Source organism: Dipodomys merriami, unplaced genomic scaffold, assembly GCF_024711535.1.
Source record: "Dipodomys merriami isolate MVZ:Mamm:240054 unplaced genomic scaffold, mDipMer1.0.p SCAF_339, whole genome shotgun sequence".
Classification (NCBI taxonomy): Eukaryota; Metazoa; Chordata; class Mammalia; order Rodentia; family Heteromyidae; genus Dipodomys; species Dipodomys merriami.
In genome coordinates, this window is record NW_027204926.1 from 274,585 (window position 1) to 411,781 (window position 137,197).

At 44.5% G+C, this 137,197-nt stretch overlaps 1 long non-coding RNA gene across 2 annotated transcripts; it reads right to left on the minus strand.

Annotated features, from left to right (window-relative positions):
- Positions 1-1,615: 1,615 nt before the first annotated feature.
- LOC138803216 (uncharacterized) lies at positions 1,616-3,735 on the minus strand. Of its 2 annotated transcripts, XR_011364909.1 has the most exons (4): positions 3,674-3,735; positions 3,297-3,485; positions 2,097-2,138; positions 1,616-1,738 (listed from the first exon to the last, which is right to left on the minus strand). It is a non-coding gene; the product is annotated as an uncharacterized lncRNA (long non-coding RNA). The 2 variants fall into 2 exon arrangements; XR_011364908.1 differs by lacking the exon at positions 1,616-1,738 and having other exon boundaries at positions 1,962-2,138.
- Between the last annotated feature and the right edge of the window lie 133,462 nt (positions 3,736-137,197).

Consider the following 137,197-nt stretch of genomic DNA (forward strand, 5'->3'; position numbering starts at 1 on the left):
ATTTTGTGTTTGTTCATCTATGAAAGCCTTCTTTCTTCTATTGATGATGGCTTTTACTTTCCAGTATACATATCTCCTATATATTTTGTCAAATATTTTCAGCCCAAAGTAGACTTTTTATAATATTGGAGTCAAATTTTCCTTCCATATTTGCTCAACGCAAATGAATGCAATGAAAATGTATACAGATTTGAACTCATTATTGGAAGAGAGTCCCACTTAACACTGTAAGTATTGTGGTATTTGTCCCAATTTACAGAATAGCTTTCTAGGATATCTGATCTGCTATGTCCTAGACCTTTTGTAGCCACCTTATCACCCCATACAGGCATGGCCTGGCTTCCTAGTCACTCTTTTTGCATTTAACAGCTCCCATTATATCCAGTAGGCTCTCTTCTACAGCCCCCTGTCACTCTGCTTCCCCCGCTCCAGAACAGGTATGCACGATTCTTCAGTTTGCAGGTTTAAAAAGAAATATATTTAGGATTCATGAATTCTAGAATATGTCAAAAACATTGGCATTTTAATAAAGTTAGAAAAATAAATACAATGAACCTTTTACAAAAATCAGAAAAAAAAAGTAAAATAAGGATTTTCTTAGGAAGGGGAGAAGGAATCTCAAAATCTAGATTGGCCTCTAAGTTGCCTTCAGGCAGAAATTCTGCCTCAGAGTCTTCAAAGGGATCTACTTCCTCATTAAAGACAGGATTTTCTTCCTGAGTCCAGGAGGGACAGATTCTAATTTATCAACTGGAAATTGGATCCCTTGCAAGAGGAGAGATTGGTCTTGGTATTCTGTGAGGAAAGATTCCCTTTCCTCAAATGAATCTAGATTTTGGACCTCACTTATTGGTTTTCCTAAACATAGACTGGGGTCATTTTCCATTAGCACACATTTAACCATCATATCAAGAAGTGTTTTTATTTTTTGACTGATTTAGAGCTGATCTACCTGGATTGTGAACATCAATGGAAGACATTCTGTATCGTCTTCCTTGGTGGTATGTGTAGATACACCTGCATCACATGTGGGGTTCAGAATCAGTGGGATGTCACAGGACTCAAAACCTACTTTGGCCTTTCTACAAATTGAAAAATACCCTCTACCTTCACAGGATTTCTGGAGATCAGCAATGGCTTGCAATCTCCATCAGTCACCATAGACGACATCACTGATGGGTTCTTTATCTGGAGTTCTGCAGAAGCTTCTCTACGGTGATGCAAACCTGAGAATGAAAATAGGTACAGGAGTCTTTGAGTAGACCCTCGTAGTTAAGGTGTCACTAAACTTCCAAGAGGATCCAATGGGAGAAGCAGTAGGATTTGAGTTGGGACTGAACACTGATGAGGAGGTAGGCTTTTTCTAATGAGTGTCTACTTCCAAGTTCTTTCAAAAGGAGAACAGACATTACCTGGCAAAGAATATCCATAAAAGGAAATTTTGCCAAGCTGGGGAGTACTAAGGGCTCTTGGCCAATCAGGCACATCCCTAGAGACTCAGGTTCCATCCCTACTCACAAGCTCTGAGGCATCTAAACAAGGACTTCTTCCTCTTTTTCTTTGTCTCATGGGTTTCTCCAGCTGATCCAGAAAAATATGTAAGCAGAAGAGCAGGTCTGAAGAGGCCATGTTGAGCTTGACATTCTGTGTAAGTTCTTTCAGGGTGTCATTGTTCTTGGGCTCATAGAAATCATCAGGGTAGAAGTCCATCCACATAGGGAAGATGAAACAAACAAGACTGTGTGCAAATTGATTTTTGGGAAGTGGAAAGAGACTCCTGCAAGCAGGATGCTTCTCACAACCCACTTCTAGTAATTTCTCAAATATAATCCTCTAAAATTCTCCCTGTAATAGGAAGAGAAATTTGTTTCCCCACTGGATCTGACTTGCTACACACAGCCCTCCCTGTCATCCATGAGATTCCAAAAGCACAACCACAACCACAACTGTGTAATCTGCTATCCACTTAAGTGCCAAGCCTCAACCCCCTGTGAAAATCACAACTGGTGTGCAAAGAAGAAAGTTGAGTTTGATTCAGAAACCTCAAAGATACCAAATTTTCAAGGATAGAACTCTTTGTGCCAGCGTCCACTTACTTCTTCACTTGTTCATCTTCTTCCCAGTTATGGTAGAAGGATCTGTACCAATGGGAGAAGAGAAGGAAGTTAACTCTATGCTTCTCCTTTTCTGAACTAACAGGACACACATAGGACTCGCTAAGTCCCACATGGTAATGTAAACATGACAGACAAAATTGGAGATATGTCTATACAACTTCATGGTAATTCTGTGAAGATGCTTATGTGCATCTGTCCAAATAAATGCACAATGGCTCATGCCTCTAATCCTACTAATCCGGAGGGTGAGATATGTGAATCACAGTTTGAACCCAGTCTGGTTTGTAAAAATCTAAATATACTTATCTTCAGTTAACCAGCCAAAGGCCAGAATTGGACCTGGGGCTAAATTGGTAGTGTGTTAGAAATGGGACAGCACTCAAGCCCCCAATTAAAGTAAAAGTTGCCTCCTTTCTTCTGTCTATATTCCTTCAAAGGTCTCAAAGATAGTGATTTCCTAGGTGAGCGTGGACGTTGGGTGCCACTTGCTCCTTCCTTAAATCCTAGTCTCTCAGCAAGCAAATTACTAAGGCTCCACTAGCATATGAGGCACATGAAATATTCTGGCAGCCCAGTCCTAAGGAATTAGACAAGGACTGCACTTCTTTGTCTCAAGCCAAGCTCCTTTGACAAGACCCCAGTGAAACTGTCTCAGAGATATACCTAGTATTCCATTATGCTGCCAGGGGGTCTCATCAGCCCTGGGTTTGAAGGAGGAACACTAACTTTTTTTTGTTTGTCATGGGGCTTGAATTCTGGGCTTGGGTGCTATCCATCAGCCCTTCAGCTCAAAGGGAGCACTCTACCGCTTGAGCCACAGCACCACTTCTGGTTTTCTAGTGTTTTATTGGAGAGGAGTATCATGGACTTTCCTCCCAGGGCTGACCTTGAACCGTGAACCACAGATCTCTGTCTCCTGAGTATCTAGGATTACAGGTGTGAGTTACTGGTGCCTGGCTTAGGAACACTCACTTTTTTTGTTTGTCAGGGCTTGAACTCTGGGCCAGGGCCCTGTCCCTCAGCTCTTCAGCTCAATGCTAGCACTCTACCACTTGAGCCACAGCACCACTTCTGGCTTGTTTTCTGCTTATGTGGTGGTCAGGAATCGAACCCAGGTCCTCATGCATACAAGGCAAGCTCTCTATCACTGAGCCACCTTCCCAGCCCAAGAACACTCACTTTCAGAATATCCAGCAACTGCTCCATTGTCATACACTCTGTGTAGTGGTCGAGGAAGTTTCCCACATAGAAAGGATCAGCTTTCTGGTAGGCAGGGACAAGGTCCATTACCAGAATTTCCAGAAAGCCTGAGTCCAGGCTCCATATATTATAAGGCACATTCAGGGTTTGGATGGACTCATTGTCACACTGAGGTGGTAAAAAAAGAATGGATCTATGAAACATGGAAATGAGAGTAGACTTCAAACTGAGTAATTGTAGTAGAGTGGATTGAAAAGTGCACAGCAAATATTTTCTGTCTACACATACAAAAGCACATAAGAAGTTTCTAGTGTGGGCTAGGATGAGATTAAATAGGTTTTCTGTCATAATTATACCTGGCCTGAATTTCCTTGTGATTTCCTTGGTTTCTTCTTATAAAAAGTCCTGAGACATTGGATTCGTGGTTGGGCACTGATCGAATGTCTGCAGCATACAGTGAGGCACTCACACCTCCCATGCTTGAGACCTGAGTCTCTTGACTTTGAAAACAGTACAGGAACATCTTTCTTGTTCCTGAGCCACAGGCCAAGTGAGCTGGCTTGAGCTAACTGTAGGTTACAGTTGCGTGGCTCTCAGAGTTCTATATTCTATTCCATTGTGAGTGAGGTAGTGTCATATCTCAGAGCCCAATGATCTAAGCTGCTTGCTCACATAAGACCATCCCAACGACAAACTGGAGGCTGAAATCTCCCCTCCCACATCACTTTATACACATGTGGACATTGTCAAATCCCAATAGTCTCAGCTAGGCCTAGATACAGGCATGTCTCAGCCTCAAAGAGCCCTCCCTAGGTCTGATCCAGGCCTTATTTGTCACTATTCCTCTCATCCTGCACAAATCATTTTGCCTCTCAGGGTCCCCTCGGCCTGTCATGTGCTTCTTGCATCTATTTTTGAAATCAACTTCCTAAGACATTATTAGGTTTTTGTTTCCTAATCTTGCTTGCCTTTGAAGCCCCAGTGTGCTTTCATCTGGAAAAAAAGGCAAGTTCTTAGCGGTGGGAAAATCAAACAAGTATTGGAAAACACATGTATTATTACACATATAGACAGACATTTTTACAGGTGTACATTCTTGTAAGATAAAAGAGTATTTTTGAATCTTTTGTCATATTTTATGACAGAGGGGAAGGGGAGAAGGGAAGAGGTGCATTGTCTCATAATTCAATGATTATTTTTTTAAAATAGTATAGTTGAAGGAATGTAAGATTTAAAGATAAAAACCGTGCTCCTGTTCTTTTTATAAGCTAGTCATTTATAAAGTATTCCTCACTAAAGTTTTGTCGTCTGTGTCCCATGAACTATCTTCCTCCATCAAAATAATCAAGGAAAAACCTTCACAAATAAGTAGACTGTTGTCCAATCTCTGAATAAGTATTTACGGTACAACTTTGCCTGGTAATTTGTGCGTGTACAAGTGTGTGGGAGTATGTGTGTGTGTGTGTGTGTGTGTGTGTGTGTGTGTGTGTGTGTATGAATGTGTGTCTGTGCATATTTGTGTCTTAGGGCTTGAACTCGGGGGCTATATGACAATCCCACGCTTCTTTCCCTTGACCATGTTGCTCTACCAATTGTACTACAGTTCAGCTGCAAGCTTTTTTTTAGTGAACTAGAGAGGAGAGACTCATAAAATTTCCTGCTCAGGCTAAATGTCAAGTAGCAACCTCCTGATTAGCTGGAGTTATAATTATGAGCCTCCATAACCTGGTGATATAGCATTGTTAATGGAGGCAGTGGGATTGCAAGTTTCAGTTCGGCTTCAAGACACTATATCATAAAACAGCAACAGCAAAATCCTATATCAAAATACAATAATAAGATGTAATTACAATACAATTTAGTCATATAGTCTGCTAGCATAACTTTCAGGAAACCTTGGTTTTAATCATTTAGCAACACAAAACCAAACAAAATGAGCTAATTTTAGGAGACTCTACGATTTTTTAAATTCCATCTTAATAATTTCAAGAAACAAGAAAAAATGCATACTTATGAGAATGTAAAAAGATTAAAAGATGGCAGATTATGAAATGAAAATTTCTACACTGCAGGAAAATTATTGTCATGGTGAATATATGGTGGTATTGTTATGGTGAATATGTGATAATGTTCTTCAGAGCAGCAATAGATAAATATATATTTACTACACATAGTCTAACTTGTCTATATCTATCAACATCCAATCTTCTAGTGCACATTATTAATGTATTCATGTTTATGGTATATTCGAAAAAGTGACTCGCAGAGTCAGGAAGTTACCAAAATACATTAGCTGCAATGTTTTAGGAGATAAACTTGCTAATTATATTGACTATTCTATATATTAAACATGTAATGTGTTACCATTTTATCTCTAAGTATGTACAAACACTACTTTAAAGTGAAACGGATTACAACAAGGTTTTGAAGGCATATGCCTCTAAAGCCAGCTAGTGGGGACATCATTTCAAGACCAGTGAAGTTTTACCTGCAATGATCCCCAACCCCTGGCTGTGCATGATGGAATACTTCTATCACCCTGGTCCATGGGGAGGTGAAAGCAGGAGGATTTCAGTTACATGCCATACAAGGCAAGAACTTCCACATGGCTCCCTCTCAACCAAAGAAGGTTCAACACTGGCTAGCACCTATCTTCCCCACCTAGGTAAAAATAAAAATAAGAGCATTGTATTATAAGAAACAAACAATATTAAATCATGCCAATGCAAAGCATCATGAAAAACACACACTCAGTGTTTGTTTCTCATACCTTTATTCCTAACTATAGCTTGGATTATATATGTGAGCCAGAGACACTAAGCAGTTCATCATTATAAAATGACTGAGTGTGTGCTTTGACTCCAAGGTCTTTGATCCATTTGGAGTTGATTGTGGTGCAGGGTGATATATAAGGGTCTAGCTTTATTTTTCTACAAGTAGTAACCTAATTTTGGCAGCACCATTTACTAAAGAGGCTGTCTTTCTTCCATTCTTTTTTAAGCTACCTTATCGAAGTTTAAATGGCTATATGTCTGTAGGTTCATTTCGGGGATTTCAGTTCTATTCCATTGGTCCTGCGGTCTGTTCTTTTGCCAGTACCAAGCTGTTTGGATTACTATGGCTTTGTAGTAGAGTTTGAAATTTGGTATTGATATTCCTCCAGCACTGTTCTTTCCGTTAAGGATAATTTTTGCTATTTGAGGTCTTTTATGTTCCATATGAATTTTTGGATTACTTCATCTATTTCCCTGAAGAATGAGGTTGGAATATTGATTGGTACCACTTTGAAGTTATAGATAGTCGTGGGAAGTATTGCCATTTTCATGATGTTGATCCTTCCAATTCAGGAGAATGGGAGGTTTTTCCATTTTTACATTGTTTTGATTTCCATTAACAGGTTTTTAAAGTTTTCACCATAGAGGTCCTTTACATCTTTGGTTAACTTAATTCCCAGGTATTTTTTGTGGTGCTATTACAAATGGAGTTGCTATCCTAATTTCAGCTACGCTTTTCTCATTGTTGGAATACAGAAAAGCCATTGATTTTTGAGGGTTAATTTTATACCCTGCTGCTTTGCCAAAGGTTTGAATCACCGTGAGTAGTTTAGGAGTGGAGTCCGTGAATAAGAGACTACCTAGGTCTCCTTGGCACACGCCGAAACTTTCTTAAGACATCCAGAAACACAATGAATCAAAGAAAGGTTAGACAAATAGGATTGCATGAAATTGCAGAGCTTCTGCATGGCAAAGGACATAGCTAGCAAGATCAATAGATCAACCACAGATTAGGAGAATATCTTCACTAACCACACAACGGACAAGGGTCTCATATCTAAAATATGCCTGGAACTCAAAAAATTAAAACCCCCAACAACAAACCCTCAAGGAAACAACTGCCCAAAAAATAAGTGGGCTAAAGCCTTAAAGACATACTTCTCTGAAGAGGAAAGAAGGATGGCCAATAAACATATGAAGAAATGCTCAACCTCCCTGGCCATGAAAGAAATGCAAATCAAAACAACATTGAGGTACCACCTCACCCCAGATAGAATGGTTATAATCAAGAACTCTAATAACAACAGATGCTGGAGCGGATATGGACACAAGGGAATCCTACTGCATTGTTGGTGGGTCTGTAAACTTGTATTACGGATGTTCATCAAAAGACACCACATAGAGCTCCCCTATGATCCAGCAATCCCAGTTTTGGGGTTTTACCCAAATGATCACAAGACCATACCAAAGCTACCAGCACAACTATGTTTATTACAACATTATTTACCATAGCTAAATGTGGAACCAACCCAGATGCCCCTTAGTAGATGAAAGAATAAGGGGAAATGTGGTCTATATACACAATGGAATTCTATGCCTCTATCAGAAAGAATGACATTGCCCCATTTGTTAGGAAATGGAAAGACTTGGAAAAAATTATATTAAGTGAAGTAATCCAGGCCCAAAGAAACATAAGTCCCTTGTTTTCCCTTATTTGCAATAACTAGTATATTTCCGAGACATGCAGAAAAGGTCAGATAAGATGATGTTGGATGAGATATACCCCAAGTGAAAGATTCAAATATTTTTTTTCTTGCGATTGTTTCAAAGATATTCATAAGATGAATTCTTTGTTGTTTTGTATGTCCCTTCCCCACAGTACATCCACTGCTTTCACTGTATTTGATGTTGGTATAATTTGTGGAGGGGAAGGAAAAAACATATTTTTAAAAAAGGATACAGTTGGACCCATTGCAGCAATGAAATGTACAAGCCAATATTTTGAAAAACGAACTTTACAACTTTGGCCAGGAGGGGTGAGAAGTGGGGGTGGGCTGAGGAGGTGTGTGGTGGAGATAAGAAGGTATGGGAAGGGGAAACAAAGGACAGGGCACAATGCTTGATAAGAAATTTATTCAATAACGTGTCCATTTAATTGTAACTTCTCTGTATGTTATTTTCACAATAAAAAAAAAGTCTATGTGAAGCCAGGTGCCAGTGGCTCATGCGTGTAATCCCGGCTACTCATGAGCCTGAGACCTGAGTATAGCGTTCAAAGCCAGCCCAGGAAGAAAAGTTCCCATAAGACTCTTATCTACAATTAACAACTCAAAAGCTTGAAGTGGCTCCATGGCTCAATTGACCCAGTGCTAACTAACTTGAGCAGAGAGTCTCAGAGTCAGTGCCCAGGCTCGGAATTCAAGCGCCACAACTGACAAAAAAAAAAAAAAAAAAAAAAAAAAAAAAAAAAAAAACATATAAATGTCTGAATTTCTTGTGAATTAAAATGACAGCTCTGGTATACAATTCTACAGTCTACTACAGATTTCATTATATTTATGGTTAGAAAAAGTAGCAGCACTTGAATAAAGGACATTTTTTCATAAACTAGGGCAGATTGGTCTCTAATTAGAGGAAATTGCTGGGCTCATACATAATACTTTTGGTTGGTTTTTGTTTTGTTTTTAGGACAGGATGAGAAATCTTATTTCTACCAATGGCTATTTGGATATGTATGACATCATTCACAGGCCATGCAGAATTAATAGTAAAGACAGGACACAGTAAACTTTCAGTAAACTTATTTGTCTTTATGCAATATTCTGAATGATTTGTTTAGCTTATATTTCCCTATGGCCTATAGTTTCCTATTCCTGCCTTCCTCAAATACAAGCATGTTCCACCAATTCAGATTTGAGCCAGGCAATATGTAGTATTAGTGCCAAGAGGTAAGGAAAGTTGTAACACAACCAGGAAAGCATGAAACCAACTCTATATTAGCTGGACACTGGGGACTCAGGCCTAATCCTAGCTACTCAGGAGGCTGATGATCACTGTTCAAAGCCAACTGGAGTGAGAAAATCTGTGAGACTCTTCTTTCCAATTAACAACTAACAACCATAAATGGAGCTGGGGCTCCAGAGGTAGAGTAGCCTTGCTTAAAAAAGTCAGAGGCAGGGGATGGGAAGATGGCTCAGTGGTAGAGTGCTTGCCATGCATGCATGATGCCCTTTGTTCAATTCCTCAGCACGTCATAAGCAAAAAGAAAAAAACATAAGTGGTGCTGTGACTCAAGTGATAGAGCACTAGCTTTGAGCTGAAGAGCGAGGGACAGTGACCAGGCACAGAGTGCAGGACCCATGAACGGACCCCCCCCCCAAAAAAAATCAGAGGCAGCACCCAATCTTGAGTTCAAGCAGAAGGTCAGGCACAAAAACGAAAACATTCAACACACAAAAAAACCCAGAAACTGGAGAAAGCTCAGGAAAGGATGGCCTTGTCTACAAGACAAATGTAAACATTACATGAATTGTGAAATGGTAACCTCACTGTACAATTAGTAACAATTACATTTTTAAAAAATCTGAGAAATCCTGTAGCCATTGGCCCTTATGATGTGCATCTACTTTCTAGGATTTCAAAGTACCATCATCTGAGCTGGCAGCACACAGGTTGTAGCCCGGGGTGATTAGAAAATATGAAACCAGAGATCCTTTCATATTGTCCCGACAACTCTTATTATTTTAAGCAAAAAAAAAAAAAAAAGGAAAATAAAGAAAATAGATGTTATGGTTAATTAAGCTGTTATTAAAGATTCCTGGCAGAATTATAATGTTAAATGATGAGTTAATGCATGTGTTTTCTAGATACTGAACTCACATGTGTCACTGAAATATCCATGGATTCAGAACGAGAAATTCTGAAGTGTAAAGCATACTAATTAGTTGAATTTCATTAGGCAACCAATGAAGAGAACACAACACGGTATTAAGCCAGGTAAAGTTGTTCATTTACTGAACTGCTGCCCATGCCATACATGGTGGAAAGTCATGTACAAAAAATAGGGCGACCCAACCTCGGGCCTGGATGTATCTAGGCAAAGGATCAGATGAGGTGTGGCCAGGTAGGGGGAAAGACTAGCAATACTGGATCTGCATGTGACTTCAGGGCCTGGGATTCACCTCCAGTCAGATGGAAAGTGTGATCAGAGGCTGACCAGGTCGTGACTTAGTGGGAGGAGGAGGTGGCTGCCTCCAGGTGTACCAGATACTTAGATAACACATAAAGGGTGGAAACTTAGCCAAGAAGTGAAAAGGCATCTGCATAGGGTCTGCATGGCCTGGGGCAGACCTAATATAAAATACACGTAGTACTGCCATGTGACTCCAGACTCTAAAAAATTCATTCTCAAACATTTTCTTTCTCTCTTTCTTTTTCTTTCTTTTTTCTTTTTTCTTCCTTCCTTCTTCCCTTCTTTCCTTCCTTCCTTCATCCTTCCTTCCCTCCTTCCTTCCCTCTCTGTCTCTCTGTCTCTCTGTCTCTCTGTCTCTCTATCTCTCTGTCTCTCTGTCTCTCTGTCTCTCTGTCTCTCTATCTCTCTGTCTCTCTGTCTCTCTGTCTCTCTGTCTCTCTGTCTCTCTGTCTCTCTGTCTCTCTCTCTCTCTCTCTCTCTCTCTCTTTCTCTCCTTTCTTTCACTCACCCTCTCTCTCTCTCCTACTTCAGTATTCTCAACTCTCAAATAATGAACACTTGCTGAGTTGAACTCACAGGCTGGGAAGAGTAGCTCAATTAGTGAATGTGAACTTTAATTTAATGTTCCCTTATACCTCTACCACAGATCACTGGAATCAAATCATGAACACTCAGCAGCATGGCATATTAAGGCATTTAGGGGAGTAAAGCAAGCAAGCTCACTGCATTCTGTGAGGTCCAACCTAGGAAAGTGTGGCAGACTCCTCCCTCCTCTTGAACAATCTCAGCCCAGTTTCTGCATCAGGAGAGTTGACTGGCTCCATGTGAGCCAGTTACCTAAGTGGCACAGGTACTTGGCAGAGACTTAGTCTCTTGTTGAGCTTAAATTAATGGCATGTTTCAACATGATCCACTAATTTGTTGAGATTGGGACTTCCTAATTTTTTGGTTAGCCTATGTTCAAATGATGATCTATTTATTTCTGATTTCTAACCACGATTATAGATGTGAACTAACACATCAGACCACTCAAAGTCCTTTATCACACATGGAAGACATGAAGTTGATTTTCCCAAATGACATACAAGTTGACAGACAGCAAAAGTAAGTCCTTAATTTTGGTCGAGATGTGTTTTTAATGTGAAACAAAATTACTTAGCAAAATATCTGACTACTGTGATTATACTTGCAAACTGACCCTACATTTTTATATCAAATCACCTATATTAATCAATGATTAACTCAAATTACCTGTAATCATTTATTTCTGTCATATCTTTTAGAAGTAGGCAGAACTGGAGCTCACACCATAAAATAAAGTGGTAGAATTTGAGAGGATCACAGTTCTGAATCAGTCAAGGAAGGAAAAGAAACACTCATATCAACCTACTAGGTAGGGATATTGGAATGCAATCATAATCCCTGCTTTGTGGGATGGGTGCAAAAATTGCTACTCTAGGAATAAAGTAACTTAAATGAGAAAGGATTGATGGAGTGGCTCCAGTGGTGGAGTACCTGTCTGGCAAACAGAACATTAAAACTCAAATCAACTTCCTAAAGATAAAATAAGAAAAGGAAAGAAAAAACAATACTGACCATGTGTTCAATGTAAAGATTTACACTAAATTATCATAGTAATAAATGTCATCATTTATTTCTAGGGCCAAACATATTTTCTGTTAAGCCTAAATGAAAAAATAGCACACTATATATAAAGCTTTGGTAAAACACAGGTCTAGCTTACAATGATGAACACTTAAGTTTGCATGTGCAGTGGTGTTGCAGGGTTGTTAAGGTTTATGGAAGTCCATCCTTTTGATGAACTTGACATGATGAAATTACCTAACCATACATAACCAGACAGTTTACTGGACAGATACTGCTGATACACACACACACACACACACAAACACACACACACACACACACACACACACTTGTATGTATTTATATATTAACATGTAAATAAAAATAAAAAATTTGTAATGAATAAATTAATTGAACAGATACCTTTCTCAAAGAATTATTTTATCTGAACCAATTCATGTCTTCAAGTCTCCAATGCTATATCACATTTACATGGTTGCTGATCGCTTTCAGCTTTTTTAGGATATTGTTTTTTCTTTGTTTTTCAGATGAAAAAAGCCTGCCAATAAACATACTTGTATGACATTCCTTTCTTTAGAAAATGAAAAGCACGTTGTGTTATGTGGCTCTTTATGTCAAAATATTTTTTTATAATTTCAAGTACATATTGTCTTAGACTTAAATCTCATTCATTCTCTTCCAATAATATCTATGGGAATGAGAAAATGAAAGATCACACTGTTACTTTGGGAGCTTCGGTTATTAATCACTGGAATAAATATTATGAAAATGAAAAAAATTATTTACAGAGATGACTTGAAAGTTATCTTTCTACACACTCTTGCTACTCCCTCAACTATATCATAGAACTTAAAATAAGTACCATTTTAGCTGCGTGCCATTGGCTCATTCTTGTAATCCTAGCTACTCAGGAGCTGAAATTTGAGGATGGTAGTTCAAAGCTATCCCTGGCAGGAAATCTGTGACACTCTTACGTCCAATTAACCACCAGAAAACCGGAAGTGGCACTGAGCCCAGGGACAACGCCCAGACCCAGAATTCAAGCCCTATGACCAAGAAAAGTTAAAAAAAGGAAAAAAGGAGGAAAAAGTAACATTTTTACAATTAATGTGCACATATAACATATACACAAAAAATTTCTAGAAATAAAACTATAACAGTCCCTGGACTGGCAAAGAAAAAGATATTCAAGTGAAATTGCCTTTAATCATTCATTTAGACAATCTATACTGAGGGCAGGCTACTGGAACTCACATCACTAATTGAAGAGTTAAAACTTGAGAGCATCACAGTTCAGAACCTGTGTGCAAGGAAAGTAATAGTCTCATATCATCCTAAATGCTGGCATGTTGGAATGAATTTGTAATCCCAGCTACTTGGCAGACAGAAATGAGGAACTTAGCCTCTGTTTGGCCCTCAGCATTATTGATAACCTATGAGCAAAGTAACTAAATCAGAAAAGAATATTCTAATGGTAGAATACTTGTTCAGCAAACACAATATCAAAATTCATACTCATTTCCTAAAAGAGGAAAGAAAAATGAAGAAAGAAAGAAAGGAATAAATAAAAGAAAGAAGGAGGAAGAAAGAAAGGGAAAAAGAGAAGTATAAACAAAAACCTCACCATGCATTAGACGTTAATAATGACTTTAAGTAATTTTAGCTATAAATGTCGTCATTTAATCCTGGGCAGAGACATTTTGTATCAAGCCTGGATAAGCCATAGCATGCCACATACAAAGCTTTGGTAAAATACTGGTCTGGCTTACACTGTTGGACCAATAGGAATGTAAGTCTAGTGGGTGGGGTCTTCATAATAATTGTGTGATGATCTCAAAATGCGTCTTTATTTCTGGCATTTTACCTGAGTAATCTCACTTCAGTCTTTTCCAAAGGGCACTTTAGTGGAAGGAGGAAAATCATTGATTCTGGTAGACAATTTCTGTTACTAAAAACTCCAGTATATAGTAAGGGAAGCAACTCCAAAATTATTCATTAGAGAGATGAGTTGAAAGTCATCTTTATACACACTAACTCTTTCCTCAACAAAGCCAGATGATTTAAAATAACTAATATTTTTTAAGTTAATGGGCACAAATGTGCATGAATTTTCCAGAAATAAAATGATCACTCATGAAACCTTACTAATACTTCAAAGGATGTTTTCCAATTAGAGGAATCATCTTCATACATTTTCACAAAATGTGTATCTGCTTGATAACAGAACCTCCAACTAGACTAAGGCTTCTAATAAAATTTATGAGATGGTGTAGGGTTACTGTCTGATTCAAAGGAAGAGTTAGTATTGGCACAGTCCCTGTGGTGGAGCAGGGCAGGGCTTTGAGGATGAAGGCCAGTCTGTGTAGGACTTTGAGATAGTAGGGAGGGGACAGGAAGGACTAGACTTGTGGAATAGGTGGGGCTTTAGGATGGAGGCTGGGAGGTAGACGGGTTTTCAGTGGATGAAGACTGGGTCACTGGGGAGGAGGCTGTTTGGGGAAAAGCTTTGAGAAGGAAGAACAAGGCTACAAAGGAGGAGGTTACTTACAGGAAGGGTTCTGGTGGAGCACTGTGAGCTCTAGTAGGATATGTAGGGTGGGGTTTCCCATAAGGCAGGGAATGGAATGGAGGCAAGAGGCTGACAGAAGGTGTGGTTTCTGGTGCAGGAATATGGATCTATGAGGGAGAGGCTTTTCAGGGTCTGGCTTTAAGAGGGCAGGGCAGTGCTAGGAAGAAGTGGGTTAGTAAGAGGCATGGTTTCTGGTGGAGAATGGCAGGGCTTTGGGAAGTGTGTTAGGGAGGAGGTGGGGTTTCTAGCAGAGCAGGATGTATTCACAATGTATAGAGAAGCTTTTCAGGACCAGGGCTTTGTTAAAGCAGGGATAGGATCCAATGGACTAGATTAGTTAAGATGGCTTTCTGGTGTAGCCAGTCACCACTTCGAAAAGAGGAGTAAGGTTGGGTGGGGATTTCAGTGTTACAAGGCAGGACAAGGACTTTGGACAGGGTTTCCAGTAGTGCAAGGCAACCTTCAAAAAGAGACTACCGAGGGACAGGGATTTACAGTTGAGCATGGTGAGGCTTCCAGAAGGGGGCCAACTGGTGCAATAGTTTCCAGTTAAGCAATGTGGGTGTCGAGAGATGGGATAGTGTGGTGGGAGATTTTTAGTGGGGGTCTTGTAGAGCAGGTCAGGGCTTCGAGCCATGGGGCTAATTGGAGGAGGGGCTTTGAGAAGGAGTGGAAAGTCTACAAAGGAGTAGTATAATTATGGGCAGGGTATCTGTTGGAGTAGAGTGTGGATCTGAGGGAGCATCCAATAGGGTTGGATTTACCTGGGGAGCAATCCAAGGCATTGAGAGAGTAGGTATGGGAGGTGGAGAGACTTGTTGTGAAGCAGAGCTGGCTTTCCAAGCAGGAGATGGGCTATGTGAGAAGCTTCTGGCCAACAAAAGCTCGGCTTCAAGGGCAGTTATACGGAGGTGGAGGGTTTTTGTGTAGCATGATTGGCTTTGTGGGAAGAGGTAGGTTCGGGGCTGTGTTTGACAAGTTAGGCCACTTAGAAGCAGACAGAGAGGGACAGAGTTTCTGATGAAACCAGAAGGGACTGGAGGGAGAAGTCTGGTTGTGGGGTGGGTATGAAAGAGAAGGGAGGAGCTTGGAGGTACTAAGAAATGGGATTAATGGGTTTATGAGGAAATAGTGTAGTTAGGCGCTGGGTATCTGGTGGATGAAGTGAGGATTCGAGGGAGAAGCCCGATGTAGGCTGGGTTCTTTGTGGAGCAAGGAGAGACATAGAAGGAGGAGATATGGATATGGCCTGGTTTCTGGTGGTACAGAGCAAGGATTCCAGGAAAGGGTGGAGTTGAAGAAGGCTTTCCCTGTAGCAGAGGAGGGCTTTCAGGAAGTAGTCTGGTTGCAGTCAGGCTTTGAAAGTTTACAGCAGGACTACCAGTGGGTAGGTTAGTTAAGGTTGGACTTTTGAATGAGGAGGCTGACTGGAAGTGTGTTTCCAGTGGATCCAGTCATGTTTTATGGGAAGGGGGATAGGAAAGTGGCAAGACTTAGTGAAGAGTTGGGTGACAAAAAATATACAGTTACTCCAAATAGGAACACCATTTTCTGTCAGTATAGAATTGTATTACTTTTATGTATGCGAGAGATATTGAAGAAAGAAACCAAGTAATAATTCCTTTCTAGTGAAAATTTTCTTTATTCCAGTTGAGTGAAAATAAAACCACTGGTCACATCAGGCTCAGAGGCACACAGTAGACTAAGACACATGAAGCACTGGACTTGATTCCCCAGCACAACTTTTAAGAACCACAAATAAAAATTTTTAAATGTCTCACTTTGTAATAATGGACACTCTATTGTCTTAAAATTGTGAATGAATGAAACTTTTACTCTGACCATTTTAGAAATCCTAAAACTATGTAAGCAGTAATAATGTTTTAACTTTTTATAATATTGGAAGGTATACTAAAATTAATTAGGAAAATATAAAATGTACACAGATTGTTCATTCTCCAGTATCAACTTTAATCTAAAAGGATTTAAAACAATAAAATTGCCATATAGTGGGATTGCAGCATGGTTTTTTTTTTCCAGTCATCAAAATGGTGACTTAAACAATGTGTATTTATCTTTGGATGCATCGCTGTTAAAACGTATCTAAGAATGTAAAGCACATCTATAGAGACCATGAAGAGACTCAGAAGGATCTGTGAAATGATGTTGGAATAAAATTAATGACTAATTACAGTAGGAATTGATTTTCTCTAGGCCCACAAATAATGTCTAAAAGAAAAGGCTGCATTGAAAAATAAACAAAACAAGGAAAAGGAAGCAGGCAGGCAGACCTTGAAGTAAACATTATCCAATGAACAATATCTATTGAGGCATGATTGCAATCTTCTTTTATTTAAATTACAATTACTGACCTATGTTCTTCCCTAATGCCAAATAATAAAGCCATGAAAACGCAATAATCATTTTCAAGGCCTTATATTTACAAAAAAAATTCGATGAATGTATTGCTAGAAAGTAAAGATAGATGTCTGAGATAAAGTGTGAAGAACATATCCCCAATTTCTGGCTCTTCAAGATGAGAGGGGTACAAGCCAAAGCACAAGGGGAATGGACAGAAGTACCTTAGTGCATACCTGTAGTTCCCAAGATGCAATAATTAATATAACAGGGGAGAAAATCAACATGACCATCACAGGATTTAACACTGGAGAGAAAAGAGAAGAACAGTGAAAATGAATGGAAAATTACTAAGGATGCCCTTGCATATTTGGCCAAAGAGTGCGTGGCATTGAGGTCTAAACTATGTGGAGGTGTTATAGGAAATTACCTGTGGTCATATGGTGCCACAAGCAGTGAAGAACTTACGATTTTTCAAGACATTGAATAATCATAAATGTCTTGCTTTAGTAGTACAGAGTTAAACCTTGATAAATTCTGTTTGGAAACACCTAACAAACTATAAAACCAAGACCAGAAGATTCAAATTGTATATAAGTAACTTGACTGTTCGCAACAATAGAGTTCAAAAAATCAAATCATATAATGTGGATGCAAAAGCATAACATTATTAAGGTAACCATTACACCTCACACATTTTATGGGAGTAGTCCTTATTATAAAAGATTTGTTTTGCTTACACATTTTGGATGTACAAAACCAACAAAAAACAAAAGCAAAACAAAGAAAAGACAATTGGCAATAGAGCTGGATGCCAGTGCTTCCTCCCTATTCCCAGATAGTCATGAGCCTGAGATTGGAATATCATGGTTCATAGATGGCTGGTGTAGCAATTCATGAGACATTTATGTTCAATTATTCAATCAACGACAGAGTTAAACCTTGGTTCAAATACTACAAACTCAGTCAATCATGAGTGAAAAAAACCAAGCAAGAGTTTGAGGCTCTGAGTCAAGTTTCATTATTGTACGTATGTGTGCGTGTGTGTGTGTGTGCACACACACAAATGGAATGAGAGAGGAAGAGGGAGAGAAAACAGGGAATATTAAGAGTTTAAGGACTATCCTAAGCATATATTAATTAATAAAAATGAGGGAAAACATGGAAGCTATGTTTCTTTGAGTCTGGCTTCTTCACGTAATATGATTGGCTTCTAAGTCTTTCCATTTTATTATGAAAGGGGCTGTGTCATTATTTCTGATAGATGCATAAAATTTTATTGTTTATATATACCACATTTTCCTGATCCATTCATCTCTTGAGGGGCATCTTGATTGGTTCAAATAATGCTCCCAAAAACATAGTTGTAGATTTAATAGGTTTTAGCTTGAGATCATTTCAACAAATGCCCAGGAGTGGGATTACTGGCTCCAGAGCTACGTATATTTGACCTTACAAAATGAAGCTAATTGAAATGAACTCCAAAACATGGAAAAAACCGTCTTTTTTCAGATGTCAACCTTGCTGTCGGTAGAGTATCTAGATCTTATTTTATTTCATTTTTCTTTTGCCATTGGTTTATCCCTGGCAATCTCTGTCTTGATTCTGGTTCCTTCCATCTTGTATATACATTTATCTGATTTGGAGAAGGAAAGGGAAAAAATATAATGATGAAAGATGTAAAAAGAATAACTCATTGCAACAATGATATTCACAAGATACTATATAACGGAAATGCACTTTACAACTTTGGAGTGGGTGGGAGGTATATGTGGTGGGAAGGGATAGGAGAACAACAATGGAGTGGGTAACAATATTCAATAAGGAATGCAACTTACTCATGTAACTGTAACTACAATGTATAGTATTTTTGAAATAAAATAAAATTTTAAAATTGAGCCTATCCTAGAAAAAATATTGTTTTCAAAATAATACATCTGTCACAGACCTTAGTGATCCTAAAGTCAAGCTATTAGACTTGGAAAAGGATAGATTGGGAAGCCATCTCAAACAGCAATCGAAAGGCTGAGAGCTGTGCTCTGTAAAGGCCAAGCAGTCAAGGGAAGACAGGGGTATGATTTATTACCTCAAGAGTATTTAATTTCGAGCTGTTGGACACTAAAAGTTTAAGACTTCGGAGACACAATGGATGTCTGTGTTATGGTTGGAATGACTATTGTTCCCTTCTGCTCCCTAACAATAAGGGATTCAATTGTCACTATGTCTACAAACAATACTTCATGTTAATAGTTGTAACCACAAGCTATATTGATGTCTTTGCGGACATACCTGCAGCCACTGACCACCACCCCCCGGTAGTAGAATGAATATAAAGCATGTCAAGCAGGATTTAGGGATCCAGAATTTGGCAATGACGCTTTGGGTCCTCTGGTGTCTTCTTTCCTATCACTTCCTGTGATTTCTTAGTTCTTTGTCCAGGTTTCCCATCATCTTGGTTGTCCCATGGTTGCAGTTAGTGACAGTACTGGTATTCTGAACACCTCAAAACAAACTATGACAAACACTTCCTCACAGAACATTGACAAATGTATAGGAGCACCTGGAAAGATACCAAACATTAGCAGTCAACCTATGATCCTCTAGCAAGAAAGTACAATTCAGGAGTATCTTTACTTCTGATAATATGAGATAGATAATTGTCCCTAGGTATTTGGTATTGCATACATTTTCAGAAACACATATACATTGTGAAATAATATCATTTATTTCATAGGTCACAGACCATGTGACTGGAGTGATTACCCTAATATCTTATCTCAGTTTCCTGATTCAGAATTAGATGAGTGTGAATTGCCTAATTATGAGGATTTCTCCAAGAAACTCAAGAACACAAAATGAAGTGTCAGGGGCAGGCCGTTACATACCTGTAAGGATTTTACATATATTACAGTAATATACGCCTACACTGATCAGCATTCATGGCACATTGGTGTGTTATAATTGTCTTCAGATCAGAAATATGCTAAAGCTTAAAGTAGGATGATGGACAATACATTTTCAACGCAAGAGTGATGATCACCCCCTGCAATTATTCTCAGTGGAGAATCCTTCCTATACATTTTACTGACTTAGCATCTATTCTGGGCTTTACCATTATCAGGCAGGGTCACACTGTATTGAGCTACAATACTGCAGCAACCTTAGCTGCCTTTTAATTTTATCTCCAACATTGATACCAAGGTCAACTCTGCAACTCTAATCACATAGTTAGTGAACACCTGGACTTTTCAAGCATGGTTAAATATTCAGCTATCACTGCTCATTGCCATTGTTAAAGATCTCACTCCTTTAGATTTATTGTGTATTTTCTTGTATTTCCAACACTGCCTTAGATGTTGGATTTTGAAATAGAACTTTTAGTTTGCATTTGATTTATGGAGGTGCTAGTGGTGCCAGTTGAACTGCATATATTATAATGTAAGTAATTTGATGTTTTTTTTTAATTTAATTTAATTTTATTAGTGAACATACTGTACAGAGGAGTTACAATTACATGGGCAGGATAATGCGTACATTTCTTACCAAGCATTGCAGCCTCCTCCTTTGTTTACCCTTCACATCCCTTCCCAGGCTCCCCACTCCCCCCCCCATCCCAATCCTATTCCTTCCCCCCCCCTCCCCTCCACCCCCCCCCCCCCGCACCGACGTTGTAAAGCTCGTTTTGGACATGACAACTTGTGCTTCTCATTGTAGCAACAATTCCACCTGTATCCTTATAGAACTGGTTTTTCCCCATCTCCTCCACTAGTGATACTGACATCAAATATAGTGAAAGCAGGGGTTATACTGTGGGGGAGGGACATACAAAGCAACCAAGAGATAATCTTATAAATGTGTTAGAAACACATGCATGAAAGAAAAAACATTAAAATACATATCTAAGGGTTCATTTTCCTGACATCACATTATCTGACCTATTGCGCTTTACTCATACATATACTAGATATTACAAATAAGGGAAACCATTGGACCTATGTTTCTTTGGGCCTGGCTTACTTCACTTAATATAATTTTTTCCAAGTTTTTCCACTTCTTAACAAATGGGGCAATGTCATTCTTTCTGATGGAGGCATAGAATTCCATTGTGTATATATACCACATTTTCTTGATCCATTCATCTACTGAGGGGCTTCTGGGTTGGTTACATATCTTAGCTATGGTAAATAATGCTGCAATAAACATAGTTGTGCTGGTAGCTTTAGTGTGGTCTTGTTTGTAAACATTTGAGTAAATGCCCAAAAGTGGGATTGCTGGGTCATAGGGGAGTTCTATGTGAAGTCTTTTGAGGAACCTCCATACTGCTTTCCAAAGTGGTTGAACAAGTTTACATTCCCACAAACAATGAAGTAAAGTTCCTTTCTGTCCACATCCCCTCCAGCATCTGTTGTTGTTAGAGTTCTTGATTTTTGCCATTCTCACTGGAGTGAGGTGATATCTCAATGTTGTTTTGATTTGCATTTCTTTTATGGCTAGGGATGTTGAACATTTCTTCTTGTGTCTATTGGCCATCCTTCTTTCTTCTTCAGAGAAGTTTCTCTTTAAATCTTTCGCCCTCTTATTTATTGGGCACTTGTTTCTTTGAGGATTTGTTGTTGGGTGGTTTAATTTTTTGAGTTCCAAATATATTTTAGATATGAGACCCTTGTCCGTTGTATGGCTAGTAAAGATCTTCTCCTAATCCGTGAGCTTTCTATTGATCTTGCTAGCTATGTCATTTGCCCTGCAGAAGCTATGCAACTTTAGGCAATCCCATTTGTCCAACCTTTTTTGATTTGTTGTGTTTCCGGGTCTCTATTCAGAAAATTTCGGCCTGAGCCAAGGAGATCTAGGGTTTCTCCTATTCCATCCTGTAATGTTTTCAGAGTGTCTGCTTTGAGTTCAAGGTCTTTGATGCATTTGGAGTTGATTCTGGTGCAGGGTGATATATAAGGATCTAGCTTAAAATTTCTACATGTAGTTAACCAATTTTGCCAGCACCATTTACTGAAGAGGTTGTCTTTCTTCCATTCTATTGTTTTAGCTTCCTTATCGAAGATTAGATGGCTATAGGTCTGTAGGTTCATTTCTGGGTTTTCAATTCTATTCCATTGGTCCTGAGGTCTGTTCTTATGCCAATACCAAGCTGTTTTGATTACTATGGCTTTATAGTAGAGTTTGAAGTTTGGTATTGATATTCCTCCAGCAGTGTCTTTCCATTGAGGAGCGTTTTTGCTATTCGGGGTCTTTTATTGTTCCATATGAATTTTTGGATTGCCTCTTCTATTTCCTTGATGAATGAGGGTGGAATTTTGATAGGTATTGCGTTGAAGTTGTAGATAACCTTGGGAAGAGCTGCCATTTTCACAATGTTAATCTTTCCAATCCAGGAGCATGGGAGGTTTTGCCATTTTTTAAGTTCTGTGTTGATTTCCTTTTTTAAGATTTTAAAGTTTTCATCATAGAGGTCCTTCAATTCTTTAGTTAAGTTAATTCCTAGGTATTTTATTTTTTGTGAGGCTATTACAAATGGAGTTGCTTTCCTAATTTGAGCCACACTTTTCTCATTGTTGGCATACAGAAAAGCCATTGATTTTGGGGGGTCAATTTTATAACCTGCTACTTTGCCAAAATTTTGAATCAGCTTTAGTAATTGGGTAGTGGGGTCTTTGGGATTCTTTAAATAAAATATCATGTCATCTGCAAAGAGGGAGAGTTTTATTTCTTCTTTCCCTATTTGGATCCCCTTTATGTCTGCATCTTGTCTCATTGCTGTAGCTAGGCATTCTAATACTAGATTGAAGAGAAGTGGAGAGAGTGGGCATCCTTGTCTTGTTCCTGAGTTAAGAGGAAATGGCTTTAGTTTTTCACCATTGAGTTTAATGCTGACTGTAGGTTTGTCATATAAAGCCTTTATTATATTGAGGAATGTTCCATGGATTCCTACTTTTTCCAAAACCTTCATCATAAAGGGGTGTTGGATCTTGTCGAATGCTTTTTCTGCATCTATTGAAATAACCATGTGGTTCTTATTCTTACTCCTGTTTATGTGATGAATAATATTAATTGATTAGCGTATATTGAACCAGCTTTGCATCCCTGAAATGAATCTTGTTTGATCATGGTGTATGATTTTTTGGATGAATTGTTGAAGTCGATTGGCCAAAATTTTGTTGAGAAGTTTTGTATCAATGTTCATCAAAGAAATGGGTCTATAGTTCTCTTTCTTTGATGAGTCCCTGCCTGGTTTTGGGATGACGGTTATGATGGCTTCATAGAATGTGTTCGGTAGTGAGCTTTCTCTTTCAATTTCATTGAAGAGTTGGCGGAGTATTGGTGTGAGCTCTGCTTTGAAGGCATTGTAAAATTCCGCTGTAAAACCATCTGGTCCTGGACTTTTCTGAGCTGGGAGATCTCTTATTGCTGTTTCTATTTCAATGCTTGATATGGGCCTGTTGACCTGGTTTAACTCATCTTGGTTTAGTTTTACATGTCAATATTTGCTAGGAAAAGGTCCATTTCTGTCAAGTTCTCAAACATATTAGCATAAAGTTTTGAGATGTATTCCCTTGTAATGTTCTGAATCTTGGTTGTATCCGTGGTGATGTTTCCATTCTTATCTCTGAGTTTATTAATTTGGGTGTGTTCTCTCCTTTTTCTGATAAGATTTGCTAAGGGTCTGTCAATTTAGTTAAGTTTTACGAAGAAACAACTCTTTCTTTTGTTGATTCTTTCTATAGTTTTTTTGGATTCTAATTCATTTAATTCTGATTTAATTTTGATTATTTATTTCCGTCTAGTGGATTGGGTTTTATCTTGTTGATCTTTTTCAAGGAGGTTTAGATTTGTCATTAAATTGCTAGTTTCAGATCTCTCCAATTAGTTGATGTAGGAGCTCAGAGCTATAAACTTGCCTCTGAGTACTACCTTTGTTGTGTCCCAGAGGAGCTGGTAATTTGTGTGTTCATTTTTGTTGAAAAGCATGAATTTTTGAATTTCCTTTCTAATCTCTTCCATGACCCACTCTTGATTCAGCAGTGTGTTTTTCAGCCTAGATGTGATATCGGACTTTCTTTGGTGGCCTTTGGTGTTGAGTTCTAATTTTATTCCCTTTTGCTCAGAGAGAATGCAAGGTATAAATTAAATGTTTCTGAATTTAGACAAGTTTGCTTTGTGGCCTAAAATGTGGTCTATTTTAGAAAATGTTCCATGTGCTGCTGAGAAAAACGTGTATTCTGATTCTGCTGGATGAAATGTTCGGTAGATGTCTGTTAAGTCTAGTTGATCTATGCAGCTGTTTAGATCTGTGGTTTCTCTGTTGCGTTTTTGCCGAATTCATCTATCTAGTGGGGAGAGTGGTGTGTTAAAATCCCCAACAATTAATGTCTTTGGATCTATATGGGATTTGAGGGAAAGTAGTGTTTCTTTGATAAATTTTGGTGCTCCATTGTTTGGCGAATAGATATTTAGAATTGTAATATCCTCCTGAAGGAGAGATCCTTTAATTAGTATGTAGCGACCTTCTTTATCTCTTCTCACGATTTTTAATTTGAAGTCTATTTTATCTGATATTAGGATTGCAACTCCCGCCTGTTTATGGGGGCCGTTTGCTTGGTAGATTTTGTTGCATCCTTTAACCTTGAAAATGTGTTTGTTTTTACAGGCAAGATGTGACTCCTGCAGGCAGCAGATAGAAGGGTCTTGTTTTTTAATCCAACTAGACAGTCTATGTTGCTTACTTGGAGAGTTCAGTCCATTAACGTTAAGAGATAGGACTGAGAGGTATTTGGGAGTTCCTGCCATGTTATCCACCTTCTTGGGAGCTGCGAAAACTGGGTTCTTCCTATGGTTCTTGGATTCTCAGTTTGGGTGCAGTTTCTTGGCCTTTGTTGCGGTCTTGTTGGTTTTCTATGTGTAGGACATCTTTAAGAATCTTTTGTAGGGCTGGTTTGGTGGAGATGTATTTTTTCAATTTTTCGTTGCTATGGAAGTTTTTTATTTGGCCTTCAGTTATGAAGGAGAGTTTAGCTGGGTACAGTATTCTTGGTTGATAGTTGTTTGTTTTTAGGGCATGGCATACGTCATTCCAGGCTCTTCTTGCTTTGATTGTCTCTGCTGAGAAATCTGAGGTGATACTAATTGGTTTCCCTTTATAGGTGATTACCCTTTTCTCCTTGACAGCTTTAAGGATCTTTTCCTTGTTCTGAGTTGATCCTGTGTGGATTATAATGTGACGGTGGGATGTCCTATTCTGGTCTGGTCTATTTGGGGTTCTAAAAGCTACTTGTATCTGAATAGGCCTATCATTTTGTATGTTTGGGAAGTTCTCTGCTAGGATCCTGTTAAATTTCCTAGATCATTAACTTCTGTTTCTAGGTGCTCCTCTACACCCATTGTCCTTAGATTAGGCCTTCTGATGATGTCTTCCAGGTGTTGGATAGATCTATCATATTTCTTGGACTTGTCTTGGATGGTTGTATGTTCTTTCTCTATAATATCTAGGCTGTCTTCAATCCCTGAGATTCGATCTTCTGCATGGTCTAACCTGCTGTCAAGACTCTCTACTTTGTTTTTTATCTCTTTTCCTTCTAATTGGTCAGCTTTGATGGCTTCAAGTTCTTTGTTGAAGCTCTGTTTTAGGTCTTGTATGAATTTCTTTACTTCCTTAATTTGGTGTTCAGTGTTTGTTCTCAAATCACTTAGTTAATTGGTTATGGTTTCTTTGGACTCCCATTCCTTCTGTTGGTTTCCATTCAGCATTCCCTTTGTGGTCTCCCTGACTTCCTTCAGCTCTTTGTGAATGGATTCCATGAATGCCTTTAGTGATCTTTGTGTATTCTCTAACTGGTCTCTCAATTCCTGAATTACTCTTTGATTAGCTTCCTCCCATCTGTGGGATTCCTGCAGTTCTCTCTCCTCCCGTTCGTGGGATTCCTGCAGTTCTCTTTGAGTGTTCTCAGCCTGCTTACGCCATTCCTCCCTTTCTCTTTGAGTATTCTCAAGTTGTTCACGCAAATCCTGTATCAGTTTTTGTGTAGCTTCCTCACGCTTATGATAGTCCTGTATAAACTTTTGGGATGCCTCCTTTCTCTCCTTATCATGCTCATACAGAGACCTTTGTACGTTGTCAAAGTTCTCATTTATCATGTTTGCCACCAGTGTTTGTAAGGCTATTTGGGAACTCTCCTCTGGGTTGTTCATTATCTGATCTGACCCCTGATTATCAAGATTGGGAATTGAGATACCCGGATTTGCCATTTTTCTTGTGTTTTTTTCTGCTTACTCTGTCCATTTGGGATGAAAATAGCACCAGTTTTGTGCTAGAACACTATCTTAATGCAACCATCAACCAACGTTTGCATTTATACAGTCAATAGTCTACAGATACAATCTAGTTCAATAGATACATCTATTCAACATCAAACAACTATATGTTATTGGGTTTCGAACCGCAGAGAAGAATTTGGAAAACCAGAAATTTTTAGGGTTAGGGAGAGATGTGGGTAATAAATAGGAATAGATTGGTGTGGGGAGGCACAGGGAGAGTTAACTTTGTCCTAATCTCAATGCAGGAAATAGGTTGGGTAGGATGCAAGTAGAGAGAGAGAGAGAAGGAAGAAAGGGAAAGGGAAATTAAAAGAGACCAGAAAAAAATAGAAACGTAAAAATTAATATTATTATGGAGATTAAAAGACCATCTATTTAGAGAGGAATGTGAGTATATTAATATAATGGTAGGAACATAGAGAAGAAGTGAAAAACTTTAGAAAATGCTTAAAATATTATATAGGTATAAAGAGGTATTACTGCTATTAAGGAATTAAAGTCTCAGAGGTTTTGAATTGAGTAATAAATTTGTGGATTAAGTCTGTACACAATGGGGGATACGGTCTACTAGTTAACTACGGGTTTATCTGAGGATGTGCAGGACAAGAGTTAAGTCACATACAGAATATCAAAAGAGAGGAAAAGGTGAAAGGGATTAGAAAAGGAGAGAAAAAGATCAGAAGTTCCGTAGAGCTAGACAAAAAAACAAAAAGATAGTTAAGAAAGAAATAAAAAGAGAAAGAAGACAAGAAAAGAAAGGAAAACGCACATTCATGTATTCCTAAAATAAAAATTATAAGAGGAAAAAAAGTTACTGGAAAACAATTATTTTTTCAAAAAAGGCAAAAGTTAAAGATTAATAAAATTTTTCGAAAAGGAAAAAAATTATATATATATAAGGTACCAAAAAAAAAAGAAAATAAAAGAGGAAAAAAAAAGAAGAGGAAGAGAAGAATAAAAAAAGTTCTTTGATTTTTTTTTTGATTTTTTGGGAGGGGTGGGAAGAATCCTGTATCTCCCTTTTGTCTGTAAACAGCCTCTTGTTGGAGTCTCTGGTCAGGTTGAGGTCCTGTGGCTTGATTGGTTTCTTAAGTCAGTTTGTTCGAACAGGTAGAAAAATGCTCTGCTTTATCCAAGGTTTTGAGATCCCCCTCCCAGATTAGTTTACTGGGAGGGTGATCTGCTTTGAGATTCACAAAGAGGGGGATGCAGTGGTAAGGCTAGGTTCTGGGTAGACTTGAGGCCTTTCAACAATCAGTAGCTGCTTCCTGGGGCTATTTTGGGAAAAACAAACAAACAAACAAACAAACTCACAGAGCCCAGCCTGGAGCCATTCTCAGGGTTTCTGTTTTTCAATTGATTGTTGAGGCTGCTAGAGGGAGGGGCAGCCTCTGGCTCTGGGTAGCCAGTGAGAAAAGCCAGTCCAATGGCTGGTGCCTGAACTGGGTGACTTTTCCCTGGATGGAGCCTAGTCTGGCAGGTCACTTTGCCGCCGTTAAGTTCTTGTGACCTGCTAAATGACTCGTTTTATTCCAAGGCCTGCGTTGGAGCTGGCAGCTCCTCCGAGCTTTGTCGGTATCCAAGATGGAGATCACCGGTGCTGGGGGGGGAGGGATGGCCTTCCCTCTTCTGCTCCCTGAGAAGGAGTGAGGACGTCGGGCTTCTACTCACGTCGAGTCTTGGATCCTGGGTCGTCTCTGGTCTGCGAACTGCAGGATGAAGATATCTGCTCCTTCTCGGTTCTTGCTGGTGTTGGGTAGAATCCTCTCGCCCGCTGCGCCTGGCTCCTTCGTCCCAGACTCTCTGTGTGAGCGCTCAGGTATGGCCGGCTGCGTTCTCCGCAGCGATCCTTCCGCCGCTGCTGTGGTGGCTGCTGGAAGGCGCTCAGATGTGTCTTTTTGCCTTGGCTTCCCCTCTCTTGTCTAACTCTCTGTCCTGTGATGGCACACTTGGTGTTATTCTCTGGCTTAGGACTGTTCACTGGAACTCTAAAACTGCTTTCTATGCGAGAGCTTGTTCAGATTCCAGCTTCTCCTCCGCCATCTTCCCCTCTCTCCTAATTTGATGTTTTGACATATAAATTTAATTTTGCAAATTGAGGAGGGGAATATACATGACTCACGCAAGTTTTTTAGGTGTATTCGTATTGCTATATTGTGAACTTCCTAAAAGCCATCCATGGGAGCACATGTCCCTAATCCCATCACTTCTGTCACTGAGACAAGGCTTGAAAGGTCCAGACTACTTGGCGCTTCATAGTGAGAACCTTTCTACAAAGAAGGGGGAGAGAACAGTGAAAAGAGAAAATGAATCTTCCAACTGTTTTCTTACATATTCTTTACACTTAACCATTGAGACCACCATAATAGTATTGTTTATGACTTCTTTCCTACACTTTTACTGTTCTTTGCTGTTTTATTTATGGGTCTCTAAAAATCATATAAGAAACACATAAGAAATGTGTATAAATCATATAAGAAATCATAAAAAATAGTTTGTTAGGGATATATAATCCAAAAAGAATAATTTTAGGAAAGTAGTAAGCACATAAAATGTAATGCATTGACATTGTTGAAAACTTCAGCAGTTGTATTTTATTTACTCTCATAACAAAGTTTATAAACTAAGTTACAATAGTATTCCAAATGGAAAACAGAACTAGAAACATGAAGGGTAGCACTAAAGAATGCTACTGCTACCACTAATAGAGTAAGAATGAAATTTAGGCAAAATTCCTTCAGAGTAAAAGACACAGGATAGCCGCAACACTACTTTCATTGTTCATATGAAGAAAAGAACTTTTTTGGTAGTAAAGACAAATTTTCACAGATATTAATATCAATTGGGTATATATTTCTTAAGGCTTTCAGGAAGGATGCTGTGACCATTTTGGTGGAAACTGACTTCTTTGAGACCTACTTCACAATGTGCAGACACCATTCCAAGCACTGCACTTGCATTAGGGTAATTTTAGTGCTCATGTCTGTTCTTCAAGTTAGGAAATGAATTAAGTATTTTATTAAAAACAGAAGTAGGCAAGAAGGCCAAACAAATTTCCCAAGTACCTAAGACTGATCAGTTGTCGACCTATAATTCAAATCCAGATTTCCACCAGGCATATCTGAGGCTATTCTCTGTAACATTCATTACTTTTAAAGAATTATGGAGCGGATGAACTCACATTATCTTCCTAATTATGGTTATAAGTGCCATAACAATGCTACAGAATATAAGCATTTTTAAATGAAAAGGGTGTGGATAATGAGAGTGTAAGTGATCTTTATACCAAATAAAGATCGGTGTAATTTCTACAAAAATACCTGAATGAACATCACTCACCATCCACTGTTTATTATTCCTGGAGTAATTCCTTAAGGAGAACAAATCCCCTTTTTCTGATGAACACAGGGTTTTATCATTAAGTACCTTGAATACACAGGGAATAGTTTTTATGGATATATAATACAAAAGAAATAATTTTTGTGACTAGTTACTTTCTTGTTGTACTAAAGAAAATCTATTCCCTATTGTAAAACTTATATCAATTTAATGGATATTAGTTTTATCAGTATAAATTAGGTGTGCATAATATATGTAATGTATTCTATTACATAACATATAAATGATATATTTATAATACATGTATCATTATTGATATTCTATAAATAATATTCTATAAATATTATAAATAATATATGTATAAAACTGATTTTAGTATTATACTGTGAAGGATACAAGGAATGACAACTTTATTTAAATAAATAAATTTGTATGTTTTAGTCACATAATTTATTTTTCTGCCAGTACTGATACTTGAACTATGGTCTGGGTCTTGTCCCTGAGCCATTTCACTTAGACTGGCTTCATATAGCTATCTTCAGATCTCAGCCCCTAAGTAGCTGGGATTACAGATATGAATCATGTTATATATTTTTTATTGTGAAAATACTGTACAGAGGGGTTACAATTACCTAGGCAAGATAGTGGGTACATTTGTTATCAAGCATTGTAGCCTCCTCCTTTGTTTACCCTTCCGATCCCTTCCCATCCTCCCTCCCCCCATTCCCAATCCTCCCCCCAAAGTTGTAAAGTTCGTTTTTGACATGACAACTTGTACTTCTCATTGTTGCAACAGGTCCTCTTGTTATATTTTTTGAATTCCGTCCTTGGCATGTTCCTACATAATTATTTCTGAATGTTCAATTATGTTATGATATTCCATTTCTAAACTAATTCTGAATAAATAACTACTTATTGGGTAAAACGCTATGTTGCAATCAAACTTGTAAGGACCCTACTTTACTATCAATTTTCAAAGACATTTCTAATTTAATTCCTGGACAGATGAGCAGAGAAATTAAATTATGTATGCATAATATACGTAAAATACTATATTACATAAAATATAAATGTTATATTTATAATAGATGCATAATTAGGGATATTCTATAATTACTATAAATAATATATTATAAAACTGGTTTTAATATTATACTGTTAAGGATACAAGGAATGTCAACAACCCTATCTTAACTGTCTCATTTTCAACAGAATATAAACTATGCCATGAACATATAACTCAAGAAAGCACACCTCTGTAATCACCTATTCACCTTCAAATATTCTCCTCATCATTATGAGGACAAGAAGTGGCACTGTGGTTCAAGTGGTAGAAGGCTCCCCTTGAGCTGAAGAACTCAGTGATATGTTAACACCCAGGTCCTGAAATTAAACCCCAGGACCGACAAAAATAAAATTTGAAGAATTAAAGCATTAGGGCTGGGAAGGAAACTCAGTGGTAGAGTGCTTGTCTTGCATTCATGAAGTCCTGGGTTCAATTCCTCAGCACCACATAAGAAGAAAAAGTGGAAATGGCTTTGTGGCTCAAGTGGTAGAGCACTAGCTTTGAGATGAAAAGCTCATCAAGGACAGTGTCTAGACCCAGAGTTCAGGCCCTCCTACCATCACCACCATCAACTACAAATTAAAGCATCAAACAACCTGAAGTTGTTATCCAGAATAATGAGGGCAGCATTATCCATTTACATGACTTAGTGACTTTAAGCCTAGTTTACCAGGGGAGGTAGTGGACAATTGTGTGTTTACCAAAACCTGCAAAATTCTTTTGTACTTTCCCAAGGAGAGAGAAAGGAGGGAATGTGGGGAGGAGGGGAGGTGTTTGGTGACCTTGCCTTTTGGTGCAGTGACTGTTTTCTGGAGTAAATTCAGAGAAAGTCTGCTTGCAATCCTACTTGCATGGGGAATGAAGAAGCCATGCCCTGGAAGTGTTTTTATCCTGTCCTTGGCCTGGTTCCAACCACCACTGTATAATCCAAGTACCACTTCAGGACCAAGAAGCTGTGAAGACTACTGATCCACTGGACAGGTGGACCTAACCACAGCCAGAAAAGGCAAAAAATGCAATGCCCAGGGCAGCACTGGAAATCTACAACAGGGAAAGATTTTTTTATATTTTTTATTGTAAAAATGCTATACAGAGGGTTTACAGTTACATGAGTAAGGTAATGATTACATTTCCTATTGAGCATTGTTACCTCCTTCTGTGTTTTTCCCCTACTACTTCCCTCCCCACCTCTCCAACTCCTTCTTCCTTGACTCCTGCCCGACATTATAAATTCATTTTCGACACAGTGTCCTGTATAACTCATTGTCACAATGCATCCACATTTTAGCATTCTGCTATAAACTTTCCACTCCCCAAATTACAAAAATGTATATAAAAGATGCAGTACACTAGAATCAAATACAGTGAAAACAGGAATTATACCATGGGGGTATGAACCTACAAAAGAATCACATAGTGCATTATAAGTATATTAAAAACAAAAGGCAAGAAAGATAAAACCAATTGTGTCTCTGACTTGGGGTATATTTCGCTTAACATCATCTTATATGGTCATATGTACATAGTCTTTGATCTTTTGTGCTTGTACTAGACGTGTACTAGTCCTTGCAAACAAGGGAAAACATGGGACCTATGTTTCTTTGGGCCTAGCCTTACTTCACCTAATATAATACTTACCAAGTCTTTCTATTTCCTAAAAAATGGGGCAATTTCATTCTTTCTAATGGAGGCATAGAATTCAATTGTGTGTGTGTGTGTGTGTGTGTGTGTGTGTGTGTGTGTGTGTGTGTGTGTGTGTGTTTGTGTGTGTATCACTTTATTTGATCAACTCATGTACTGAGGAGCATCAAGGTTGGGTCCATATCATAGTTTTGGTGAATAATGCTGCAATAAACATTGTGGTGCTTGCAACTTTGGTATGATCTTGTTTGTGATCATTTGGGTAAATGCCTAAATGCCCAAAAGTGGGATTGCTGGGTCATAGGGGAGCTTTACCTGGAGTCTTTTCAAGAACTTCCATACTGCTTTACAAAGTGTTTAAACAAGTTTACACTCCCACCAACAATGCAATAGGAGTCCTTTTAGACACATCCCCTCCAACATCTGTTGCTATTATATTTCTTGATTATAGACATTCTAACTAGGGTAAGGTGCAATCTCAATGTTGTCTTGATTTGCATTCTTTTGTAGCTAGAATAGTTGAGCATTTCTTCATGTGCCTAATGGCCATTTTTATTTCTTCTTCAGAGAACTCTCTAAGTCTTTAGCCCACTTAGTTATTGAGCGGTTGTTTCTTTGAGGATTTGCTGTTGGAGAATTTAAGTTTTTGAGTCCTAAATATATCTTAGATGTGAGACCTTGTCCATTTTATGTCTCATGAAATCTTCTACCAGAACGTGGGCTTTCTATTGATCTTGCTAACTATGACCTTTGCTTTGCAGAAGCTCTGATGTTTCATGTAATCCCATTTGTCCAAATTTTCTTTGATTTCTGTTTTTTGACTATTATAATATGTTTATTGTATACAGACTCCATTAGCACTTGGATTTATAAATCCATCGTATCTTGTAATAGCAAATTACTAGTTTCCTAAAGAGATGAATTAAAAAATTAATTTCTTAACTTATCTTTTTTTACTCTTTGTTTCTGGCTCTCTATAAAGAAATTTTCAGCCTGTACTAAAAAGCTCTCGAGTTTATCCTATTCCTTTATTCAATGTTTTCATGGTGTCTTCTTTTATTTTGAGGTCTTTGATCCATTTGGAGTTGATTCTCATGCAGGGTGATATATACGGATCTAGCTTTAGTTTTCTACAGGTGTTTAACCAATTGGGCCAACATCATTTACTCAAAATGCTGTCTTTCTTCCATTCTATTTTTTTGCTCCCTTGTCAAACATTCGGTGGCTATAGGTCAGGGGATTCATTTCTGAGTCTTCAGTCCTATTCGATTGGTCCTCAGGTCTGTTCTTGTGCCAGAACCAAGCTGTTCTTATTACTATGGCTTTTTAGTAGAGTTTGAAATTTGGAACTGATATTGCTCCAGTGCTGTTCTTTCTGCTAAGGATTGACAAACCTAAAGCCATCATTATACTTAATGGTGAAAAGTTAAGGACATTTCTTATAAATTCAGGAATGAGATAAGGATGTCTGCTCTCTCCACTACTCTTCAATTTAGTATTAGAATGCTAGATGGGGCAATAAGACAAGACACTAACTTACATGGGATCCAAATAGAGAAAGATGAAGTAAAACTATCCATCTTTGCAGATGAGCTGGTCTTGTATTCAAAGAACCCCATGTACTCCACTCCCAAGTTACTTGAGCTGATCAGAAACTTTGGCAAACTAGCCGAGTATAAAATTCACCCTCAGAAATAAATGGCTTTCCTGTATTCCAATAACGATATGAGTGTGGCTGAAATTGGGAAAGCAACCCCGTTTTAATACCCACACAAAAAATAAAATACCTAGGAGTTAACTTAAGAGGTGAAGGACCTCTATGATGGAAATTTAAAAACCTGAAAAAGAAAATGAAAGCATAACTCAGGAAGTGGGCAACCTCACACGCTCATGGATTGGGAGGATTAACATCATGAAAATGGCAATACTGCCAAAGGCTATATCCAAATTCAATATGATACTTATCAATATCCCTATCTCACTCTTCAATGAAATAGAAGAAGCAATCCATAAAGTCACATGGAACAATAAAAGTCCCCGAATAGCAAAGAGGTCTTTGTGATAACCCTGCCTGTAGCTCACAAAACACTTAATTCTTAGGTATGGACGATTGTTCCTAGATAGTGAATTACTTAAGTGTAATTTGAATGCATAAAACATGCATATAAAAATAGCACATTTTCATCTCATGGGAAAACAACCTTTTTTCCATCCCAAATTTATTTCCTGAAAGGCATTTTTAGAGAGAATCTATTTTCATTTTTAGATGAAAGGCTTGTAGGAAACTATATTCATAATCTGGCTCCTCCTCCCTCACCTCAACACCTAAAACACAAATTTCACAAAGCATTTACAATAAACAATAAAAAAAAACCCTGGGAATGCTCAGATGCTGAACGTTTTTACAAAACCCAGAATAAAACTCTGCTGTCTGAGGGAGGGGCTCTCTGAATAAATTAACAAACAAACTAAAAAAAGCAGCCAGGAGTAAAAGATGTGAGTGTCCCTGGCTGCTGCTCCATGGACAAGGAGCATGGAAGGACTTCCTGAGCCTACTGGAGAGAGCATGGAAGAAGTTTCCTTGCCAGCCTGAGTACAAAAGTTGGTATCACCTCTCCTGGGCCTGTCTTTCTTGTCTTCTCCCCACAACAGAGCAGAATAGCCCTGTGCTCCATGAAGGATAAATATTGTACAAGCTGATCCACAGACTGGCTTCTGTTTAATCTGTACTCTTTCAAAGGTGGGCAGCCCCTGCCCTGTAGTGTATGTGTGCTCCCAGGGGCTGATCCTCAGGGCCCAGGCCCACGGAGCAGGCATGTGCTAGATGTGAGTCAGTGACATTGTGTCATTCACGCAGCAGCTGCTGGGTTGCTTCCCTAGCCCAACAGCAGGTGCACCCTGATCTCCTCCCACCGTCCCAGGAGAGGTGCCCACAAGGGTCCAATATGGTCATGCTGCCACTAGGATCCTACTTCACCAGACAGACCAGCATGCCAGATGAAGTGGCTGCCGCCTGAATTACTAATTATTTTATAGAGCAGTATTAAACAAAGTGATAGACATTACTGTATGATTTGTAATGCTCTATCCTTGAGTCTCTAGTCAAAGATCACTGAACTTTATACTAGCAAGAATGGGTTTTATTGTTTGTATTCATAAAACTTATTTATATCTCCCAGTTCTGTTTATCTGAATGAAGGGAACTGTTAGAAAGTAGATATTATATGTGGCACCTCTTGCTTCCAGTACCATGAAGGGGAGTGGCACTTGCTCATGGGAGTCCTGGGATGAAACCCACACCCGGCCCATGTAGACCCATCAGTGGTCCATGTGGTGACCGTAAGGGGGCCCAGGACACTGCATTGCTGCTGCAGCAAGTATAGCACTTGTTGCTGTGGGCTGTAGCCAACAAGGCTCCATTAGTGACCAAACCAAGCAACCCAGACTCAGATGTCAAAGCCAGGGGGTAAGACAGGGCAGACGCCAAGTCCTGCCTTCCATCAGTGCAGCCTACACTGCCAAGACCAGGCCCATTCCCCTGCTTTGTAGAACAACGAGGGTAGGGGGTGAGCCCATTGCCTCCAAATGGAGTATCCCTGGAATGGTACCCAGAGCTGGCCCCATATGGGCCAGAAGGGTGATGGAGGAGACTACACAGCAATGCCAACGGGGCTTCAGTCCCTCGGTGCTGCAGCTGGTGTGCTGCAAGTCCAGGCTCCTCTGGCACAGATGGGCATATGTTGGATTGGCCCTGTACCTGACTCCACAGGGTCCAGAAAATGGAAGTCCACAGAGATGCTGAAGGGGCTCCAGGTTGCTGAGCTGCTGCAGCTGTCACAAGCCAGCTGGCAGAAGGGCCAGCACATGGCTCCACTCCCCCGCCCCCCTTAAAGCCTGATGAAGTGAACCAAGGCTAGGCTACCTAGCCCCAAGGAGGCAGACTGCATGCTCAGCCTTCCTTTACCCATGGACTGTGCAGTGTACAAACATGGTGTCCCCCACCCCCCACTCATGGGGACAGGCAGTGACCCCAGAACAGAGTCTCCCTAGGATGGGCCACACACTCAGGAGCACAGAAGACAAGTACTAGCACAGCTGGAGGAGGAGAGGGAAGCAGTGGCCTCAACTCCAGCCCCATGGTTGCCAGCTGCTGGGTGAAATGGAGCAACTGAGACTGGGAAGTTAGGTGGGATGAGTGGGCGGGCTTCATCTAGCAATTCTGAGGAGCATGCACACACATCCACTCACTGCACATCCACCGTAAGGGAGTTGACCCCACATCTCAACAGGTGACCTAAGAAGACACCCACACCCACAGGGACTACAGAAATGGAGTTTCACATAATGACTTGGAAAGGGCTCCAGGGCACAGCCTTGGAGCAGTGAACAATTGGCAAAAAAGAAAAAAAAAAGAAAAACGAAAAATGTCCACGAAAACTATTCATCAATGATAAACTATTACACTTTAAAAACAGTTTTGCTTTCCTCTTGTCCTATATTTTTGCATGGGGACTTCTGAATTAACCAGAAATCTCCAGGATTTCTTCATGCATAGTAACACTAATATATATAGCTTCTATTTTTCTTTAATTAAGGGAAGCTGCATTTAGTCCTTTCACATGTTTGATTCATGAAAAGAAATCCTGAACTGTATCTGTAAAACACCAAACTCAGCATTTCTTCTGAACACCTCACTGAAGAAAGAGAATAAAATGAACAAGCAACAGGTATCACCCATATTGTCACTGTGCTAGCTATTTCTCTGATTAGAAAATAATCCTGCCTGCACATGCAGATCGCTTATGTAAAATGTTTTCCAAAAGCTCTTGTTGTTATCTTACATTTATCTTCCTCTTCCTACCTCTTCTTCTGCTCCTCTTCCCTACTGTCCTGTTTCCCTCTTCCTTCTCTCCTACCTCTACTTTCTCCCTGTCCCATCCTCTTCTCTCTCATGCTATGACCTTTCTTCTCTCTTACCCCTTCCTCCTCATTTCCTTTCCTCTTTCTTCTACACTTTCACTTTCTTCTACATCTTTATTGTCCTGGGGGTTGGATACGCACTAAGCAAATGCTCTGCTGCTCGCTACAGGCCTCCAGTCTGGACTTCATTTCAATGACACTCTATTTCTTTGCTACAAACCCAACAAAGTCTTTTGATTCAGGATTTAATTCATTGTACATATTCTACATCATGAATATGTGCTACTTCATACAGTGTGACTAATAGGTTTGGATTATGCTTTGGGCTTCAGTTAAACTCATCAGAAACAATGTCTTTGAAGGCAAACTAATGTGATCCTGTTACTCCCACATTAATGAACTGGTTACTTTGTATCTTGCACAAGTACTTCCATATTGCTCCCAGTTTAATGAACTGTCAGTTTGTGGTAGCACCCACAGTAATACTAACCCAAGGATTGCTGGGGATCAGAAGATTAAGTCCAGACAGGAAAATCCATGAGATATGCATCTCAAATTAACTATTAAAAAGCCAGAAGAAAACTTGTGACTACGTGGTTTAGTGCCATACTTCCACAGAATAAGCTGACGACAGGACCCAGGCCTGAGTTGAAGACCTGTGGTGGGTGCACACACCCCCCCCCCACACACACACGCACGAACGCACACACAATTTCCCAGCTAGAGCAAGTACAATATCTGTTTTCCCAATGACATATCTGAGTTCCAATCCTATGTGTTTGGATGTTTTTGAAAGCTGTATCATCAACTTACCTAATTTTAATAAATGTCACCCTGCTCACTATTATTTAATCCTGGTTGGAAAATATTTTAAGACACATTTTCATGTAGAAAATTGAGTTTTTTCCCCAAATCGTGACTGTCTTGGTTTATAAGAAAGAAAGAATTGTGCCTTTAATTCATTAGTTCATAAATTAAAAAAGTAACCCTAACCCTAGAACCAGTTGCCTCTGCATTCAAAAAGCCACACAATATATATTAAATTTATACATCCTATCTTTGATTCAACTCATCTTTCATAAAATAATTTCTAGTTTTACTCAATATCTTGTCATTTTTCTAACACGAACCCTAACTGGAATATTCAGGCTAATCCTTACACTAATCATATCCCAATCCTAATATTATTAGCAGTTTCCTATTTCATATTCATCCTAATTCTATCTTGACTTGTTATTCGAAGATTAACTTTCAGTTTGACCCTAAATTTTCCATTTCCCTAATGCTAACACTAAGCCCAGCTGGAACTGAAACCTAACTGTCAACCTAATCATAGTCCAAAATTAATATTAAAAAATACTCTAGTTTTTATTCATTGGAATGAATATTCCAGTTTTCACTCTGGAAATGAGTTTCAATATGCCCTAATTCCAACAAATTTCCTGACTCTACCTCTGAAGTTATCTTGTTCCCTAACATGAACCATTATATTACTTGTCATCAGATTCTCTTATCAGGGAAAACACTGTAGTTTCCATTGATACTACCTTTTCCTGAACCACTGTATTCTAAAACAATTTCATATTTACTTATCATCTAGTCCATTACTCAATGTTAACTCTCAACCTAAACCTGGCTAGAAAACTCTCATTAATCATTATAAGAATGATCACTGAGAAATATATATATATATATATATATATATATATATATATATATATATATATATATATATATATATATATATATATATATATCATGGTAATGCTCTAGTTACTATTCATTCTCACATTTTTGCTTCTACTTGTTAGTGAAAACTCAATTTTATACTAAAACTTTCCTATTCATAACACTAATCATAATCAGAAGAAAATACTGACACTGATTTTAATGCAAATTATACGCCAATACTAACACTTACTAGTTAGTGTTACAATAATTTTCATTCATCCTAACTTGATTCAAATATGCCTTGCAAACATAGGTTTCTATTTTTTTCCAATATCTTAGTCATTTTCTTACCCTAAACTTAATCTTAACTGGAATATTGAGAATAAATATAAGCCTAATTGCAAGTAGATTCTAATATTAATAGCAGTACTCTAGTTCACATTCATTCTAATTCTTACCAGACTTATTCCAAAATTCACCATCAATTTGAGCCTCATTTTTTTTTCTCCTTCACTCTAACCCTAAACGTGGCTGGAATCCTAACCCTAACCTTAACACTAATGGTATCGCAATTCTAAAATTTATGAAAAATGCTGGTTTTGTGCAATCCTAACTGAAATTCCACTTGTAATTCTTGAAATAAATTGCAAGTTTTCCTAAACCCTACAGATTTTCTCATTCTTATTTCTGAACCTATCCTGTTCCATAAAAGTAATCATTAAACCAATTGATCTCAAATCCTAATATTATGAAATACATTTTACTTCCATTATCCCAGCTTTTCCTGAATTCCTAGAACCTAAAATAAGTTCAGATTTAATTAACATTTATCCTATTCCTTTTTTTTTCTTTTGGTTGGTTGTGGGATTTCATCTCTGGGCCTGGGCATAATCCCTGAATTCTAGGCATAGGCATGATCCCTGAGTTCTTTAGCTCAAGGTGTGCACTTTACCACTTGAGCCACAGCACCACTTTCTGATTTTCTGATAGTTAATTGGAGATAAAATTCTCACAGTCTTTCCTGCCTGGGATGGCTTTGAACTGCCATCCTCAGAAATTAGCTTCCTGAATAGATAGGATAATAGGCACGAGCCACCAGTTTAATATATTTCTTTACTCAATTCTAAACCCCCTTTAACCAGAAACCTAATCCTAATCACAACCTGAATTAACAACAAATGGTTAATGTAAGGGAAATTGTCTGGATTCTATTCAATCACACATTACGGTTAGGGTGAGGGCTAGGCTGAGGGTGAGGTTTAGGATTAGGATTAGTGTGCAGTTTGGGGTTAGGGTTAGGGTGAGGGTGAGGTTTAGGGTTATGGTTAGGTTTAGTGTTAGAGTTAGGGTTAGGGTGAGGGTTAGGTTGAGGGTGAGGGTTAGGCTTCGAGTTAGGATTAGGATTAGGGTAAAGGTTAGGGTGGCTGTGAGGGTTAGTGTTAGGGTTAGGGTTAGGCTTAGGTTTAGGCTGAGGGTGAGAGTAAGGGTGAGGGTTTGGGTAAGGGTGAGGGTTAGGGTTAGGTTTAGGGTGAGAATTAGGGTTCAGTTAAGTTTAGAATTAGGGTGAGGGTTAGGGTTAGGGTTAGGGTTATTGTTAGGGTTAGGGTTAGGGTTAGGGTTACAGTTACAGTGAGGGTGAGTGTTAGGTTTAGGCTTAGGATGAGGTTTAGGTTTAGGTTATGTTTAGAGTTAGGTTTAGGATGAGGGTGAGATTTAGGGTTAGATTTAGGGTTAGTGTTAGGGTTAGGTTTTGGGTGAGGGTTAATGTTAGGGTTAGGGTTAGACTTAGGCTTAGGCTGAGCATGAGGGTGAGGTTTAGGGTTAGGGTTAGGGTGAGGGTTAGGGTTAGGTTTAGGGTGAGGTCATTGATGAGTTTTAGGTTTAGGATTAGGCTAAGGGTGAGGGCTAGTTTGAAGGTTAGGGTGAGGGCTAGGGATAGGGATAGGGTTAGGTTTAGGATTAGGGTTAGGGTGAGGGTGAGTGTGAGAGTTAGGGTTAGGGTTAGGTTTAGGCTTAGAGTTAGGGGGAGGGTTAGGGTTATGGTTTGGGTTAGGGTGTGGGTGAGGCTTAGGATTAGGGTTAAGTTTAGAGTTAGGTTTAGGGTTAAGTTTAGGTTTAGGGTTAGTGTTAGGGTTAGGGTTACGGTGAGGGTTAAGGTTAGGGTTAGGGTTAGGCTTAGGCTTAGGCTTAGGGTTAGGCTGAGGGTGAGGGTGAGGGTGAGGTTTAGGGTTAGGGTTACGGTGAGGTTTAGGTTGAAGTTTAGTGTTAGGATTAGGGTAAAGGTGAGGGCTAGGGTGAGGGCTATGGATAGAATAGAGTTAGGTTTAGGATTAGGGTTAGGGTGAGGGTGAGTGTGAGAGTTAGGGTTAGCGGTAGGTTTAGTCTTAGAGTTAGGGTGAGGATTAGGGTTAGGTTTTGGGTTAGGGTGAGGGTGAGGCTGAGGATTAGGATTAGGTTTAGCGTTAGGTTTAGGTTTATGGTTAGGGTTAGTGTTAGGGTTAGGGTTACGGTGAAGTTTAGGGTTATGGTTATGGTTAGGCTTAGGGTTAGGCTGAGGGTGAGGGTTGGGGTGAGGATTAGAGTTAGGGTTAGGGTTAGGCTTAGGGTTAGGTTTATTGTTAGAGTTATAATTAGGTTTAAGTTTGCGGTGCGGGTGAGGCTGAAGTTGAGGGTTATCGTTAGGGTTAGGGTTAGGGTTAGTGTTATTGTTAGGGTTAGGGTTAAAGTTACGGTGAGTTTGAGGGTGAGGGTGAGGGTTAGGGTGAGTGTGAGGTTTAGGGTTAGAGTTATTGTTAGTGGGAGGGTTAGGGTGAGGTTTAGAGTTTAGGTTAGTGTTTGGGTTAGTGTGAGGGTGAAGGTTATGTTGAGGTTGAGGGATAAGGTTACCTTTAGGATGAGGGTCAGTTTGAGGGTGAGTGTGAGGGTTAGGGTGAGTGTTAGGCTTACGCTTAGGGTTAGGCCGAGGGTGAGGGTGGGGTGAGGATTAGGGTTAGGGTGATGGTTCGGGTTAGGTTTAGTGTTATTTTTAGGCTTAGGGTTAGAGTTACGGTGAGGTTGAGCTTGCGGGTGAGGGATAGGGTTAGGTTGAGATTTAGGGTTAGAGTTAGGGTTAGGGGGAGGGTTAGGGTGAGGTTTAGGGTTAGGGTTAGGGTTAGGGTTAGGGTGAGGGTGAGGGTTAGTTTGAGGTTTAGGGTTAGGTTTAGGAGTAGGTTTAGGGTGAGGGTGAGTGTAAGGCTTAGGGTCAGGGTTAGGCTTAGGCTTAGGTTTAGGCTTAGGGTGAGGGTGGGGGTGAGGAATAGGGTTAGGGTGATGGTTAGGGTTAAGGTTAGTTTTATTGTTAGGGTTAGTGTTAGAGTTAAGGTGAGGGTGAGGGTGCGGGTGAGGGTTACAGTGAGGGTTAGGATGAGGGTTATGGTTAGGATTAGGGTTAGGGTGAGTGCTAAGCTGAGGGTGAGGTTTAGGATTAGGTTTAGGGTGAGGCTTAGGGTTAGGGTTAGGTTTGGGGTTAGGGTGAGGGAAAGGATTAGGGTTAGATTTAGGGTTAGGTTGAGACTGAGGTTGAGGGTTAGGGTTAGGGTTAGTGTTAGAGTTAGTGTTAGGGTGAGGGTTAGGTTGAGGATGAGGGTTAGGCTTAGAGTTAGGAATAGGATTAGGGTAAGGGTTAGGGTGACTGTGCGTGTTAAGGTTAGGTTTTGGTTTAGGCTTAGGTTTAGGCTGAGTGTGAGGGTACGGGTCAGGGTTAGGGTAAAGTTGAGGGTTAAGGTTAGTGTTAGGGTGAGATTTATGGTTCAGTTAAGTTTAGAGCTAGGGTGCGGGTTAGGATTAGGTTTAGGGTTATTTTTAGGGTTATTTTTAGGGTTAGGGTTACAGTTACAGTGAGGGTGAGGGTTAGGGTTAGGGTTAGGATGAGGTTTAGGTTTAGGTTATGTTTAGAGTTAGGTTTAGGATGTGGGTGAAATTTAGGGTTAGAGTTAGGGTTAGTGTTAAGGTTAGGTTTAGAGTGAGGGTTAACATGAAGTTTAGGGTTAGGGTTAGGGTTAAGCTTAGAGTTAGTTTGAGGGTTATGGTTAGGGTTTGGGTTAGGGTGAGAGTGAGGCTGAGGTTTTGGGTTAAGTTTAGGGTTACGTTTAGGGTTAGGTTTAGGTTTAGGGTTAGTGTTAGTGTTAGGGTTAGGGTTAGGGTTACGGTGAGGTTTAGGGTTAGGGTTAGGTTTAGGGTTAGGCTTAGGCTTAGAGTTAGGCTGAGGATGAGGGTGAGGGTGAGGTTTAGGGTTAGGGTTAGTGTGAGGTTTATGATGAGGTTTAATTTTAGCAATAGGGTAAGGGTGAGAGCTATGGTGAGGTTTAGGGTGAGTGCTAGGGATAGGAATAGGGTTAGGTTTAGGATTAGGGTTAGGGTGAGGGTGAGGGTTAGGGTGAGGGTTAGGGTGAGGGTTAGGGTTAGGGTTAGGGTGATAGTTAGGGGGAGGTTTAGGGTTAGGGTTAGGTTTTGGGATAGAATTAGGATTAGGTTGAGGCTGAGTTTGTGTGTTAGCTTTAGGTCTAGGGTTAGGCTTAGGTTTAGGCTGAGGGTGAGGGTGAGGTTGAGTTTTAGGATTAGGGTGAGGGTTAGGGTTAGGGTTAGTGGGAGGATTAGAATGTGGGTTAGGTTTAGGATTAGGGTTAGGGTAAGGGCTAGGGTGAGGGTGAGTTTTAGGCTTAGGGTTAGGTTGAGGTTTACGGTTAGGGTTACTGTTAGGGTGAGGGTGAGTTTTAGGGTTAGAGTTAGGGTTAGCGTGAGGCTGAGGGTGAGGATTAGGGTTAGGGTGAGTGTTAGGTTTAGGGTTAGGGTGAGGGTTAAGCTGAGGCTGAGGGTTAGGTTTAGGGTTAGGATTAGGATTAGGGTTAGTGTTTCAGTGAGTGTGAGGGTTAGGGATAGTATTAGGTTGAGGGTTAGGGTTAGGGTGAGGGTTATATTTAGGTCTAGTATTATGGTTACGGTGAGGGTGAGTGTGAGGGTTAGGGTTAGGGTGAGGTTTAGTGTTTGGGTTAGGGTTAGAGTTAGGCTTAGGGTTAGGGTGAGGTTTAGGGGTAGAGTTAGGTTTAGGGAGGTGGGTTTGGGTGAGGGTTATGGTTAGGGTGAGTGTTAGGGTGGGGATGATGGTAAGCCAAAAATGAGGGTTATGCTGAGGGCGAGGGTTATTGTAAGGGTGAGGGTTTGGGTTAGGGTGAGGGTTAGGGTTAGGGTTAGGGTGAAGGTGAGGGTTGGATTGAGGATTAGTGTTAGGGTTAGTGTGAGTTTTAGGGTGAGGATGAGAGTTAGGGTTAGGGTGAAGTCTAGGATGAGGGTGAGGGTTAGGGTTAGTGTTAGGGTGAGGTTTAGGGTTAGGGTGATGGTTAGGGTTAGTGTGAGGGTTAGTGATATGGTTAGGGTTAGTGTTAGGTTGAAGGTTAGAGTTAGGGTTAGGGTTAGGGTTAGGTTCAGGGTTACGGTGAGGGTAAAGTTGTGGATTAGGGTTGGGGTTAGGATGAGGTTTAGGTTTAGGATTAGGTTTAGGGTTAGGGTTATGGTGAGGGTGAGGTTTAGGGTTAGAGTTAGGGTTTGTGTTAGGGTTAGGGTGAGGGTTAGGGTTAGGATTAGGGTAAGGGTTAGGTTTAGGGTGAGGGTTAGGCTTAGGCTTAAGCTTAGGCTTAGACTGAGCATGTGTGTGAGGGTTAGGGATAGGGTTAGGGTTAGGGTTAAGTTGAGGTTAAGGTTTAGATTTAGGGTTAGGGTGAGGGCTAGGGTGAGGGTTAGGGTGAGGGTTAGGGTTAGGGATAGGGTTAGGTTTAGGATTAGGGTTAGGGGGAGGTTGAGTGTGAGCATTAGGGTTAGGGTTAGGGTTAGGTTGAGGGTTAGGGTTAGGTTTTGGATTAGGGTGAGGATGAGGCTGAGGACTAGGCTTAGGTTTAGGGTTAGGGTTAGGGTTAGGGATAGTTTTAGGGTTACATTGAGGATTAGGGTTCGTCCGAGTGTTAGGCTTAGGGTTAGGCTGAGTGTGAGGGTGGGGGTGAGGATTAGGGTTAGGGTTAGGGTTTAAATTAGGGTTATTGTTAGTGTTATGGTTTGGGTTAAGTTTGCAGTGAGGGTGAGGCTGAGGGTGAGGGTTATGTCTAGGGTTAGTTATAGGCTTAGGTTTTGGCGGACAGTGATCGTGGGGGTGAGGAATATGTTTTGGGTGATGGTAAGGATTAGGGTTAGGGTGAGGGTTATGATGAGGGTAGGGTTAGGATTAGGTTTAGCCTGAGGGCTTGGGTGAGGGTGAGTGTTAGGGTTAGGGTTAGGATTAGGCTTAGGTTTAGGCTGAGGGTGAGGGTGAGGGTGAGTGTTAGGGTTAGGGTGATGGACAGGGTTAGGTTTAAGGTGAGTGTTTGGATGAGGGTTAGGGTTAGGGTGAGTGTTGGATGAGTGTGACCGTAGGAGTAAAGGTGAGGGTTAGGCTGTGGGTGAGTGTTCCCCTAAGCGTGAGGGTTAGGATTAGGGTGATGGTTAGGGTAAGGGTTAGGGCGAGGGTTAGGGTGAGGGTGAGGGATAGATTGAGGATTAGGGTTAGGGTTAGTGTGAGGTTTAGGGTGAGGATGAGGGTTAGGTTATGGTGAGGGTTAGGGTTAGAATTAAGTTTATTGTGGGGGCTAGGGTGAGGCTGAGGGCTAGGGTTAGGGTTAGGGTGAGGTTTAGGGTTAGGGTTAGAATTAGGGTTACTGTGAGGGTTAGTGTTAGAGTTAGGGTTAATGTTAGGGTGAGGGTAAATGTTAGCGTGAGGGTTAGTTTTAGGGTGAGGGTTATGGTTAGGGTGAGGTTTACGGTTAGTTTTAGGGTTATTTTTAGGTTTAGGGTTAGGGGTACGGTGAGGGTGAGGATGAGCGTTAAGGTTAGGGGAGGTTTAGGTTTAGGGTTATGGTTAGAATTAAGGTTAGGGTAAGTGTGAGGTTTAAGGTTAGAGTTTGGGTTCAGGTGAGGTTTAGGATGAAGGTTAGGGTTAGGGTTAGTTTTAGGTTTAGGGTTAGGGTGAGGTTAAGTGTTAGGGATATGGTTAAGATTAGGGTTAGGGTGAGGGTGAGTGTGTGGGTTAGGGTTAGGTTTTGGGTTAGGCTTAGGTTTAGGCTGAGGGTTAGGTTGAGCGGGAGGGTTAGGGTTCGGGTGAGGGTTAGGGTTAGGGTTAGTGTGAGTGTTAGGATGAAGGTTTGGTTTTGGATTAGGTTTAGGGTGAGGGCTAGGTTGAAGGTGAGTTTTAGGGTTAGGGTTAGGGTGAGGTTTAGGGTTAGGGTTAGGGTCAGTGTGAGTTTGAGGTTTAGTGTTCCAGATAGGTTTAAGGTGAGTGTTAGGGTGAGGGATTGGCTTAGTGTTAGTGTTAGAGGTAGGTTTAAGGTGAGGTTTAGGGTGAGGGTGTCTCTTAGGGTTAGGGTTAGGATTAGGATTAGGGTTAAGGAGAGGGGGAGTGTGAGGGTTAGAGTTAGGGTTAGGTTTAGGCTTAGGGTCAGGGTGAGGGTGAAACTTAGTGGGAGGATTAGGGTTAGGGTTAAGGTTATGGTTAGGGATAGCTTTAGGGTTAGGGTGAAGTTGAGGTTTAGAGTTAGAATTAGGGTTAGGGTGAGGCTGAGGCAGAGGGTGAGGGTTAGGGTAAGTGTTAGGATTAGGATTAGGGTTAGGGTTAGGGTGAGTGTGAGGGTTAGGGTTAGCCTTAGGTTTAGGCTGAGGGTGAGGGTGAGGGTGAGTGTTAGGGTTAGTTTGAGTGTTAGGGTTAGTTTTAGGGTGTGGATTAGTGTTAGAGATAGTGTTAGAGTTAGGGTTATGGTGAGGGTGAGGTTTAGGAGTAGAGTTAGGGTTAGGGTGAGTGTTAGGTTGAATGTTAGGGTAAGGGTGAGGTTTAGGGTGGGGGTGACGGTAAGGGTAAACGTGAGGGTTAGGCTAAGTGTGAGGGTTAGGGTGAGTTTTAGGGTTGGGGTTACGGTGAGTGTTAGGGATCGGGTTAATTTTAGGGTTAGGGTGAGGGTTAGGGTAAGGGTTAGGGTGAGGGTGAGAGTTAGGTTTAGGTTGAGGGTTAGGGTTAGGATTAGGGTTAGGGTAAGGGAGAGGGTTAGGGTTAGTGTTAGGATGAGGGTTAGGATGAGGGTTATTGTTAGTATTAGGGTTAGGGTGAGGGCTAGGGTGAGGGTGAGGTTTAGGTTTAGGGTTAGGGTGAGGTTTATGGTTAGGGTTAGGTTTAGGGTTAGGGTGAGGGTGAGGTTTAGGGTTAGGTTTAGGGTTAGGTTGAGACTGAGGTTGATGGTTAGGGTTTGGGTTAGTGTTAGAGTTAGGGTTAGGGTGAGGGTTAGGTAGAGGGTGAGGGTTAGGCTTAGGGTTAGGATTAGGATTAGGGTAAGGGTTAGGGTGATTATGAGGGTTAGGATTAGGGTTAGGCTTAGGTTTAGGCTGAGGGTGAGTGTGAGGTTTAGGGTTAGTGTGCGGGTTAGGGTTAGGGTGAGAGTTAGGGTTCGCTTAAGGTTAGGGTTAGGTTGAGGGTTAGGGTTAGGGTTAGGGTTATTGTTAGGGTTAGGGTTAGGGTTAGGGTTACAGTTACAGTGAGGGTGAGGGTTAGGGTTAAGGTTAGGATGAGGTTTAGGTTTGGGGTTAGGGTTAGAGTTAGGTTTAGGATGAGGGTGAGATTTACGGTTACAGTTAGGGTTAGTGTTAGCATTATCTTTACCATGAGGGTTAACGTGAGGGTTAGGGTTAGGCTAGGTTTAGGCTTAGGCAGAGAATGAGGGTGAGGTTTAGGGTTAGGGTTAGGGTGAAGGTTAGGGTTAGGGTTAGGGTGAGGCTTAGGATTAGTTTTAGGGTTAGGATTAGGGTTAGGGTGAGGGCTAGGATGAGGGTAGTGTGTGGGTTACGTTTAGGGATAGGGTTAGGTTTAGGATTAGGTTTAGGGTGAGGGTGAGTGTGAGAGTTAGGTTTAGGGTTAGGCTTAGGGTTAGGGTGAGGTTGTGGGTTAGGTTGAGGGTGAGGCTGAGGATTAGGGTTAGGTTTAGGGTGAGGGTTAGGGTTAGGTTTAGGGTTATGGTTATGGTTAGGGTAATTTGAGGGTTAGGCTTAGGCTTAGGCTTAGGCTTAGGCTGAGGGTGAGGGTGGGGTGTGGATTATGGTTAGGTTTAGGGTTAGCGTTAGGGGTATTGTTAGTGTTATGGTTAGGGTTAAGTTTGCGATGAGGGTGAGGCTGAGGGTGAGGGTTATGATTAGTGTTAGGGGTAGGGATAGGGTTAATGTTATTGTTAGGATTAGGGTTAGAGTTACGGTGAGGTTGAGCATGAGGGTGAGGTTTAGGGTTAGGTTGAGTTTTAGGGTTAGCGTTAGGGTTAGTGTGAGCGTGAGGTTTAGGGTAAGAGTTAGTATTAGGGGGAGGGTTATGGGAAGGTTTAGAGTTAGGGTTAGTGTTAGGGTTAGGGTGAGGGTGAGGGTTAAGTTGAGGTTTAGGGATAGGCTTAGGTTTAGGATTAGGTTTAGGGTGAGGGTGAGTGTAAGGCTTAGGTTGAGGGTTAGGCTTAGGCTTAGGTTTCGGCTGATGGTGAGGGTGGGGGTGAGTAATAGTGTTAGGGTGATGGTTAGGGATAAGGTTAGTTTTATTGTTAGCGTTAGTGTTAGAATTAAGGTGAGGGTGAGGGTGCGGGTGAGGGTTAGGGTTAGGAATAGACTTAGCTTGAGGGTGAGGTTTAGGGTTAGATATAGGGTTAGTTGGAGGGTTAGGGTGAGGGTTAGGGATAGGGTTAAGTTTAGGCTTAGGTTAGGGTGAGGGTTAGGGTTAGGGTTTGGGGTAGGGAGAGGGTGAGGCTGAGGATTAGGGTTAGGTTTAGGGTTAGGTTTAGGTTTAGGGTTAGTGTTATGGTTAAGGTTAGGGTTAGGGTTAGAGTGAGGGTTAGGGTTATGGTTCGGGTTAGGCTTAGGGTTAGGCTGAGTGTGAGGGTGAGGGTGAGGTTTAGGGTTAATGTTAGAGTGAGGTTTAGGATGAGGTTTAGTGTTAGGATTAGGGTAAGTGTGAGGGCTATGCTGAGGGTTAGGGTGAGGGCTAGGTATAGGAATAGAGTTAGGTTTAGGATTAGGGTTAGGGTGAGGGTGAGTGTGAGAGTTAGGGTTAGGGTTAGGTTTAGGCTTAGAGTTAGGGTGAGTGTTAATGTTATGGTTTGGGTTAGGGTGAAGGTGAGGCTGAGGATTAGGGTTAAGTTTAGGGTTAGGTTTAGGTTTAGGGTTACTCTTAGGGTTAGGGTTAGGGTTAGGGTTTCGGTGAGGGTTAGGGTTAGGGTTAAGCTTAGGGTTAGGCTGAGGGTGAGGTTGTGGGTGAGGATTAGAGTTAGGGTTAGGGTCAGGCTTAGGGTTAGGGTTATTGTTAGGGTTATGTTTAGGTTAAAGTTTGCGATTAGGGTGAGGCTGAGAGTGAGTGTTATTGTTAGGTTTAGGGTTAGGATTAGTGTTATTCTTAGGGTCAGGGTTAGAGTTACGGTGAGGTTGAGGGTGAGGGTGAGGGTTAGGGTTAGGGTGAGGTTTAGGGATAGGGTTAGGTTTAGGGTGAGGGTGAGGTTGAGGGTTAGAGTTATTGTTTGGGGGAGGGTTAGGGTGAGGTTTAGGGTTAGGATTAGTGTTTGGGTTAGTTTGAGGTTGAAGTTTAGGTTGAGGTTGAGGGATAGGTTTACCTTTAGGATTAGGGTTAGATTGAGGGTGAGTGTGAGGGTTAGGGTGAGGGTTATGCTTACGCTTAGGGTTAGGCTGAGGGTGAGGTTGGGGTGAGGATTAGGGTTAGGGTGATGGTTCGGGTTAGGGTTAGTGTTATTTTTAGGGTTAGGGTTAGAGTAACAGTGAAGGTGAGGGGGCGGGTGAGGGTTAGGGTTAGGGTTAGGGTGGAGGTTAGGTTTCGATATACCGTTTGGGGGAGGGTTAGTGTGAGTGTTAGGATTAGGCTTAATGTTAGGATTAGGTTGAGGGTGAGGGTTAGGTTGAGGTTTTGGGTTAGGGTTAGGGTTAGTGTGAGGGTTAGTGTTAGGGTTAGGGTTAGTGTTAGGATAAGGGTAAGTGTTAGGTTGAGGGTATGGGTTAGGGTGAGGGTTATGGTAAGGATGAGGGTTAGGGTTAGGTTTAGGGTTATTGTAAGGGTTAGGGTTAGGGATAGGAAGAGTGTTACATTTAGAATTAGTGTTATGGTTAGTGTGAGGTTTAGGGTGACGATGAGGGTCAGGTTTAGGGTGAGGGTGAGGTTTAGAATTAGGGTTAGGGTTAAGGTAAAGTTTAGGGTTAGGGTTAGGATTATGGTGAGGGTTAGGGTTAGGGTTAGGCTTAGGCTTACATTTAGGCTGAGGTTGAGGCTGAGGTTGAGGGTTTTGGTTAGGGTTAGGGTTAGGTTTAGGGCAAGTGTTATTGTTAGGGTTAGGTTTAGAGTTATGGTGAGGTTGAGGGTGAGGGTGAGGTTTAGGCTTAAGGTGAGGTTTAGGGTTAGGGTTAGGGTTAGGGATAGAGTTAGGGTGGGTGAGGGTTACAGTAAGGGTTGGGGTGAGAGTTAGGGTTCGGGTTAAGTTTATGTTTAGGTTGAGGGTTAGGTTAAGGGTTATGGTGAGGATGAGGGTTAGGGTTAGGTTGAGGGTTAGTGTTAGGATTAGGGTTAGGGTGAATGTGAAGGTTAGGGTTAGTGTTAGGGTGAGGGTTAGGATGAGGGTTAGGTTTAGGATTAGGGTTATGGTGAGGCCTGGTTTGAGGTTGAGGTTTCGGGTTAGCGTTAGGTTGAGGTTTAGGGTTAGGTTTAGGGTTAGGTGAGGGTGTCGGTAAGGTTAAAGGTGAGGGTTAAGCTGAGCGTGAGGGTTACGGTAAGGGTGAGGGTTAGGGTTAGGGTGAGGGTTAGTGTTAGGGTTGGGGTGAGAGTTAGGGTTCGTGTTAAGTTTAGGGTTAAGTTGAGGGTTAGGGTAAGGGTTAAAGTGAGGGTGATTGTTAGGGTTAGGTTAAGGGTTAGTGTTATGGTTAGGGTTAGGGTGAGGGCTAGTTTGAGGTTGAGCTTTAGGGTTAAAGTTAGGGTGAGGTTTAGGGTTAGGGTTAGGGGTAGGGTTAGGGTGAGGGTGAGGTTTACGGTTAGAGTTAGAGTTAGGGTGAGGCTGAGATTGATGTTTAGGTTTAGTGTTAGAGTTAGGGTTAGGGTGAGGGTTAGGTTGAGGTTGAGGCTTAGGCTTAAGTTTAGGATTAGGATTAGCATAAGGGTTAGGGTGAGTGTGAGGGTTATGGTTAGGGTTATGCTTAGGGTTAGGCTGAGGGTGAGGTTGAGAGTCAGGGTCAGGGTTAGGTTTACGGTGAGAGTTAGGGTTTGGTTAAGTTTAGGGTTAGGGTGAGGGTTAGGGTTAGATTTATGGTGAGCTTGAGTGTTATGGTTAGGTTGAGGCTTAGGGTTAGGATTAGGGTTAGGGTAAGGGTTAGGATTAGGGTTAGGGTGAGGGTAAGGATGAGGATTAGGGATAGGGTGACGGCTAGGTTGAGGGTGAGGTTTAGGGTTAGTGTTAGATTAAGGATTAGGGTTAGAGTTAGACTTAGGGTGAGGGTTAGTTTGAGGGTTAGGTTTACGGTGAGGATGAGGGTTAGGGTTAGGGTGAGGATGATGGTAAGGGTAAAGGTGAGGTTTACACTGAGGGTGAGGATTAAGATAAGGGTGAGGGTTAGGGTTAGGTTTAGGGTTAGTGTAAGGGTTAGTGTTAGGTATAGGATGAGGGTTAGATTGAGGATTAGTGTTAGGGTTAGTGTGAGGTTTAGGGTGAGGATGAGGGTCAGGTTTAGGGTGAGGGTGAGAGTTAGAATTAAGGTTAGGGTGAGGGCTAGGGTAAGGGTGAGGGTTAGGGTTAGTGTGAGGTTTAGTGTAAGCGTTAGGATTAGAGTTTGGGTGAGGGAGACTGTTAGGATTAGGGTTAGGGTTAGGTTTAGGTTTAGGATTAGTGTTATTGTTAGGGTTAGGGTTAGAGTTATGGTGAGGGTGAGGGTGATGGTCAGGGTGAGGATTAGGATTAGGGTTAGAGTGAGGTTTAGGGTTAGGGTTAGGATTAGGGTTATGGTGAGGGTGAGGTTTAAGGTTAGATTTAGGGTTAGTTGGAGGGTTAGGTCGAGGGTTAGTGGTAGGGTTAGTTTAAGGGTTAAGGTTGGGGTGACGGTTAAGTTGAGTTTTAACGTTATGATTAGGGTTTGGGTTAGGATTAGGGTGAGGGTGATGGTGAGTGTGAGGGTTAGGGTTAGGGTTAGGCTTAGGCTTAGGATTAGTCAGAGAGTGAGGTTGGGGGTAAGGCTTAGGTTTAGGGTGATGGTTAGGGTTAGAATTAGGGTTAGGGTGAGGGCTAGCGTGAGGGTGAGGCTTAGCTAAGGGTTAGGCTTAAGCTTAGGCTTAGGGTTAGGCTGAGCATGAGATTGACGGTGATGGTTAGGGTTAGGGTGATGGTTAGGTTTACGGTTAGGGTGTGTGTTAGGATGAGGTTTAGGGTTAGGGTGAGGGTTAGGGTGAGGATGATGGTAAGGTTAAAGGTGAGGCTTAGGCTGAGGGTGAGGGTTACTGTAAGGGTCAGGGTTAGGGTTACGTTTAGGCTTAGGGTTAGGGTTAGGGTGAAGTGTAGGTTTAGGGTTAAGGTTAGGGTGAGGGTGAGGTTTAGGGTTAGAGTTAGGGTTAGGATGAGGCTGAGTTTGAGGGTTAGTGTTAGGGTTACTGTTTGAGTTAGGGTTAGCATGAGGGTTAGGTTCAGTGTGATGGTTACACTTAGGGTTAGGATTAGGTTTAGGGTAAGGGGTGGTGAGTGTGACTGTTTGGGTTAGGGTAAAGTTTAGGCTTAGGGTTAGTCTAACAGAGAGGGTGAGGGTGTGGGTTAGGGTTCGGGTGAGTTAGGGTTAGGGTTAGGGTGAGAGTTAGGGTTCGGTTAAGTTTAGGGTTAGGGTGAGGGATAGGGTTAGGGTTATGGTGAACGTGAGGATTAGAGTTAGGTTGAGGGTTAGATTTAGGTTTAGGGTTAGGGTGAGGGTGAGGATGAGGATTAGGGTTAGAATTAGGGTTAGGATGAGGGCTAGAGTGAGGGTGAGGGTTAGGGTTAGTGTTAGATTAAGGTTTAGGTTTGGGTTAGGGTTAGGGTGAGGGTTAGCTTGAGGGTTAGGGTTACAGGGAGGGTGAGGTTTAGGGTTAGGGTGAGGGTTAGGGTTAGGATTACGGTTAGGGTGAGGGGGAGTGTTAGGATTAGGGTTAAGTTTATGGTTAGAGTTAGGTTTATGGTTAGGTTAGTGTTGTTGTTAAGGTTTGGGTTAGAGTTATGGTGAGGTTGAGGGTGAGGGTGAGGGTTAGGGTTAGGGTTAGGGTGAGGTTTAGGGTTAGGTTTAGGATTAGGGTTAGGATGAGGGTGAGGTTTAGTGTTAGATTTAGGGTTAGTTGGAGGGTTAGTTCGAGAGTTGGGGTTAAGTTTAGTATTAGGGTCAAAGTTTGAGTGAGGCTTAGATTGAGGTTTAGGGTTATGTTTAGTGTTAGGTTTAGGATAAGGTGAGGGTGAGGGTGAGTGTGAGGGTTAGGATTAGGGTTAGGCTTAGGCTGAGAGTGAGGGTGGAGGTAAGGATTAGGTTTAGGGTGATGGTTAGGGTTAGGGTTAGGGTAAGGGTTAGGATGAGGGTTAGGTTTAGGATTAGGATTAGAGTGAGGGCTAGGGTGAGGGGGAGGGTTAGGGTAAGTGTTAGGCTTAGGCTTAGGGTTAGGCTGAGCATGAGGTTGAGGGTTAGGTTCAGGGTTAGGGTTAGGGTATGGTTTAGGATTTGGGTGAGGGTTAGGGTTAGTGTGAGGGTTAATGTTAGGGTTAGGGTGAGGGTAAGTGTTAGGATGAGGGTTAGGCTTAGGGTGAGGGTTATGGTTAGGTTGAGGGTTAGGGTTAGTGTTAGGGTTATTGTTAGGTTTAGGGTTAGTGTTTCGGTTACAGTGAGGATGAGGGTTAGGGTGAGGGTTAGGGTCAGGTTTAGTGTTAGGGTTAGAGTTAGAGTTAGGATTAGGTTGAGGATGACGTTTAGGGTTAGAGTTAGGTTGGGTGTTAGGGTTAGGGTGAACGTTAGGGTTAGGGTTAGGCTTAAGCTTAGGCTGATCATGAGGGTGAGGGTTAGGTTCCGGTTAGGGTGAGGTTTAGGGCTAAGGTTAGGGGAGTGTTAGGATGAGTGTCAGAGTTAGTGTTCGGGTTAAGTTTAGGGTTAGGTTGAGGGTTAGAGAAAGGGTTACGATGAGGGTGAAGGTTAGGTTTAGGTTGAGGGTTAGGGTGAGGGTTAGGGTGAGGATTAGTGTTAGGGTAAGGTTTAGCTTGGGGGTGATGGTAAGGGTAAATGTGAGGGTTAGGGTGAGGGTGAGGGTTACAGTGGGGTGAGGTTTAGGGTTTAGGTGCGGGTTAGAGATAGGGGAAGGGTGTGGGTGAGTGTTAGGTTGAGGATTAGTGTTAGTTTTAGTGTGAGGCTTAGGGTGAGGATGAGGGTTAGGGTTAGGGTGAGGGCTAGGGTGAGGGCGAGGGTTAGGTTTAGTTTTAGGGTGAGGTTTAGGGTTAGGGTTATGGTGAGGGTGAGTGTTAGGGTTAGGGTTAGAGTTAGGTTGAGGGTAAATGCTAAGGTGAGGGTTAGGGTTAGGGTAAGCGTTATGGTTAGGTTGAGGGTTAGGGTTAGGTTTATTGTTAGGGTTAGGGTTAGGGTTACGGTTACGGTGAGGGTGAGGGTGAGGGTTAGGGTTAGGGTTACGATGAGGTTTAAGTTTAGGGTTAGGGTTAGAGTTAGGGTTAGGGTGAGAGCGAGGTTTACGGTTAGAGTTAGGGTTACTGTTAGGGTTAGGCCTAGGATGAGGGTTTGGGTTAGAGTTAGGCTTAGGCTTAGGCTTAGGCCGAGCAACAGGGTGAGGGTTAGGTTTAGGGTTAGGATTAGGATTAGGGAAAGGGTTAGGGTTAGGTTTAGGATTAGGCTTAGGGTTAGTTTGAGAGTGAGGGTGAGGTTGAGGGTTAGGGTTTGGGTGAGGTTTAGAGTTAGGTTTAGGGTGTGAGTTAGGGTTCGGTTAATTTTAAGGTTAAGGTTAGTGTTAGTGTAAGGGTTACAGTGAGGGTTAAGGATAGGGTTAGGTTGAGCGTTAGAGTTAGGGTTAGGGTGAGGGTGAGGGTGAGGGTTAGGCTTAGGATTAGGGTGAGCTTTAGGGTTAGGTTTAGGGTTAGGGTTAGGGTGAGGGTGAGTTTAAGATTAGAGTTAAGGTTAGGGTGAGGATGAGGTTGAGGGTTAGTGTTAGGGTCATTGTTAGAGTTAGGGTTACCGCGATGGTTAGGGTGAGGTTAAGGGTTCACCTTCGTGTTAGGATTAGGTTTAGGGTAAGGTTTTGGGTGAGTGTGAGGGTTAGGGTTAGGGTGAGAGTTAGGGGTAGGGTTACGGTCAGAGTTAAGGTTCGAGTTAAGTTTAGGGTTAAGGTGAGGGTTAGGCTTAGGGTTAAGGTGAGTGTGAGGATTAGGGTTAGGTTGAGGGTTATGTATAGGCTCAGGATTAGGGTGAGGTTTAGGGTTAGGGTTATGGTGAGGGTTAGGATGAGGATTAGGGTTAGTATTAGGTTTAGGGTGAGCACTAGGGTGATGGTGAGGATTAGGGTTAGTGTTTGGGTGAGATTTAGGCTAAAGGTTAGGGTTAGGGTGAGGGTAAGGATGAGGTTTAGGGTTACAGTGAAGGTGAGGTTTAGGGTTAGGGTGAAGGTTAGGGTTAGGATTAGGGTAAGGATGATGGTGAGTTTTAGGGTTAGATTTAGGGTTAGGGGGAGGGTTAGTTCCAGGGTTAGGGTTAGGATTAATGTTAGGGTTAAGGTTAGGGTGAGGGTTAGGTTGATGTTTAGGATTAGGGTTAGGTTTAGGGTGAGGATATGGGTTAGGGTTAAGGTATGTGAGGGTTAGGGTTAGGGTTAGGCTTAGGGTTAGGATTATGCTGAGGGTGAGGGTGGGAGTGAGGATTAGGGTTAGGGTGATTGTTAGGGTTAGGGTAAGGGTTAGGATGAGGGATAGCATTAGGATTAGGTTTAGGCTGAGGCCTAGTGTGAGGGTGAGGGTTAGAGTAAGTGTTAAGCCTAGGCTTAGGGTTAGGCTGAGCATGAGGTTGAGGGTGAAGGTTAGGGTTAGGGTTAGGCTTAGGCTTAGGGTTAGGCTGAGAGTGAGGGTGAGGGTGAGGGTTAGGTTTAGGTGAGGGTTATGGTTAAGGTTAGGGTGAGAGTTAAGGTTCGGTTAAGTATAGGGTTAGGGTGAGTGTTAGGGCTAGGATTAGTGTGAGGGTGAGGGTGAGGGTGATGGTGAGGGTTAGGGTTAGTGTTAGGGTAAGTTTTGGCTAGATTTAGGGTTTCGGTTAGGGTTAGGATGAGGCTTAGGGTTATGGTGAGGATGAGGGTTAGGGTTAGGTTGAGGGTTTGGGTAAAGATTATGGTTAGGGTGAGGGTGAGTGTTAGGATTATGGTGAGGGTTAGGGTTAGGTTTAGGGTTAGGATTAGTGTTATTGTTAGTGTTAGGGTTAGAGTTATGGTGAGGGTGAGTGTGAGGGTTAGGTTTAGTGTTAGGGTGAGGTTTAGGGTTAGGGGTAGGATTAGGGTGAGGGTGAGCGTGAGGTTTAGGGTTAGATTTAGGGTTAGTTGGAGGGTAAGTTCGAGCATTATTGTTAGGGTTAGTGTTAGGGTTAAGGTTAGGGTGAGGGTTAGGTTGAGGTTTAGGGTTAGGGTTAGGGTTATGATTAGGGTTAGGGTGAGGGTGAGTGTGAGGGTTAGGGTTAGGCTTAGGCTTAGGCTTAGGGTTAGGCTGAGGGTGAGGTTGGGGGTGAGGATTAGGGATAGAGTGATTGTTAGTGTTCGAGTTAGGGTGTTAGGGTTAGAATGAGGGTTAGGGTTAGGCTTAGGGTTAGGGTGAAGGCTAGGGTCAGGGTGAGGGTTATGGTAAGGGTAAGGGTAAGGCTTAGGCTTGGGGTTAGGCTGACCATGAGGTTTAGGGTGAGGGTTAGGGTTAGGGATAAGTTGAGGTTTAGTGTTAGGGTTAGGGTTAGAGTTAGGGTTAGGGTGAGGGTGAGGTTTAGGTGTAGGGTTAGGGTCAGGGTGAGGGTTAGGTTTCGGGTGAGGGTTAGGGTGGGGGTGACTGTAAGGGTAAAGGTGAGGGTTAGGCTGAGGTTGAGTGTTATAGTAAGGGTGAGGGTTAGGTTTAAGATGAGGGTTAGGGTTAGGGTTAGGGTGATGGTGAGGGTTAGATTAAGGATTATTGTTATGATTAGTGTGAGGTTTAGGTTGAGGACGAGGGTTAGGGTTAGGGTGAGGGGTAGGGTGAGGATGAGGATGAGGTTTATATTGAGGACTAGCATTAGGGTTAGTGTGAGGTTTAGGGTGAGGATGAGGTTTAGGGTTAGGGTTAGGTTTAGGATTAATGTTAAGGTTAGGCTTATGGTGAGGGTTAGGGTGGGGGTGAGGCTTAGGGTTAGTTGTAGGATTAAGATTAGGATTAGGGTTTGGGTTAGGGTTAGGGTGAGGGTTAGGTTGACTGTTGGGGTTAGGGTTAGTGTCAGGTTTAGGGTTAAGGTTAGGGTGAGGGTTTGTTTGAGGCTGAGCTTTAGGGTTAGTGTTATGGGAAGGGTTAGGATGAGGGTTAGGTTTAGGATTAGGGTTAGGGTGAGGGCTAGGTTGAGGGTGAGGTTTAGTTTTCAGATTAGGGTGAGGTTTAGGGTTAGGGTTAGAGTTAGGGTAAGGTTGAGGTTTAGGTTTAGTTAGGATAAGGGTGATGCTGAGGTTGAGGGTTAGGTTTAGGTTTAGGGTTAGATTTAGGGATAGGGTGATTGTTAGGTTTGTGGTGATGGTGAGGGTGAGGGTTAGGCTTAGGCTTATGGTTAGGATTAGGATTATGGTAAGTTTAGGGTGATTGTGATGGTTAGGGTTAGGCTTAGGCTTAGGGTTAGTTTGAGAGTGAGGCTGAGGGTGAGCGTTAGGGTTAGGGTGAGGGTTAGGGTTAGGATTAGGGTTAGGGTGAGGGCTAGGGTGAGGTTGAGTGTTAGTGTTAGTGTTAGGGAAAGGTTTAGGGTTAGGGTTAGTTTTTGGGTTAGGGTTATGATGAGGGTTAGGGTTACAGTGAGGGTGAGGGTTAAGTTAAGTTTGAGGTTTAGGGTTAAGATTATGGTTAGGGTGAGGGTGAGTTTTAGGATTAGGGTTAGGGTTAGGGTTAGGTTTAGGGTTAGGATTAGTGTTATTGTTAGTGTTAGGGTTAGAGTTATGGTGAGGGTGAGTGTGAGGGTTAGGTTTAGTGTTAGGGTGAGGTTTAGGGTTAGGGTTAGGATTAGGGTGAGGTTTAGGGTTAGGTTTAGGGTTAGGGTTAGGGTGAGGGTGAGGTTTAGGGTTAGAGTTAGGGTTAGGGTAAGCCTGAGGTTGAGGGTTAGGGTTAGGGTTAGTGTTAGAGTTAGGGTTACGATGAGGGTTAGGTTGAGTGTGAGGGTTAGGGTTATTATTAGGAATAAGATTAGGGTAAGGATTAGTGTGTGTGTGATGGTTAGGGTTAGGTTTAGGTTTAGGGTTAGGGTTAGGATGAAGGTGAGGGTTCAGTTTAAGTTTGGGTTAGGGTGAGGGTTAGGGTTAGGGTTACAGTGAGCATGAGGGTTAGGGTTAGTTTGAGGGTTAGGCTAGGCTTAGGATTAGGGTGATGGTTAAGGTTAGGCTTAGGGTGTGGGTTAGGATGAGGATTAGGGTTAGGATTAGGGTTAGGGTGAGGGCTAGGGTTAGAGTGAATGTTAGGGTTAGTGTTTGGGTGAGGTTTAGGTGTAGGGTTAGGGTTAGGGTGAGAGTTAGGATGAGGAATAGGGTTACAGTGAGGGTGAGGGTTAGGGTAATGGTGAGGGTTAAGGTTAGAATTTGGGTTGTGTTGAGGGTGAATTTTAGGGTGAAATTTAGTGTTAGGGGGAAGGTTAGGACGAAGGTTAGGGTTAGTGTTAGGGATAAGGTAAGGGTGAGGGTTAGGTTGAGGTTTAGGGTTAGGGTTAGGTCTAGGGTTAGGGTAAGGTTGAGGGTATGTGAGGGTTAGGGTTAAGCTTAGAGTTAGGGTAGGTATGAGAGTGAGGGTGCGGGCGGGTGAGGATTAGGGTTAGGGTGATGGTTAGGGTTAGGCTTAGGGTGAGGGTTAGGATGAGGGATAGGGTTAGAATTAGGGTTCGCGTGAGGGCTAGGATGAGGATGAGGTCAAGAGTAAGGCTTAGGTTTAGGCTGAACGTGAGTTTGAGGGTGAAGGTAGGGTTAGGGTGAAGGTTAGGTTTACAGTTTTGGTGAGGGTTAGGGTTAGTGTGAGGGTTCGTGTTAGTGTTAGGGTTAGTATTAGGGTGAGGGTACGTGTTGGGGTGAGAGTTAATGTTAGGGTGAGTTTTATGTTTTATGTTTAGGGTGAGGGTTAGGGTTAGGGTTATTGTTTAGGTTAGGGTTCGGTTAAGTTTAGGGTTAGGGTGAGGGTGAGGTTTAGGGTTAGGCTTAGGGTTAGGGTGAGGCTGAGGGTTTGGGTTAGGGTTAGGGTTATGGTGAGGGTGAAGGTGAGGTTTAGGGTTAGGGTCAGGTTTAGGGTTATGGTTAGGGTTAGTGTGAGGGTGAGGGTGAGGTTTAAGGTTAGAGTAAGGGTTAGGGTGAGGGTTAGGGTGAGGGTTATGGTTAGGGTTAGTGTAAGGTTTAGGGTGAATGTTAGGATGAGGGTTAAGTTTATGGTTTTGTGAGGTTTAGGGTTCGGGTTACAGTGAGGGTGAGGGTTAGGGTTAGGTTTAGGGTGAGGTTTAGGATTAGGATTAGGGTTAGGATTAGGGTTAGGGTGAGGGCTAGGGTGATGGTGAGGTTTAGGGTTAGTTTTTGTGTGAGGTTAGGGTGAGGGTGAGGGTTAGGATGAGGGTGAGGGTTACAGTGAGGGTGAGGGTTAGGGTTAGGGTGTGGGTTAGGCTTAGGATTTGGGTTAGGGTGATGGTGAGTTTTAGGGTTAGATTTAGGGTTAGATTTAGGGTTAGGGGGAGGTTTAGGTCGAGGATTAGGGTTAGGATTAGTGTTAGGGTTAAGGTTAGGTTGAAGGTTAGGTTGATGTTTAGGGTTAGGGTTAGGGTTAGGGTTAGGATTAGGATTAGGGTTAGGGTATGTGAGGGTTAGGGTTAGGTTTAGGGTGAGAGTTAGGGTTCGGTTAAGTTTAGGGTTAGGGTGAATGTTACGGCAAGGGTTACAGTGAGGATGAGGGATAGGGTTAGGTTGAGGGCTAGGGTTAGGATTAGGGTTAGGGTGAGTGTGAGGGTGAGAGTTAGTGTTAGTGTTAGGGTGAGGCTTAGGATGAGGTTTAGGGTTAGGATTAGGGTTAGTGTTAGTGTTAGGGTTAGGGTTAGGATTAGATCTATAGTGATTTTGAGGGTGAAGATGAGGTTTAGGGTTAGAGTTAGGGTTAGGGGGAGGGTTAGGTTGAGGTTTAGGGTTAGGGTTAGTGTTATGGTTAGGGTGAGGGTGAGGGTTAGGTTGAGGTTTAGGGATAGGGTTAGGTTTAGGATTAGGGTTAGGGTGAGTGTGAGTGTGAGGGTTAGGGTGAGAGTTAGGCTTAGGCTTAGGGTTCGGTTGAGCATGAGGATGTGGGTGAGGATGAGGGTTAGGGTGATGGTTCGGTTTAGGTTTAGTGTTATTGTTAGGGTTAGGGTTAGAGTTACCCTGAGGGTGAGGTTGAGGGTGAGTGTTATGTTTAGGGTTAGGGTGGAGATTAGGGTTAGTATTAGGGTTACGTTGAGGGTGAGTTTTAGGGTTAGATATAGGTTTAGGGGTTGTTTAGGGTGAGAGTTAGAGTTAGGGTAAGTGTTATGGTTAGGGTTAGAGTGAGGGTTAGATTGAGGATTAGGTTTAGGGTTAGTGTGAGGTTTAAGGTGAGGATGAGAGTTAGGGTTAGGATCATGAGGAGGGTTAGAATTAGGGTTAGGGTGAGGGCTAGGGTGAGGGTGAGGGTTAGGTTTAGGGTTAGGGTTAGGGTGAGGTTTAGGATTAGGGTGAGGGTTAGTGTTAGTGTGCGGGTTCGTCTTAGTGTTAGGGTGAGTGTTAGGGTGGGAGTAAGTGTTAGGGTGAAGGTTAGGGTTAGGGTGAGGGTTATGGTTAGGGTGAGGGTTAGGGTTAAGTTTAGGGTTAGGGTGAGGGTTTGGGTTATTGTTAGGCTTTGGCTTAGGCTTAGGCTTAGGCCGAGCATGAGGGTGAGGTTTAGGGTTAAGGTTAGGGTTAGGGTGAAGTTTAGGATGAGTTTTATGGTTGGGATTAGGTTTAGGGTGAGGGCTATGATGAGTGTTAGAGTGAGGGTTAGAGTTAGGGCTAAGGTTAGGTTTAGGATTAGGGTAAGGGTGAGTGTGAGTGTGAGGGTTAGGTTAGGGTTAGAGTTAGGCTTAGATTTAGGGTGATGGTTAGGGCTAGGGTTTGGGTTAGGGTGATGGAGAGGCTGAGGATTAGGGTTAGGTTTTGTGTTAGGTTTAGAGTTAGGGTTAGTTTTAGGGTTAGGGTTAGTGTTACGGTTAAGTTGTGGGTTAGAGTTAGGGTTAGGGTTAGAGTTAGGCTTAGGCTTAGGTTGAGGGTGAGTTTGGGGGTGAGGTTTAGGGTTATGGTTAGGGTTAGGCTTGGGGTTAGGTTTATTTTTAGTCTTATGGTTAGGGTTAAGTTTGAGGTGACGGTGAGGCTGAGGGTGAGGGTTATGGTTAGGGTTAGGTTTAGGGTTAGTGCTATTTTAGGGTTAGGGTGAGAGTTACAGTGAGGTTTAGGGTGAGGGTGAAGGTTAGGTTTAGGGTGGGGTTTAGAGTTAGGGTTAGGGTTAGGGTGAGGGTGAGGTTTAGGGTTAGAATTAGGGTTACGGGGTGGGTTAGGGTGAGGTTTAGGTTTAGGTTTAGGGTTAGGGTTAGTCTTAGGGTGAGGATAAGTGTTAGGGTGAGGGTATGGGTTTGGGTGAGCATTATGGTTAGGGTGAAGGTTAGGATTAGGGTTAGGGTTATTGTTAGGGTTAGGTTTAGGGTTATGGTTGCGGTGAGATTGAGGGTGAGGGTGAAATTTAGGGTTAGATATAGGGTTAGGGTGAGGGTTAGGGTGAGGGTTAGGGTGAGGGTTAGGGTTAGGCTTAGTTTGAGGGTGAGGGTTAGGTTGAGGTTTAGGGTTAGGGTTAGGGTTAGAGTTAGTGTGAGGGTTAGTGTTAGGGTTAGGGTTAGTCTTAGGGTGAGGGTAAGTGTTAGGGTCAGGATATGGGTTAGGGTGAGGTTTGATGTTAGTGTGAGGGTATGGGTTAGGGTGAGGGTCATGGTTAGGGTGAGGGTGAGGATTAGGGTTAGGGTTATTGTTAGGGTTAGATTTAAGGGTATGTTTGCGGTGAGGGTGAGGGTTAGGGTTAGGGTGAGGTTTAGGTTTTGGGTTAGGGTTAGAGTTAGGGTTAGAGTGAAGGTGAGGTTTAGGGTTAGGGTTAGGGTTAGGGTTAGGGTTAGGTTGTGGGTTAGGGTTAGGGTTAGTGTTAGGGTTAGGGTTAGGTGAGAGTTAGGGAGAGGGTTAGGATTAGGGTTAGTTTTAGGGATAGGATTAGGGTTAGGGTGAGGGTGAGTGTGTGTGTTAGGGTTAGGTTTAGGTTTAGGCTTAGGGTTAGGCTGAGAGTTAGGTTGAGGTTGAGGGTTAGGGTTAGGGGGAGGGTTAGGATGAGGGTTAGGGTTAGGATTAGGGTTAGGGTAAGGGCTAGGGTGAGGGTGAGGTTTAGTGTTAGGGTTAGGGTGAGGTTTAGGGTTAGGATTATGGTTAGGGTGAGGGTGAGGTTTAGTGTTAGAATTAGGGTTAGGGTGAGGCTGAAGGTGAGGGTTAGGGTTATCGTTAGTGTTAGTGTTAGTGTTAGGTTTAGGTTTAGGTTTAGGGTGAGGGTGAGGGTGAGGGTGAGTGTTAGGTTTAGGGTTAGGGTTAGGGTTAGGGTGAGTGTGAGGGTTAGGTTTAGGGTTAGGGTGAGGGTTAGGGTTAGTGTTATGAGGAGGGTTAGGATGATGGTTAGGGTTAGGATTAGGGTTAGGGTGAGGGCTAGGTTGAGTGTGAGGTTTAGGGTTAGGGTTAGGGTGAGGTTTAGGTTTAGGGTTAGAGTTAGGGTTAAGGTGAGGCTGAGGATGAGGGTTAGGGTTAGGGTTAGGATTAGGATTAGGGTAAGGTTTAGGGTGAGCATGAGGGTTAGGGTTATGGTTAGGGTTAGTCTTAGGGTTACACTGATTGTGATGGTGAGGGTGAGGCTTAGGGTTAGGATTAGGGTTAGGGTGAAGGTGAGCATGTGTGTTAGGGTTAGGTTTAGGGGTAGGCTTAGGGTTAGGCTGAGGGTGAGGTTGAGGGTGAAGATTAGGTTTAGGGTGAGGGTTAGGGTAAGGGTTAGAGGGAGGGTTAGGATGAGGGTTAGGGTTAGGATTAGGGTTAGGGTGAGGGCTAGGGTGAGGGTGAGGTTTAAGATTAGGGTTAGGGTGAATGTTGGGGTTAGGGTTAGGTTAAGAGTTTTGGTTCTGGATAAGTATAGGTTTAGGTTAAGGGTTACAGTGAGCTTGAGGCTTAGGCTTAGGGTTAAGGTTAGGCTAGGTTTAGGCTGAGGGTGAGGGTGAGGCTGAGGGTTAGGGTTAGGGTGACTGTTAGGGTTTGGGTTACGGTGAGAGTTAGGGTTCGCTTTAACTTTAGGGTTAGGGTTAGAATTACGGTTAGGTGAGGGTGAGTGTTAGGATTAGGGTTAGGCTTAGGGTTAGGGTTAGGGTTAGGGTTACGATTAGTGTTATGGTTAGGGTTAGGTTTAGAGTTACACTGAGGGTGAGGGTGAGGGTTAGGGTTAGTTTTAGGGTGAGGTTTAGGGTTAGGGTTAGAATTAGGGTTAGGGTGAGGGTGAGGTTTAGGTTTAGATTTAGGGTTAGGGGGAGGGTTTGTTCGAGGGTTAGGGTTAGGGTTAGTGTTAGGTTTAAGTTTAGGGTGAGGGTTAGGTTGAGTTTTAAGGTTAGGGTTAGGGTTAGGGTTAGAATTAAGGTTAGGGTGAGGGTGAGTGTGAGGGTTCGGTTTACGGTTAGGCTTAGGGTTAGGGTTAGGCTGAGCGTGAGTGTGGGGTTGAGGATTAGGGTTAGGTTGATGGTTAGGATTAGGGTTAGGGTGAGGGCTGGGGAGAGGCTGAGGTTTAGGGTAAGTCTTAGGCTTAGGCTTAGGGTTAGGCTGAGCATGAGGTTGAGTGTGAGGGTTAGTGTTAGCATGATGGTTAAGTTTAAGGTTAGGGTGAGGGTTAGGATGAGGTTAGGGTTAGGGTGTGGGTTAGGGTGAGGATGATGGTAAGGTTAAAGTTGACCTTTAGGCTGAGTGTGAGGGTTAAGGGTGAGGTTTAGGGTTAGGTTTAGGGTTAGTGTTAATGATAGGGTGAAAGTGAGGGTGAGTTTTAGGATTAGAGTTAGGTTTAAGGAGAGGCTGAGGGTGAGGGTTAGGGTTAGGGGTAGGATTAGGATTAGGGTAAGGGTTAGGGTGAGTGTGAGGGTTAGGGTTAGTGTTAAGGTCAGGCTTTTGGTTACACTGAGGGTGAGGGTGAGGTTGAGGGTTAGGGTTAGGATTTGGATTAGTGTGAGGGTGATTGTATGTGTTAGGGTTAGGTTTAGCGTTAGGCTTAGGGTTAGGCTGAGGGTGAGGTTGAGGTTGAGGGTTAGGTTGAGGGTGAAGGTTGGCTTAAGGGTTAGGGATAGGGTTACGATGAGGGTTAAGGTTAGGATTAAGGTTAGGGTGAGGGCTAGGTTGAGGGCGAGGTTTAGCGTTAGGTTTAGGGTGAGGTTTTAGGTTTGGTTTAGTTTTAGGTTGAGAGTTATGTTTCGGGTTATGTTTAGGGTTAGGGTGAGGGTTAGGGTAAGGATTAAGGTGAGGGTGAGGGTTAGGGTTCGGTTGAGGGTTAGGCTTACGATTAGGGTTACGATGAGGTTTAGGGTGAGGGTGAGGTTTAAGGTTAGGTTTAGGGTTAGGATTACGGTTTGGGTTAGGGTGAGTGTGAGGTTTATGGTTAGATTTAGGGTTAGGCTGAGGGTGAGGGGTGAGGGTGAGATTAGGGTTAGGTTGAGGTTTAGGTTTAGGGTTAGTTTTAGGGTTAGGGTGAGCATGAGGTTTAGTTTTAGAGGTAGGGTTAAGGTAAAGCTAAGGGTGAGGGTTAGGGTTAGGGTTAGGTTTAGGCTTAGGGTTAGGCTGAGGGTGAGGGTGGGGCTGAGGATTAGAGTTAGCCTTAGGGTTAGGCTTAGTGTTAGGTTTATTTCTAGTGTTATGGTTAGGGTTAAGTTTGCGGTGAGGCTGAGGCTGAGTGAGAGAGTTATGGTTAGGGTTATTGTTAGGGTTATGGTTTGTGTTATTGTTAGGGTTAGGCTTAGAGTTACGGTTAGGTTGAAGGTGAGGGTGAAGTTTAGGGTTAGGGTGCGGTTTAGGGTTATTGTTAGGGTTAGAATGAAGGTGAGGGTGGGGGTGAGGATTAGGGTTAGGGTGAGGCTGATTGTGTGTGTTAGGGTTAGGTTTAGGGTTAGGCTTAGGGTTAGGCAGAGTGGGAGGTTGAGGGGGAGGGATAAAGTTAGAGGGAGGCTTAGTATGAGGGTTAGGTTTAGGATTAGGTTTATGGTAAGGGCTAGGGTGAGGGTGAGGTTTAGGGTTAGGGTTAGGGTGAGGGTTAGGGTTATGGTTAGGGTTAGGTTGAGGGTGAGGGTGAGGTTTAGGGTTAGAGTTAGGGTTCGGGTGAGGCTGAGGGTGAGGGTTAGGGTTAGGGTTAGTGTTAGTGTTAGGGTTAGTGTTAGGGTGAGGGTTAGGGTGAGGGTGAGGGTTAGTGTTACGGTTAGGATTAGGATTACGGTTAGGGTTAGGGTGAGTGTGAGGGTTAGTGTTAGGTTTAGGCTGAGGGTGTGGGTGAGGGTGAGGTTAGGATTAGGGTGAGGTATAGGTTTAGGGTTAGGGTGAGCATGAGGTTTAGTGTTAGAGGTAGGGTTAAGGTGAGGCTGAGGGTGAGGGTTAGGGTTAGGGCTAGGATTAGGATTAGGGTAAGGGTTAGGGTGAGCTTGAGGGTTAGGGTTAGGGTTAGGGTTATGCTTAAGGTTACAGTGTGGATGAGGGTGACTGTTAGGGTTAGGGTTAGGATTAGGATTAGGGTAAGGGTTAAGGTGAGGTTTAGGGTAAGGCATAGGTTAGGGAGAGGGTGAGGTTTAGGGTTTGAATTAGGGTAAGGTGAGGCTGAGGGTGAGGGTTAGGGTTAGGGATAGGATTAGGATTACGGTAAGGGTTAGGGTGAGTGTGAGGGTTAGGGTTAGTGTCAGGTGTAGGGTTAGGGTGAGATTTATGGTTCAGGTTAATCTTAGGATTAGAGTGAGGTTTAGGTTTAGGGTTACCTTGAGCATGAGGTTTAGGGTTAGGTTGAGGGTTAGGGTTAGGTTTAGGGTTCTGGTGAGGTTAGGGTTAGGGTTATTGTTAGGGTTAGGGTTAGGGTTAGGGTGAGGGTAAGTGTTAGGGTGAGGGTTTGGGTTAGGGTGAGGGTTTTGGTTAGGGTGAGGGTTAGGATTAGGGTTAGGGTTATTGTTAGGGTTAGGGTTAGGCTTAGGTTAAGAGTTAGGGGGAGGGTTAGGTTTAGGATTAGGGTTAGGGTTACGATTAGGGTTAGGGTGAGGGTGAGGGTGTATGTTAGGTTTAGGTTTAGGGTTAGGGTTAGGGTTAGGTTGAGGGTGAGGTTGAGGGTGAGGGTTAGGGTTAGGGTAAGGTTAATGGTAAGGGTTAGGGGGAGGGTTAGGATGAGGTTTAGTGTTAGGATTAGGGTTAGGGTGAGGGCTCGGGTGAGCATGAGGTTTAGGGTGAGGGTTAGGGTGAGGGTTAGGGTTAGGTTTAGGGTGAGAGTTTTATTTCGCGTTAGTTGAGCGTTAGGGTAAGATTTACGGTGAGGGTCATGGTTAGTTTTGGTTGAGGGTTAGGGTTCGGATTAGCGTTAGGGTGAGGGTGAGGCTGAGGGTTAGGGTTAGTGTTTTGATGAAGGTTAGGATGAGGGGTAGGGTTAGGATTAGTGTTAGGATGAGGGCTTGGGTAAGGGTGAGGGTTAGGGTTAGGGTTAGGGTTAGGGTTAGGGTTAGGGTGAGGTTTAGTGTTAGGATGAGTTATAGGGATAGGGTTAGGTTTAGGGTTAGTGTCAGGTTGAGGTTTAGGGTTAGAGACAGTTTTAGGGTGAGGCTGAGCATGAAGGTTAGGGTTAGGATTAATGTTAGGGTTAGGCTTAAGTTGAGGGTTAGGGTGAGGGTGAGGTTTAGGGTTAAGGGGAGGGTTAGGATGAGGGTTAGTGTTAGGATTAGGGTTAGGGTTTGGGCTAGGGAGAGGGTGAAGTTTAGGGTTAGGGTTAGGGTGAGGTTTAGGGTTTGGGTTAGGGTTGGGGTTAGGGTGAGGTTGAGGTTTAGTGTTAGAGTTAAGGTTAGGGTTCGCCTGAGGGTGAGGTTTAGGGTTAGGGTTAGGGTGAGGTTGAGTGTGAGGGTTAGGGTGAGGGTTAGGCTTAGGCTTAGGGTTAGGCTGAGGGTGAGGGTGGGTGTGAGGATTAGGGTTAGGGTGATGGTTACGGTTAGTGTTATTGTTAGTGTTAGGGTTTGATTTACCGTGTGAGTGAGGTTGCGGGTGAGGTTTAGGTTTAGGGTTAGTGTGGGGTTTATGGTTACGTTTAGGTTTAGGGTTAGGTTGAGGATGAGGTTGAGGGTTAGATATGGGATTAGAGGGAGAGTTACGGTGAGGGTTAGGATTAGGGTTCGGGTGAGGCGGAGTGTTAGCATTAGGGTTATGGTTATTGTTTGGGTTAGGTTTAGGGTTAGGATTAGTGTTATTGTTAGGGTTAGTGTTAGAGTTATGGTGAGGGTGAGTGTGAGGGTGGGGGTGAGGATTAGGGTTAGTGTGATGTTTAGTGTTAGGGTTAGGGTGAGGGTTAGTGTTAGTGTTAGGGTTACAGTTAGGGTTAGAGTGAGGGTGTGGTTTAGGGGTACAGTTATGGCTAGGGTGAGGGTTAGGTTTAGGGTTAGGGTTAGGGTGGTGTTGACCGTAAGGATAAAGGTGAGATTTAGGGTGAGGGTGAGGGTTAAGGTATGGGTGAGAGTTAGGGTTAGGGTGAGGTTTAGCATTAGGGTCAGGGTGAGGGTGAGGGTTAGATTGAGGATTATTGTTAGGGTTAGTGTGAGGTTTAGTTTGAGGATGAGGGTAAGGGTTGGGTGAGGGCTAGAGTGAGGGTGAGGTTTAGGGTTAGTGTTACAGTGGGGTTTAGGTTTAGGGTGATGGTTAGTGTTATTGTGAGGGTTAGTTTTAGAGTTAGCATGAGTGTTAGGGTTAGGGTTAGTGTTAGGGTGAGGGTGAGGGTGAGGGTTAGAGTTAGGGTTAGGATGAGGTTTAGGGATAGGGTTAGGGTTAGGGTTAGGTTCAGGGTTAGGTTCAGTGTTTGAGTTAGGTTTAGGGTGAGGCTGAGGGTGAGGTTGAGGGTTAGGATTAATGTTAAGGTTATTCTTAAGATGAGGGTTAGGTTGAGGGTGAGGGTTTGGGTTAGGGTTAGGAGTAGGATTAGGCTTAGGGTTAGGGTGAGTGTGAGGATTAGGGTAAGGGTTAGGGTTAGGCTTAGGGTTAGGATGAGGGTGAGGGTGAGGGTCAGGGTTAGGGTGAGGGTGATATTTAGGGTTAGGATTAGGGTGAGTGTGAGGTTTAGGGTTAGGTTTAGGTTTAGGTTTAGGCTGAGCATGAGGTTGAGGGTTAGGGTTATGGTGAGGTTTAGGGTTAGGGTTATGGGGAGGGTTAGGAGGAGAGTTAGGGTTAGGATTAGGGTTAGAGTTAGGGTTAAAGTGAGGCTGAGGGTGAGGCTTAGGTTTAGGGTTAGGATAAGGATTAGGGTAAGGGCTAGGTTTAGTGTGAGGGTTAGGGTTAGGGTTAGGTTTAGGCTTAGGTTTACGCTGATGGTGAGGGTGAGGGTGAGGGTTAGGGTTAGGATTAGGGTTAGGGTGAGAGTTAGGGTTCAAGTTAAGTTTAGGTTTAGGGTGTGTGTTACTGTTAGGGTTACGTGGAGCATGAGGTTTATGGTTTGGTTGAGGGTTAGGGTTAGGGTTAGGGTTAAGGTGAGATTACGGTTAGGGTTAGTGTGAGGGTTAGTGTTAGGGTTAGGGTTAGTGTTAGGGTGAGGGTAAATGTTAGGGTGAGGGTTTGCGTTAGGGTGAGGGTCATGGTTAGGTTGAGGGTTAGGATTAGGGTTCGGGTTATTGTTTGGGATAGGTTTAGGTTTATGGTTATGTTGAGGGTGAGGTTGAGGGTTAGGGTTAGGGTTAGGGTGAGGTTTAGGGTTTGGGTTAGGGTTAGAGTTAGGTTTAGGGTGAGGGTGAGGTTTAGGTTTACAGTTAGGGTGAGGGTTAGGTTGAAGTTTAGGTTTAGGGTTAGGGTTATGATTAGGGTTAGGGTGATGGTGAATGTGTGTGTTTGGGTTAGGTTTAGGGTTAGGCTTAGGGCTAGGCTGAGGGTGAGGTTTAGGGTTAGAGTTAGGGTAAGGGTGAGGCTGATCTTGTGGTTTAGGGTTAGGTTTAGTGATAGATTTCGGTTTACTGTGTGGGTTAGACTGAGTGTGAGGGTTATGCTTAGTGTTAGGATTAGGTTTAGGGTAAGGGTTAGGGTGAGTGTGAGGGTTAGGGTTAGGTTTAGGCTGAGGCTTAGGATTAGGCTGAGTGTGAGGGTGAGGGTGAGTTTAGGTTTACGGTTAGGGTGAGAGTTAGTGTTCGGTTAAGTTTAGGGTTAGGGTGACGGTTAGGGTTAGGGTAAGGATTAGGGTTAAAGTTAGGGTTAGGGTGAGGGTTAGGATGAGGATTAGGGTTATGATTAGGGTAAGGGTGAGGGCGAGGGTGAGGTTGAGGATTAGGGTTAGTGTTAGGGTAAGGTTTAGTGTTAGGGTTAATGTTAGGGTGAGGGTTAGCATGAGGGTTATGGTTACCTTTAGGGTGAGGATTAGGGTTAGGATGAGGGTAAGGGTTAGGATTTGTGTTAGTGTGAGGGTGAGTTTTAGGGTTAGATTTAGCGTTAGGGGGACGCTTAGGTAGAGGGTTAGAGTAAGTGTTACAGTTAAGGTTAGGTGAGGGTTACTTTGAAGTTTAGGGTTATGGTTAGTGTTAGGGTTAGGTTTAGGTTTATTGTAAGGGGGAGTGTGAGGGTTAGGCTTAGGGTTAGGCTTAGGCTTAGGGTCAGGCTGAGGGTGAGGGTGGGGGTGAGGATTAGGTTTAGGGTGATTGTTAGGGTTAGGCTTAGGGTGAGGGTTTTGATGAGAGTAAGTGTTAGGATTAGGGTTAGGGTGAGGGCTAGGGTGAGGATGAGGGTTAGGATGAGTGTTAGCGTTATGGTCAGGGTGAGGGTTAGGGTTAGGGTGAGAGTTAGTATTAGGATTAGGCTTAGGGTGAGGGTGAGTGTTAGCATTAGGATTAGGGTTATGGTTAGGTTTAGGGTTAGGACTAGTGTTATTTTTAGGGTTAGAGTTATGGTGAGGGTGAGGGTTTGGGTTAAGGTTTCGGTGAGGTTTAGGGTTAGGATTAGGATTAGGGTTAGGGTGAGGGTGAGGTTTAGGGTTAGATTTAGGGTTAGTTCCAGGGTTAGGTCCAGGGTTAGGGTTATGGTTAGTGTTAGTGTTAGGGTTAGTTTTAGGGTTACAGTGGGGGTTAGGATTAGAGTTGGGGTTAGGGTTAGGGTTAGGCTGAGGGTGACAGTGTGGGTGAGGATTAGAGTTAGGGTTAGGGTTAGGGTTAATATTTGTGTTATGGTTAGGGTCAAGTTTCCAGTGAGGGTGAGGCTGACGGTGAGGGTTATTGATATGGTTAGGGTTAGGGTTAGTGTTATTGTTAGGGTTAGGGTTAGACTTATGTTGAGGTTGAGGGTGAGGGTGAGGTTAGGGTTACAGATAGGTTTAGGGGGAGGTTTAGGTTGAGGTTTGGGTTAGCGTTAGTGTTTGGGTTAGGGTGAGGTTGAGGGTTAGGTATAGGGTTAGGTTTAGGATTAGAGTTACAATGAGGGTGAGTGTAAGGGTTAGAGTGAGGGTTAGGCTTAGAATTAGGCTTAGGCAGAGGGTGAGGTTGGGGATGAGGATTAGGGTTAGGGTGATGGTCCGGGTTAGGGTTAGTGTTATTGTTAGGGTTATTGTTAGAGTTATGGTGAAGTTGAGGGTGCGGTTGAGGTTTAGGTTTAGGGTTAGGGTGGGGTTTAGGGTTATGGTTAGGGTTACTGTTAGGGTGAGGGTGAGGTTTAGGTTTACATATAGGGTTATGGAGGTGGCTAGGGTGAGGGTTAGGTTTAGGGTTAGTGTTAGGGTTAGGGTGAGGGTGAGGTTTACGGTTAGATATAGGTTTAGGGGGAGGGTTACGGTTAGGATTAGGGTGAGTTTTAGGGTTAGGATTAGGGTAAGAGTTACAGTGAGGGTGAGGGTGCGAGTGAGTGTGAGGTTTAGTTTTAGGTTTAGGGTTAGGCTTAGGGTTAGGCTGAGGGTGAGGGTGAGGGTTAGTGTTAAGGTAAGGGTTATGATTAGGGTTATGAGGAAGGTTAGCATGAGGGTTAGGGATAGGATTTGGGTTAGGGTGAGGGTGAGGTTTAGGGTTAGGATGAGGATGAGTTTTAGTGTTAGGGTTAGCTTTAGGGTTAGGTTGAGGGTGAGGTTTAGGGTTAGAATTAGGGTTAAGGTGAGGCTGAGGGTGAGGGTTAGGGATAGGGTTAGGATTAGGATTAGGGTAAGGGTTAGGGTGTGTGTGAGGGTTAGGGTTAGGGTTAGGCTTAGGGTTACACTGAAGGTGAGGCTGAGGGTGAGGTTTAGGTTTAGGGTAAGGTTTAGGTTTAGGGTGATTGTTAGGGTTTATGTTAGGGTGAGGTTTAGGGTTAGGGTGATGGTTAGGGTTAGTGTGAGCGTTAGTGTTAGCCTTAGGGTTAGTGTTAGGGTGAGGGTAAATTTTAGGTGAGGGTTAAGTTTAGGGTGAGGTTTATGAGTAGGGTGAGGGTTAGGGTTAGGTTTAGGGTTTTTGTTAGGTTTAGGGTTACAGTTAGGGTTATGGTGAAGGTGATGTTGAGGGTTAGGTTTAGTATGAGGGTTAGGTTTGGGTTATGATCAGAGTTAGGGTTAGGGTGAGGATGAGGTTTAGAGTTAGAGTTAGGGGTAGTGTTAGGGTTAGGGATAGGGTGAGGGTTAGGGTTAGGGTTAGGGTTAGGCTTAGGTTTAGGCTTAGGCTTAGGCCGAGCATGAGGGTGAGTGTTAGGGTTAGGGTTAGGGTGAGGGTTAGGGTTAGGATTAGGTTTAGGGTGAGGGTAAGGATTAGGGTTAGGCTTAGGTTTAGGGTGATGGTTAGGGTTAGGGTTTGGGTTAGGATGAGGGTGAGGCTGAGGATTAGGGTTAGGTTTAGTGTTAGGTTTAGAGTTTTGTTTAGGGTTAGGGTTAGTGTCAGTGTTGGGGTTTGTGTTAGGGTTACGGTGAGGGTTAGGTTTAGAGTTAGGGTTAGGTTTAGGCTGAGGGTGAGGGTGGGGGTAAGGATTAGAGTTAGGTTTAGGGTTAGGGTTATGGTTATTGTTAGTGTTATGGTCAGGGTTAAGTTTGTAGTGAGGGTGAGGCTGAGGTTGAGGGTTATGTTTAGGGTTAGGGTTATGGTTAGTGTTATTGTTAGGGTTAGTGTTAGACTTATGGTGAGGTTGAGGGTGAAGTTGAGGGTTAGGGTTAGGGTGAGGTTTAGGGTCAGGGTTAGGGCTAGGTTGAGGTTTAGGGATAGGGTTAGTTTTAGGATTAGAGTTAGGATGAGGGTGAGTGTAATGGTTAGGGTGAGGGTTAGGCTTAGGTTTAGGGTTAGGCAGAGGGTGAGGTTGGGTGTGAGGATTACGGTTAGGGAGATGTTTCATTTTAGGGTTAGTGTCATTGTTAGGGTTAGGGTTAGATTTACAGTGAGGGTGAGGGTGCGGGTGAGGGTTAGGTTTAGGGTTTTGATGGGGTATAGGGTTAGGGTTAGGTTTACAGTTAGGGTGAGGTTGAGGTTTAAGATTTGATATAGGGTTAGGGAGAGGGTTCGGGTGAGGGTTAGGGTTAGGGTTAGTGTTAGGGTTAGGGTGAGGGTGTGGTTTAGGGTTAGATATAGAGTTAGGGGGAGGGTTAGGGTTAGGGGGAGGTTTAGGGTTAGGGTTAGGTGAGGGTTAGGGTTAGGGTTAGGGTTAGAGTTACAGTGAGGGTGAGGTTGATGGTGACTGTGAGGGTTAGGGTTTGGTTTAGGGGTAGGCTTAGGTTTAGGATTAGGATTAGGCTGAGGGTGAATGTGAGGGTGAGGGTTAGGGTGAGGGTTAGGGTTAGGGTTAGAGTTACAGTGAGGGTGAGGTTGATGGTGACTGTGAGGGTTAGGGTTTGGTTTAGGGGTAGGCTTAGGTTTAGGATTAGGATTAGGCTGAGGGTGAATGTGAGGGTGAGGGTTAGGGTTAGGGTGAGGGTTAGGGTTAGGGTTATGGGGAAGGTTAGGATGAGGGTTAGGGTTAGGATTAGGATTAGGGTGAGGGCTAGGGTTAGGGTTAGGGTTAGGTTGAGGATGAGGTTTAGGGTTAGATTTAGGTTTAAGGTGAGGCTGAGGTTGAGGGTGAGGGTTAGGGTTAGGGTTAGGGTTAAGGTTAGGATTAGGATTAGGGTAAGGGTTAGTGTGAGTGTGAGGGTTAGGGTTAGGCTTAGGCTTAGGATTACACTGAGAGTGAGGGTGAGGTTTAGGGTTAGTGTATGGGTTAGGGTTAGGGTTAGGGTGAGAGTTAGGGTTCCGGTTATTTTAGGTTTAGGGTGAGGTTTAGGGTTAGGCTTAAATTGTGCATGAGTGTTAGGGTTAGTTTGAGGGTTAGGGTTAGGGTTAGGGTGCGGTTTAGGGCTAGAGTTAGGATGAGGGTTAGAGTGAGGATTAGGGTTAGGATTATGGTTAGGTTGAGGGCTAGGGTGAGGGTGAGGGTTAGGGTTAGTTTTAGGGTGAGGTTTAGGGTTAGGGTTAGGGTTAGAGTTAGGGTTACGATTAGGGTTAGGGTGAGGGCAAGAGTGAGGGTGAGGGTGAGGGTTAGATTTAGGGTTAGCGTGAGGTTTAGGGTCTGGGTTAGGGTTAGAGTTAGGGTTAGGGTGAGGGTGAGGTTAAGGGTTAGAATCAGGGTTAGGGTGAGGGTTAGGTTGAGGGTTAGGTTTAGGGTTAGAGTTCAGGTTAGTGTTAGGTTGAGATTTAGAGGGAGGGTAAGGGTTAGTGTTAGGGTAAGGGATAGGATTAGGGTTAGGGTTAGGATTAGGTTTGGTGTAAGGGCTAAGGTGAGGGTGAGGTTTAGGGTTAGTTTTATGGTGAAGTTTTGGGTTCGGGATAGGGTTAGGTTAAGTGAGAGGTTGAGGTTTAGGGTTAGAGTTAGGGTTTGGGTGAGGCTGAGAGTGAGGGTTAGGTTTAGGGTTAGTGTGAGGGTTAGGGTTAGGTTTAGGGTGAAGGTGAGTTTTAGGATGAGGGTTAGGATTAGGGTGAGGTTGAGGGTTTGGTTTAGGTGGAGGGTTAGGTTGAGTTTAGGGTTAGGGTTAGGGTTAGGCAAAGGATGAGGATGTGGGTGAGGGTTAGGTTTAGGTTGAGGGAATGTTTTAGGGTTTTTAGGAGGGTTAGGATGAGGGTTAGTGTTAGGATTAGGGTTAGGGTGAGGGCTAGGGTGAGGGTGAGGTATAGGTTTAGGTTTAGCGGAAGCTTTAGGGTTAGGGTTAGGGTTAGGGTGAGGCTAAGATTTAGAGTTAGGGTTAAGCTTAGGCTTAGGGTTAGACTGAGGATGACGTTGAGGGTGAGGGTTAGGGTTAGGGTGAGGATGAGCATTTTGATTAGGGTGAGGGTTAGGGTGAGGGTGAGGTTACGGCTTAGGGTTAGGATTAGGATTATGATATGGGTTAGGGTTAGTGTGACAGTTAGGTTTAGGGTTAGGCTTAGCCTTCGGTTTAGGCTGAGGGTGAGGGTGACGGTGAGGGCTAGGGTTAGGGTGCGGCTTAGGGTTAGGGTTAGGGTGAGAGTTAGGGTTCGGTTAAATTTAGGGTTAGGGTGAGCATTAGGGTTAGGATTCGGTTTAGGGTGAGGGCTAGGGTGAGGCTGAGGGTTAGGGTTAGTGTTAGGGTAAGGTTTAGGTTTAGGGTTAGAGTTAGGGTGAGGTTTAGGATTAGGATTATGGTTAGGGTGAGTGTCATAGTTAGAATTAGGTTTAGGTTTAGCAATAGGGTTATGTTTATCGTTAGGATTAGTGATATTGTTAGGGTTAGCGTTAGTATTAGGGTTAGGGTGAATTTGAGGTTTAGGGTTAGATTTAGGGTTCGTTGTTGGGTTAGGATGAGGGTCAGGGTTAGGGTTACTGTTAAGCTTAAGTTTAGGGTAAGGGTTAGGTTGAGGTTTAGGGTTAAGGTTAGGGTTAGGGTTAGGATTAGGGTTAGGGTGAGTGTGAGTGTGATGGTTAGGGTTAGGCTTAGGGCGTAGGGTTAGGCTGAGGGTGCAGGGGGGTGAGAATTAGGGTTATGGTGATGGTTAGGTTTAGGTTTAGTGTGAGGGTTAGGATGAGGGTTAGGGTTAGGTTTCGGTTAGGGTGAGGCTAGGGTGAGGGTGAGGGTTAGGGTTAGGGTTAGGGTGTGGTTTAGTGTTAGGGATAGGATTAGAGTTAAGTTTGCCTGAGGGTGAGGTTTACGGGTAGAGTTAGGGTTAGGGTTAGGGTTAGGGTGAGGGTTAGGGTGGGGGTGAAGGTAAGGGTAAACGTGAGGATTAGGCTGAGGGTGAGATTTAGAGGGAGGGTAAGGGTTAGTGTTAGGGTAAGGGATAGGATTAGGGTTAGGTTTAGGATTAGGTTTGGTGTAAGGGCTAAGGTGAGGGTGAGGTTTAGGGTTAGGGTTATGATGAGGTTTAGATTTCAGGTTAGGGTTAGTGTTAGTGAGAGGGTGAGGTTTAGGGTTAGAGTTAGGGTTAGGGTGAGGCTGAGTATGAGGGATAGGGTTAGGGTTAATGTGAGGGTTAGGGTTAGGTTTAGGGTGAAGGTGAGGTTGAGGATGATGGTTAGGGTTAGGGTGAGGTTGAGGGTTTGGTTTAGGTGGAGGGTTAGGTTGAGGGTTAGGGTTAGGGTTAGGGTTAGGCCAAGGATGAGGATTTGGGTGAGGGTTAGGGTTAGGGTGAGGGATTGGGTTAGGGTTTCGGGGAGGGTTAGGACGAGGGTTAGGGTTAGGATTAGGGTTAGGGTGAGGGCTAGGTTGGTGGTGAAGTTTAGCGTTAGGTTTAGGGTAAGCTTTAGGGTGAGGGTTAGGGTTAGGGTGAGGCTGAGGTTTAGAGTTTGGGTTAAGCTTAAGCTTAGGTTTAGGCTGAGGATGAGGGTGAGGGTGAGGGTTAGGGTTAGGGTGAGGGTTAGCTTTAGGGTTCGGGAGAGAGTTAGGTTTAGGGTTAAGGTTAGGGATAGGGTGATGTTAAGGCTTAGGGTTAGGATTAGGATTAGGATATGGGTTAGTGTGAGTGTGACAGTTAGGGTTAGGGTTAGGCTTAGCCTTAGGTTTAGGCTGAGGTTGAGGTTGAGGGTGAGGGTTAGGGTTAGGGTTAGGCTTAGGGATAGGGTTAGGGTGAGAGTTAGGGTTCGGTTAAGTTTAGGGTTAGGGTGAGCATTAGGGTTAGGATTAGGGTTAGAGTGAGGGCTTGGGTGAGGTTGAGGGTTAGGGTTAGTTTTAGGGTAAGGTTTAGGATTAGGGTCAGGGTTAGGGTGAGGGTTAGGATGAGGTTTAGGGTTACAGTGAGGGTGAGGGTTAGGGTTAGGTTGAGGGTTCGGGTTAGGATTAGTGTTAGCGTAAGGGTGATTGTTAGAATTAGGGTTAGGTTTAGCATTAGGGTTCTGTTTCTCATTAGGATTAGTGATATTGTTAGGGTTAGGGTTAGTATTAGGGTTAGGGTGAGGATAAGGTTTAGGGTTAGATTTAGGGTTACTTGTTGGGTTAGGACGAGGGTTAGGGTTAGGTTTAGTGTTAGGCTTAAGGTTAGGGTGAGGGTTAGGTTGAGGTTTAGGGTTAGGGTTAGGGTTATGGTTAGGATTAGGGTTAGGGTGAGGGTGAGTGTGATGGTTAGGGTTAGGCTTAGGCTTAGGGTGAGGGGGGGTGAGAATTAGGGTTATGGTGATGGTTATGTTTAGGTTTAGTGTGAGGGTTAGGATGAGGGTTAGGGTTAGGATTCAGTTTAGGGTGAGGCTAGGGTGAGGGTGAGGGTTAGGGTAAGGGTTAGGCTTAGGCTTAGGGTTAGACTGAGGATGAGGTTGAGGGTGAGGGTTAGGTTTAGGGTTAGGATGAGGTTTAGTGTTAGGGTTAGGATTAGAGTTAGGGTGAGGTTTAGTGTTAGGGTTAGGATTAGAGTTAGGGTTAGCCTGATGGTGAGGTTTAGGGGTAGATTTAGGGTTAGGGTTACGGTTAGGGTTTGGGTGAGTGTTAGGGTGGGAGTGAAGGTAAGTTTAAACGTGAGGGTTAAGGCTGAGGATGAGGGTTACGGTAAGGGTGCGAGTTAGGGTTAGGGTGAGGTTTAGCGTTAGGTTTAGTGTGAGGTTGAGGTTTAGATTGAGGATTAGTGTTAGGGTTAGTGTGAGGTTTAGGGTGAGGATGAGGGTTAGTGTTAGGTTGAGGGCTAGGGTGAGGGGGATGGGTAGGGTTAGTGTTAGGGTGAGGTTTAGGCTAAGGGTTTTGGTTACGATTAATGTTAGGGTTAGGCTTAAGGTGATGGTTAGGGTGAGGGTGAGGGTTAGGGTTAGGTTTACTATTAGGATTAGGGTTAAGGTTAGGGTGAGTGTGAGGGTTAGGGTTGGGGTTACGGTTAGGCTGAGGGTGAGGGTGAGGTTTAGGGTTAGGGTGAGGTTTAGGGTTAGAGTTAGGGTGAGAGTTAGGGTTCGGGTTAAGTTAAGGGTTAGGGTGAGAGTTAGGGTAAGGGTTACAGTGAGGGTGAGCGTTAGGGTTAGTTTGAGGGTTAAGGTTAGGGTTAGGCTTAAGGTGAGAGTGAGGTTTATGGTTAGAGTTAGGTTTAGGGTGAGGCTGATGGTGTGGGTTGGGGTTAAGGTTAGTGTTAGAGTTAGGGTTACGGTGAGGATTAGGGTGAGGGTGAGGATTAGCCTTAATGTTAGGTTTAGGATTAGGGTAATTGTTTTGGTGAGTGTGAGTTTAGGGTTAAGGGTTAGGTTAAGGTTTAGGGTTAAGGTGAGGGGGAGGGTTAGAATTAGGGTTAGGGTTAGGGCTAGGGTGAGGGTGAGGGTTAGAGTTAGGGTTAGGGTTAGGTTTAGGGTTAGGATTAGGGTTACTGTGAGGTTATGTTAGGGTTAGGGTTAGGCTTAGGCTTAGGCTTAGGGTTAGTCTGAAGTTGAAAGTGGGGTTGAGGATTAGGGTTAGTGTGATGGTTGGGGTTAGGGTTAGGGTAAGAATTAGGATGAGGTTTAGTGTTAGGATTAGGGTTAGGGTGAGGGCTACGGTGAGGGTGAGGGTTAGGGTTAGGGTGAAGGTTAGATTGAGGATTATGGTTAGGGTTAGGTTTGTGTGAGGTTGAGGGTTAGGATGAGGTTTAGGGTTAGGGTGAGGATGATGGTAAGGTTAAAGTTGAGGTTTAGGCTGAGGGTGAGAGTTAAGAAAAGGGTGAGGATTAGGGTTAGGTTTAGGATTAGGGTAAGGGATAAGTTTAGGGTTAGGGTGAGAGTTAGATTGAGGATTAGGTTTAGGGTTAGTGTGAGGTTCAGGGTGAGGATGAGGGTTAGGGTGAGGGTGAGGGTTAGGGTGAAGGTTATGATTAGGGTGAGGGTTAGGGTTAGGGATAGGGTTATTGTTAGGTTTGGCGTTAGGATTACGGTTACGGTGAGGGTGAGGGTGAGATTTCTGGTTAGGGTGAGGTTTAGTGTTAGTGTTAGGGTTAGAGTTAGGGTTACGGTGAGGTTGAGGTTTAGGGGTAGAGGTAGGGGTAGGGTGAGGGTTAGGATGAGGGTTCGGTTAGGGTGAGGTTTAAGGTGGGGGTAAAGGTAAGGGCAAAGCTGAGTGTTAGGCTGAGGGTGAGGTTTACGGTTATGGTGAGGGTTAGGGTTAGGTTGAGGGTTAGGTTTAGTGTTAGGGTGAGGGTAAATGTTAGATTGAGGATTAGTGTTAGGGTTAGTGTGAGGTTTAGGGTGAGGATGAGGTTTAGGGTTAGGGTGAGGGCTAGGGTGAGGTCAGGGTTAGGGTTAGTGTTAGGGTGAGGTTTAGGTTTAGGGTGATGGTTAGGGTTAGTGTAAGCATTAGTGTTATAGTTAGGGTTAGTGTTAGGGTGAGGGTAAATATTAGGGTGAGGGTTATGGTTAGGTTGAGGGTTATGCTTACGGTGAGGGTTAGGGTTAGGCTTAGGGTTATTGTTAGGGTTAGGGTTACGGTGAGGGTGAGGATTAGGGTTAGGGTTAGTTTGAGGTTTAGGTTTAGGGTTAGGGTTAGATTTAGGGTTAGGTTGAGGGTGAGGTTTAGGGTTAGAGTTAGGGTTAGTGTTAGGTTTAGGAATAGGGTGAGGGTAAGGTTTAAGGTTAGGCTTAGGCTTAGGCTTAGGCTTAGGCCAACCATGAGGGTTATGGTTAGGGTTAGGGTTAGGATGAGGGTTAGGTTTGGGGTGAGGTTTATAATGAGGTTTAGGGTTAGGATTAGGTTTAGGGTGAGGGCTAGTGTGAGGGTTAGGGTGAGGCTTCGGGTTAGGGATAGGGTTAGGTTTAGGATTTGCGTTAGGGTGAGGGTGAGTGTGAGTTTTAGGGTTATGGTTAGGGTTATTGTTAGTGTTATGTTTAGGGTTAGGTTTGCGGTGAGGGTGAGGCTGAGGGTGAGGTTTATGTTTAGGTTTAGGTTTAGGGTTAGGGTTAGTGTTATTGTTAGGGTTAGGGTTAGTTTTAGGATGAGGGTTAATGTTAGGATGAGGGTTAAGGTTAGGGTGAGGATTATGATTAGGGTGAGGGTTAGGGTTAGGTTTAGGGTTTTTGTTAGGTTTAGTGTTACAGTTAGGTTTACAGTGAAGGTGAGGGTGAGGGTGAGGGTTAGGATGAGGATTAGGTTTAGGGTTAGGGTCAGTTAGGGTTAGGGTGAGGGTGAGGTTTAGGGTTAGAGTTAGGGATAGTGTTAAGGTTAGGGATAGGGTGAGGGTTAGGGTTAGGGTTAGGCTTAGGGTTAGGCTTAGGCTTAGGCTTAGGCGGAGCATGAGGGTGAGGGTTAGGGTTAGGGTTAGGGTGAAGGTTATGATGAGATTTAGGGTTAGGATTAGGTTTAGGGTGAGGGCTAGCATTAGGGTTAGGCTTAGAGTTAGGGTGAGGGTAAGGGTTAGGATTTGGGTTAGGGTGAGGGTGAGGCTGAGGGTGAGGGTTATGGTTAGGTTTAGGCTTAGGTTTAGGGTTAGGCTGAGGGTGAGGATGGAGGTGAGGAATCGGTTTTGGATGATGGTTAGGGTTAGGGTTATGGTGAGGGTTAGGATGAAGGTTAGGGATAGGATTAGGTTGAGGGTGAGGTTGAGGGTTAGGGTTAGAGTTATGCTTAGGCTTAGGGTTAGGCTGAGGGTGAGGGTTGGGGTTAGGGTGATGGATACGGATAGGGTTAGGTTGTGTGTTAGGATGAGGGTTAGGTTTAGGGTTAGGGTGAGTGTTAGGGTTCGGTTTAAATTTAGGGTTAGGGTTATAGTTAGTGTTAGGGTAAGGGTGAGTGTGTGGGTTACGGTTAGGTTTAGGGTTAGTCTTAGGGTTATCCTGAGGGTTAGGTTGAGTGTGAGTTTTAGGATTAGGGTTAGGGTTAGGTTTAGGGTTAGGTTGAGGGTTAGGATGTGGGTTAGGTTTAGGATTAGGGTTAGGGTGACGGCTAGGGTGAGGGTGAGGTTTAGGTTTAGGGATAGGGTGAGGTTTAGGGTTAGGGTTAGGGTTAGGGTCACTGTGAGTTTGTAGTTTAGGGTTAGATATAGGTTTAGGGTGAGGGTTAGGGTGAGGTTTCGGGTTAGTGTTAGGGTTAGGTTTAGGGTGATGGTTAGGGTGAGGGTGTGTGTTAGGGTTAGGGTTAGGATTAGGATTGGGGTTAGGGAGAGGGTCAGTGTGAGGATTAGGGTTAGGTTTAGGGTTAGGCTTAGGGTTAGGCTGAGGGTGAGGGTGAGCGTGAGGTTTAGGGTTAAGGTGAAGGTTAGGTTTAAGGTTATGGTGAGAGTTAGGTTTCAGTTATGTTTAGGCTTAGGGTGAGGGTTAGGTTGCGGGTGTCATTAAGGTTAAAGGTGAGTGTTAGGCTGAGGGTGAGGGTTACTGTAAGGGTGAGGGTTAAGGTTAGGTTGAGGGTTAGGTTAAGGGTTAGGATTAGGGTTATTGTGAGGGTGAGGGTTAGATTTAAGATTATGGTTAGGGTTAGTGTGAGGTTTATGGTGAGGATGAGATTTATGGTTAGGGTGAGGGTTAGGGTTAGAATTAGGGTTAGGGTGAATGTTAGGGTTAGGGTTAGTGTTAGGGTGAGGTTTAGGGTTATGGTTAGGGTTAGGGTTAGTGTGAGGGTAGGGTTAGTTTGAGGGTATGTTTTAGGGTGAGTTTTAGGGTTAGGGTGAGGGTTATGGTTAGGGTGAGGTTTAGGGTTAGGGTAAGGGTTATTGCTAGGGTTACTCTTACGGTTACTGTGAGGGTGAAAGTGAAGTTGAGGTTTAGGGTTAGGGTTAGGGTGAGAAATAGGGTTAGCGTTATTGTTAGAGTTAGGGTTAGGGTGAAGGTGAGGATGAGGTTTAGGGTCAGGCTTAGGGTGAGGTTTCGGGTTTGGGTTAGGGTTAGAGTTAGGTTTAGTGTGAGGGTGAGGTTTAGCGTTAGAGCTAGGGTTAGAGTGAGGGTTTGGTCGAGGGTTAGGGTTAGTGTTAGGGTTAGCGTTAGGGTGAGAATTAGGCGGAGGTTTATGGTTACGTTTAGGTTTAGGATTAGGGTTAGGGTGAGGGTGAGTGTGTGTGTGAGTGTTAGGTTTAGCGTTAGGCTTAGGGTTAGGCTGAGGGTGAGGTTGATAGTGAGGGTTAGGGTTAGGGTTAGTGTTAGGGTTAGGGTTCGGGTGAGTGTTAGTGTGAGGGTGAGTGATAGGGATAGGGTTAGGATTAGGATTAGGGTTAGGGTTAGGGTGAGTGTGAGGGTTAGGGTTAGGATTAGGGTTAGGCTTAAAGTTAGGCTGAGTGTGAGGGTGAGGGTTAGGGTGAGGGATAGGGTTAGGGTTAGGGTTAGGTTGAGGTTTAATGATAGGGTTAGAGTTAGCGTTAGTGTTAGTGTTAGGGTTAGGGTGAGATTTAGGGGGAGGGTTTGGGTTAGGGTTTGGGTTAGGGTTAAGGTTTAGCATTAGGGGTAGGGTGAGGGTGAGGTATAGCGATAGAATTAGGGTTAGGGTGAGGCTGAGGGTGAGAGTTAGGGTTAGTTTTAGGTATACACTTAGGGTTAGGCTGAGGGTGATTGTGTGTGTTAGGGTTAGGTTTAGGGTTAGGCTTAGGGTTAGGCTGAGGGTGAGGTTGAGGGTGAGAAAGTTAGGGTTAGGGTGAGGGTTAGTCATAGGGTTAGGGGGAGGTTTAGGATGAGGTTTAGGGTTAGGATTAGGGTTTGGATGAGCGCTAGGGTGAGGGTGAGGGTTAGGGTGAGGGTGAGGGTGAGGTTTAGGTTTAGGTTTAGGGTTAGGGTGAGGCTGAGGGTGTGGTTTAGGGTTAGGGTTAATGTTAGGGTTAGGGTTAAGGTGAGGGTTAGGGTTAGGGTTAGGGTTAGGGTTAGGATTAGGGTAAACATGAGGGTGAGTATGTGTGTTAGGGTGAGGTTTAGGGTTAGGCTGAGGGTGAGGTTGAGGGTGAGGGTTAACGTTAGGGTGAGGGTTAGGGTGAGGTTTAGGGTTAGGGTTAGGGGGAGGGTTAGGATTAGGGTTAGGGTTAGGGTTAGGGTTAGGGTGAGGGCTAGGTCGAGGGTAAGGTTTAGGTATAGGGTTACATGAGGTTTAGGTTTAGGGTGAGTGTTAGGATGAGGATGAGGTTTAGGGTTAAAGTTAGGATTAGGATGAGACTGAGGTGAGGGATAGGGTTAGGGTTAGTGTTAGAGTTAGGGTTAAGGTGAGGGTTAGGGTGAGGGTGAAGGTTACGGTTAGGGTTAGGATTAGGATTAAGGTTAGGTTTAGGGTGAGGTTTAGTGTTAGGATTAGGGTTAGGGTTATGGTGATGGTTAGGTTGAGGGTAATGTTTAGGGTTATGGTTAGGCTTAGGCTTAGGGTTAGGCTGAGGGTGAGAGTTCGGGCGAGGTTTCGGGTTATGGTGAGGGTTAAGGTTAGGTTGAGATTTAAGGATTGGGTTAAGTTTAGGGTTAGATTGATGGTTAGGATAAGGATTTTGGTGATGGTGATGGTTAGGGTTACTTTGAGGGTCAGTGTGAGGTTTAGGATAAAGTTTAGGGTTAGGTTTAGGCTTAGGCTTAGGCTGAGTGTGAAGTTGAGGTTGAGGGTTAGGGTGATGGTTAAGTTTAAGTTTATGGTGTTGGTTAGGATGAGGTTTAGGGTTAGGCTGAGGTTGAAGATGATGGTAAGGGTAAAGTTGAGGTTTAGGCTGAGGTTGAGGGTTAAGATAAGGGCGAGTGTTAGGGCTAGGTTTAGGGTTAGGTTAAGGGTTAGGGTTAGGGTTAGGGTGAGCGTTAGATTGAGGATTAGGTTTAGGGTTAGTGTGAGGTTTAGGGTGAGGATGAGGGTTAGGGTTTGGGTGAGCATGAGGGTTAGAATTAGGGTTAGGGTGACGGATAGGTTGAGGATGAGGGTTAGGGTTAGGTTGAGGGCTAGGTTGAGGGTGAGGGTTAGAATTAGGGTTAGGGTGAGGGCTAGGGTGAGGTTGAGGTTTAGGGTTAGGGTGAGGTTTAGGAATAGGGTGAGGGTTAGGGTTAGTGTGAGGGTTAGTGTTAGGGTTAGGGTTAGGGTTAGGGTGAGGGTAAGTGTTAGGGTGAGGGTTAGGGTTAGGGTGAGGATTATGCTTAGGGTGAGGGTTAGGGTTAGGGTTATTGTTAGGGTTAAGGTTACGGTTAGTTTTTCGATGAGCGTGAAGGTTAGGGTTAGGGGGAGGAGGAGATTTAGCGTTAGAGTTAGGGTTAGGATGAGGCTGAGTTTGAGGGTTAGGGTTTGGGTTATTGTTAGGGTTAGGGTTATGGTGAGGGTGAGGGTTAGGGTGAGGGTTAGGGTTATGTTGAGGGTTAGGATAAGTTTTAGGGTTATTATTAGGGTTAGGTTGAGGGCTAGCATGAGGATTAAAGTGAGGGTAAGGTTTAGGGATACCATTAGGATTAGGATTAGGGTTATGGTGAGGGTGGGTGTGGAGGTTAGGTTTAGGGTCAGGCTTAGTGTTAGGGTGAGGGTTAGGGTTAGGGTTTGGGTTAGGGTAAGGGTAAGGCTGAAGATTAGGGTTTGGTTCAGGTTTAATGTTAGGTTTAGGGTTAGGTTTAAGGTGATGGTTAGGGTTAGTGTTAGGGTTAGGCTTAGGGTTAGGCTGAGGATGAGGGTGTGGGTTAGTGTTAGTGTTTGGGTTAGGGTGAAGTTCAGGCTGTGGATTAAGGTTATGTTTAGGGTTAGGGTTAGGTTTAGTGTTAGGCTTAGGCTTAGGGTTAGGGTTAGCATGAGGTTTAGGGTTAGATATAGGGTTAGGGGGAGGGTTAGGACAAGGTTTAGGAATACGGTTAGTGTTAGGGTTAGGGTGAGGGTGAAGGTTAGGTTGAGGTTTAGGCTAATGGTTAGGGTTATGGTTAGTGTGAGGGTTAGTGTTAGGGTTAGGGTTAGTGTTAGCGTGAGAGTAAGTGTTAGGGCAAGGGTTTGGGTTAGGGTGAGTGTTATGGTTAGGGTGAGGGTTAGGATTAGCTTTAGGGTTATTGTTAGGGTTAGGTTTAGGGTTACGGTTACGGTGAGGGTGAGTGTGAGGGTTAGGTTTAGGGTTAGGGTGAGGTTTAGTGTTTGGGTTAGGGTTAGAGTGAAGGTTAGGTTGAGGGTGAGGATTAGGGATAGATTTAGGGTTAGGCTGAGGGTTAGGTTGAGGTTTGTGGTTAGGGTTAGTGTTACGTTTAGGGTTAGGGTTAGCGTTAGGGTTATGGTGTGGGTGAGGTTTAGTGTTAGAATTAGGGTTAGGGTGAGGCTGAGTGTGAGGGTTAGTTTCAGGGTTAGATTTAGGGTTAGGGTGAGGGTTGGGGTGGGGTTGAGGTTTAGGGCTATGGTTAGGATTAGGATTAGGTTTAGGGTTAGGGTGAGTGTGAGGGTTAGTTTTAGGGTTAGGGTTATCCTTAGGTTTAGTCTGAGGGTGAGGGTGAGGGTTAGGTTTGGGGTGAGGTTAGGGTTAGGATTAGGGTGAGGTTTAGTATTAGATTTAGGGTTAGGGTGATGGTGAAGTTTAGGGTTAGAGTTAGATTTAGGGTGAAGGTGAGTGTGAGGGTTAGGTTTAGGGTTAATGTTAAGCATAGGTTTAGGCTGAGGGTGAGGGTCAGTCTTAGGTTAAGGTTAGGATGAGGTTTAGTTTTAGGGTTAGGGTTAGAATTAGTGTTAGGGTGAGAGTGAGATTTAGGGTTAGAGTTAGGGTTAGGGTTAGGGATAGGGTTAGGTTGAGAGTTAGGTTTACGGTTAGGCTTAGGCTTAGGCTTAGTCTGAGCATGAGGGTGAGGGTTATGATTAGGTTTAGGGTGATGGTTCAGGTTAGGTTTAGTGTTATTGATAGGGTTAGGGTTAGAGTTACGGTGAGGGTGAGGGTGCGGGTGAGGGTTAGGTTTAGGGTTAGGGTGGGGTTTATGGGTAAGGTTAGGGTTAGGGTTAGTCTGAGGATGAGGTTGAGGGTAAAGAATAGGGTTAGAGTGATGGTTAGGGTTATGGTGAGGGTGAAGGTAAGGATTAGGGTTAGGACTAGGGTGAGGGTTAAGGTGATTGTGATGGTAAGCATAAAGGTCAGGATTAGACTGAGGCTTAGGGTTAAGATAAGGTTGAGGGTAAGTGTTAGGATGAGGGTCAGGTTTAGGGTGATTGTTATGGTTAGGGTGAGGGTAAGAGTTAGGGTTACGGTTATTGTTAGGGTTAGGATTAGGGTTACCCTTACAGTGAGGGTGAGGGTAAGGGTTAGGTTTAGGGTGAAGTTTAGGGTTAGGGTTATGGTTAGAGTTTGAGTTAGGTTTAGGATTAGGGTTAGGGTGAAGGCTAGGGTGAGGGTGAGGGTTAGGGTTAGGGTTAGGATTAACATTAGGGTGAGGGTGAGTGTGTGTATTAGGTTTAGGTTTAGGGTTAGGCTTAGGGTTAGGCTAAGGGTGAGGTTGAGGATGAGGGTTAGGGTTAGGGTGAGGGTTAGGGTTAGGGTTAGGTTGAGGGTGAGTGTGTGGGTTAGGGTTAGGTTTAGGGTTAGGCTTAGGGTTAGACTAAGGGTGAGGTTAGGGGTGAGGTTTAGGGTTAGGTTGAGGGTTAGGTTTAGGGTTAGGGTGAGGGTTAGGATGAGGTTTAAGGTTCAGATTAGGGTTAGGGTGAAGGCTAGGGTGCGGGTGAATTTTAGGGTTAGTGTGAGGGTTAGGGTGAGGGTCAGGTTTAGGGTTAGAGTTAGGGTTAGGGTGAGGTATAGGGTGAGGTTTAAGGTTAGGATTAGTGTTAGGGTTAGGGTGAGGGTGAGGGTTAGGGTTAGGATGAGGTTTAGGTTTAGGGTGAGAGTTAGGGTTAGGGTTACGTTGGGGTCAGGGTTAGGGTTAGGTTGAGGGTTAGAATTAGGTTTAGGTTTAGGTTGAGGGTTAGGGTTAGGGTTAGGGCGAGGTTTTGGATGAGGTTTAAAGTTACAATTAGGTTTAGGGTGAGTGCTAGGGTGGGGTTGAGGGTTATTGTTAGGGTTATGGTGAGGTTTAGGGTTTGGGTTAGGTTTACGGTGAGTGTGAGGGTTAGGTTAAGGGTGAGGGTTAGGGTTATGATTAGGGTGAGGGTGAGGGTTAGGATTAGGGTTAGGGTTAGAATTACAGTGAGGGTGAGGGTGAGGGTGAGGGTAAGGATCAGGTTTAGGGTGAGGTTTAGGGTTAGGGTTATGGTTAGGGTGAGGGTGACGTTTAGGGTTAGAGTTAGGGTTAGGGGGAGGGTTAGGGTGAGCATTAGGGTTAGGGTTAGGGTTAGGGTTAGGGTGAGTGTTAGACTGAGGTTTAATTTTAGGGTTAGGTTTAGGTTTAGGATTAGGTTTTTGGTGAGGGTGAGTGTGAGGGTTAAGGTTAGGGTTCGGCTTAGGGTTAGGGTTAGGCTGAGGGTATGGGTGGGGATGAGGATTAGGTTTAAAAAGATGGTTAGGTTTATGGTTAGGCTAAGGGTTAGGAAGAGGGTTAGGGTTAGGGTGAGGGTGAGGTTTAGGGTTAGGCCAAGGCTTAGGCTTAGGTTTAGGCTGAGGCTGAGGGTGAGGGTGAGGGTTAGGGTTAGGGTGATGGTTGGGGTTACCGTTAGGGTTAGGGTTAGGATGAGTATTAGTTTTATGTTGAGGGTTAGTGTGAGGGTGATGGTAAGGGTAAAGGTGAGTGTTAGGCTGAGGGTGAGGTTAACGGTAAGGGTGAGTGTTAGGGTTAGGGTGAGGGTGAGGTTGAGATTGAGGATTACTGTTAGGGTTAGTGTGAGGTTTAGGGTGAGGATGAGGGTTAGTGTTAGGTTGAGGGCTAGGTTGAGGTTGAGGGTTAGGGTTAGGGTGAAGTTTAGGGTTAGGGTGAGGGTTAGGGTTAGTGTGAGGGTTAGTGTTAGGGTGAGTGTTAGGGTTAGGGTGAGGGTAAGTGTTAGGGTGAGGGTTAGGGTTAAGGTGAAGGTTATGCTTAGGATGAGGGTTAGGGTTAGGGTTATTGTTAGGGTTAGGGTTAGGGTTAGGGTTACGGTTACGGTGAGGGTGAATGTGAGGGTGAGGGTGAGGGTTAGGGTTAGGATGAGGTTTAGGTTTGGGGTTAGGGATAGAATTAGTGTTAGGGTGAGGGTGAGGTTTAGGGTTAGAGTTAGGTTTAGTTTTATTGTTGGGGTTAGGGTGATGTTTAGGGTTAGTGTTAGGCTTAGTCTTAGGCTTAAGCTTAGGCCGAGCACAAGGGTGATTGTTAGGGTTAGGGTTAATGTGGGGTTTAGGGTTAGGTTTAGGGTGAGTGTGAGGTTGAGGGTTACATATAGGGTTAGGGAGAGGGTTAGGGTGAAGTTTAGGATTAGTGTTAGGGTGAGGGTAAGTGTTAGGTTGAGGGTTAGGAATACCGTTAAGGTTATTCTTATTGTTAGGTTTAGGGTTGCGGTTACGTTGAGGGTGAGGATGAGGGTTAGGGTTAGGGTTAGAGGAGGTTTAGGGTTTGGGTTAATGTTAGAGTTGGGTTTAGGGTCAGGGTGAGTTTTAGGTTAGAGTTAGGATTAGGGTGAGGGTTAGGTTGAGGGTTAGGGTTAGTGTTACTGTTAAGGTTAGCGTTAGGGTGAGAGTTAAGGGGAGGGTTAGAGTTAGGGTTAGGGTTAGGATTAGAGTTAGGGTGAGGGTAAGGTTTATGGTTAAGGTGAGTGTTGGGGTTAGGATTAGAGTGAGGGTTAGGGTGAGAGTTAGGCTTAGGCTTAGGGTTTGGTTATGGGCTATGGTGAGTGTGAGTGTTAGGGTTAGGGTTAGGGTGACGGTTAGGGTGAGGGTTACTCTTCTTGTTAGGGTTAGGGTTAGGGTTAGGTTTAGGTTTAATATTAGGCAGAGGGTGAGGGTGAGGGTGAGGGTTAGGGTTAGGGTGAGGGTGAGGTTTAGGTTTAGAATTAGCGTTAGGGTGAGGGTTAGTGTGAGGGTTAGTGTTAGGGTTAGTGTTACGGTTAGGGTTAGGGTTAGGGTGAGGGTCAGGGTCAGGGTTAATCTTTGGCTTAGGTTTAGGCTTAGGCCGAGCATGAGGGTGAGGGTGAGGTTTAGGGTTAACATTAGTGTTAGGATGAGGGTTAGAGTAAGGGTGAGGGTTAGGGTTAGCATTAGGGTGAGGTTTAGGTTTAGGTTTAGGGTTAGCGTTATGGTGAGGGTGAGAGTTAGGGTTAGGGTTAGGGTTAGGGTGAGGGTGAGGGTTAGTATTAGGGATAGGGTTAGAGTTACAGTGAGGGTGAGGGTGTCGGTGAGGGTTAGGATCAGGGTTAGGGTGAGGTTTAGGGTAAGGGTTATGGATAGGGTGAGGGTGTGGTTTAGGGTTAGAGTTACGGTTAGGGGGAGGTTTAGGGTTAGGGTTAGTGTTAGGGTTAGGGTTAGGGTGAGGGTTAGGTTGAGGTATAATGCTAGGATTAGGGTTAGTTTTAGGATAAGGTTTACAGTGAGGGTGAGTGTGAGGGTTAGGGTTAGGGTTCGGCATAGGCTTAGGTTAGGCTGAGGGTATGGGTGGGGATGAGGATTAGGTTTAGAAAGATGGTTAGGGTTATGGTTAGGTTAAGTGTTAGGATGAGGGTTAGGTTTAGGATTAGGGTTAGGGTGAGGGCTAGGGTGAGGGTGAGGGTTAGGGTTAGGGTTAGGCTTAGGCTTAGGGTTAGGTTGAGGCTGAGGGTGAGGGTGTGGGTTAGGATTAGGGTGATGGTTTGTGTTACCATTAGGGTGAGTGATAGGATGAGGATTAGGGTTAGGGTGAGGGTGAGGTTCAGGGTCACGGTAAGGGTAATGGTGAGGGTTAGGCTGAGCGTGCGGTTTAGGGCAAAGGTGAGGGTTACGGTTAGGGTGAGGTTGAGGGTTAGATTGAGGATTCGTGTTATGGTTAGTGTGAGTTTTAGGGTGAGGATGAGGGTTAAGGTTTGGTTGAGGACTAGGTTCAGGGTGAGGTTTAGGGTTAGGGTTAGGTTTTGGGTTAGTGTGAGGGTTAGGTTTAGTGTGAGGGTTAGTGTTAGGGTTAGGGTTAGTGTTAGGATGAAGGTAAGTGTTAGGGTGAGGGTTAGGGTTAGGGTGAAGGTTATGGTTAGGATGAAGTTTAGGGTTAGTGTTAGGGTTACTGTTAGGTTTAGAGTTAGGGTTACAGTTACGGTGAGGGTGAGGGTGAGGGTGAGGGTTAGGGTTAGGATGAGGCTTAGGTTTAGGGTTAGGGTTAGTGTTAAGGTTAGGGTGAGGGTGAGGTTTAGGGTTAGAGTTAGGGTTTGTGTTAGTGTTGGGGTTTTGGTGAGGGTTAGGGTTAGGGTTAAGTTTAGGCTTAGGCTTAGGCTGAGCATGAGGTTGAGGGTTAGGGTTAGGGTTAGGGTGGGGTTTAGGTTTAGGGTTAAGGTGAGTGTGAGGTTGAGGGTTAGATATAACTTTAAGGGGGGGTTAGGGTGAGGGTTATTTTTAGGGTTATTTTTAGGGTTAGGGTGATGGTCTGGGTTAGGTTGAGATTTAGGGTTAGGGTTAGGGCTTGGATTAGTGTGAGGGTTATTGTTAGGGTTAGGGTTAGTGTTAGGGTGAGGGTAAGTAATAGGGTGATGGTTTGGGTTAGGGTGAGAGTTATGGTTAGGGTGAGGGTTCGGAATAGGTTTAGGGTTATTGTAAGGGTTAGGGTTAGGGTTATGGTTATGGTGAGGGTGAGGATGAGGGTTAGGGTTAGGGTTAGGGTGAGGTTTAGGGTTTGGGTTAGGGTTAGAGTTAGGGTTAACATGATGGTGAGGTTTAGGTTTAGAGTTAGGGTTAGGGTGATGGTTAAGTTGAGGGTTAGGTTTAGTGTTCGTGTTAAGGTTAGGTTTAGGGTGAGAGTTAGGGGGAGGGTTAGGATTAGGGTTAGCATTAGTGTTAGTGTGAGCGTGAGTGTGTGTTAGGGATAGGTTTACGGTTAGGCTTAGGGTTAGGCTGAGGGTGATGGTGAGATTTAAGGTTAGGGTGAGGGTTAGAGTTAGGTTTATTGTGAGGTTTATTGTTAGGGTTAGAGTTAGGGTTAGGGTGAGGTTGAGGTTTAGGGGTAGATTTAGGGTTAGTTTGAGCTTTAGGGTTAGGATTAGGGTTAGGGTGAGGGCTAGGGTGAGGGTTATGGTGAGGGTTAGGTTTAGGAGTAATGGTAGGTTTAGGATTAGGTTTAGGGTAGAGTGAGTGTGAAGGTTAGGGTTAAGGTTAGGGTTGGGCTTAGGGTTAGGGTGAGTGTTCGGGTTAGAGTTTAGGTTAGGGTGGGGGTGAAGCTGATAATGAGGGTTAGGTTTAGGGTTAGGGTTAGGTTTAGGGTTAGGGTTAGGGTTAGCGTTAGGGTTTCGGTGAGGGTTAGTCTGAGAGTTATGGTTAGGCTTAGGGTTAGGCTGAGGCTGAGGGTGGGTGTGAGGATTAGGGTTAAAGTGATGGTTAGGGTTAGGGTTAGTGTTAGTGTTAGGGTTTGGGTTAGAGTTATGGTGAGGTTGAGGGTGCGGGTTAGGGATAGGTTGGGGTTTAGGGTTAGGGTCAGGGTTAGGGTTAGGCTGTGGGTGAGGTTTAGGGTTAGATATAGGCTTAGGGTTAGGGTGAGGTTTAGGGTTATGGTTTGGGTTAGGATGAGGGTGCGGCTGAGGATTAGGGTTAGATTTAGGGTTAGGGTTAATTCTCTTTAGGGTTAGGGTTAGGGTTACGGTGAGGTTTAGGGTTAGGCTTAGGGTTAGGGTTAGTGTGAGGGTTAGTGTTAGGGTTAGGGTTAGTTTTAGGGTGAGGGTAAGTGTTAGGGTGAGGTTATGGGTTAGGGTGATCGTTATGGTTAGGGTGAGGGTTAGGATTAGTGTTAGGGTTATTGTTAGGGTCAGGTTTAATTTTAGGCTGAGGGTGAGGGTGAGGGTTAGTTTTATGGTGAAGTTTATGGTTTGGGTTAGGGTTCGAGTTAGGTTTAGGGTGAGGGTGAGTTTTAGGGTTAGAGTTAGGGTTAGGGTGAGGGTTAGGTTGAGGGTTAGGGGTAGTGTTAGTGTTAGGGTTAGGGTTAGGGTGAGAATTAGAGGGAGGCTTAGGTTTAGGGTTAGGATTAGGGTAAACGTGAGGGTGAATATTTGTGTTAGGGTTAGGTTTAGGGTTAGGCTTAGGGTTACGCTGAGGGTGAGGTTGAGTGTGAGCATTAGCATTAGGGTGAGGGTTAGGGTTAGGATTAGGGTTAGGGTGAGTGCTAGGTTGAGGGTGAGGTTTAGGTTTAGCGTAGGAGGGAGGTTTAGGTTTAGGGGGAGGATTAGGATGAGGGTGAGTTTTAGGGTTACAGTTATGGTTAGGATGAGAGTGAGGGTGAGGGTTAGTGTTAGGGTGAGTCTTAGGGTGCGGGTTAGGGATAGGTTGGGGTTTATGGTTAGGGTCAGGGTTAGGGTTAGGCTGAGGGTGAGGTTTAGGGTTAGATATAGGCTTAGGGTTAGGGTGAGGTTTAGGGTTAGGGTTTGGGTTAGGATGAGGGTGAGGCTGAGGATTAGGGTTAGATTTAGGGTTAGGGTTAATTCTCTTTAGGGTTAGGGTTAGGGTTACGGTGAGGTTTAAGGTTAGGCTTAGGGTTAGGTTTAGTGTGAGGGTTAGTGTTAGGGTTAGGGTTAGTTTTAGTGTGAGGGTAAGTGTTAGGGTTTAGGTTATGGGTTAGGGTGATCGTTATGGTTAGGGTGAGGGTTAGGATTAGTGTTAGTGTTATTGTTAGGGTCAGGTTTAGTTTTAGGCTGAGGGTGAGGGTGAGGGTTAGTTTTATGGTGAAGTTTATGGTTTGGGTTAGGGTTCGAGTTAGGTTTAGGGTGAGGGTGAGTTTTAGGGTTAGAGTTAGGGTTAGGGTGAGGGTTAGGTTGAGGGTTAGGGGTAGTGTTAGTGTTAGGGTTAGGGTTAGGGTGAGAATTAGAGGGAGGCTTAGGTTTAGGGTTAGGATTAGGGTAAACGTGAGGGTGAATATTTGTGTTAGGGTTAGGTTTAGGGTTAGGCTTAGGGTTACGCTGAGGGTGAGGTTGAGTGTGAGCATTAGGATTAGGGTGAGGGTTAGGGTTAGGATTAGGGTTAGGGTGAGTGCTAGGTTGAGGGTGAGGTTTAGGTTTAGCGTAGGGGGGAGGTTTAGGTTTAGGGGGAGGATTAGGATGAGGGTGAGGTTTAGGGTTACAGTTATGGTTAGGATGAGAGTGAGGGTGAGGGTTAGTGTTAGGGTGAGCCTTAGGGTGAGGGTGAGGGTTAGGTTTAGGGTTAGGATTAAGATTAAGGTTAGGGTTAGAGTGAGGTTTAGTGTTAGGATTAGGATTAGGGTGAGGGCTAGGGTGAGGGTGGGGTTTAGGGTTAGGGTTTGGGTGATGTTTAGGGTTAGGTTTAGGATTAGGGTGGGGGGAGGAGGAGGTTTAGGGTTAGAGTTAGGGTTAGAGTTAGGCGGAGGGTGAGGGTTAGGGTTAGTGTTAGAGTTAGGTTTAGTGTGAGGGTTAGGGTGAGGGTGAGGGTTAGGCTTAGGGTTAGGATTAGGATTAGGGTGAGGGTTAGGGTGAGTGTGAGGTTTAGGGTTTAGGTGAGGATAAGCTTTAGTGTGTGGGTTAGGGTTATTGTGAAGGATATGGTTAGGATGAGGTATAGGGTTAGGGTTAGGGTTATTGTAAGGGTTAGGGTTAGGGTTATGGTTACTGTGAGGGTGAGGGTGAGAGTTAGGATTAGGGTTAGGGTCAGGTTTAGGTTTAGTGTTAGGGTTAGGGTTAGGTTTAGGTTTAGGTTTAGGGTTAGGTTGAGGGTGAGGGTTAGGGTTATTGTTAGTGTTATGGTTTGGGTTAAGTTTGCTGTGAATGTGAGGCTGAGGGTGAGGGTTATGTTTAGGGTTAGGGTGAGGTTTTGGGTGAGGGTGAGGGTTAGGGTTAAGGTTAGGATTAGGTCTAGGGTTAAGGTGACTGTGTGTGTGAGGGTTAAGGTTAGGGTTCAGGTTAGGATTAGAGTTAGGCTGAGGGTGAGGTTGAGGGTTAGGTTTCGGTTGAGGTTTGGGGTTAGGGTTAGAGTGAGAGTTAGGGTGAGGGTTATGCTTAGGCTTAGGTTTAGGGTGTGGGCTATGGTGAGGTTTAGGGGTAGGGGTAGGATTAGGATTAGGGTGAGGGTTAGGGTTATTGTTAGTGTTATGGTTTGGGTTATGTTTGCTGTGAATGTGAGGCTGAGGTTGAGGGTTATGATTATGGTTATGGTTAGGGTTAGTGTTAGGGTAATGGTGAGGGTTAGGGTGTAGGGTGAGGGTAAGGGTTAGATTGAGGATTAGTGTTAGGGTTAGTGTGAGGTTTAGGGTGAGGGTTAGTGCTATGGTTAGGATTAGGGTTAGGGTGAGGGTGTGTGGTAGGATTAGGTATAGGGTTAGGGTTAGGGTTAGGTTTAGGTTTATGATTAGTGTTATTGTTAGGGTTCGAGTTAGAGTTAAAGTGAGGCTGAAGGTGAGGGTGAGGGTTAGGGCTAGGGTTAGGGTGAGGGTTAGGATAAGGTTTAGGGTTAGGATTAGGGTTAGCGTGAGGGCTAGGCTGAGGGTTAATATGAAGCATAGGTTTAGGGATAGGTTTAGGTTTAGGATTATGGTAATGGTGAGGGTGAGTGTGAGGGTTAGGGTTAGGGTTAGATTTAGGCTTAGGGTGAGGGTAAGGGTTAGGGTTTGGGTTAGGGTGAGTGTGAGGCTGAGGATTAGGTTTTGGTTCAGGGTTAGGGTTTGGGTTAGGGTTAGGGTTAAGGTGATGGTTAGGGTTAGGGTTAGGTTTAGGCTTAGGGTTAGGCTGAGAGTGAGGGTGTGGGTGAGGATTAGGGTTTGAGTTAGGGTGAGGGTGAGGGTGAGGATTAGGGTGAGGTTTAGGGTTAGAGTAAGGTTTAGAGTTATGGTGAGTGTGATGGTTAGGGTTAGGTTTAGGTTTAGGTTTATTGTTAGGTTAAGGGTTAGAGTTAAGTTGAGAGTAAGGGTGAAGGTGAGGATTCGGTTTAGTATTAGGGTGAGGTTTAGGTTTAGCGTTAGGGTTAGTGTGAGGGTTAAGGTTAGGGTTAGTGTGAGGTTTAGGATTAGGTTTAGGGTTAGGATTAGGGTCAGTTTGAGGGCTAGGGTGAGGGTTAGGGTGAGGGTTAGGTTTAGGATTAGGGTTAGGGTGAGGGTGAGTGTGAGGGTTAGGGTTAGGGTTAGGCTTAGGATTAGGGTGAGGGTTAGGTTTATTGTTTGGGTTAGGGTGACATTGAGGTTGAGGATTAGGGTTAGGGTTAGGATAAGGGTTAGGTTTAGGTTTGGGGTTAGTGTTAGTGTTTCGGTTAGGGTTAGGGTTAAGGTTAGGGTTTGGGTTACGGTGAGGTTTAGGGTTAGTGTTATGGTTAGGCTTAGGGTTAGGCTGAGGGTGAGTTTGGGGGTGAGGATTAGGTAAGGGATAGGGTTAGGGTTAGGGTTAGTGTTAGGGTTAGGTTGAGTGTGCGGTTTAGGCTTAGGGTTAGAATTAGGATTAGGGTTAGGCTTAGGGTGAGTGTGAGGGTTAGGGTTAAGGTTAGGATTAGGCTTAGGCTTAGGCTGAGGCTGAGGGTGATGGTGAGGATTAGGGTTAGGGTGAGGGTTAGGGTTAGCTTTAGGGTGAGAATTAGGGTTCGGGTTAAATTTAGGGTTAGCGTGAGGGTTAGGGTAAGGGTTATTGTGAGGGTGAGGGTTAGAGTTAGTTTGAGAGTTTGGGTTAGGCTTAGGGTGATGGTGAGGATGAGGGTTAGGGTTAGTGATAGGGTGAGGTTTAGGATGAGGGTTAGGGTTGGGATTATCGTTAGGGTGAGGGCTAGGGGGAGGGTGAGCTTTAGGGTTAGGCTTGTGGTGATTTTTAGGGTTAGAGTTATGGTTAGGTTTAGGGTGAGGGTGAGGTTTAGGGTGTGAGTTAGTGTTAGGTTGAAGCTGATTTTGAGGGTTAGGGTTAGGGTTAGTGTTAGGTTTAGGTTGAGGGTTAGGAGGAGAATTAGGGTTAAGATTGGGGTTAGGGTGAGGGTTTGGATGAGGGTTAAGGTTATGGTGAGGGTGAGGGTTAGGGTAATGGTTAGGATTAGGGTTAGGGTGAGGGTGTGTTTTAGGACTAGGGTTAGGGTTAGGCTTAGGGTTAGATTTAGGTTTAGGATTAGTGTTATTGTTAGGGTTAAAGTTAGAGTTAAATTGAGGGTGAGGGTGAGGGTGAGGCTTAGGGTTAGTGTTAGGGTGAGGTTTAGGGTTAGGGTTAGGATTATTGTTAGGGTGAGTGTCAGGTTTATGGTTATATTTAGAGTTGGGGGAGGGTTAGTTCGTGGGTTAGGGTTAGAGTTAGTGTTAGCGTTAAGGTTAGGGTGAGGATTAGGTTGACATTAAGGGTTAATGGTAGTTTTAGGTTTATGATTAGTGTTAGGGTGAGGGTGAGGGTTAGGGTTATTTTTAGGTTTAGGTTTTGGGTTACAGTTACGGTGACAGTGAGGGTGAGGGTTAAGGTTAGCTATAGAGTTAGGGTTAGGTTGAGGTTTACCTTGAGGGTTAGGTTTAGGGTTATTTTTAGGGTTAGATTTAGGGTGAGAGTTAGGGGGAGGATTAGGGTCATGGTTTGGGTTAGGGTTAGGATTAGCTTTATGGTGAGGGTGAGTGTGTGTGTTAGGGTTAGGTTTAGGGTTTGGCTTAGGTTTAGCCTGAGGGTGAGGTTGAGGGTGAGGGTAAGGGATAGGTTGAGGGTAAGATTTAGGGTTCGCGTGAGGGTTTGGGTGAGGGTTAGGGTTACAGTGAGGTTGAGGTTTAGGATTAGTGTGAGGGTTAGGGTTAGGATTAGGGTTAGGGTGAGTGTAGGTGTTAGGATTAGGCTTAGGTTTAGGGTTAGGGTTAGGTTTTGGGTTAGGATTAGTTTTATTGTTACGGTTAGGATTAGAATTACTGTGAGGGTTAGGGTGAGGCTGAGGGTTAGGGTTAGGTTTAGGGTGAGGTTTAGGTTTAGGGTTAGGATTAGGGATAGGGTAAAAGTGAGGTTTATGGTTAGACTTAGAGTTAGGGGGAGGGTTAGGATGAGGGTTAGGGTTAGGGTTAGTGTTAGGGTTAAGGTGAGGGTTAGGTTGAGGTTTAGGTTTAGGGTTAGGGGGAGGTTTAGGGTTAGGTTTAGGGTTAGGGTGAGGGTGGGGTTTAACGTTAGAGTTAGGGTTAGGGTGAGTCTGAGGGTGAGGGTTAGGTTTAAGGTTAGTGTTAGGGATAGGGTGAGGATTAGGGTGAGGGTGAGGGTTAGGGTTAGGGATAGGGTTTGGTTTAGGATTAGGATTAGGCTGAGGGTGAGTGTGAGGGTGAGGGTTAGTGTTAGAGTTAGGATTAGGGTTAGGATGAGGGTTAGGGTTCGGGTTAGGGTTAGGGTTCGGGTGAGGCTGAGGGTTATGGTTATGGTTATGGTTAGGGTTAGGGTTAGTTTTAGTGTTACATTGAGGGTTAGGGTTAGGTTTAGGGTTAGGATTAGGTTTAGGTTTAGGCTGTGTGTGACAGTGGGGTTGAGGATTAGGGTTAGGGTTAGGATTAGGGTTAGATTTAGTATTAGGCTGAGTGTGATTGTGGGGGTGAGGATTAGAGTTAGGGTTAGGGTTATTTTAGTGTTGTGGTTAGGGTTAAGTTTGCAGTGAGGGTGAGGCTGAGGGTGAGGGTTATGGTGAGGGTTAGGGTAAGTTTAGGGTTAGTGTTATTGTTAGGGTAAGGGTTAGAGTTATGGTGAGGTTGGGGTTGAGGGTGAGGGTTAGGATTAGGGTTAGGGTGATGGTTAGGTTTAGGTGTAGGTTGAGGGTTAGGATGAGGGTTAGGGTTAGGATTAGGGTTTGGGTGACGGCTAGGTTGAGGGTGAGGGTTAGGGTAAGGCTTAGGCTTAGGCTTAGGTTTTGGCTGAGTGTGAGGTTGAGGGTGAGGTTTAGGGTTAGGGTGATAGTTAGGTTTACGTTTGGGGTGAGTGTTAGGATGAGGTTTAGTGTTAGGTTGAGGGTTATGGTGAGGATGATGGTAAAGGCAAAGGTGAGGTTTAGGCTGAGGGTGAGGGATTCGTAAAGGGTGAGGGTTAGGGTTTGTTTTAGGGTTAGGATAGGGTTAGGGTTAGGGTTAAGATAAGGGTTAGATTGAGGATTAGGTTTAGGGTTAGTGTGAGGTTTAGGGTGAGGATGAGGGTTAGGGTTAGGGTGAGTGTGAGGGTTATAATTAGGGTTTGGTTGAGGGCTAGGGTGAGGGTAAGGGTGAGGGACATGCTTAGGGTTAGGCTGAGGTTTAGGGTTTGGGTTAGGGTTAGAGTTAGTTTTAGGATGAGGGTGAGGTTTAGGGTTAGAGTTAGTGTTAGGGTTAGTGTTAGGGTGAGGTTTAGGATTAGGGTGAGGGTTAGGATTATTGTGATCGTGAGTGTTAGGGTTAAGGTTAGTGTTAGGGTTAGGGTAAGCTTTATTGTGAGGGTTAGGGTTAGGGTGAGGGTTCTGGTTAGGGTGAGGTTTAGGGTTAGGGTTATGGTGAGGGTGAGGGTGAGGTTGAGGGTTAGATATAGGTTTAGGGGGAGGGTTAGGGTTAGGGTGAGGGTTAGGCTTAGAGTTAGGATTAGGATTAGGATAAGGGTTAAGCTGAGTGTGAAGGTTAGGGTTCGGGTTAGGCTTAGGGTTAGGCTGAGGGTGAGGGTGATGGTTAGGGTTAGGGTTAGGGTGAGAGTTAGGGTTCGGGTTAAGTTTAGGGTTAGGATGAGGGATAGGGTTAGGTTGAGGATTAGTGTTAGGGTTTGGGTTAAGGTGAGCGTTAGTTTTACGGTTAGTGTTATTGTTAGGGTTAGGGTTAGAGTTTCGGTGAGGGTGAGTTTGAGGGTGAGGGTTAGGGTTATGTTTAGGGTGAGGTGTAGGTTTAGGGGTAGGATTAGGGTTAGGATGAGGGTTAGGTTTAGGTTTAGATTTAGGGTTAGGGGGAGGGTTAGTTCATGGGTTAAGGTTAGTGTTAGGGTTAAAGTTAGGGTGAGGGTTAGGTTGAGGTTAAGGTGTCGGGTTAGGTTTAGGGTTAGGATTAAGGTTAGGGTGAGTGTGAGGGTGAGGGTTAGGGTAAGCTTAGACTTAGGCTTAGGGGTAGGTTGAGGGTGAGGGTGGGGTTGAGGATTAGGATTAGGATGATGGTAGGGTTAGGATTAGGGTAAGGGTTAGGATGAGGGTTAGGGTTAAGATTAGTGTTATGGTGAGGGCGAGGGTGAGGGTGAGGGTTAGGGTAAAGGTTAGGCTTCGCTTAGGGTTAGGCTGAGCCTGAGGTTGAGGGTGAGTTTTAGGGTTAGGGTGAAGTTTTGTTTTACGGTTAGGGTGAGGGTTAGAATGAGGTTTAAGGTTAGGGGGAGGGTTAGAGTGGGGATGATGGTAAGGGTAATGGTGAGCTTTACCTGAGGTTGAGGGTTAAAATAAGGGTGAGCGTTAGGGTTATGCTTAGGGTTAGGTAAGGGTTAGTGCTAGGGTTAGGGTGAGGGTTAGATTGAGGATTAGGATTCGGCTTAGTGTGAGGTTTAGGGTGAGGATGAGGGTTAGGGTTAGGGTGAGCATGAGTTTTAGAATTAGGGTTAGGGTGAGGGCTAAGGTGAGGGTGAGGGTTAGGGTTAGTGTTAGGGTTAGGGTGAGGGTTAGGTTGAGGTGAGGGTTAGGATTAGTGTGAGGCTGAGTGTTTGGTTTATGGTTAGTTTTAGGGTGTGGGGAAGTGTTATGGTGAGGGTTAGGGTTAGGGTGAGGTTTATGGTTAAGGTGAGGCTTAGGGTTAGGGTTAGGGTGAGGGTGAGGTTTAGGGTTAGAATTAGGGTTAGGGGGAGGGTTAGGGTGAGGTTTAGTGTTAGTGTTAGTTTTAGGGTTAGTGTTAGGGTGAGGGTAAGTGTTAGGGTGAGGATTTGTGTTAGGGTGAGGTTTATGGTTAGGGTGAGGGTTAGGATTAGGTTTAGAATTATTGTTTGGTTTAGAGTTTCGGTTATGCTGAGGGTTAGGGTGAGGGTTAGGGTTAGGGTTAGGGTGAGGTTTAGTGTTTGCATTAGGGTTAGTGTTAGGTTTAGGCTGAGGGTGAGGTTTAGGGTTAGAATTAGGGTTAGAGTGAGGGTTAGGTGGAGGGTTAGGTTTAGGGTTAGTGTTAGGGTTAGGGTTAGGGTGAGATTTAGGGGGAGCATAAGGGTTAGGGATAGGTTTAGGATTAGGGTTAGGGTGAGGGTGAGTGTGTGTGTTAGGGTTAGGTTTAGGTTTAGGCTTAGGTTTAGGCTAAGAGTGAGTTTGAGCTTGAGGGTTAGCGTTAGGGTGTGGGTTAAGCTTAGGGTTATGGGGAGGGTTATGATGAGTGTTAGGGTTAGGATTAGGGTTAGGGTGAGGGCTATGGTGAGGGTGAGGTTTAGGATTAGGTTTAGGGTGAGTTTTAGGGTTAGGGTTAGGGTTAGGGTTAGGGTGAGTGTGAGATTTAGGGTTAGAGTTAGGGTTAGGATTAGGGTTAAGGTTAGGCAGAGTTTAAGGGTTAGGGTTACAGTTAGGCTTAGGCTTAGTGTTAGGTTAGGCTTAGGCTTAGGCTGAGGGTGAGGGTGAGGTTGAAGTTTAGGGTTAGGGTGAGGTTTAGGGTTAGGGTTATGGTGAGAGTTAGGGTTCTGGTTAAGTTTAGGGTTAGGGTGAGGGTTAGGGTAAGGTTTATGGTGATGGTGAGGGTTAGGATTAGGTTTAGTAATAGGGTTTGGATTAGGATGAAGGTTAGTTTAGGATTAGGGTTTGGGTGAGGGCTAGAGTGAGGGTGAGGCTTAGGTTTGGGGTGAGGGTGAGGTTGAGGTTTAGGTTTAGAGTTAGGTTTATGGTGAGGCTGATTATGAGGTTTAGGATTAGGGTTAGTGTTAGAGTTAGAGTTAGGGTGAGGGTTAGGGTTAGGGTGAGGGTAAGGCTTAGGTTTAGGGTTAGGATTAGGGTAAGGTTTAGGGTGAGTGTGAGGGTTAAGGTTATGTTTAAGCTTAGGGTTATGCTGAGGGTGAGGGTGAGGGTTAGTGTTAGGGTGAGTGTTAGGGTTAGGTTTAGTTTGAGAGTTAGGGTTCGGGTTAAGTTTAGGGTTAGCCTGAGGGTTACGGTTATAGTTAGGGTTAGCATGAGGGTTAGGGTTAGGTTGAGGTTTAGAGTTAGGTTTAGGGTTAGGGTGAGGGTTTGGGTTAGGGTTAGGGTGAGGGTTAGGTTGAGGATTAGGGTTAGGTTTAGGGTTGGGGTGAGAGCTAGTGAGAGGGTGAGGGTAAGGTTGAGGTTTTGGATGAGGGTTAGTGTTACAGTGAGGGTGAGGTTTAGGGTTCGGGTGAGGGATAGGGTAAGGTTTAGGCTTAGGTTTAGGCTGAGGGTGAGGATGGGAGTGAGGATTAGGTTTATGGTTAGGGTGAGAGAGGGTTCGGGTTATGTTTTGGGTTTGGGTGAGGGTTAGGGTTAGGATTACTGTGAGTGTGAGGGTTAGGGTTAGGTTGAGGGTTAGGGATAGGTTTAGGGTTAGGGTTTGTGTTAATGTTAGGTTTAGGGTGAGGGTTAGGAGGAAAATTAGTGTTAGGATTAGGGTTAGGGTTAGGGTGAGGGCTAGGGTGAGGGTTAGGGTTAGTGTCAGGGAGAGGTTTAGGGTCAGGGTTAGCGTTAGAATGAGGGTTTGGATGAGGGTTAAAATTATGGTGAGGGTGAGGGTTAGGGTTATGGTTAGGATTAGGGTTAGGGTTAGGGTTAGGGTTAGGTTTAGGGTTAGGATTAGTGTTATTGTTAGGGTTAGAGTTAAAGTGAGGGTTCGGTGAGGGTTAGGGTTAGGATTAGTATTAGGGTGAGGGTGAGTGTTAGGATTAGGGTTAGGGTTAGGATTAGTGTTATTGTTAGGGTTATGGTTAGAGTCATGCTGAGGGTAAAGGTGAGGGTGAGGGTTACGTTTAGGGTTAGGGTGAGGTTAGGCTTAGGGTTAGGTTTAGGGTTAGGGTGAGGGTGAGGTTTAAGGTTAGATTTGTGTTAGGGTGAGGGTTAGTTCGTGGGTTAGGGTTAGGGTTAGTGTTAGGGTTAGGGTTATTGTTAGGGTTAAGTTTAGGGTGAGGGTTAGGTTGAGGTTAAGGGTTAGGGTTAGGGTTAGGATTAGGGTAAGGGTGAGGGTGAGTGTGAGGGTTAGAGTTACGGTTAGGTTGAGGCTGACTGTGAGGGTTAGGGTTAGGTTTCGTGTTATAGTTAGGGTTAGGATGAGGGTTAGTTTGAGTGTGAGGGTTAGGATTAGGGTTAAGATTAGTATTAGGATAAGGGTTAGGGTGATTGTGAGGGTTAGGGATAGGGTTAGGTTTAGGCTTAGGGTTAGGCTAAGGGTGAGGATGGGAGTGAGGATTAGGGTTAGGTTTATGGTGAGAGTTAGGGTTCGGGTTATGTTTGGGGTTTGGGTGAGGGCTAGGGTTAGGTTTTCTGTGAGTGTGAGGGTTAGGGTTAGGTTGAGGGTTAGGGATAGGTTTAGGGTTAGGGTGTGGATTAGTGTTAGGTTTAGGGTGAAGGTTAGGAGGAGAATTAGGGTTAGGATTAGGGTTAGGGTGAGGTCTAGGGTGAGGTTGAGGGTTAGGGTTATGGTTAGGGTGAGGTTTAGGGTTAGGGTTAGGGTTAGAGTGAGGGTTTGGATGAGGGTTAAAATTATGGTGAGGCTGAGGTTTAGGGTTATGGTTAGGATTAGGGTTAGGGTGAGGGTGTATGTTAGGATTAGGGTTATGGTTAGGGTTAGGGTTAGGTTGAGGGTTAGGATTAGTGTTATTGTTAGGGTTAGAGTTAGAGTTAAAGTGAGGGTGAGTGTGAGGGTTAGGGTTAGGGTTAGGCTGAGGTTTAGGGATAGGGGTAGGATTAGGGTGAGGGTGAGGGCGAGGGTAAAGGTTAAATTTAGGGTCAGGGGGAGGGTCAGTTCCTGGTTTAGGGCTAGGGTAAGTGTTAGGGTTAAGGTTAGGGTGAGGGTTAGGTTGAGGTTAAGGGTTAGGTGTAGGGTTAGTGTTAGGGTTAGGGTGAGGTTGAGTGTGAGGGTTAGGTCTAGGGTTAAGCTTAGGCTTAGGGTTAGACTGAGGGTGAGGATGGGGGTGAGGATTATGGTTAGGGTGAGGGAGAGTGTATGTGTTAGGTTTAGGTTTAGGGTTATGTTTAGAGTTAGGCAGAGGTTGAGGTTGAGGGTGAGGTTTAGAGTTAGGGTGAAGGTAAGGTTTAGGTTTAGGGGGAGGGTGATGTTTAGGGTTAGAGTTAGGGTTAGGGTGAGGCTTATGGTGAGGGTTAGGGTTAGGGTTAGTGTTAGGGTTAGACTTAAGGTGAGTATGAGGGTTAGGGTTAGATTTAGGATTAGGCTTAGGCTTAGGCTGAGAGAGAGGTTGAGTTTGAGGGTAAGGGTTAGGGTGAGGGTTAAGTTTAGGGTTTGGGTGAGAGTTAGGGTTCGGGTTAAATTTAGGGTTAGGGTGAGGGTTAGGGTAAGGGTTACTGTGTGGGTGAGGTTTAGGGTTAGGTTGAGTGTTAGGGTTAAGTTTAGGGTTAGTGTGATGGTGATGGTGAGGGTTAGATTTAGTGGTAGGGTGAGGTTTAGGATGAGGTTTAGGGTTAGGATTAGGGTTAGTGTGAGGGCAAGGGTGAGGTTGAGGTTTAGGGTTAGGGTTTTGGTGAGGTATATGGTTAGCCTTATTGTTAGGTTTAGGGTAAGGGTGAGCTTTAGGGTTAGAATTAGTGTTAGGTTAAGGCTGATTGTGAGGGTTAGGGTTAGGGTTCATGTTAGATTTAGGTTTAGGATGAGGGTTAGGGTGAGGGTGTGGCTTAGGCTTAGGGTTAGGATTAGAATTAGGATAAGGGTTAGGGTGATTGTGAGGGTTAGTGTTAGGGTTAGGGTTAGACTTAGGGTTAGGCTGAGGGTGAGGGTGAGGGTTACGGTGAGCGTTTGGATTAGGGTTAGGGTGAGAGTTAGGGTTCCGGTTAAGTTTAGGGTTTGGGTGAGGGTTAGGGTTAGGATTATGTTGAGCGTGCGGGTTAGGGTTAGGTTGAGGTTTAGGGTTAGGGAGTGGGTTAGTGTTAGGTTGAGGATGAGGGTAGGAGAATTAGGGTTAGGGTGAGGGCTAGGGTGAGGGTGAGGTTTAGGGTTAGGGTTAGGGTTATGGTTACAGTGAGGGTTTGGGTGAGGGTTAAGATTATGGTGAGGGTGAGGGTTAGGGTTATGGTTAGGATTAGGGTTAGTGTGAGGGTGTGTGTTAGGATTGGGGTTATGGTTAGGGTTAGGGTTAGATTTAGGGTTAGGATTAGTGTTATTGTTAGGGTTTGAGTTAGAGTTAAAGTGAGTGTGAGGGTTATGGTTAGGGTTAGGGTGAGGTTTAGGGATAGGGGTAGGATTAGGGTTAGGGTGAGGGTGAGGATTATGGTTTGATTTAGGGTTAGGGGGAGGGTTATTTCGTGGGTTAGGGTTAGGGTTAGTGTTAGGGTTAAGGTTAGGGTGAGGGTTAAGTTGAGGTTAAGGGTTAGTTGTAGGGTTAGTGTTAGGTTTAAGGTGAGGTTGAGTGTGAGGGTTAGGGCTAGGGTTAAGCTTAGGCTTAGGGTTAGACCGAGGGTGAGGATGGGGATGAGGATTATGGTTAGTGTGAGGGAGAGTGTATGTGTTAGGGTTAGGTTTAGGGTTAGGTTTAGAGTTAGGCTGAGGTTGAGGTTGAGGGTGAGGTTTAGGGTTAGGGTGAAGTTAAGGGTTAGGTTTAGGAGGAGGGTGAGGTTTAGGGTTAGAGTTAGGGTTAGGGTGAGGCTGAGGGTGAGGGTTAGGGTTAGGGTTAGTGTTAGGGTTAGGGTTAAGGTGAGGGTTAGTGTGAGGGTGAGGTTTAGGCTTAGGGTTAGGATTAGGATTAGGGTTAGGCTTAGGGTGAGTGTGAGGGTTAGGTTTAGGGTTACGATTAGGCTTAGGCTTAGGCTGAGAGTGAGTGTGAATTTGAGGGTTAGGGTTAGGGTGAGGGTTAAGTTTAGGGTTTGGGTGAGAGTTAGGGTTCGAGTTAAATTTAGGGTTAGGGTGAGTTTAGGGTAAGGGTTACTGTGAGGGTGAGGGTTAGGGTTAGGTTTAGTGTTAGGGTTAAGTTTAGCGTTAGTGTGATGGTGAGGGTGAGGGTTAGATTTAGTGTTAGGGTGAGTGTTAGGATGAGGGTTAGTGTTAGGATTAGGGTTAGTGTGAGGGCAAGGGTGAGGTTGAGGTTTAGGGTTAGGGTTTTGGTGAAGTATATGGTTAGCCTTATGGTTAGGTTTAGGGTAAGAGTGAGCTTTAGGGTTAGAGTTAGTGTTAGGTTAAGGCTGATTGTGAGGGTTAGGGTTAGGGTTCATGCTAGATTTAGGTTTAGGCTGAGGGTTAGGGTGAGGATGTGGGTTAGGCTTAGGGTTAGGATTAGGATTAGGATAAGGGTTAGGGTGATTGTGAGGGTTAGTGTTAGGGTTAGGGTTAGAATTAGGGTTAGGCTGAGGGTGAGGGTGAGGGTTACGGTGAGGGTTTGGATTAGGGTTAGGGTGAGAGTTAGGGTTCCGTTTAAGTTTAGGGTTTGGGTGAGGGTTAGGATTAGGGTTATGTTGAGCGTGCGGGTCAGGGTTAGGTTGAGGTTTAGGGTTAGGTTTAGGGTTAGGGAGTGGGTTAGTGTTAGGTTGAGGGTGAGGGTTAGGATGAGAATTAGGGTTAGGATTAGGGTTAGGGTGAGGGATAGGGTGATGGTGAGGTTTAGGGTTAGGGTTAGGGTTACAGTGAGGGTTTGGGTGAGGGTTAAGATTATGGTGAGGGTTAGGGTTATGGTTAGGATTAGGGTTAGTGTGAGGGTGTGTGTTAGGATTCGGGTTATGGTTAGGGTTAGGGTTAGATTTAGGGTTAGGATTAGTGTTATTGTTAGGGTTTGAGTTAGAGTTAAAGTGAGGGTGAGGGTTATGGTTAAGGTTAGGGTGAGGTTTAGGGATAGGGGTAGGATTAGGGTTAGGGTGAGGTGATATTTATGGTTAGATTTAGGGTTGGGGGAGGGTTATTTCGTGGGTTAGGGTTAGGGTTAGTGTTAGGGTTAAGGTTAAGGTGAGGGTTAGGTTGAGGTTAATGTTTAGGGGTAGGGTTAGGATTAGGGTTAGGGTGAGGGTGAATGTGAGTGTTAGGGATAGGGTTAGGTTTAGGCTTTGGTTTAGGCTGAGGGTGAGGATGGGGGTGAGGATTAGGGTTAGGGTGATGGTTAGGGTTGGGGTTAGGGTGAGGGTTAGGGTTTGTGATTGGGTTAGAGTTAGGTTTAGGGTGAGGGTGAGGTTTAGGGTTAGAGTTAGGTTTAGGGTGAGGGTTAGGTTGAGGGTTAGGGTTAGGATTACTGTTAGGGTTAGGGTTAGGGTGAAAATTTGAGGGAGGGTTAGGGTTAGGGAAAGGTTTAGGATTAGTGTTAGTGTGAGGGTGAGTGTGTGTGTTAGCGTTAGGTTTAGGGTTAGGTTTAGGGTTAGGCTGAGGTTGAGGTTGAGGGTGAGAGTTAGGCTTAGGTTGAGGGTAAGGGTTAGGGTTAGGGGGATGGGGAGGTTTAGGGTTAGAGTTAAGGTTAGGGTGAGGCTGAGGGTGAGGGTTAGGGTTAGGGTTAGGGTTAGGTTTAGGGTTAAGGTGAGGGTTAGTGTGAGGGTGAGGGTTAGGCTTAGGGTTAGGATTAGGATTAGGGTTAGGCTTAGGGTAAGTGTGAGGGTTACAGTTAGGGTTAGGATTAGACTTAGGCTTAGCTGAGGGTGAGGGTGAGTTTGAGGGTTAGGGTTAGGGTGAGGGTTAAGTTTAGGTTTTATGTGAGAGTTAGGGTTCGGGTTAAATTTAGGGTTAGGGTGAGGGTTAAGGTAAGGGTTACGGTGAGGTTGAGGGTGAGGGTTAGGTTGAGCATTAGGTTTAGGTTTAGGGTTAGGGTGATGGTGAGGGTGAGGTTTAGGGTTAGTGTTAGGGTGAGGGTTAGGATGAGGGTTAGGGTTAGAATTAGGGTTAGGGTGAGGGCTAGGTTGAGGGTGAAGTTTAGGGTTAGGGTTGTGGTGAGGTTTAGGGTTAGCGTTATGGTTAGGTTTAGGGTGAGGGTGAGCTTTAGAGTTAGATTTAGGGTTAGGTTGAGGCTGATTGTGGGGGTTAGGGTTAGGGTTCGTGTTAGAGTTAGGTTTAGGATGAGGGTTAGGGTGAGGGTTAGGCTTAGGGTTAGGATTAGGATTAGGATAAGGGTTAGGGTGATTGTGAGGGTTAGGTTTAGGGTTAGGTTTAGGCTTAGGGTTAGGCTGAGGGTGAGGTTCAGGGTTAGGGTGAGGGTTAGGATTAGGGTTATGGTTAGAATTAGGGTTTGTGTTAAGTTTAGGGATTGGATGAGCGTTAGAGTTAGGGTTACGTTGAGTTTGAGGGTGAGGGTTAGGTTGAGGGTTAGGGTTAGGTTTAGGGTTATGGTGTGAATTAGTGTTAGGTTTAGGCTGAGGGTTAAGAGGAGAATTAGGGTTAGGATTAGGGTTAGGGTGAGGTCTAGGTTGAGGGTGAGCGTTAGGGTTAGTGTTAGGGTGAGGTTCAGGGTTAGGTTTAGGGTTAGGGTGACGGTTTGGATGAGGGTAAAGGTTATGGTGAGGGTGAGGGTTAGGGTCATGGTTAGGATTAGAGTTAGGGTGAGGGTGTTTGTTAGGATTAGTGTTATGGTTAGGGTTAGGGTTAGGTTAAGGGTTAGGATTAGTGTTATTGTTAGGTTTAGAGTTAGGGTTAAAGTTAGGGTGAGTGTGAGGGTTATGGTTAGGGTTAGGGTGAGGTTTAGGGTTAGGGGTAGGACTGGGTTAGGGTGAGGGTGAGGTTATGTTTAGATTTAAGGTTAGGGGGAGGGTTAGTTCGTGGGTTAGGGTTAGGGTTTGTGTTAGGGTTAAGGTTGGGGTGAGGGTTAGGTTGAGGTTAAGGGTTAGAGGTAGAGTTAGGTTTAGGATTAGGGTTAGGTTGAGCGTGAGTGTGAGTGTTAGGGTTAGGGTTAGACCTCGGCTTATGGTTAGGCTGAGGGTGAGTGTGGGCTTGAGGATTATGGTTAGGGTGATGGTTATGTTTAGGGTTAGGGTGAGGGTTATGATGAGGGTTAGGTTTAGGATTAGGGTAGGGTGAAGGTTAGAGAGAGGGTGAGGTTTAGGGTAAGGGTTAGGCTTAGGCTTAGGGTTAGGCTGAGCTTGAGGTTGAGGGTGAGGGTTAGGGATAGGGTGATGTTTAGGTTTACGGCTAGGGTTAGGGTTAGGATGAGGTTTAGGGTTAGGGGGAGTGTAAGGGTGAGGATGATGGTAAGGGTAAAAGTGAGGTTTAGGCTGAGGGTGAGGTTTAAGATAAGTGTGTGGGTTAGGGTTAAGTTTAGGGTTATGGTAAGGGTTATGGTGAGGGTTAGATTGAGGATTAGGTTTAGGGTTAGGGTGAGGCTTAGTGTGAGGATGACGGTTTGGGTTAGGGTGAAGGTGAAGATTAGAGTTAGGGTTAGGGTGAGGGCTAGGGTGAGGGTGAGGTTTAGGGTTAGGGTGAGGTTTAGTGTTTGGGTTAGGGTTAGAGTGAGGGTTAGATTGAGGGTGAGGTTTAGGGTTAGATTTAGGTTTAGTGTTAGTGTTAGGGTCAGAGTGAGGGTTAGCATTAGGGTTATAGTGTGGGTGAGGTTTAGTGTTAGTATTAGGGTTAGGTTGAGGCTGAGTGTGAGGGTTAGTTTCAGGGATAGTTTTAGGGTTAGGGTGAGGTTTGGGGTGAGGGTGAGGTTTAGTGCTAGGGTTAGGATTAGGATTAGTTTTAGGGTTAGGGTGAGTGTGAGGGTTAGGTTTAGGGTTAGGGTTATCCTTAGGTTTAGGCTGAAGGTGAGGGTGAGGGTTAGGTTTAGGGTGAGCTTAGGGTTAGGGTTAGGGTGAGGTTTAGTGTTAGATTTAGGGTCAGGGTGATGGTGAGGTTTAGGGGTAGAGTTAGGTTTAGGGTGAGGGTGCGTGTGAGGGTTAGGATTAGGGTTAATGTTAAGCATAGGTTTAGGGTGAGGGTGAGGGTGAGTCTTAGGGTTAATGTTAGGATGAGGTTTAGGTTTAGGGTTAAGGTTAGAATTAGTGTTAGGGTGAGAGTGAGATTTGGGGTTAGAGTTAGGGTTAGGGTTAGGAATAGGGTTAGGTTGAGAGTTAGGTTTAGGGTTAGGCTTAGGCTTAGGCTTAGTCTGAGCATGAGGGTGAGGGTTAGGGTTAAGTTTAGGGTGATGGTTCGGGTTAGGTTTAGTGTTATTGATAGGGTTAGGATTAGAGTTACGGTGAGGGTGAGGGTGCGGGTGAGGGTTAGGTTTAGGGTTAGGGTGGGGTTTATGGGTAAGGTTAGGGTTAGGGTTAGGGTGAGGGTTAGGGTTAGGATTATGGTTAGGGTGAGGTCTAGGGTGAGGTTGAGGGTTAGGGTTAGGTTTAGGCTTAGGCGTAGGGTTAGTCTGAGGGTGAGGTTGAGGGTGAAGAATAGGGTTAGAGTGATGGTTAGGGTTATGGTTAGGGTGAGAGTAAGGATTAGGGTTAGTATTAGGGTGAGGGTTAGATTGTGGGTGATGGTAAGCATAAAGGTCAGGATTAGGCTGAGGCTTAGGGTTAAGATAAGGTTGAGGGTAAGTGTTAGGATGAGGGTTAGGTTTAGGGTGATTGTTATGGTTAGGGTGAGGGTAAGAGTTAGGGTTACGGTTATTGTTAGGGTTAGGATTAGGGTTACCCTTACAGTGAGGGTGAGGGTAAGGGTTAGGTTTAGGGTGAGGTTTAGGGTTAGGGTTATGGTTAGAGTTTGAGTTAGGTTTAGGATTAGGGTTAGGGTGAAGGCTAGGGTGAGGGTGAGGGTTAGGGTTAGGGTTAGAATTAACATTAGGGTGAGGGTGAGTGTGTGTGTTAGGTTTAGGTTTAGGGTTAGGCTTAGGGTTAGCTAAGGGTGAGGTTGAGGATGAGGGTTAGGGTTAGGGTGAGGTTTAGGGTTAGGGTTAGGTTGAGGGTGAGTGTGTGGGTTAGTGTTAGGTTTAGGGTTAGGCTTAGGGTTAGACTAAGGGTGAGGTTAGGGGTGAGGTTTAGGGTTAGGTTGAGGGTTAGGTTTAGGGTTAGTGTGAGGGTTAGGATGAGGGTTAAGGTCCGGATTAGGGTTAGGGTGACGGCTAGGGTGCGGGTGAGTTTTAGGGTTAGTGTGAGGGATCTGGTGAGGGTCAGGTTTAGGGTTAGAGTTAGGGTTAGGGTGAGGTATAGGGTGAGGTTTAAGGTTAGGATTAGTGTTAGGGTTAGGGTGAGGGTGAGGGTTAGGGTTAGGATGAGGTTTAGGTTTAGGGTGAGAGTTAGGGTTAGGGTTACTTTGGGGTCAGGGTTAGGGTTAGGTTGAGGGTTAGAATTAGGTTTAGGTTTAGGTTGAGGGTTAGGGTTAGGGCGAGGTTTTGGATGAGGTTTAAGGTTACAATTAGGTTTAGGGTGAGTGCTAGTGTGAGGTTGAAGGTTATTGTTAGGGTTATGTTGAGGTTTAGGGTTAGGGTTAGGGTTAGTGTTATGGTGAGGGTGAATGTTAGGTAAGGGTGAGTGTTAGGGTTAGGGTTAGGGTGAGGGTGAGGGTAGGATTAGGGTTAGGGTTAGAGTTAGATTGAGGGTGAGGTTGAGGGTAAGGAATAGGTTTAGGTTGAGGTTTAGGGTTAGGGTTAGGGTTAGGATGAGGGTGACGTTTAGGGTTAGAGTTACGGTTAGGGGGAGGTTCAGGGTGAGCATTAGGGTTAGGGTTAGGGTTAGGGTTAGGGTGAGTGTTAGACTGAGGTTTAATTTTAGGGTTAGGGTTAGGTTTAGGATTAGGTTTACAGTGAGGGTGAGTGTGAGGGTTAAGATTAGGGTTCGGCTTAGGGTTAGGGATAGGCTGAGGATATGGGTGGGGATGAGGATTAGGTTTAGAAAGATGGTTAAGTTTATGGTTAGGTTAAGTGTTAGGATGAGGTTTAGGGTTAGGGTGAGGGTGAGGGTTGGGGTTAGGCCAAGGCTTAGGCTTAGGTTTAGGCTGAGGCTGAGGTTGAGTGTGAGGGTTAGGGTTAGGGTGATGGTTGGGGTTACCGTTAGGGTGAGGGTTAGGATGAGGACTAGTTTTAGGCTGAGGGTTAGTATGAGGGTGATGGTAAGGGTAAAGGTGAGTGTTAGGCTGAGGGTGAGGTTAACGGTAAGGGTGAGTGTTATTGTTATGGTGAGGGTGAGCATTAGATTGAGGATTACTGTTAGGGTTAGTGTGAGTTTTAGGGTGAGGATGAGGGTTAGGGTTAGGTTGAGGGCTAGGTGGAGGTTGAGGGTTAGGGTTAGTGTGAGGTTTAGGGTTAGGGTGATGGTTAGGGTTAGTGTGAGGGTTAGTGTTAGTGTGAGTGTTACTGATAGGGTGAGGGTAAATGTTAGGATGAGGGTTAGGTTTAGGGTGAGGGTTAGGGTTGCCGTGAAGGTTATGCTTAGGATGAGGGTTAGTGTTAGTGTTAGGGTTATTGTTAAGGTTAGGGTTAGGGTTACGGTTACGGTGAGGGTGAGGGTGAGGGTGAGGGTGAGGGTTAGGGTTAGGATGAGGTTTAGGTTTAGGGTTAGGTTTAGAATTAGGGTTAGGGTGAGGGTGAGGTTTAGGGTTAGAGTTAGGTTTAGTGTTATTGTTGGGGTTAGGGTGATGTTTAGGGTTAGTGTTAGGCTTAGGCTTAGGCTTAGGCTTAGGCCGAGCATAAGGTTGATGGTTATGGTTAGGGTTAATGTGGGGTTTAAGGTTAGGTTTAGGGTGAGTGTGAGGTTGAGGGTTACATATAGGGTTAGGGAGAGGGTTAGGGTGAGGTTTAGGGTTAGTGGTAGGGTGAGGGTAAGTGTTAGGGTGAGGGTTAGGAATAGGGTTAAGGTTATTCTTATTGTTAGGTTTAGGGTTGCGGTTACGGTGAGGGTGAGGATGAGGGTGAGGGTTAGGGTTAGAGTGAGGTTTAGGGTTTGGGTTAATGTTAGAGTTGGGTTTAGGGTCAGGGTGAGTTTTAGGTTAGAGTTCGGATTAAAGTGAGGGTTAGGTTGAGGGTTAGGGTTAGTGTTCCTTTTAAGGTTAGGGTTAGGGTGAGAGTTAAGGGGAGGGTTAGAGTTAGAGTTAGGGTTAGGATTAGAGTTAGGGTGAGGGTGAGGGTTATGGTTAAAGTGAGTGTTGGGTTTAGGATTAGAGTGAGGGTTAGGGTGAGGGTTAGGCTTAGGCTTAGGGTTTGGTTATGGGCTATGTTGAGGGTGAGTGTTAGGGTTAGGGTTAGAGTGAGGGTTAGGGTGAGGGTTACTCTTATTTTTAGGGTTAGGGTTAGGATTAGGTTTAATATTAGGCAAGGGGTGAGGGTGAGGGTGAGGGTTAGGGTTAGGGTGAGGGTGAGGTTTAGGTTTAGAGTTAGTGTTAGGTTGAGGGTTAGTGTGAGGGTTAGTGTTAGGGTAAGGGTTACGGTTAGGTTTAGGGTTAGGGTGAGGGTCAGGGTCTGGGTTAATCTTTGGCTTAGGCTTAGGCTTAGGCTGAGCATGAGGGTGAGAGTGAGGTTTAGGTTTAGCATTAGTGTTAGGATGAGGGTTAGAGTGAGGGTGAGGGTTACGGTTAGCATTAGGGTGAGGTTTAGGGTTAGGTTCAGTGTTAACATTATGGTGAGGTTGAGAGTTAGGGTTAGGGTTAGGGTTAGGGTGAGGGTGAGGGTTAGTATTAGGGATAGGGTTAGAGTTACAGTGAGGGTGAGGGTGATGGTGAGGTTTAGGATCAGGGTTAGGGTGAGGTTTAGGTTTAGGGTTATGGTTAGGGTGAGGGTGTGGTTTAGGGTTAGAGTTACAGTGAGGGTGAGGGTGATGGTGAGGCTTAGGATCAGGGTTAGGGTGAGGTTTAGGTTTAGGGTTATGGTTAGAGTGAGGGTGTGGTTTAGGGTTAGAGATACTGTTAGGGGGACATTTAGGGTGAGGGTTAGGGTTAGCGTTAGTGTTAGGGTTAGGGTTATGGTGAGGGTTAGGTTGAGGTATAATGCTAGGATTAGTGTTTGTTTTAGGATAAGTTTTACAGTGAGGGTGAGTGTGAGGGTTAGGATTAGGGTTCGGCTTAGGCTTAGGGTTAGGCTGAGGGTATGGGTGTTGATGAGGATTAGGTTTAGAAAGATGGTTAGGGTTATGGTTAGGTTAAGGGTTAGGATGAGGGTTAGGTTTAGGATTAGGGTTAGGGTGAGGGCTAGGGGGAGGGTGAGGGTTAGGGTTAGGGTTAGGCTTAGGCTTAGGGTTAGGTTGAGGCTGAGGGTGAGGGTGTGGGTTAGGATTAGGGTGATGGTTGGGGTTACCATTAGGGTGAGGGATAGGATGAGGATTAGATTTATGGTGAGGGTGAGTTTGAGGGTCACGGTAAGGGTAAAGGTGAGGGTTAGGCTGAGCGTTCGGGTTAGGGTAACGGTGAGGGTTAGGGTTAGGGTGAGGTTGAGGGTTAGATTGAGGGTTAGTGTTATGGTTATTGTGAGTTTTAGGGTGAGGATGAGGGTTAGAGTTTGGTTGAGGGCTAGGTTCAGGGTGAGGTTTAGTGTTAGGGTGAGGTTTTGGGTTATTGTGAGGGTTAGGTTTAGTGTAAGGTTTAGTGTTAGGGTTAGGGTTAGTGTTAGGATGAGGGTAAGTGTTAGGGTGAGGGTTAGGGTTAGGGTGAAGTTTATGGTTAGTATGAGGTTTAGGGTTAGTGTTAGTGTTATTGTTAGGTTTAGGGTTAGGGTTACAGTTACAGTGAGGGTGAGGGTGAGGGTGAGGTTTAGGATGAGGCTTAGGTTTAGGGTTAGGGTTAGTGTTAGGGTTAGTTTGAGGGTGAGGTTTAGGTTTAGAGTTAGGTTTTGTGTTAGTGTTGGGGTTATGGTGAGTGTTAGGGTTAGGGTTAAGTTTAGGCTTAGGCTTAGGCTGAGCATGAGGGTGAGGTTTAGGGTTAGGGTTAGGGTGGGGTTTAGGGTTAGGGTTAGGGTGAGTGTGAGGGTGAGGTTGAGGGTTAGATATAACTTTAAGGGGGGGGTTAGGTTGACGGTTAAGTTTAGGGTTATTTTTAGGGTTAGGGTGAGGGTCTGGGTTAGGTTGAATTTAGGGTTAGGGTTAGGGCTTGGGTTAGTGTGAGGGTTAGTGTTAGGGTGAGGGTTAGTGTTAGGGTGAGGGTAGGTGATAGGGTGATGGTTTGGGTTAGGGTGAGGGTTATGGGGAGGGTGAGGGTTCGGAACAGGTTAAGGGTTATTGTTAGGTTTAGGTTTAGGGTTATGGTTACGGTGAGGGTGAGGATGAGTGTTAGGGTTAGGGTTAGGGTGAGGTTTAGGGTTTGGGTTAGGGTTACAGTTAGGGTTAGCATGTTGGTGAGGTTTAGGTTTAGAGTTAGGGTTAGGGTGACGGTTAAGTTGAGGGTTAGGGTTAGTGTTCGTGTTAAGGTTAGGGTTAGGGTGAGAGTTAGGGGAAGGTTTATGGTTAGGGTTCGGATTAGTGTTAGGTTGAGGGTGAGTGTGTGTTAGGGATAGGTTTAGGGTTAGGCTTAGCGATAGGCTGAGGGTGAGGGTGAGGTTTAGGGTTAGGGTGAGGTTTAGGGTTAGGGTTATGGTGAGGTTTAGTGTTAGTGTTAGGGTTAGAGTTAGGGTTAGGGTGAGGTTGAGGATTAGGGGTAGATTTAGGTTTAGTTTGACGTTTAGGGTTAGGATTAGGGTTAGGGTGAGGGCTAGGGTGAGGATTATGGTGAGGGTTAGTTTTAGGAGTAGTGTTAGGTTTAGGATTAGGTTTAGGGTAGAGTGAGTGTGAAGGTTAGGGTTAAGGTTAGGGTTGGGCTTAGGGTTAGGGTGAGTGTTCAGGTTAGAGTTTAGGTTAGGGTGGGGGTGATGCTGATAATGAGGGTTAGGTTTAGGGTTAGGGTTAGGTTTAGGGTTAGGGTTAGTGTTAGGGTTAGGGTTTCGGTGAGGTTAGTCTGAGGGTTACGGTTAGGCTTAGGGTTAGGCTGAGGCTGAGGGTGGGTGTGAGGATTAGGGTTAAAGTGATGGTTAGGGTTAGGGTTAGTGTTAGGGTTAGGGTTAGGGTTAGAGTTATGGTGAGGTTGAGGGTGCCGTTGAGGTTTAGGGTTAGGGTTAGGGTTAGGGTTAGGCTGAGCGTGAGGTTTAGGGTTAGATATAGGCTTAGGGTTAGGGTGAAGTTTAGGGTTAGGGTTAGGGTTAGTGTGAGGGTTAGTGTTAGGGTTAGGGCTAGTTTTAGGGTGAGTGTAAGGGTTAGTGTGAGGTTTTGGGTTAGGGTGAGCATTATGGTTAGGGAGAGGGTTAGGATTAGTGTTAGGGTTATTGTTAGGGTCAGGTTTAGTTTTAGGCTGAGGTTGAGGGTGAGGGTTAGTTTTATGATGAGGTTTAGGGTTTGGGTTAGGGTTAGAGTTAGGTTTAGGGTGATGGTGAGGTATAGGGTTTGAGTTAGGGTTAGGGTGAGGGTTAGGTTGAGGGTTAGGGGTAGTGTTAGTGTTAGGGTCAGGGTTAGGGTGAGAATTAGGGGGAGGGTAAGGTTTAGGGTTAGGATTAGTGTAAAGGTGCGGGTGAATATTTGTGTTAGGGTTAGGTTTAGGTTTAGGCTTAGGGTTAGGCTGAGGGTGAGGGTTAGCATTAGGGTGAGGGTTAGGGTTAGGGATAGTGGGAGGGTTAGGATGAGGGTTAGGGTTAGGATTAGGGTTAGGGTGAGTGCTTGGGTGAGGGTGAGGATTAGGGTTAGGGTAGGGGGGAGGTTTAGGTTTAGGGTGAGGGTTAGGGTGAGGGTGGGGTTTAGGGTTACAATTATGTTTAGGATTAGAGTGAGGGTGAGGGTTAGTGTTAGGGTTAGGGTTCAGGTGAGGGTTAGGGTGAGGGTCAGGGTTAGGTTTAGGGTTAGGATTAAGATTAAGGTTAGGTTAGAGTGAGGTTTAGTGTTAGGATTAGGATTAGGGTGAGGGCTAGGGTGAGGGTGAGGTTTAGGGTTAGGGTTTGGGTGATGTTTAGGGTTAGGGTTAGGGTTAGGGTGGGGGAGGGGGAGGTTTAAGGTTAGAGTGAGGGTTAGAGTGAGGCTAAGGGTGAGGGTTAGGGTTAGGGTTAGTGTTAGAGTTAGGTTTAGGGTGAGGGAGAGGGTTAGGCTTAGGGTTAGGATTAGGATTAGGGTGAGGTTTAGGGTGAGTGTGAGGGTTAGGGTTAAGGTGAGGATAAGCTTTAGGGTGTGGGTTAGGGTTAGGGTGAAGGATATGGTTAGGATGAGGTATAGGGTTAGGGTTAGGGTTATTGTAAGGGTTAGGGTTAGGGTTATGGTTAATGTGAGGGTGAGGGTGAGGGTGAGGATTAGGGTTAGGGTCAGGTTTAGGTTTAGGGTTAGGGTTAGGGTTAGGTTTAGGTTTAGGTTTAGGGTTAGGTTGAGGGTGAGGGTTAGGGTTATTGTTAGGGTTATGGTTTGGGTTAAGTTTGCTGTGAATGTGAGGCTGAGGTTGAGGGTTATGTTTAGGGTTAGGGTGAGGTTTAGGGTGAGGGTGAGGGTTAGTGTTAAGGTTAGGATTAGGTCTAGGGTTAAGGTGACTGTGAGTGTGAGGGTTAAGGTTAGGGTTCAGGTTAGGATTAGAGTTAGGCTGAGGGGTTAGGGTTCAGTTGAGGTTTGGGGTTAGGGTTAGAGTGAGAGTTAGGGTGAGGGTTAGGCTTATGCTTAGGTTTAGCGTGTGGGCTAGGGTGAGGTTTAGGGGTAGGTGTAGGATTAGGATTATGGTGAGGGTTAGGGTTATTGTTAGTGTTATGGTTTGGGTTATGTTTGCTTTGAATGTGAGGCTGAGGTTGAGGGTTATGATTATGGTTATGGTTAGGGTTAGTGTTAGGGTAATGGTGAGGGTTAGGGTTAGGGTGAGGGTAAGGGTTAGATTGATGATTAGTGTTAGGGTTAGTGTGAGGTTTAGGGTGAGGGTTAGTGCTATGGTTAGGATTAGGGTTAGGGTGAGGTGTGTGGTAGGATTAGGTTTAGGGTTAGGGTTAGGGTTAGGTTTAGGTTTAGGGTTAGTGTTATTGTTAGGGTTCGAGTTAGAGTTAAAGTGAGGCTGAAGGTGAGGGTGAGGTTTAGGGCTAGGGTTAGAGTTAGGGTTAGGATAAGGTTTAAGGTTAGGATTAGGGTTAGCATGAGGGCTAGGCTGAGGGTTAATGTGAAGCATAGGTTTAGGGATAGGTTTAGGTTTAGGATTATGGTAATGGTGAGGGTGAGTGTGAGGGTTAGGTTTAGGGTTAGGTTTAGGTTTAGGGTGAGGGTTAGGGTTAGGGTTTGGGTTAGGGTGAGGGTGAAGCTGAGGATTAGGTTTTGGTTCAGGGTTAGGGTTTGGGTTAGGGTTAGGGTTAAGGTGATGGTTAGGGTTAGGGTTTGGTTTAGGCTTAGGGTTAGGCTGAGGGTGAGGGTGTGGGTGAGGATTAGGGTTTGAGTTAGGGTGAAGGTGAGGGTGAGGATTAGGGTGAGTTTTAGTGTTAGGGTTAGGTTTAGAGTTACTGTGAGTGTGTTGGTTAGGGTTAGGTGTAGGTTTAGGATTATTGTTAGATTTAGGGTTAGAGTTAAGTTGAGAGTAAGGGTGAGGGTGAGGATTCGGTTTAGTGTTAGGGTGAGGTTTAGGTTTAGGGTTAGGGTGAGTGTGAGGGTTAAGGTTAGGGTTAGTGTGAGGTTTAGGATGAGGTTTAGGGTTAGGATTAGGGTCAATTTGAGGGCTAGGGTGTGGGTTAGGGTGAGGGTTAGGTTTAGGGATAGGTTTAGGTTTAGGATTAGGTTTCGGGTGAGGGTGAGTGTGAGGGTTAGGGTTAGGCTTAGGCTTAGGGTTAGGGTGAGGGTTAGGATTATTTTTTGGGTTACGGTGACATTGAAGTTGATGATTAGGGTTATGGTTAGGGCAAGGGTTAGGTTTAGGTTTGGGGTTAGGGTTAGTGTTTCGGTTAGGGTTAGGGTTAAGGTTAGGGTTTGGGTTACGATGAGGGTTAGGGTTAGTGTTAGGGTTAGGCTTAGGGTTAGGTTGAGGGTGAGGTTGGGGTTCAGGATTAGGTAAGGGTTAGGGTTAGGGTTAGGGTTAGTGTTAGGGTTAGGTTGAGTGTGGGTTTAGGCTTATGGTTTGGATTAGGATTAGGGTTAGTCTTAGGGTGAGTGTGAGGGTTAGGTTTAAGGTTAGGATTAGGCTTAGGCTTGTGCTGAGGCTGAGGGTGGTGGTGAGGATTAGGGTTAGGGTGAGGGTTAGGATTAGGTTTAGGGTGAGCGTTAGGGTTCGGGTTAAATTTAGGGTTATGGTGAGGGTTAGGGTAAGGGTTATGGTGAGGGTGAGGTTTAAAGTTAGATTGAGAGTTTGGGTTAGGCTTAGGGTGATGGTAAGGATGAGGGTTAGGGTTAGTGATAGGATGAGGTTTAGGATGAGGCTTAGGTTTGGGATTATTGTTAGGGTGAGGGCTAGGGGGAGGGTGAGCTTTAGGGTTAGGGTTTTGGTGAGTTTTAGGGTTAGGGTTATGGTTAGATTTAGGGTGAGGGTGAGGTTTAGGGTTTGATTTAGGGTTAGGTTGAAGCTGATTTTGAGGGTTAGGGTCAGGGTTAGTGTTAGGTTTAGGGTGAGGGTTAGGAGGAGAATTAGGGTTAAGATTAGGGTTAGCGTGAAGTTTTGGATGAGGGTTAAGGTTATGGTGAGGGTGAGGGTTAGGGTAATGTTTAGGATTAGGGTTAGGGTGAGGGTGTGTTTTAGGAATAGGGTTAGGGTTAGGCTTAGGGTTAGATTTAGGTTTACGATTAGTGTTATTGTTAGGGTTAGAGTTAGAGTTAAATTGAGGGTGAGGGTGAGGGTGAGGCTTAGGGTTAGTGTTAGGGTGAGGTTTAGGGTTAGGGTTAGGATTAGTGTTAGGGTGAGTGTCAGGTTTATGGTTATATTTAGAGTTGGGGGAGGGTTAGTTCGTGGGTTAGGGTTAGGGTTAGTGTTAGCGTTAACGTTACGGTGAGGATTAGGTTGACGTTAAGGGTTAGGGGTAGTTTTAGGTTTATGATTAGTGTTAGGGTGAGGGTGAGGGTTAGGGTTATTTTTAGGCTTAGGTTTTGGGTTACAGTTACGGTGACAGTGAGGGTGAGGGTTAAGGTTAGCTATAGAGTTAGGGTTAGGTTGAGGCTTATGTTGAGGGTTAGGGTTAGGGTGAGGGTTAGGTTTAGGGTTAGGCTGAGTGTTAGCATAAGTTTTAGGCTTAGGATTAGGGTTAGGGTGAGGGCTAGGCTTAAGGTTAATGTGAGGGTTAGGTTTAGGGATAGGGTTAGGTTGATGATTAGGTTTAGGTTGTGTGTAAGTGTGAGGGTTAGATTTAGTGTTTGGGTTAGGGTGAGGGGGAGGCTGAGGATTAGTGTTTGGTTAAGGGTTAGGGTTAGGGTTAGTCTTAGGTTTAAGGTGATGGTTAGGGTTAGGTTTAGAGTTAGGCTTAGGGTCAAGCTGAGGGTGAGGGTGTTGGTTAGGGTTAGGGTTTGGGTTAGGGTAAGGTTGAGGCTGAGGATTAGGGTTACTTTTAGGGTTAGGGTTAGGGTTAGGCTTAGGCTTGGGCTTAGGGTTAGCGTGAGGTTCAGGTTTAGATATAGGTTTAGCAGGAGGGCTATGGTAAGGGTTAGGAATAGGGTTAGTGTTAGGGTTAGGGTGAGGGTGAGGTTTAGGTTGAGGTTTAGGTTTAAGGTTAGGGTTAGTGTGAGGGTTAGTGTTAGTGTTAGGGTTAGTGTTAGGGTGAGGGTAAGTTTAAGGGTGAGGGTTTGGTTTTGGCTGAGGGTTATGGTTAGGGTGAGGGTTAGGATTAGATTTAGGGTTATTGTTAGGATTAGGTTTAGGGTTACGATTACTGTGAGGGTGAGTGTGAGGGTTGGGGTTAGGGTTAGGGTGAGGTTTAGTGTTTGGGTTAGGGTTAGAGTGAGGGTTAGGGTGAGGGTGAGATTTAGGGATAGAGTTAGGGTTAGGGTGAGTTTAGGTTGAGGTTTAGGGTTGGGGTTAGTGTTAGGGTTAGGGTGAGAGTTGGGGGGGTTAAGGTTAGGGTTATGTTTAGGGTTAGCATTAGAGTTAGTGTGTGGGTGCGGTTCAGTTTTAGAATTAGGGTTAGGGTGAGGCTTAATGTGAGGGTTAGTTTTAGGTTTATGTTACGGTTACGGTGAGTGGTAGGGTGAGGATGAGGGTTAGGGCTAGGGTTAGGATTAGGATTAGGATTAGGGTTAGGATGAGTGTGAGTGTTAGGGTTAGGGTTAGGGTTAGCCTTAGGTTTAGGCTGAGCCTGAGGGTGAGGGTGAGGGTTAGGTTTAGTGTGAGGGTTAGCTTTAGGGTTAGGGTGAGGTTTAGTGTTAGGTTTAGGGTTAGGGTGATGGTGAGGTTTAGGGGTAGAGTTAGGTTTAGGGTGAGGGTGAGTGTGAGGGTTAGGGTTAGGGTTAATGTTAGGCTTAGGTTTCGGCTGAGGCTGAGGGTGAGTGTTAGGTTAGGGTTAGGATGAGGTTTAGGTTTAGGGTTAGGTTTAGAATTAGTGTTAGGGTGAGAGTGAGGTTTAGGGTTATAGTTAGGGTTAGTGTAAGGTTGAGGGTTAGGGTGAGGGTTAGCGTTAGGCTTAGGCTTAGGCTTAGGCTTAGTCCGAGCATGAGGGTGAGGGTTAGGGTTAAGGTTAGGGTGATGGTTCGGGTTAGGGTTAGTGTTATTGATAGGGTTAGGGTTAGAGTTACGGTGAGGATGAGGGTGTGGGTGAGGGTTAGGTTTAGGGTTAGGGTGAGGGTTAGAGTTAGGACTATGGTTAGGGTGAGGGCTAGGGTGAGGTTGAGGATTAGGTTTAGGTTTAGGCTTATTCTTAGGGTTAGTCTGAGGGTGAGGTTGAGGGTCAGGGATAGGTTTAGGGTGATGGTTAGGGTTACGATTAGGGTGAGGGTAAGGATGAGGGGTAGAGTTAGGGTGAGGGTTAGAGTAAGGGTGATGGTAAGTGTAAAGATGATGATTAGGCTGAGGCCGAGGTTTAAGTTAAGGGTAAGGGTTAGCTTTAGCGTGAGGGTTAGCGTAAGGGTTACAGTTATTGTTACGGTTAGGGTTAGGGTTACCCTTACAGTGAGGGTGAGAGTTAGGGTTAGGTTTAGGGTGAGGTTTAGGGTTAGGGTTATGGTTAGAGTTTGGGTAGGGTTTAGGATTATTGTTAGGGTGAAGGATAGGGTGAAGGTGAGTTTTAGGGTTAGGGTTAGGGTTAGGGTTAGGATTAGGGTTATGGTGAGGGTGAGTGTGTGGGTTAGGGTTAGGGTTAGGGTTAGGCTTTTGGTTAGGCTCAGGGTGAGGTTGAGGGTGAGGGTTAGGGTTAGGGTGAGGGTTAGGATTAGGGTTAGGTTGAGGGTGAGTGTGTGGGTTAGGGTGAGGTTTAGGATTAGGCTTAGGGTTAGGCTAAGGGTGAAGTTAAGAGTGAGGGTTAGAGTTAGGGTGAGGGTTAGGTTTAAAGTTAGGGTGTGGGTTAGGATGAGGGTTAAGGTTAGGATTAGGGTTAGGGTGAAAACTAGAGTTAGAGTTAGGCGTAGGGTTAGGGTGAGGGTTAGGGTTATTGTTTGGGTTAGGGTGACAATGAGAGTGAGGATTAGGGTTAGGGTTAGGGCAATGGTTAGGCTTAAGTTTGGGGTTAGGTTTAGTACATCGATTAGGGTTAGGTTTATGGTTAGGGATTGGGTCACAGTGAGTGTTAGGGTTAGTGTTATGGTTAGGGTTAGGGTTAGGCTGAGGGTGAGGTTGGGGGTGAGTTTTAGGTAAGGGTTAGGGTTAGGGTTAGGGTTAGAGTTATGGTTAGGGTTTTTGTTAGTGTTATGGTATGGTTAGGGTTAAGTTTGCGGGAAGTGTGAGGCTCAGGGTTTGGGTTATGTTTATGGTTAGGGTTAGGGTTAGGTTTAGGATTATTGTGAGTCTTATTTTTAAGGTTTGGTTTAGAGTTACAGTGAGGTTGAGGTTGAGGGTGAGGGTGAGGTTGAGGGTAGCGTGAGGTTTATGGTGAGGTTTATGGTTAGAGTTAGGCTAGGGTGAGGGTAAGTTTTAGGGTTAGTGTTAGGGGTAGGTGGAGGGTTAGGGTGAGGGTTAGTGTTAGGTTTAGTATTAGGGTTTGGGTGAGGGTGAGGGTTAGGTTGACGTTTAGGGATAGGGTTAGTGTTAGGGTGAGCGTTAGGGTTAGAGTTAGTGTTATTGTTAGTGTTAGGGTTAGAGTTACAGTGAGGGTGAGGGTGAGGGGGAGGGTTAGTGTTAGGTTTAGGGTGAGGTTTAGGGTTAGGGTTAGGATTAGGGTTAGGGTGAGGGTGAGGTTTAGGCTTAGATTTAGGGTTAGAGGGAGGGTTAGTTCATGTTTTAGGATTAGGGTTAGTGTTAGGGTTAAGGTTAGGGTGAGGGTTAGTTTGAGGTTAAGGGTTAGGTTTAGGGTTAGGGTTAGGATTAGGGTTAGGGTGAGGGTGAGTGTGAGGGTTAGGCTTAGGCTTAGGCTTAGGGTTAGGCTGAGGGTGAGGTTGATGGTGAAGTTTAAGGTTAGGGTGATATTTTGGTTTACGGTTAGGGTGAGGGTTAAGATGAGGTTTAGGTTTAGGGGGAGGGTTAGGGTGAGGATGATGGTAAGGGTAAAAGTGAGGTTTAGGCTGAGGCTGAGGGTTAAAATAAGGGTGAGTGTTAGGGTTAGGTTTAAGGTTAGGGTAAGGTTTAGGGTTAGGGTTATGGTGAGGGTTAAATTGAGGATTAGGGTTAGGGTTAGTGTGAGGTTTAGGGTGAGGATGAGGGTTAGGGTTAGGGTGACCATGAAGGTTAGAATTAGTGTTAGGGTGAGGGCTAGGGTGAGGTTGAGGGTTAGGGTTAGTGTGCGGGTGTTAGGTTTAGGGTTAGTGTTAGGGTGAGCGGAAGTGTTATGTTGAGGGTTATGTTTAGGGTGAGGGTTATGGTTAGGGTGAGGTTTAGGTTTAGGGTTAGGGTGAAGGTGAGGGTGAGGTTTAGGTTTAGATTTAGGGTTAGGGGGAGAGTTAGGGTGAGGTTTAGTGTTAGGGTTAGTGTTAGGGTTAGGGTGAAGTTTAGGTTGAATTTTAGGGTTAGGGTTACGGTTAGGTTTAGTGTGAGGTTTAGTGTTAGGGTTAGTGTTAAGGTGAGGGTAAGTGTTAGGGTGAGGTTTTGGGTTAGGGTGAGGGTTATGGTTAGGGTGAGGTTTAAGATTAGGGTTAGAATTATTGTTAGGGTTAGGTTTAGGTTTTCTGTTATGGTGAGGGTGAGGGTTAAGGTTAGGGTCAGGTTGAGGTTTAGTGTTTGGGTTAGGTTTATTGTTAGGTTTAGGCTGAGGGTGAGGTTTAGGGTAAGAGATAGGGTTAGAATGAGGGTTAGGTTGAAAGTTAGGGTTAGGGTTAGTGTTAGGGTTAGGGATAGGGTGAGATTTAGGGGGAGCGTTTGGGTTAGGGATAGGTTTAGGATTAGGGTTAGGGTGAGGGTGTGTGTGTGTTTTAGGGTTAGGTTTAGGGTTAAGCTTAGGGTTATGCTGAGGGTGAGGTTGAGAGTGAGTTTTAGGGTTAGGGTGAGAGTTATGGTTAAGGTTAGGGGGAAGGTTAGGATGAGGGTTAGGGTTAAGATTAGGGTTAGAGTGAGGGCTAGGGTTAGGGTGAGGTTTAGGATTAGGTTTAGGGTGAGGTTTAGGGTTAGGTTTAGGGTTAGAGTTAGGGTGAGGTTGAGATTTAGGGTTAGAGTTAGGGTTAGGATGAGGCTGAGGGTGAGGGTTAGGGTTAGGGTTAGGGTTAAGGTGAGAGTTAAGGTGAGGGTGAGCCTTAGGGTTAGGTTTAGGATTAGGATTAGGCTTAACGTGAGGCTGAGTGTAAAGGTTAGGGTTACAGTTACTGTTAGGCTTATTCTTAGGCTGAGGGTGAGGTTGAAGTTGAGGGTTAGGGTTAGGGTGAGGGTTAGGGTTAGGGTTAGTGTGAGAGATAGGGTTCAGTTAAAGTTTAGGGTCAGGGTGAGGTTTAAGGTAAGGTTTACCCTGAGGGTGAGGGTTAGGCTTAGGTTTATTGTTAGAGTGAGGGTTAGGATGAAGGTTAGGGTTAGGATTAGGGTTAGGGTAAGTGCTAGGGTGAGGGTGAGGTTTAGGGTTAGGGTTACGGTGAGGTTTTCCTTAGGGTTAGGGTTAGTGTTAATGTGAGGTTGAGGTTTAGGGTTAGAGTTAGTGTTAGGGTGAGTCTGATTGTGAGGGTCAGGGTTAGGGTTAGTGTTAGATTTAGGGTTAGGGTGAGAGTGAGGGTTAAGCTTAGGGTTAGGATTAAGATTAGGGTAAGGTTTAGGTTGAGTGTGAGCCTTAGGGTTATGGTTAGGCTTAGGGTTATGCTGAGGGTGAGAGTGAGGGTTAGGGTTAGGATGTGTGTTAGGGTTCGGTTTAGGGTGAGTGTTAGTGTTCGGGTTAAGTTTAGGGTCAGCGTGAGGGTTATTTTAGGGTTACCCTGAACATGAGAGTTCAGGTTAGGATGAATGTTTGAGTTAGGTTTAGGGTTAGGGTGAGGGTTAGGGTTAGGGTTAGGGTTAGAGTTAGGGTGAGGTTAAGTGTTAGGGTTAGGGTAAGGGTGAGGGTTTGGATGAGGTTTAGTGTTACAGTGAGGGTGAGGGTTAGGGTTCCGGTGATGGTTAGGGTTAGGATTATGGTTAGGGTGAGGGTGAGTGTTAGAAATAGGGTTAGGGTTAGGGTTAGCGTTAGGTTTAGGATTAGGTTTAGTGTTATTGTTAGGGTTATGGATAGAGTTAAGCTGAGGGTATGAATGAGGGTTAGGGTTAGGGTTAGGGTTAGGGAGAGGATTAGGGTTAGGGTTAGGATTAGGGTTAGGGTGAGGGTGAGGCTTAGGTTTAGATTTAGGGTTAGGGGGAGGGTTAGTTCCTGGAAGGGTTAGTGTTACGGTTAAGGTTAGGGTGAGGGTTCAGATGAGGTTAAGGGTTAGGGTTAGGTTTAGGATTAGGGTTAGGTTGAGAGTTTGGGGGAGGGTTAGGTTTAGGGATAGGGATAGGATTAGGGTTAGGGTGAGGGTGAGTGTTTGTGTTAGGGTTAGGTTTAGGGTTAGGCTTAGGGTTAGGCTGAGGTTGAGGTTGAGGGTGAGGTTTAGGGTTAAGATTAGGTTTAGGGTTAACGTTAGGGTGAGGGTGAGGTTTAGGGTTAGAGTTATGGTTAGGTTGAGGGTGATTGTGAGCGTTGGGCTTAGGGTTAGTCTTAGAGTTAGGGATAGGGTGTGGGTTAGTGTGTGGGTGAGGGTTAAGCTTAGGTTTAAGATTAGGTTTAGGGTTAAGCTTAGGGTGAGTGTGAGGGTTAGGGTTAGGATTAGGCTTAGGCTTATGCTGAAGGTGAGCGTTAGGGTGAGGGTTAGGGTTAGGGTGAGGGTTAGGTTTAGGGTTAGGGTGAGAGTTAGGGTTCGGGTTAAATTTAGGGTTAGGGTGAGGGTTAGGTTAAAGGTTACAGTGAGGGTGAGGGTTAGAGTTAGGTTGAGCGTTAGGTTTAGGGTTAGGGTTAGGGTGATGGTGAGGGTGAGGGTTAGGGTTAGTGTTAGGGTGAGGTTTAGGATGAGGGTTAGGGTTAGGATCAGGGTTAGTGTGAGGTAGAGGGTGAGGTTTAGGGTTAGGGTTGTTGTGAGTTTTAGGATTAGGGTTATGGTTAGGTTTAGGGTGAGGGTGAGGTTTAGGGTTAGATTTAGGGTAAGGTTGAGGCTGATTGTGAGGGTTATGGTTAAGGTTAGTGTTAGAGTTAGGGTTAGGGTGAGGATTAGGGTGAGGGTTAGGGTTAGGCTTAGGGTTAGGATTAGGATTCGGGTAAGGGTTAGGACAAATGTGAGGGTTAGGGTTAGGTTTAGGCTTAGGGTTAGGCTGAGGATGAGGTTGAGGGTGAGGGTGAGGGTTAGGGTGAGGGTTTGGGTTAGGGTGAGGGTGAGAGTTAGGGTTCGGGTTAAGTTTAGGGTTTGGGTGAGGGTTAGGTTTAGGGTTACGGTGAGTGTGAGGGTTAGGTTTAGCTTGAGGGTTAGGATTAGGTTTAGGGTTATGGTGTGGGTTAGTGTTAGGTTTATGGATAGGAGGAGACTTAGGTTTAGGATTAGTGTTCCGGTGAAGGCTAGGTTGAGGCTGAGGGTTAGGGTTAGTGCTAGGGTGAGGTTTAGGGTTAGGGTTAGGATTAGGGTGAGGGTTTTGATGAGGGTTAAGGTTATGTTGAGGGTGAGGGTTAGGTTTATGGTTAGGATTAGGGTTTTGGTGAGGGTGTGTGTTAGGATTAGGCTTAGGGTTAGGTTGAGGTTGAGGATTAGTGAATTTTTAGGCTTAGAGTTAGAGTTAAAGTGAGGGTGAGGGTGAGGGAGAGGGTTAGGGTTAGGGTGAGGTTTAGGGTTAGGGGTAGGATTAGGGTTAGGGTGAGGGTGAGGTTTATGGTTAGATTTAGGGTTAGGGAGAGGCTTAGTTTTTGGTTTAGGTTTAGGGTTAGTGTTAGGGTGAGGGTTAGGTTGAGGTTAAGCATTAGGGGTAGTTTTAGGTTTAGGATTAGGGTTAGGGTGAGGGTGAGTGTGAGTGTTTGGGTTAGGCTTCAGCTTAGGGTTAGGCTGAGGGTGAGTGTGGGCGTGAGGATTAGAGTTAGGGTAATGGTTAGGTTTAGGGTTAGGGTGAGGGTTAGGATGAGGGTTAGGGTTAGGATGAGGGTTAGGGTGAGGGCTAGGGAGTGGGTGAGGTTTAAGGTAAGGGTTAGGCTTAGGCTTAGGTTTAGGCTGAGCTTGAGGTTGAGGGTGAGGGTTAGGGTTAGGGTTATGTTTAGGTTTCCAGTTAGGTTGAGGGTTAGGATGAGTTTTAGCGTTAGTGGGAGGGTTAGGTTGAGGATTATTGTAAGGTTATACGTGAGGTTTAGGCTGAGGATGAGGTTTAAGTTAAGGGTGTGAGTTAGGGTTAAGTGTAGGGTTATGGTAAGGGTTAGGGTTAGGGTTAGGGTGAGGGTTAGATTGAGGATTAGAGTTAGGGTTAGGGTGAGGCTTAGTGTGAGGATGAGGGTTAGGGTTAGGGTGAGGGTGAGGATTAGAATCAGGGTTAGGGTGAGGGCTAGGGTGAGGGTGAGGTTTAGGGTTAGGGTGAGGTTTAGGTTTAGGGTGAGGGTTATGGTTAGTGTGAGGGTTAGTGTTAGGGTGAGGCTAAGTGTTAGGGTGAGGGTTAGGGTTAAGGTGTGGGTTATGGTTAGATTGAGGGTTAGGGTTAGGTTTATTGTTAGGGTTAGGGTTAGGGTTACGTGTTCGGTGAGCATGAAGATTAGGGTTAGGTTGAGGGGGAGATTTCGGTTTAGAGTTAGGGTTAGGGTGAGGCTGAGGGTGAGAGTGAGGTTTAGGGTTAGTGTTAGGGTTAGGGTTAGGGTGAGGGTTAGCGTTATGGTTAGGCTTATGCATAGGTGTAGGGTTAGCGTGAGGTTTAGGGTTAGATATAGGGTTAGGGGGAGGGTTAGGTTAATGGTTAGGAATAGGGTTAGTGTTATGGTTAGAGTGAGGGTGAGGGTTAGGCTGAGGGTCAGGATAAGGTTTAGGGTTAGGATTAGGGTTAGCGTGAGGGCTAGGCTGAGGGTTAATGTGAGGGTTAGGGTTAGGGTTAGGCTTAGGTTTAGGGTGAGGGTTAGGGTTTGGGTTAGGGTGAGAGGGAGGATGAGGATTAGGGTTTGGTTCAGGGTTAGGGTTAGGGATATGGTTAAGGTGATGGTTAGGCTTAGGTTTAAGTTTAGGCTTAGGGTTAGGCTGAAGGTGAGGGTGTTGGTTAGGGTTAGGGTTTGGGATAGGGTGAGGGAGAGGCTGAGGATTAGGGTTACATTTAGAGTTAGGTTTAGGCTTAGGCTTAGGGTTAGGATTAGTGTGAGGTTTAGGGTTAGATATAGGGTTGGGGGAGGGTTAGGTTAAGGGTTAGAAATAGGGTTAGTGTTAGGGTTAGGGAGAGGTTGAGGGTTAGGTTTAGGCTTAGGGTTAGTGTGAGGGTTTGTGTTAGGGTTAGGGTTAGGGTTAGGGTGAGGGTAAGTGTTAGGGTGAGGTTTTGGGTTAGGGTGAGGGTTCTGGTTAGGGTGAGGGTTAGCATTAGCTTTAGGGTTATTGTTAGGTTTAGGTTTAGACTTACGGTTACTGTGAGGATGAGTGTGAGGTTTAGGGTTAGAGTTAGGGTGAGGTTTAGTGTTTGGGTTAGGCTTAGAGTGAGGGTTAGGGTGAGGGCGAGGTTTAGGGATAGTGTTAGGGTTAGGGTCATGGTTAGGTTGAGTTTTAGGGTTAGGGTTAGTGTTAGGGTTAGGGTGAGATTTTGGGTGGGTTAGGGTTAGGGTTAGTGTTAGGTTTAGTGTTAGGGTTAGGGTATGGGTGAGGTTTAGTGTTCTAATTATGGTTAGGGTAAGGCTGAGTGTGAGGGTTAGTTTTAGTTTTAGTGTTAGGGTTAGCCTGAGGGTTAGGGTGAGGATGAGGGTTAGGGCTAGGGTTAGGTTTAGGATTAGGGTTAGGGTGAGTGTGAGTGTTAGGGTTAGGGTTAGGGTTAGCCTTAGTTTCAGGCTGAGCGTGAGGGTGAGTGTGAGGGTTAGGTTTAGGGTGAGGGTTAGGGTTAGGTTTAGGGTGAGGTTTAGTGTTAGGATTAGGGTTAATGTGATGGTGAGGTTTAGGGGTAGAGTTAGGTTTAGGGTGAGGGTGAGTTTGAGGGTTAGGGTTAGGGTTAAAGTTATGGTTAATGTTAGCCTTAGGTTTAGGCTGAGGGTGAGGGTGAGTGTTAGGGTTAGAGTTTGGATGAAGGTTAGATTTAGTGTTAGGGTTAGAATTAGTGTTAGGGTGAGAGTGAGGTTTAGAATTAGAGTTAGGGTTTGTGTTATGGTAGGGTTAGGGTGAGGGATATGGTTAGGGTTAGGCTTAGGCTTAGGTTTAGGCTTAGTCCGAGCATGAAGGTGAGGGTTAGGGTTAGAGTTAGGGTGATGGTTCAGGTTAGGGTTAGTGTTATTGATAGGGTTAGGGTTAGAGTTACGGTGAGGGTGAGTGTGCGGGTGAGGGTTAGCATTAGGGTTAGGGAGGGGTTTATGGGTAGGGTTAGGGTTAGGGTTTGGGTGAGGGTTAGGGTTAGGATTATGGTTAGGGTGAGGGCTAAGGTGAGATTTAGGGTTAGGGGTAGGTTTAGGCTTAGGCTTAGGGTTAGTCTGAGGGTGAGGTTGAGGGTGAGGAATATGGTTAGGGTGATGGTTAGGGTTACGGTTAGGGTGAGGGTTAGGATGAGGGTTAGGGTTAGGGTGAGGGTTAGCATTAGGGTGATGGTAAGTGTAAAGGTGAAGGTTAGTATGAGGCTGAGGGTTAAGATAAGGGTAAGTTTTAGGGTTAGGTTTAGGGTTAGGGTAAGGATTACAGTTATTGTTAGGGTTAGGGTTAGGATTACCCTTACAGTGATGGTGAGGGTTAGGTTTAAGTTTAGGGTGAGGTTTAGGTTTAGGGTTATGGTTAGAGTTTGGGTTAGGGTTAGAATTAGTGTTAGCGTGAAGTGTAGGGTGAGGTTGAGGTTTAGGGTTAGGGTTAGGTTTAGGGTTAGGATTAAGGTTATGGTGAGGGTGAGTGTGTGGGTTAGGGTTAGGTTTAGGGTTAGGCATCGGGTTAGGCTAAGGATGAGGTTGAGGGTGAGGGTTAAGGTCAGGTTGAAGGTTTGGGTTAGGGTTAGGTTGAGGGTGAGTGTGTGGGTTAGGGTTAGTCTTAGGGTTAGGCTTAGGGTTAGGGTAAGGGTGAATTTAAGAGTGAGGGTTAGGGTTAGGGTGAGGGTTAGGTTTAAGGTTAGGGTAAGGGTTAGGGTGAAGGTTACGTTGAGGTTTAGGGTTAGGTTTACGGTGAGTTTTAGGGTTTGGATTAGTATTAGAGTTATGTTTAGGGTGAGGGTGAGGTTTAGAGTAGAGTGAGGTTTAGGGTGAGGGTTATGTTGAGGGTTAGGTTTCGTGTTCGTGTTAAGGTTATGTTTAGGGTGAGAATTAAGGGGAGGGTTAGGGTTAGTTTTACGATTAGAGTTAGGGTGAGGGTAAGGGTGAGGGTTATAGTTAAGATGAGTGTTTGGGTTAGGGTTTGAGTGAGGGTTAGGGTGAGGGTTAGGCTTAGGCTTAGGGTTTGGTTATGGGCTAAGGTGAGTGTGAGGGTTAGGGTTAGTGTTAGGGTTAGGGTGAGGGTGAGGGTTAGATTGAGGATTAGTGTTAGGTTTAGTGTGAGGTTTACGGTGAGGATGAGGGTTAGGGTTAGGTTGACGGCTAGGTTGAGGGTGAGGGTTAGGGTTAAGCTGAGGTTTAGGGTTAGGGTTAGGTTTTGGGTTGGTGTGAGGGTTAGTGTTAGGATTAGGGTTAGTGTTAGGGTGAGAGTAATTTTTAGGGTGATGGTTTGGGTTAGTGTGAGGGTTATGGTTAGGGTAAGTTTTAGGAATAGGGTTAGGGTTATTGTTAGGGTTAGGTTTATTTTTACGGTTAAGGTGAGGGTGAGGATGAGGGTTAGGGTTAGGGTAAGGGTGAGGTTTATGGTTTGGCTTAGGTTTACAGTTGGGGTTAGGGTGAGGGTTAGGTTGAGGTTTAGGGTTAGTGTTCGTGTTAAGGTTAGGGCTAGGGTGAGAGTTAGGGGGAGGGTTAGGTTTGGGGTTAGGTATAGTGTTAGAGTGAGGGTGAGTGTGTGTTAGGGATAGGTTTAGGTTTAGGCTTAGGGTTAGGCTGACGGTGAGGGTGAGGATGAGGTTTAGGGTTATGGTGAGGGTTAGGGTTAGTGTTAGGGTGAGGTTTAGTGTTAGGGTTAGGGTTAGAGTTAGGGTTAGGTTGAGGTTGAGGTTTAGGGTTAGAGTTAGGGATAGGGTGAGGGTTAGGGTTAGGATTAGGGTTAGGGTCAGGGCTAGGGTGAGGGTTACGTTGAGGTTTAGGTTTAGGGATACTGTTAGGTTTAGGATTGGGGTTAGGGTAGAGTGAGTGTGAAGGTTAGGGTTAGGGTTTGTGTTAGGCTTAGGGTTACCGTGAGGATTCGCGTTTGGTTTTGGGTTAGGGTGAGGGTGAAGCTGAGGATTAGGGTTAGTTTGAGGGTTATGGTTATGGTTAGTGTTACGGTTAGGATTAGGCTTAGGTTTAGGGTGAGAGTTAGGGTTAGGGTTTGTGTTAGGGTGAGGGTGAAGCTGAGGATGAGGGTTAGGTTTAGGGTTAGGGTTAGGGTTAGGGTTAGGGTTAGGATTATGGTTAGGGTTTCAGTAATGGTTATTCTGAGGTTTACGGTTAGGCTTAGGGTTAGTCTGAGGATGAGGGTGGAGGTGAGGGTTAGGGTTCGGGTGATGGTTAGGGTTAGAGTTAGTGTTATTGTTAGGGTCAGGGTTAGAGTTATGGTGAGGTTGTGGGTTCGGGTGAGGATTAGGGTTAGGGTTAGAGTGGGCTTTAGGGTTAGGGTTAGGGTTAGGGTGAAGGTGAGGTTTAGGGTTAGTGTTTGGGTTAGGGTGAGTGTGAGGCTGAGGATTCGGGTTAGGTTTAGGGTTAGGATTAGGTTTAGGGTTAGGGTTAGGGTTAGGATTAGGGTTACGGTGAGGTTTAGGGTTAGGGTTAGGGTTAGTGTGAGGGTTAGTGTTAGTTTTAGGGTTAGGGTTAGGCTTAGGCTCAGGGTGAAGCTGAGGGTGAGGGTTAGGGTTAGGGTGAGGGTTAGGGTAAGGTTTAGGGTGAGAGTGTTTGGGTTAAGTTTAGGGTTAGGTTGAGGCTTAGTGTAAGGGTTATGTGAGGGTGAGGGTTAGGGTTAGGTTGAGAGTTAGGGTTAGGATTAGGGTTAGGGTGAGTGTGAGGGTGAGGTTTAGGATTAGTGTTAGGGTGAGGGTTAGGATGATGATTAGGGTTAGGTTTAGGTTTAGGGTGAGGGCTAGGGTGAGGGTGAGGTTTAGGGTTACGGTTAGGTTTAGGTTTAACTTTAGGGTGAGGGTGAGGGTTAGAATTAGAGTTAGGATTATTGTTAGGGTTAGGTTAAGGATTTTGGTTATCATGAGGGTGAGGGTGAGGTTTAGGGTTAGGGTGAGGTTTAGTGTTTGGGTTAGGGTTAGTGTTAGTTTTAGGCTGAGGGTGAGGTTTAGGGTTAGAGTTAGGGTTAGAGTGAGGGTTAGTTTGAGGGTTAGGTTTAGGGATAGTGTTAGGGTTAGGGTTAGGATGAGATTTAGGGGGAGTGTCAGGGTTAAGGATAGGGTTAGTATTAGGGTTAGGGTGAGGGTGAGTGTGTGTGTTAGGGTTAGGTTTAGGGTTAGGCTTAGGTTTAGGCTGAGGGTGAGGTTGAGGGTGAGGGTTAAGGTTACAGTTAGGGTTAAGTTTAAGGTTAGGGGGAGGGTTTGGATGAGGGTTAGGGTTAGGGTTAGGGTGAGGGCTAGGGTGAGGGTGAGGTTTAGGGTGAGATTTAGGGTTAGGGTGAGGGTTAGTATTAGGGTGAGGTTTAGAGTTATTGTGAGGGTGAGTGTTAGGTTCAGGGTTAGTGTTAGAGTGAGGGGAATTGTTACGTTGAGGGTTAGGTTTAGGGTGAGGTTTATGGTTATGTTGAGGTTTAGGGTTAGGGTTAGGGTGAGGTTGAGGTTGAGGTTTAGTGTTAAATTTAGTGTTAGAGGGAGGGTTAGGGTGAGGTTTAGTGTTAGTCTTAGTGTTAGGGTTAGGGTGAGGGTTAGGTATAGGTTGAGGTTTAGGTTTAGGGTTAGGGTTAGCCTTAGTGTGAGTGTTAGTGTTAGGGTTAGTGTTAGTGTTAGGGAGAGTGTATGTGTTAGGGTTAGGGTTTGGGTTACGGTGATGGATTTGGTTAGGGTGAGGGTTAGGATTAGGGTTAGGATTATTGTTAGGGTTAGGTTTAGGGTTTTGGTTATCATGAGGGTGAGGGTGAGGGTTAGGGTGAGGTTTAGTGTTTGGTTTAGGGTTAGTGTTAGGTTTAGACTGAGGGTGAGGTTTAGGGTTAGAGTTAGGGTTAGAGTGAGAGTTAGGTTGAGGGTTAGGGTTAGGGATAGTGTTAGGGTTAGGGTTACAGTGAGATTTAGGGGGAGCGTTAGGATTATGGATAGGGTTAGGATTAGGGTTAGGGTGAGGGTGAGTGTGTGTGTTAGGGTTAGGTTTAGGGTTAGGCTTAGGGTTAGGCTGAGGGTGAGGTTGAGGGTGAGGGTTAGGGTTAGGGTGAGGGTTAAGTTTAGGGTTAGTGGGAGGGTTACGATTAGGGTTAGGGTTAGAATTAGGGTTAGGGTGAGGTCTAGGGTGAGGTTGAGTTTTAGTGTTAGGGTTAGGGTGAGGTTTAGGGTTAGGGTTAGGGTTGAGGTTAGGGTGAGGGTAAGATTTATTGTTAGAGTTAGGGTTAGGATGAGGCTGTGGGTGAGCGCTAGGGTTAAGTTTAGGGTTAGGGTTAGGTTTAAGGTTATGGTTAGGGTGAGGGTGAGGGTTAGTGTTAGGTTTAGGATTATGTTTTGGGTTAAGTTTCGGCTGAGTGTATGGGTTAGGGGTACAGTTAGGGATAGGCTTAGCCTTAGCCTGAGGGTGAGGGTGAGGGTGAGGGTTAGGGTTAGGGTGAGTGTTAGGTTTAGGGTTAGGTTGAGAGTTAGGGTTCGGGTTAAATTTAGGGTTAGGGTGAGCGTTAGGGTAAGGTTTACGATTAGGGTGAGGTTTAGGGTTAGGTTTACTGTTAGGGTGAGTGTTATGGTTAGGATTAGTATTAGGGTGAGGGCTAGAGTGAGGGTGATATTTAGGGTTAGGGTTAGGGTGAGGTTTAGGTTAGAGTTAGGGTTAGTTTTAGGGTGAGGGTGAGGTTTAGGGTTAGAGTTAAGGTTAGGGTGAGGCTGATTGTGAGGGTTATGGTTAGGGTTAGTGTTAGAGTTAGGGTTAGGTTGATGGTTAGGGTGAGTTTGACTGTTAGGCTTAGGGTTAGGATTAGGATTAGGGTAAGTTTTAGGGTGAATGTGAGGATTAGGGTTATGGTTAGGCTTAGGGTTATGCTCAGGGTGAGAGTGAGGTTTAGGGTTAGAGTGAGTGTTAGGGTTCGGTTTAGGGTGAGAGTTATGGTTCGGGTTAAGTTTAGGGTTAGCGTGAGGGTTAGGGTTAGGGTTAATGTGAGCGTGAAGGTTAGGGTTAGGTTGAGGGTTAGAGTTAGGTTTAGGTTTAGGGTTAGGGTTAGGGTTAGAGTTAGGGTGAGGGTTACAATGAGGATTAGGTTTAGGATTAGGGTTAGGGTGAGGGCCAGGGTGAGGGTGAATGTTAGGGTTAGTTTTAGGGTGAGATTTAGGGTTAGGTTTAGGGTAAGGGTGAGGGTTTGGATGAGGGTTAGTGCTACGGTGAGGGTGAGGGTTAGGGTTTGGGTGGGGGTTAGGGTTAGGATTAGGGTTAGTGTGAGGGTGAGTGTTAGGATTAGGGTTAGGGTTAGGGTTAGGTTTAGGGTTAGGATTAGTGTTATTGTTAGGGTTATGGTTAGAGTTACTCTGAGGGTAAGGATGAGGGTGAAGGTTATGGTTAGGGTCAGGGTGAGGATTAGGGTTAGTTTTAGGATTAGGGTTAGGTTCAATGTGAGGTTTAGGATTAGATTTAGGGTTAGGGGGAAGATTTGTTCGTGGGTAAGGGTTAGGGTTAGGGTTAGGATTAGGGTTAGGGTGAGGGTGAGTGTTAGGGTTAGGGCTAGGGTTAGGCTTAGGTTTAAGGTTAGGCTGAGTTTGAGGGTGGGGGTGAGGATTAGATTTAGGGTGTTGGTTAGTGTTAGGGTTATGGTGAGGGTTAGGGTTTGGGTTAGTGTTAGCGTTAGGTTTAGGGTGAGTGTGAGGTTTCGGGTTAGAGTTATGGTAAGGGTGAGGTTTAGGTTGAGGGTTTGGGTTAGGATTATTGTTATTTTTAGGGTTATGGTGAGATTTTGGGGGAGGGTTAGGTTTAGGGATAGGGTTAGGATTAGGGTTAGGGTGAGGGTGAGTGTGTGTGTTAGGGTTTGTTTTAGGGTTAGGCTTAGGGTTAGGCTGAGTTTGAGGTTGAGGGTGAGGGTTAGGGTTAGCGTAAGGGTAAGGTTTAGGGTTAGGGTGAGAGTTAGGGATTGGGTTAAATTTAGGGTTAGGGTTAGGGTTAGGGTACGGGTTATGTGAGGGTGAGGGTTAAGGTTAGGTTAGGGTTAGGGTTAGGGTTAGGGTTAGGATTAGGTTTAGGTTGAGGGCTAGGGTGAGGGTGAGGTTTTGGGTTGGGGTTGTGTTGAGGTTTAGGGTTGGGTTTATGGTTAGGTTTAGGGTGAGGGTGAGGGTTAGGGTTCGTTTTAGGGTTAGGGTGAAGCTGATTGTGAGGGTTAGGGTTAGGGATAGTGTTAGATTTAGGGTTAGTGTAAGGGTTAGGGTGAGTGTGAGTGTTAGGCTTAGGTTTAGGATTAGTATTAGGGTAAGGTTTAGGGTGAGGGTTAGGGTTAGGGTTAGGCTTAGGTTTAATGTTAGGGTTAGGGTTAAGGTGATTGTTAGGGTTAGGCTTAGGGTTAGGCTTAGGGTTAGGTTGAGGGTGAGGGTTTGGTTTAGGGTTAGGGTTTGGGTTAGGGTGAGGGTGAGGCTGAGGATTAGGGTTACATTTAGGGTTAGGGTTAGGGTTATGTTTAGGGTTAGGGTTAGGGTTAGGATTAGGCTTAGGGTTAGGGTGATAGTTAGTGGGAGGCTTAGGTTTAGGGTTAGGTTTAGGGTTAGGAGTAGGGTAAACCTGAAGGTGATTGTTTGTGTGTTAGGGTTAGGTTTAGGGTTAGGCTTACAGTTAAGCTGACGGTGAGGTTTAGGGTGAGGGATAGGGTTAGGGTGAGGGTTAGTGTTATGGTTAGGGGGAGGGTTAGAATGAGGGTTAGGATTAGGATTAGGGTTAGGGTGAGGGCTAGGTTGAGGGTGAGGTTTAGTGTTAGGTTTAGGATGAGGTTTAGGGTTAGGGTAAGGGTTAGGATGAGGGTGAGGTTTAGGGTTAGAGTTATGATTAGGATGAGGCTGAGGGTGAGGGTTAGGGTTAGGGTTAGTGTTAGGGTTAGGGTTGAGGTGAGGGTTAGAGTGAGGTTGAGGTTTAGGGTTAGGGTTAGTATTAGGTTTAAGTTTAGGGTTAGGGTGAGGTTTAGTGTTAGGCTTAGGGTTAGGGTGAGGGTAACGTTTAGGGTTAGTGTTAGGGTTAGGCTTATGGTTAGGCTGAGGGTGAGGGTGAGGGTGAGGGTTAGGGTGAGGGATAGGGTTAGGGTTACGGTGAGAGTTCGGGTTCCGGATAAGTTTAGGGTTAGGTTGATGGTTAGGGTAAGGGTTATGGTGAGGGTAACAGTTAGGGTTAGGGTGAGGGTTAGGGTTAGGTTTAGGGTTACGGTGAGGGTGAGAGTGAGGGTTAGGGTGAGTGTTAGGGTGAGGGTTAGGATGAGGGTTATGGTGAGGATTCGGGTTAGGGTGAGAGCTAGGGTGAGGGTGAGGTTTATGTTTATTGTTAGGGTGAGATTTAGTGTTATGGTTAGGGTTACGGTAATGTTGAGAGTGAGGTTTAGGGTTAGAGTTAGGGTTAGGGTGAGGCTGAGGGCTAGCTTTAGGTTTAGGGTTAGTGTTAGAATTAGGGATAGGGTTTGGCTTAGGGTGAGGGTGAGGGTTAAGCTTAGGGTTAGGATTAGGATTAGGGTAACAGTTAGGGTGAGTGTGAGGTTTAGGGTTCGGGTTAGGGTTAGGGTCAGGGCTAGGGTGAGGTTGAGAGTTAAGCTCAGGGTTAGGGTGAGGTTTAGGTTTAGGGTGATGGTTAGCGTTGGTGTGCGGGTTATTTTTAGGTTTAATGTTTGTTTTAAGGTGAGATTAAGTGTTAGGGTAAGGTTTAGGTTTAGGGTGAGGTTTACGATTAGTGTTAGGGTTAGTGTTAGGGTGAGGGTGATGTTAAGGGTTAGAGTTAGGGTTAGGGTGAGGGTTAGAGTTAGGGTTAGGGTGAGATTTAGGGTGGGGGTGAGGACTGGAGTTAGGGTTAAGATTAGGATTAGGGTTAAGGTGAGGTGAGTGTTATGGTTAGGGTTAGGTTTAGGATTAGAGTTAGAGTGAGGGTGAGGATGAGGGTTATGGTTAGGGTGAGTGTTGGGGTTAGAGTTAGAGTGAGGGTTATGGTGAGGGTTAGGCTTAGGCTTAATGTTTGGTAAGGGCTATGTTGTGGGTGTGGGTTAGGGTTAGGGTTAGGGTGAGCATTAGGCTGGGGTTAGGGTTAGTATTAGGGTTTGGGTTGGGGTTAGGTTTAGTCTTAATGTTAGGTAGAGTGTGAGCGTGAAGGTGAGGTTTAAGGTTAGGGTGAGGGTGAGGTTTAGGGTTAGAGTTAGCGTTCAGGTGAGGGTTAGTGTGAGAGTTAGGGTTATGGATAGGGTTAGGGTTAGGGTTAGTTTGAGGGTGATTGTGAAGGTCAGGGTTAGTCTTAGGCTTAGGCTTAGGCTTAGGCCGATCGTGAAGGTGAGGGTGAGGTTTAGGGTTAGAATTAGTGTTATGGTGAAGGCTAGAGTGAGTATGAGAGTTAGGATTAGCGTTTGGGTGAGGTTTAGGGTTAGGGTTACAGTGAGGGTTAGGGTTAGGGTTAGGGTTATGGTGAGGGTTTGGGTTACGGTTAGGGTTAGGGTGAGGGTCAGGGTTAGGGTTAGGGTTAGTGTAATATTTAGGGTTAGGGTTAGAGTTACAGTGAGGTTGAGGGTGAGGGTTATGATCAGGTTTGGGTTAAGTTTAGGGTAAGGGTTATGGTTAGGGTGAGGGTGAGGTTTAGGGTTAGAGTTAGTGTAATATTTAGGGTTAGGGTTAGA